We start from the raw sequence: 144,179 nt of genomic DNA on the forward strand, positions 1-144,179 counted from the left end.
GGGGACCTAGGTGCCCTCCAATTTTTTCGGTCACTTAAAAAGGGCACTAGAACTTTTAATTTCTGTTAGAATGAGCCCTTTCGCGACATTCTAGGACCACTGAGTCGATACGATCACCCCTGGGGAAAAAAAACAAACAAATAAACACGCATCCGTGATTTGTCTTCTGGCAAAAAATGCGAAATTCCACATTGAGCCGGGTCGCTCCTTACTACAGTTCGTTACCACGAACTGTTTGGAAAGCGAAGACAACGCTGACAAATGCTCATTTTAGCAATATATTTTAAATTTATGCCACACGGTTATAACCTGCTACTGCTGCTTTTGTAAGACAGCATAAATAAAGTCTTACATATGACCTTTTGTGTTTTCTTTTTATATACTGTAATGCACTAAAATGTCATACATAAGACATTATACTGCCTCAATCCATAGTGAGACAAGCACTAATTTGCAGAAAATAATGGGTTAAAACACAATGGAGGGAGTAGCCCCCCCATGAGATTATTATGTAAACTAGTAAAATAAAGATTAATATAAAAACTGTTACTGTAAACTAAACTTTAAAAGTGAGCCTTGAACACTAAATTCACTGACAGTAAAACCTTAAATCCAAAAAATTAAAACTGAAACTTAAGCTAAATCACTAAAAACAAAAAATCTTACGAGTGTGAAACTTAAAAAAATCAAAAAGAAAACTTTAAAGTAAGCAATTTCCAAAATATAAACCTTAGAAATCTCCTGAAATAGGTCTGTAGGGAGGGATATTGTCTCACTTCTTAGTGAGACAATATAATATCTTTTGTATGAAATTTTAGTGCATTATATGTATATAAAGAGAAGTCATTGTAAGACTATTTATACTGTCTTAATATAGAGTAATGTATTAAAAAGTCATCTGTATGACTTTTTGTTTCTATATATAAGTGAGGTAGTATAAAATGTCTCCTGTAGGAAATCTTAGTTCACCACATATGTTTAAGGAGAAAACAAAAAAAATGTGTAATTTCTATAATAGAAATGATCTGAAATATCACTTAAACTACAAAATTTGCTTGAATTGGCAAAGATGTAAAAATATTAGCAGTTTATGTTCCTATTACCTGAACAATTGCTTAGGGTCATGAAACTATTGTTAATAGATAGATACATTTAGACTTTTTGAACATCTTTTCTCTCTTGCAAAATTTCTGCAAACTCATCATTGTGGAGTTATTATATATTTGCACATTAGGGGGGGGGGTAAAGCATAGCATATATTATATACAGCAATGGTTAGTTTATGTATTTAATATATGCTATGCTTTACCCCCACCCCCTGATGTGCAAATATATTGCCTACATTTGTTTTTAAAACTATTACAGATTTGTGATTTCAAATATCTGATCAACAAAAATGGAAATGATTGCAATTCTATATGTGTAAATACAGGATATTTAGGCTGGAATAACTCCATAACAGTGAGTTTATGGTAGTTTTGCAAGAGAAAAAAGATGTTCCAAAAGTCAAAATGCATCTATTAACAGTAGTTTCATGACCCTAAACAATTGTTCAGGTAATAGGAAAATTGACCATATTATCAATAAGAGAAGCAGAACTAGGTGAAATTCTTGTAGGTATTAGGCAAGTAGTAAGCAAATATGCAGAAAAGCAAGAAGAGAATAACTCAGCAGAAGATTCATTTGAAGCTTCTAGAAGGTCAATATTGAAATCTCTGGATTGGATAGCATGTTTACTTTGAAAATGAGGTTGATGCAAAAAATCATGGATTTTGAGAGGAAAGACTTGACTAGAGGAGAAGGTGGTCAGTGTACTATACAAAATTTTTTTTTTTTCCAAGACTAATTTCAGTCACCATTACTTCAAAAGTACTTCCTCATGAGAACCTTCCAGATTTGAAAGGCATTGAAAAGAGAAACCTTCTTTAACTAATACTGGTTTCTACCAGGTGCCTACATTGGTGCTACCTTGGTAACTACCTTGGTGCCTAGTCAATCAGTTGTTAAAGATAGATTCATATCCAGGAAAACAACCTGAGGAGTCAGGTCTGTAAGAAAAGTCTCAAAGAACCAGTGAGAACTTGAAAATAATGAAAGAAAAAGAAACTGCTTGAAAATAAATAGAAACAAGAGAAAAACAGAACATATTCACTATAAGATGAAATGTGGATACTGAAAAATTATTACACTCAATTACTTCATATAAATAGAAACACACACACAAGAAAAGAAAAAAGACATAAAATAAACTCATAATAAGCTACAGAGGGACAAAAAATTACACACAAAAACAGGATCAAATGAATAGAGAAACATTACATAGTGTAAAGTAGCAAAAATAATCTGATCAAACAAAATAGCATTATTAATCACCATAACTAGTCAATCTTAACCCACTGTGAAGACAGACAATTTTTAAATTTGAACCATAATTTGCTCCCTTTTTGTTTAATATGCATAAGATGAACCAAACCCAAATCACGCATGTCCTTTCCCTTAGACAAAAGCTTATTCTGTAGAATGTTTAGCTTTGGTTGGAGATCTCTGCAAATGCAAATTCCATTATCCTTCAACTTATTTGCCTCACTGAGAATCGACTGAATGCTATGATCTGTGTCTAGAAATATAAAAACAGGGGCCAGTTGAACACTAGTTTTCCTACTAGTGATGTTTAAACTGCTATTTCCCTTAAGGTGATAGCACTTGGTAAGAGAAATGTCCTTGGTAACTTGCAATTTGTCAGAAAGAAGAGACATTACGTTGCCAGTCACTGATTGATTATGTTTTTTAACAGGCAAGCCTTGCTCTAGATCATTTCAAAGCTTTTTTGCTTCATCTTGTAAATTAGCATTTTCTGCTGATATTTGCCTAACTTTGTTTTAAGGGGCAAGTATTGAGACAGAAAAACTTTCCTGCTCTGCTAATATTTTATCCAGTGATGCCTGAAGGCGTTTCATTCCTTCATCAAACTTTGCTTGAGTGACCACCATAATAAATACTATAGTCCACACATAGAAGTCTATACTTGCATCAAATTACGCAATAGAAAAGTCCAAAACAATATCAAATTTAATCCTTTTAACTTGAAAAGGTCATCTGATTATAGGAGTTCACTCTTCAATAGCTAGTGAATGACTGATAATGAATAACTATAATACCTTAATTAGCTTAATAGAACTTGAACTAGCTTATAGCTTCAAGGAATTAAATCCCCAGGGTACTCTGTTTACTTTATTTTTCAAAACCTTTTTTTCATTTTCATTAGGGTCTAGAGATTCCTTATTTGGTTTTTCTAAGAACATTCTGTTTGTTTGTTCTTAAAGTATACTGAATTTCTGATAAGCTTTCCACTTTTCCAAATAATACATCTTTATAAATCTGTAATGTTATTTTATCTTTAACAATATTCGTTTTGATGCATTTCAATTTTTTCTTCTCTTTAGTTTCATTGTCACCTTCTTTTAAAATAAGCATATACTTTTGATCTTAAACTACAAAATTTGACATTATTGCTCCAGATAATTAGTCCTTCATCATCCCTTTCACTTTTTTTTATTGACTGCATATAATATAGTAATATATTATAATTATGTATATATTATATAGTTATGTAAATAGCAGTTATGTATATATTATAGTTATGCTATATATTATAGTTATATAATATAGTTATGCATATAATATAATATAATATAATATAGTTATAAGTTTTATCTTTTGTATAATCTGAAGTATTGAATCTATCTTGGAGGTCAGCTTTAATGTCTTCATTAAAACCCTCAGTTCCAATATTATAATTGAAGCTATCCATATTCATATAACATAAGTCAGTGTTTTCACTATTTTTTTTTGCATATATTCATAATGAAATTCATACGTCAGTAACTTAGACAACTCTAATGCAGCAAATCCAATATAAATAGGTTTATCTAATTTTTTTTTTTACTTGGCCATTCTGGTTACCAAGGAATTCTTGTTAAAGATTATTTATACTTGCTCTTTTTCTAACACTTTCCATGGTTTTCCCAAAAAAAGCATTATACATGAGTTAAAATTTTTTTTTCTTGGAATCATTTGTTCCCTTTTGTTGTAGTTTAATATTATGATTGATATATTCTTTTAAATAGGGTGACTCAGTAAATGGTAGCATTCTATGTACTTTTCTCAGTACTAAGCCATGTTTTAAATACAATTATAAATTCTTATAGTTTATGTTTAGCAATTTTAGTTCTCAATAATCTACTTAAATATTAATTAAAAGATAATAATTATCTAAATAGAGTAAATAAATCACATGTGTAGTAGTTTTTCAATTGATATTAGTTTCATGAATACAAGGTCTAACCAATTTATTTTCACTTATTTCAAATAAACAAATTTTATTATTATATTTGTTTTCAAATTTATAGATATCTTGAATATCCATTGGAAAATAAATAATCCCTTTAAAGCCAAAATCATTTTCATTGGGCTTATATTTTGATAGTCTATCAACATTTCTGTCATTTGCTGTTTGAAGATAAGTGAGTATTGACCTAAGCAATTACTATCATTATTTTTTATATTAATGCAAGCTTTTTTATTTTTTACAAATTCAGGCAATTCTCTGTAAGTACTTCCAACATAATTGAACAATCTTGTCATTTGATAATCAATTCCTTCAACTATTTCCAATTGTAAACCTGATCTGGGTATATATATATATATATATATATATATATATATATATATATATATATATATATATATATATATGGTATATATATATATATATATATATATATATATATATATATGGTATATATATATATATATATATATTTTATATATATATATATATATATATATATATATATATATATATATATATATATATATATATATATATATATATATATATATATATATATATATATATATATATATGGTATTGCATTAGCAAACCAAGTATTTAAATATATGTGTACATAAGGGGAAGTACCCAATGATTTTAGGAAAACCTTAATTAAACCACTGTATAAGAAAGGTCACAAGAGTGACTGATGTAATTATCGAGGCATTAGTCTGGTCTCTGTAGATAGCAAATTACTGAGTAATATGATACTTTTTAGACTGAGACATGCTGTAGACAAAGTTTTAAGGGAAGAACAATGCGGTTTTAGAAAAGGTAGAGGATGTGTCGACCATGTTTTCACTCTTAGGTTAATAATTGAGAAGTCCCTTTGTTGTCAAACACCTTTGGTCCTCAGTTTTATCAATTATGAGCAAGCTTTCGATTCTGTTGATAAAAGAGCGTTAACAATAGTCTTATCATTGTATGGTATACCAGAAAAATACATTAAAGTGATTTGCGCTATGTACGAGAATAATACTGCTGCGGTTAAGGTAGGAAATAAGGGTAGCAACTGGTTTTGTATTAAATCAGGAGTTAAGCAGGGTTGTGTTCTATCCCCCTTTATATGGATCATTTTGATGGACTTTGTCTTATGGAGCACAGGAAAGGCAATTGGAGACCATGGAATCAAATGGGGAGGAAGAATGCTCCTGGACTTAGATTATGCTGATGATTTAAGCATATTAGATGAAAGTGTGAGCAAAATGAATGAATTTTTAGAGGTTTTACGAGTTCAGGGTGTTAAAATAGGCTTGAAAATTAATGTTAAGAAGACTAAGTCACTAAGGCTAGGAATAAGTGAAGATGAACAGGTGACATTAGGTAACGAAAAGATTTATCAGGTTTGGAGCTTCAGTTACCTTGGTAGTATTATTAGTAAAGATGGTGGGAGCAGTGAAGATGTTAAAAGTAGAATAGCTAAGGCTCAGGGTGTTTTTTCACAGTTAAAAAAAGTTTGGAAGAATAGAAAGATAAGTCTACAAACCAATATTAGAATATTCAAAGCTACAGTGATGACAATGATATGGCTCTGAAGCATGGGCACTCCAAAAAGCAGATGAAAATTTACTAGATGTTTTCCAGAGAAATTGCCTACAGATTGTTCTGGGTACCCGGCTGACTGACCGTTTTTACATGTCTACAAGCGGCAGCCAAGTCGCAGTCAACCGACTGAAGACTCTTGCACAAAGGCAGCTTCAGGCAGAAAACTTCTTTTAGGACATGGAGACACATAACAAACTGTGACCGGTTTATCACGTCCAGCATTTGCGACGATTTTGTAGACGATTCTGCGTTGCTATTCTCCTCAAGAGCTTTGAGAGAACGCGTAATTGGCTGGTAGGGCTCAAGAAAACGCATAACTAAATCATGGTGCTCAACACATCTTGTTTTGCAGAGTCTGGTCAGGTTCTGTTTTCGCGGATCCGACAAGAGTTTGTTGATCTTTTCTTTCAGATTTTGAGCTCTGAGTGGCGAAGCACTATAGAAATTGTCAATTTGCAATAAGCTTCCAAAGAAATGCTTAAAAGCTGGAATAGAGCAGACAGATGAAATTACTTGGTTGTGATTGGGTGCGCTACAGTGGACATAAAGTGCACTGAAAACGAATCATATTCGTTTTCAAATATTACAGATATTTTCTTTTCCAGTCAATACAGCTTTGAAGATGAAAATGAAAATTACAGTGTAATAAAATCTTGAACTGATGATCTTTCAACAACTAATAGCAATGTATATCAAACATTCAATTTGATTTTATTTGTACTTTCCAAGACTGTTCAAGAAACACATAGTTTTTAGTAAAGCGCCGACTTTTACAGTGAGAGAAGGAGGCAAAACTCAAACTTGTCTGTAGAGATTTTTGTTTGTTTCAAGCTTGATTTACTCATTCAATTCAAGTTTCACTCGTTTGAAGATTTATTGATTTTTTTATATTAGTACCTGTTGTTTTTTTTTTTTGCTCTGATCGTTTATTTAATTTCTGTTCATTTTGTGTTTCATATATTCTTTAAAAGTAATTTCTGGTCATTTTGAATTTGAATTTTAATATTTATTTGTATCTGTTGATCTTAAGTTTAATGTGGCCTTTACTTCTCTTTGGAAACTTCTTTTTCGGAAAGTTTTTTTTTTAATTAATCTTCAAGAAACAAGAAAGACAATGCAAAGATAGTTAACCATCCTTGGTAGTGAGTGTTGGTTTTGAGTGTTGTATTTTTAAGGCAATGACTATGCTGCAATTATTAACACCACATTACCTGAATGATGGACACACTAAATTTATATCTTTTTGCCTATTGTAAGCTACATGAGTATGTAAGACATTATATTACTAAATTTAGGAAATATCTCAGTTTTTTTCAATTTGCCATGAAACTCTATTTTATAATTGTGCAATTAACCCACTGAATTATAATTCTAACCAAGTACACGTACTGCGGTATGATTGCAAATTATTGTATCTCCAACATAGACAGAAGCCATGAAGCAAGAAGTAAATGAAACAGCTGAACAACTGTTAATCAGTATGAAAAATTCAAAGTATTTTCCAGATTGTCAGCTTTCTACTATACATGATTTTGTCCTGCTTGCTTTGCATATAGGACTAATTGAAACTAGAAATTTAATTGAGTTGTGCTCTTGGCAATGTCACTGAAAGCAATATCCTAGTCATATTAAATTGAGGACATCAAGGGAACAGCCTTGGCTGGCTTTAAGTGGTAATTACTAAGCTTTTGGAGCTTTTTAAGACTTTAAGATTCAAGTGTGTATATAAATAATCTTCTTTAATATAGAGAATGTACTAGATTTTAGTTTGTAAATCAGCCAACAAGTTTAACATTAATTATTTGCTTATACTTCTTCTTTGTTTTTTTAGCAAGTTGAAGGGAGGAGAAAAAATAAAAAACAGCAATTATTTCCCTCAAATGCATTATAGTTTATACTTAAAAAGACAATTCAATAACTTATTTTTAATATTATTTTTAAGGTCTGTATAACCGATATTGTTCATTAGAGGAGAAGGTCATTCACAATAATGTCGTTCATAATAATTGGTGGAGGTGGCTACATTGGTTTTCACATTGGAAAAGCTTTATTGCTTGCTGGTTTTAAAGTCACATTATTAGACATTCGTTTGCCTTCTCATGAGTGGCTATTTAAGACGTGCTTGCCTTCCTCCTATCTTATGGAAGGAATTACAGAGGAGCCTTTTTTTGAGGATCATAATTTTTCTACATCTTCAGGAGACATTGATAACCATAAAATACTTTCTATGAATGATGGTAAAAACGAATACTTGATGGATTTCTATAAGGTTGATATAAGAGATATTCATCTTCTAGAGTTCTACATGAATGAAGTCAAAGATCCTGAGTGTGTCATTCATACAGGTTAGTTTAAGTGCAGCTTTTAAGTAATTCTTGTAATTTTATGGGGAAAAGTTAAGTCCCTACTTTTATCCATCCTTTTTATTGCCTTAATTTATTCGAAGTGGGACGGACTTTTGCTTACTACCCCAAAACTAAAAAGTAGAGGGTGGGGAATCCTTGCAGAAAAATTTCAAAGGAATTATCACCTTTTTTTGTCATTTTCAACCTGCTTCCCTATCAGTAATAATGATCTAATATCCCTCTAACAATCGAGCCTGTTGGCACATGTATCACTCACCGGTTTTTAACAAGTATAGAGAATTATAATATCTTAGATTAATATAATCTTAGATTAAGTAATCAATTAAAAAAAATATTGCAGAAAAGCTAAAGAGCAATTCGAATACTTAAACGAAGGACAACAAAGAAGGACAAAAAATGCACTGAAATCAAAACCAATCCCAGCTTTACATATTGAAACATCAACAACTTCACTACCCACAAGGAGAAAAATACTTATGGCAAAATATTTGTTAAAGAAAAGGGGAACCGGACAAGTAGACGTTATCAAAAATGAGATCCTAATGGACCCATGCCTCATGGATTACAGATTTGAAATTCACAACAGCCCATCTCCAGTCAAACTTCTGAAGGACTTTCCAACAAACATGTCACCTCTCACAATTCCAACAGACAAGACAAAAAGAATCGAGGGACTAGGAAGAAATATTTCATGGAAAGTCCACGAAGAAACAGGACAAAAATCAGGAATGTCTGAGCAGTCCCTGCTGCAAATTGCAATGAGTGAACTGGAAAACTACAGAGACTGCAGGAAATTTTTTACAGATGGGTCCAAAATAGGAAGTCCCCAGCATAAACTATATATGGGTCCATATACCCATTATAATATAGGTTATATTATACCCAGCATAAACTATCAGGTCTATGTTGGTATTACCGGAACAATTGTTTTGAATCATGAAACTATTGTTAATAGATGCATTTTGACTTTTTGAACATCTTTTTTCTCTTGCAAGACTACCGCAAACTCACCGTTATGGAGTTATTATATATTTGCACACTGGGGGGGGGGGAACATAGCATATATTAAATGCAGCAATGGTTAGTTTACGTATTTAATATATGCTATGCTTTACCCCCACCCCTCTCATGTGCAAATATATAGCCCAAATTTGTTTCTAAATTATTACTGATTCGCGATTTCAAATTTCTGATCAACGAAAACGGAAATGATTGCAATTCTATATGTATAAATACAAGAATATTTGGGTCGGAATAGCTCCATAACAGTGAGTTTGCGGTAGTTTTGCAAGAGAGAAAAGATGTTGAAAAAGTCAAAATGCATCTATTAACAATAGTTTCATGACCCCAAGCAATTGTTCCGGTAATACCAACATTGACCGACTATCATACCACCCAATTGTTAACATGGCTGAGATATTTGCAATTGATACAACAATAAAAGAAATAGTCAGAGAGGGAAAAGAAGGAAAACATCTAGTATGTACAGACTCCTTATCTTGCCTAAAGTACCTCAAAGTTGCAAACGAGCAAGCCCTAAAATGGCAATGGATATTGTCCAAAGTATAAGAATGATTGAGGAGACAGGGAGCTGTGTCTCATTGATATGGATCCCAGCCCATGCAGGTGTATTAGGAAATGAAAGAGCAGACCAAATAGCTAAGGATGCTACTAAGAAAGACACAATGGAAAATCCAGCTTTACCTCATATCCAAACTACAATAAAGATAGTTGAGAAGCTAAAAGAAGTTGAACTGGAAGAATTCAGGAAAAGATCACTGAACATGTACCGAGAAATCACTGAATACAGATGCATAAATCATGAAATGATGCATCCAGAAACAAAAGTAGCAGACATAATATTCAGAGTGAGGACTAGGCATGCAAAGACGAAAAAGATGCTGAAAAGATGGAATAAAACAGACTCATCTGACTGCAATGTCTGTGGAGTGGAGGAAAATCTACAACATTTGACTATAGAATTTAAAAAGTATGAGACAGCTAGGTCACGACTGAAGGAACAAGTTGAAAAGAGAGGTATTCAGCTTAGAATAAAAGAACTATTAGGAAAGGTTGTGAAAAATAAACAAAAAGAGACAGTTAAATATTAGGACAATGTGTAAAGGATACTGGCCTAATTGATGCTTTGTAAAATAATGAATAATGTAGTATATGTGGGTGTATGGCAATGCATGAAATGTAATTCAAACAATGTCTGGTTCTTCCTCCCTTGTTCAATAATTTTAGATTAAAATTGTAACTGTGAATTTGTGTAAATAAGGAAGGAACTAAAGGATATTGTAATAATTAATGTTTTTTCTGGAAAGAATAGTCAAAACATATATAATATAGTTCAGTTATTAATTGTCGGGGGTATAGAATTAAGTTCTAATCTTATTTTTAACTGGTTTAGGATTTACCACTTGTTTCTATTTGTGTTTGTTAATGAAAGCAAGTTGTGAGTCTGTTGAAAATGAACATAATTCAAAATTGGTAAATTACTATGTTGTAGTTATATATATATGATGAAAGTGTATTGAAGTTTTGTTTTTTGAGATTATTTTTTGGTAAATTATTGATGCTACTACAATGAAGGATTTCCTAAGGACGGTAGGACATCCCTCCTTATGTAGGAACTACAATGAACTTTTTAGTTGTAATACTTTAGGTTTTGTACACTTTCTGAATTTTTGACTATTATAAATATTGTATTTATAATTCGTAAAGTTGAAATTTTAAGAAATTTGACAAGGTATTAGAATAATTTTTAGTTTGAGTGTAGTAGATTAGTCAGTATGACGAAGCATGATTGTGAAGATGGCGGGTCAATATAAAACTAACTAGAATTAGTTTTTTTTTTTTTTTGGTTGTTCAAGGTTGAAAAAAAAACACAAAAAGGATCCTGGAGCATAGAGAAAAAAATTTGAAAGGTCCGTTCAATTACACCACCAACAACAACAACTTAAACGAAGCAAGAATATAGTTATGCAATAACTCGAACTTAAAATAAACCGTCTGGTCAAACTTAAAATGAAGGTAAAATACTATAAATGAACAAATAAAAACTAAAACTTAGATAATTCACCACAAATAAGAGAGGGGCTGCCACCACCCAAGAGCTAGGGGTCCTCTGGGCTTTATTGGGAAAAATTGTTTTGAGAACCTATTCTTTTTTTTCTACAGTTCTTTGTAAAAATTAAAGACTTCGCAAACTTCCAGGAACTCTTTTTTGTATACCAATCAGTTGATTAAAATTGAATTCGATTAACTGAATTGTATTTGAAACAATCAACTGAGTTTCACTAGTATAATGTGCAGTAAATGTGCATGCCAATTCATATATTGCTTTAGCAACTAGACTAACTAGAGGGATGACTTCAAAGTTTACAAAATATTGTTTTGAATTTATTAGGAGTTAATTCCTACACTTTCAAATAAAAAGGGAAACAGTGACAAACACAAGATCCTTTTAAATATTCAAGTAAATTGAGATTCCCAATCATATTTATTCCAGGAAGCAGGTGGTCTATTCTAAACAGCAGTCCTCATCATTTCTGTTGCTATTTTAGCTCGTTTTCAGTTTGACTTGATTATTCATATCAACATTTGTCCAATTTAAGCTTCATGTAGTTGGAGGCCGGTGTTCCGCCTAGAAAATCCCCCCATGGAGAACTCCCCTACACAAATCTTTGCAGCTACAGAGAATATACAAGATAGATATCAACAATATTGATCAGACGTCCTAAGGGATCTTCCTCCTCCCCCTCCCTAGCTGCAAAACAATCAGAGAACCTCACTGTATAGGTTATAAGCTCTTGTCTACAAATACTGGGAATTCTGTATTCCCAGTAAGCACTTGGATGGAGTAAGCACTTGGACTCCATCGTTTGGGTTACTTCTGGCTTCAAATTTAGTTGATTCCCCTCCATGGTATTGAATTTAAATTCTTCCAAGGGGGAAAGATAACTAATTAGGTTTTTTCATAAAGGCCAAACGAGTGAAAATTAGGGTCCTGCTACCTTTTCCCTGCAATTTAAGAGTAAAGCTCTTACAACAGAATCCCCCCTTCTTCTGCTTTTCAACTTCTTCTTACCATTTTCAGGACATATTTTTTTAAACATCAAGAATCCGGAACAAATCAATGATCCTCTTGAAGATCCATATCTCTTTCTGGCCTGGGAGGTCTGCTTTTAGCAACAGCTTAATATCTTCCTGATATCCCAATTTCTTGGTGGTTCTTCTAAGCTCAGTGGAAATTGTTGCTGACTTTGGGCATTCATACAAAGGATGCTGAATAGTCTTGACTGTTGATGTGTATTAACGACAGAGAGGGCTTAAGTGTTTTTTTTTTTTACAAGTGTTCTTCCATTCTGTGAATCATTGCTTGGCTCTTAATCCTCAAAAATGCCAAGTTATCTCTACGATATTTATATATGAGTTTCAACGGTCTATAGTGAAGTAATTTGCAGTTTCTACGTCTCAGTGCATCCCCAAGGGTGATCGATACTGAGTTTTTGCCGATTCCTGAAGACCTCTGGATAGCTTGGTTTGCCAGTTTGTCAACCTCCTCGTTGAAACGTATGCCCTTGTAGCTGGAGATGTGTTGGAAAGCTAGTTCTACCCCGTCCTTGGCAAGGGCTATTATCAATCCACGCAACCGATGGACATCTCTGTCAGTAACTCCAAAATAGACCCTCTTAATAATCTATAGAGATGATGCAACAGCCTTTTTTTTGGGAGGAGGGTTTGCATGGACCACCTTCAGAGCCTCTTATATTGCAGCTATTTCAGCCGTGAGGATGGAGGAACCACCGGGGAGCAGTTCCAAAATGCGGAGGTTTAGCTGGAGGATGACTGCAGCAGCTGCTGCTTTACCTGCTTGTATGGAGCCATTTGTATAAATTTCCAAGAACTCATGGAACTTTGTCACTCTGATGTTTCGGAATTCTGCCTGAGTTATTGCTGGAGGGATATTTTGCTTCTTTCCCGTAATATTCTAAAACTCTGTACGGTAATTCGACAGTATCTGCCAAACGGAGAAGCATGGTTTCAGAATCAAAAGAGGTGTGAGGCAAGGCTGCGTTCTTAATACTGTCATTTCAAACATACAATCTCTAAGAGCTTGAATCGCATTTCATCATTTCTTTTACTTCACGGAACTGATTTATCTTGCATGCTCTATCCTGACTCTGTTCTTCTTTTCATCAGATAGAAAGCAAATTTTCGAGATTACCTGAAGCGACTACAAAGTCACTTTCGGTCTATCGGACTTACCATTAATATCGACAATTATGAGTTTTTTACATTTAACGCGGCAAGATGTGACAGTGTTACCCTTAGAAAATATGCAGTTCCTGCAGTGCCAGACTAAAATTATCCTGGCATAATGATTTCAGAAACTATCAGCAAAACCAGGCAAACCATTGTGAAGCACAAAACTGCCACCATTAAGTGGCTTACGGAACTGTTGAGCCGAATCGGGCGTCATACTTCTGGAAACCACTCTCCTTGTTTTATCGTTCAGTGTGTCAGCCTCATATTATTTACCTCACTGATGCGTCTTGTATACTTTCAGAGAGGGGCACCAATAAAATCAAGAAGTGCTATTTTAGATACGTAAAGTTTATATTGCTTATTCCTAACCGGCACCGAAGTTCCCGTCCCATAAAGTTTAGGATTATAAATCCAATTAATTCGTGAGAGGTCTGTGATAAAAGTGACACTGAATAGATGACACTTTTCTCTGATAGTAATTTGAAGTGTTATTGCCATAACAAATTGAAATTTGAATGTAAATTTAAGTGTTGAAACCTGATAGTGCCTGGTCAGTAGTCTAGGTTTGTTTTCGCTTGGTTTTGTTGTTGTTTTTGAGATGAGTTTAGGGTCTAAATGACTAAAGGAGAGAGCTTCAGATTAACAACATTTGGCACTGATGTTACTATTGCAACCTTTGGAAAGACCAGTTGCCAGGAGTTAATGGGTAATTCTTAACTTCAATGAGTTTAGTTGTTGAACTGACCAATTCAAGCGGACCTCTATTTTTTACTCCTGGATACCATAAAAACTACAAAACTCAAAAAGCGACTATTTTTGTCACCTTTTATGATTATCAAGAATTATTAATATGTGAAAGATGAAAGGTAGATCGAAAAAATATCTATGTTCTTGAGTGAATCTAGTTTATTCCAATTGTTTCAAATCACAGCTTTCAGTCGTGTTCTTCTCAAATACTGTTTGTTCAAATCAATGGTAAAAACGTGCCTCATTGGCGTCTATTCTGACTGGATCCAGACTCCCTAAATTTATTCTTTCAAACCATACAATGCATCTAAAATAGTTTAATGATAACCTTATAAAAATGCGGCTGGATCATTTTCGGAATCAGAATAAATTATGACCTAAAACAACAATCATAGTCGGGATCGAGGTCAAACTAAATGACCTTTTTTTTTATAAATAAAATCAGGAACAATTAATGATAAAAAACACTTACAGTAATTTACAGGCGTCAGTTTGTATGGAACAGGGGGGAGGGGACACTTGCTTCCTCCGCTTACACTTTGCCTTTTCTAACCATTTAAAGGAAAAGTAATTATTATAGTTTTATTTAAGAAGATGATTACACCTTTTTTTGCTCGTTGCATACCTTGCTACACATACAGTACACGTTGGACTTCACTCATTTTGGTTTAATTATCCCTAATGATAGAATTTTGTTATTTCCTCGCATTACAGGCTTTTCATTGTAAAATGAGTTCGCTCCCATTCCCAAGATTTTTTATGGCACTTGGTATTAACCAAGTGACATATAGCAGTCGCCAATTCTGTCGGTCTGTCTGTCTGTCGGTCTGTCGGTCTGTCTGTCCCGGTTTTGCTACTTTAGGCACTTCCAGGTAAGCTAGGACGATGAAATTTGGCAAGCGTATCAGGGACCGCACCAGATTAAATTAGAAATAGTCGTTTTCCCGATTTGACCATCTGGGGGGGAGTGGGGGCCCGGTTAATTCGCAAAAAATAGAAAAAATGAAGTATTTTTAACTTATCAGCGGGTATTTGGATCTTAATGAAATTTCATGTTTGGAATGATATTGTGTCTTAGAGCTCTTATTTTAAATCCCGACCGGATCTGATGACATTGGGGGGAGTCGGAGGGGGAAAACCTAAAGTCCCGGTTTTGCTACTTTAGGCACTTCCAGGTAAGCAAGGACGATGAAATTTGGCAAGCGTATCAGGGACCGGACCAGATTAAATTAGAAATAGTCGTTTTCCCGATTTGACCATCTGGGGGGGGGGAGTAGGGGCCGGTTAATTCGGAAAAATAGAAAAAATGAAGTATTTTTAACTTATGAGCGGGTGATTGGATCTTAATGAAATTTGATGTTTGGAATGATATTGTTTCTCAGAGCTCTTATTTTAAATCCCGACTGGGTCTGATGACATTGGGGGGAGTTTGAGGGGGGAAACCTAAAATCTTGGAAAACACTTAGAGTAGAGGGATCGGGATGAAACTTGATGGGAAAAATAAGCGCAAGTCCTAGATACATGATTGACATAATCGGAACTTATTTGTTCTCTTTGGGGTAGTTGGGGGGGGAGTAAGTCTTAAAAATTAGAAAAATGAGGTATTTTCAACTTGCGAACGGGTGATCGGATCTCAATGAAATTTGATGTTTAGAAGGATATCGTGTCTTAGAGCTCTTATTTTAAATCCCGACCAGATCTTGTGATGGGGGCGGGGAGTTGGGAGGGGGAACCTAAAACTTGGAAAACACTTAGAGTGGAGGGATCGGGATGAAACATGGTGGGAAAAATAAACACAAGTCCTAGATAGATGATTGACATAAACGGAACGGATCCGCTCTCTTTTGGGTAGTTGGGGGGGGGGGGTTAATTCTGAAAAATTAGAAAAAATGAGGTATTTTTAACTTACGAACGGGTGATTGGATCTCCATGAAATTTGATTTTTAGAAGGATATCGTGGCTCAAAGCTCTTATTTTAAATCCTGACCGGATCTGGTGACATTGGGGGAAGTTTGGGGTGGGGAGACCTAAAATGATGGGAAACGCTTAGATTGGAGGGATTGGGATGAAACTTGGTTGGAAAAATAAGCAAAAGTCTTGCATACGTAATTTACATAATTGGAACGGATCCGCTCAATTGCGGGGGGGGGGGGTAATTCTGAAAAATAAGAAAAATAACGTATTTTTAACTTACGAAGGAGTGATCGGATCTTCATGAAACTTCATATTTAGAAGGACCTCGTAACTCTGATATCTTATTTTAAATCTCAACCGGATCAAACGTAATTGGGGGGGGGCAGTTGGGGGGACCGGAAATCGTAGAAAATACTTAAAGCGGTGAGATCAGGATGAAACTGGATGGGAAGAATAGAAACCTGTCTAAGATACGTGACTGACATAACTGGACCGGATCTGCTCTCTTTGGTGGAATTGGGAGGGGGGAGGTAATTTTGAAAATTGAGGTATTTGTAACTTACGAAAGGGTGACCAGATCTTAATGAAATTTGATATTTAGAAGGATCTTGTGCTATAAAGTTTAACTTTCTGACCTTCTCACAAGTGCCAAATGAGCTCTTGGCTCTTGGCTCTTCCGACCTCGTACCATATGAGCTCTCGGCTCTTCCGACCTCGTCCAAATGAGCTCTTGGCTCTTCCGACCTCGTACCATATGAGCTCTCGGCTCTTCCGACCTCGTCACAAGTGCCATATGAGCTCTTAGCTCTTGTTTCAATTTAATTTTGGTTGCTCTCATAGTCTTATCCAAATATTATAGCAAATGAATAATCCAAACCATTAAATTACTTATTTTGTGCACTTCTCACATTTGCTTTAGATTAAGCCATCATAAACAAGCTAAATCAAACTTGCTTCAGTTTTTTTTTATTTATCGTTTTTGAGTTTTATTGTTAATAAATTTTATTTATTGCTTTCTAAAAAAAAACTCTGATAATCTTTTCTCCTCTTTTATTTTGGTATACTTTCTTCAGCAGTGAAAATCCAATTAAAATGTTTCCAACCCGTACTAGCCTCTTGTATGCATCCAGTCAGGGGTGGAAAGTGGGGTTGTATAAATCAAAAGAAACTAAGTGAAAATTATTTTTGTATAACTAGATATAAAATTAACACTTTGGATTAAAAAGTTGAAAAGTCTGGAATACACTAAGCTAGAAAAGAGCTGTAATTTGAAGTTAATTTCGACTCTGTCACTTGTATCTGAGCTCTAAAAGAGTCCACAATGTAAAAACGCAAAAACTGTCGTGCGGTAATAAATTGAAAAAAATCTAGAATTTTCAGACTGACCAATGTATTTTATGAGTCTGTGTTGAGCTTAGAGTTTTTTTTTTTTGGTTTCTTTGAATTCGCCGTTTTTAGGTTCCATACCTTATTTCTAGACAAAGCTACTTGATTTCACTTGTAATTTTTTTTTCTTTCTCCTGGAAAAAGAAATCAGAAAAAATGAAGTGGTGAAATTTAGATAATTTTTTAAAGATCACTTATGCGAAAATTCATCTTGTTGACATGCCGGATTAAAGACTAATATTCGTTTTCGTAGCAAAAGAAAATTAATGTATTAGTAGAATTAGGGACACTCACCTTAATTGTTCATTTCCTGAATTTTGAATGGTTTTACAAATTACTCAACTATTTTCAGCTTCTTTTGGTATGTCTGGCATTTCACAACTACCAAGGCATGCTGAAATAATGGAAGAAGTTAACATACAAGGCCTAAAAAATGTCATTGAAATTGCTGCAAATATTGGTGTTAAGGCAATAGTTTATACAAGTACATATAATGTTGTTTTTGGAGGAGAGCCCATTAAAGGTGGGGACGAAGATTTGGAATATTTTCCACTATATAGACATGTTGATAATTATTCCAAGACTAAAAGCATTGCAGAACAAATTTTATTAACCGCCGATAAGAAAAATGGAATGAGGACATGTTCATTGCGATTAGCTGGAGTTATGGGGCCCATGGAAGAAAGGCATCTTCCCAGAATTGTCAGTAATATTGATAAAAGACGACTAGTGATTAACTATATGGATGAAGGTGGCGCTGTTGTTGATTTTGTTGGAATCCAGAACGTGGTGCAAGCTCATGTTAGAGCTGCTTTGAAGTTACTTAACGATCCTTCAAAAGTTGGAGGTGCCTACTTTATTTCAGATGGTGCACCCATAAACAACATGGAGTATTTTCGTCCTCTTATTAAAGCTAGGGGAAGGAGTTATCCGAGACTTTATATTCCAATGATAGTTATGTTTATAATTGTGTGCATAATAGAATTTATGGCAAATATTCTCAATATTTCACCATTACTGACTCGAGCAGAGCTTTTTAAGACAGGAGTAAGCCATTACTTTTCGATTAAAAAGGCTCAGAAAGACTTTTCGTATAGACCAACGAAACCAAATGACATGTCTCTAATAACCAAATACTATTCTAGGTAATTATAGTGCTGTTTTTCCTTATTTGAGACTGAACTTTCCAGTGTTCAAATCTATTTTTGTGATCCATGCTGCTTATTACTACCAGGAGAACGAACTATAAATATGATGCAAGGGACATTTTTATTTTCATTTCTATGGTAGTGTCAAAGACGTTCATGTGAGTCGGTATGGCGGATGTGATGTGTATAGCTTGTTTAAATAATTTCGAAGGAGAATCGAAGGGTTCTGTAAATATTATATAGTAAAGAAATTAATTAATGTCTTTATTTTGACACTCCTCTTGTTTGTTTTTTAGAAAGAATATGTGTCACGTATAGATAGGCTTATATTTATTGCAGAATGAGAGGGAAAGGGGGATTGGCAAATTTGAGAAAAGGAAAATCAGCGTAATACATAAAAAGAGTATAGGAATTCGTGAAAATTTTGACAATTCAGAGATGTCTGACACCGCCCTCTAAAAAAACTGTTTTCACTTTCATTCCTAGTAAAAGTGCCAATAGAGTAGGGTGGTGAGGTTGCGCACAGTTGTTATCCCAAGACAATTTTATGCTCTCACAAGATGTTAGTAGTACTAAAGTTAGTTTAAGTAAGGAGATTAATTGTGAGGGTTGGGGTTAAACCATAAAGTACCCTCCCTGTTTTGGACACATCTTGGATGTTTTTTTTTTGTATGAAGTATAATTAAAGTAATATTTAATTTCACTTGCTTTTAATATTTTCTTGAGAATCGAATTTATTTGCATATTTTATTCATTAATTCTATTTTATATTTCCAGAATTATTGCAATAAAATGTATTGTCATAGGTTTGTTCCTTTCTGCAAGACTTTAAAAGTAAACATTTTGTAGCCAAACCGAACACAGATCACTTTTCAAAAATATGGTAGAGGGTGAGGAAAAGTTCCTCGAGTTAGTTGTCCACTTGTCAGGTCACATTTGCAGAGATGTATTTGCTTCATAGGAGATAGAAAAAAGCTGATTGAGAAAAAACAAAACTTAGGCCAAACACAACAGGAAAAGACTGTCTAGCATGATCTTACAAACTATCTGCTAAACTGAGGCAACATAAGTCAGTGGGATATTGTAATTTTCCAGATATTTTTCTCTTTAATTGCTGAATAAATACTGTTCGAGCGAAAAAGTTGAAAATCAACGTTTTATTCCGCTGGAGACCCATCTTTTGCTTTTGGGCACCACGATGTTATGCAATAAAAATTCCGTTTTTGACAGTTTGGATCAAAGTTGACGAGGGTTGCTGTTTAATTTCTAGCGTAACCGTAAACATCATTCCCTTTAATAATGAATACATAATCATAGCTCGTCAAATATTTGCGACTTCAGGTTAATTGTCTCTATACTATGTACGAATGTGCATTCAAGTTTATGGTTCTTTTGTCTTGAAGCAAATGTCTTTGAAGAATGAGTAAAGTTTTGAAGGCTAAATAAAGTTCCGAAAAAAGGATTACAGAAGGGCGTACAAAGCAACCCTTTTTCCTGAATAAGCCTTTGAGTGCTACTTTTTCAATAAGAAAAAAAAATTCGTAATATGGCTCTCAGTTACAACCAATTGGAGGGCACCTAGGCACCCTCCCTCGCTCATTTTTTTCCAAAGTCAACTGATAAAAATTTTGAGATAGACATTTTGTACAGCACAGTCGAAAAACAATAACTATATCTTTGGGGCTGACTTAATCCCACACAGTCTCCGGGGGAGGGGCTGCAAGTTACAAACTTTGACCAGCGTTTACATACAGTAATGGTTATTTGGAAGTGTACAGACCTTTTAAGGGGGATTTTTTGGTTGGAAGGGGGGTTGAGGGGACTACATGGGAGGGTCTTCCCTTGGTGGAATTTGTCATGGGAGAAAAGAAATTCCATGAAGGAGGTGCAGGATTTTCTAGTACTATTTAAAAAAACAATGCAAAAAATGGATATGAAAAAGTTTTTTCCACTGAATGTAAGGACAAGCATTAAAACTTAAAACGAACAGAGATTATTACGAATATGGGGGGTTCATCTCTTCCTAAATACCTCGCTCTTTACGCTAAAGTATTTTTAGTAATTTCAACTATTTATTCTACAGCCTTTGTGATTCAGGGGTCAATCTTAAAGAACTGGGAAAAAATTAAGGCTTTAGTGTAAAGAGCGAGATATTAACGAGGGGCAAACCCCCTCATATACATAATAAAAATATACGAATATAGAAGTTCGTTACGTAAGTTAATTTGTAAGTTACCTATTTTTTTACTAATAAAAACGTTCGTTAAAAATTAAAAATTCTAGTTGCCGTTCTTTAACCGAAAAATTGGAGGGTAGCTAGGCCTCCTCTCCCACCTTTTTTCTCAAAATCGTCTGATCAAAACTGAAACAAAGCCATTTATCAAAAAAAAAATTAATACGCAACTTTCGTTTTAATTATTCATTTGCGGAGAGCCAATATCAAACATGCATTAATTCAAAAACGTTCAGAAATAAAAAAAAAACAAGTTTTTTTTTTAACTGGAAGTAAGGAGCGACATTAAAACTTAAACGATCGTAAATTATTCCGTGTATGAAAGGGGCTGTTCCTTCCTCGACGCCCCGCTCTTTACGCTCTAGAGTTTGACTCTTTCTCTAAATTCTACTTTATAAAACAGTAAATAACTTTAGCGTAAAGAGCGGGACGTTGAGGAAGGAACAGCCCCTTTCATACACGGAGTAATTGTGTTGCGAGAGCAACACTTTGGTTTTGTCGTGGTTTTTTTTTTTTTTTTTTTTTTGTTCCTAGCACCCCGATTTCAGCTTATTCCTAGAAAGTGGTAAGGGTCTAACCTCTGCGGTTTTTACGGAAAGTGTGGACCTTAGGCCGGATTGATGAATATGACTTTACATTTTGGAAAGCCTCGTAGAACTCTTGCCTGGGGCCAAAAAGGATGGTTTTTGCTTGTCCTTGAGCCAGAGCCTATAGTGTGTGAAGTGAAGAGGAGTTGTATAGCCTATGTCAGAGAGGACTATCTGAAGTTATGCAGCCAAGCTTTCGTTTCATCAAACCATGTTTCTGCTTTTGAGTGGAAAGCTCCGTTCTAGCAGGCAAGCAGGCAGGCACCAGTTTCAAATTGAAGATGGACTAAAATCTATAAGTGTTAAATATATGCGACAGTTACCCTGCCCCACAGCCAATATATCTTCTTTGAGTGATAAATAGAAAAATTTAGAGAAGCAAAAAAGCGGCATTTTCCCACGGGTCCGAAAGTGCTGCCATCTATTGTTTCTACCCATTTCTGTTCGTGATTTCAGCTGAGTTTATCATTCGGTTTTTCGCACTTGGGATTGCGGTAGAGAAATGGTATCAGATGTGCCTCTTAAACTTTAAAAGTTCTCTAATTGCTAAAGAAATTAGAGTTTATCCTTTGCTCCTTTCTAAGTGATGACGTTAGAAAGTTGGCCTACGGCAAAAAAGTCAACTTTTGAACTAAGACAGATATTTTTTTTTTCGACGGCAGTCGATAGCTTTTGATGAGCTGATCAAAGTATATGTCATCCATTTTTTTGTACAAAAATTCCTTCATGAGATATACCAGTTTGAAAGTTTAAAGGGGTTGACAACTTCAGTAGTAAGGTACACACTGAAACCAAAAATAGGCCGATACCAATTGTGAGACATATAGGGGAGTTATAAGCAACAGTCGGCTGTTAGCTCATAATCATCCTCGGCAATGAGGGGTTCGCAACTCTTACTAGTTGGTGTACCTATTTTTTGTTTCTGTTGTATTTGATTGTAAGACCAATTTGGTTCCAGTGGTAAGACATGTAGGGGACTTGTAAGTAATAATCGGCTGTAAGGCTACAATCATCTTTAGCAATGAGGAGTTTGCAACTTTTGCGAGTTGGTGTACCTAGTATGTATTTTAGCATCCTTACAGATTTTTCTCTGATAGTTACTACAGAAAAATAACCTTATCTTTTTCTTCTTTCTTAATGGTGATACTACAAAGTTGGTCCAAGGTAAGAAATAATCTTTTGAACCAATAAAACCAGGTATTTCATCCCCGCAACGCCAGATTTTTCTTTAAAAAAAATTGTTCGGTGATGTGCAGCATTTGAAATTACCTAAGGACAGTAGACAATTCTTTTTTGGCAAAGTCTGTGTTCAATAAGCTTATTGTAGTTTTTGGCGTTCAATAGGCGATTGTAATTATTAAATTGCGTTCAAAGGCGCTAGTTGAAACCTATTTAATAAATTATTCATTTATTATGCTTTGGAGCTCAATAAGCTGCCAAATCCTCCTTTTGTAGATAGAAAAATACTTCTATATTTATATAACAGTGTAAGCTAACAGTATTCTGGGTTAGTTCCAAAAGTTCTATGGCGTTGCAACATTACTTGCTTTTTCTTTGCAAAAAATTCATTTTGGTGCTCATACATACATAATTACGCTTATTCAACAATTTATTGCAATTAGTTCCGTTGAGCGCAGGACGATAGTTCTTACCCAAAATTCCACGAAAATCTTGCCAGCTTGAGACTGTTGGTTCTGGTGTCCTTTCTTTTAGACATTTATGTTACGCGAATAAAACCGATGAACCATATTTTCCACCTTGAAAATATAGCCTATATCTTATTCAATAAGCAAGCTAGCCTTGGCAAGATTTCGGGGGGGGGGGGCAACATCTTGCTTTTAGTTGTTATATTTTAGGTGTAGTTCAAATTGAATTATTATCAAATTATGTCAAACAGCTGATAAAGACTGAAGCTAGCCTTCCTCGTAAGCCTAACTACGCTAATAAGCAAAACGCTTAAATGGAACAAGCCATTTTGAGCAGCAAGGCTTTAAATATACGATACATAAATGTTAGATCGCTATCTAGAAAGCAAACTTGCTAAAGTTTTTTGTGAATAGGGTGTCTTAATATTGTCTAAAAACTTTTTTAGACTAGCTGTATTTTAAGCGAGCTCTTATGGATCGTTCCCTATGCTAAGATTACCTGATTTTCACATAAGTATATCCTGGAAACCATACGTGTCTGAGTAAATAAAAAGACTCTATGTGCACTTTGTTTTTCAGATAATTTGCAATGTCTCGAGAACAACCGAAGGGATCGAGTTGAAACTTCAGGAAGTACACGAGGGTCAAGTGGGTTTGTAGTTCTGACTTTGGGAGGGGACGGAGGTAAACCAAAAACTATATGTGCATTTTGGTCTTCAAGATCGCATTTTTTTTTTCTTTTTAATATCTTCTGAGTGGCCTGGGGGATGGAATTGCTTGGACTGTTCGAGAAAGGAGGCAAGTCTGGTAAAAGGAAACTCAAATTTCGTCCTTGGGGAGAGGGAAGGACTAACCAATTTTGTCAAAATTAAATCATTCGACAGTTCTCCATAGTCCTGGTCAAGTCCTTAAAACGGCTATAAAAGATTTATAACTGGTCAAGTTATAAAGGAGACACTATTGTTCCTACTAATGTATGACAACCTTCAATATTGGTTTATTTTTCGTTCCAGTTGCTGCCGAATATGGTAAATAATATTTTTTTACAGACTAAGTTCTTATTATCAAATATGTCAAGATTGATTTGCTTTTGACATTTTGACTTTTCCGAATCAAATCGTAAGCCTTACTCAATCAAAACTAATACTCCTCTTGGGTTGTCTGACAGAGTAGCATTCCGAATTCTTAAGTCAATCCAAAAGTGATGGAGACCATCCACATATTTTCGTCTAGGTAGCATCATATGAAGAATCCTTCAGTTTCTAAACTAGCCCAAAACCATTTTCTGCACTATTAATGAAGCAAAAGGATGTTAACAGTAAGCGTTTCCTTCAATATTACTTTTCGCCAGCATAAGAAGGGATGTTAGAATCTAATGCAGTGGTTCTCAAACTGTGGTCGCGTACCTCTTGTGGGTACGCAATTTTTTTTTAGGGAGTACGTGACCGGCCAACAAAAAATAAAACAGCCCTTTAACTCTAGGACTGGCAATTTTATTTATATTTTAGCAATAGTTAATTTAATACCGGTAACTAAAAAGGGGTACACAAAATGTTTTGAGGGAAAAAACGGGCACTGTTTCTGAATAAGTTTGAGAACCACTGATCTAACGAATCAACCTATTTTAATCTCTTCTTTCTTGCTAATTCAACTGCTTTATTCTATCAATGCAAGGATACAACATGTTGTAGATATCAAACATTGTATTTCTGACGCAAATATATAAAATACTTCTTAACAGTCGATCCAAGATGGCAGAAGAGCAGTAGAAACTCGGGTGAACCTAGAAAATGCAAAGATAACCAGTCAGAAAATGTGAAAAAAATGTCTATAACTTCGTTTTCATTTTTTTAATTCCTTTTTTAGACGACAGAGAGAGAAGATTAACTAAAAAAAACTACGCTTTTGTAGGCTATCAGTGGAAAAGAACTCTCCCTACTGCCATAACTAAACAAAAGGGGGCCCTCTAAGACAAGAAAGCATAAGGAAAATACGAAGATGTTTAGATTCATCTTAACTTGTTTTTCTCTGGAATGGATCGTAGTAGAGCGTGAAGGTCATAAACCCACTCAAACTTATTTGCAGAATGAACATAAAATTGGTTTGTACAAACAAAAAGATCTGACACTTTTTTTTAAGTTTAGGCGGTAACACCCAGATTCTACATTAATTGCAATACTCGCTAATAATGAAAGCAAAACTTGCACAACCAGTTTATCATATAAAAAAAGAACTAGAAAAAGACCTCTAGACAGAAAAGTAACTTCCTGTTGAACGTGAAGTTGTCTTTGGAGTCAAAAGGTTGCCAACATTTGAAACATTAAGCATGAAAAGTATTGTCAAATTAAACTAAATAGTTTTGCCTATTTATTTACTCTGTCCAACATGGCAACAATGACAAAAATAAGGTAATACCTGGACAGGAATCTTGGGCCAAACAGGTAGATTTTTAGAGGCATACGCACCTTCCAAACCCCACGAACGTTTTAAACTAAATTTGTAGAATCCACAAGAATTTTCGCTGATGCATGTCTAAGGTCAATTAGACTTCCCCCAAGATATTCAAGGCAGTCGTATCTAGAAGCCTTAAAAAATTGTGAATTCTTTGAGATCCTGAAGCCTGATAGCACCTAGACAGTGAGAATCAGTGATCAGACCTTCCTTGAACGGAGTCTTTGGTTGTAGACACATTCACCAAACTTCAAGCAAATCTCATCATACTTGATTTTAAGTTGCTTTACTATAGTAATTAAAAATAGTAGTTATAATCCTAGGCAAATGAATCAAAAACTTTTCTAATTCCCAACTTCTGGCTACCAAGTTATATCTACCATTCATTAGCTTCACTATGTACACCTGCGTTACGCCTTTGTCCTAAGCTGTCCTAAGGTAGCTGGTAAGGATCATTGTTTTCGGGTCTCCTTATGATGGTACTGCATGATTGAAGGCATAGAGGGTTCACAAACCCTCCAACTTCCAATGCTTTAACAATAACGTTTCTTGATTGGCGTCCCTGCAATAACTGAATGATTCGTCTTAATACGGAAGCGTGTAGGATGAAGATAGGAACAATAACTCTATTCAGACCTTATTAATAGCAAATTAAGCCTGTATTCACAGGTACCCACACAAAGGCTTGACACTCATAGATTATTAAATAAGAAGTACATAGAGTTACAGCCTGTCAAACATATTGACAAAGTAGTTTCAAATGTAGTTTAGGATTAAAACTGCAATCCAGCATTTTAGTTCTTAAGTATGTCTTAGTTTCATATGGTAGAGGTTCTGACAATTTGAATATGACAATTCATTTCTGTTTCCAATCGTGTTAAATTTTTTTTGCCATCCCTCTAAAGAGACTACCAATCAAAATTACATCGATTTCAGTTGTACCCCCCCTCCCCATAGTAATACCTTTCCTTAGAGGAATAAACCAGCTTTCTTATTCAGTCTATTTTAAAACGAAACGCAGCTGCCATTTTTAGTGCCGATGTGCAAAATAATATATAGCAATTAACATCAGCTATCTTTATGAGCTTCTATTCCCCTGACTGCGTCCATTTGTTTTAAAGATTCTCAAGATGGGAGACTGCAAACATCTGGTTAAGCTTTTTAAACCACGGTCATTTCGACGAAATATATTTTTTTTTTTTAATTTCACTTAATGTTTGATAAGTTTCAGGATCTTTTCCGGAATTCCCATAATTCATTTTCGAAGTTTTAAATTTTCTTCCGTTGAATCCGGATTAAACTTCACCAATTTCAAAGCAGCGTCCATCGCGAAATTTGCTTAAGCTTTTAAAATTTCAATTACTATGGACCATAGTTTGCTCTTTACTCTGCTGCAGTTGTGGCTGCAACCATGATATTTCGTGACAATAAGCAGTCATTTCCACATCATAAAAGACAGGATCAGAAAATCCAATTTCTTACCCTTTGTTTGTCAATAATAAAACGAAAATTTTAATTTAAGCAATATGTTTACCTCAAGCAGTTGTAGGCTTAGACGGCTTCGATTTCTTTTTTCCCCCAACCTTTTGTCTGTAACGATTTATTCCAGCAGCCACCTTTTTCTGAACGGCAGCGTAAGGGTTAAGTTTAAGCATCTCTCGTCGGTTCGTCAAAGGATTCTTCTTGATTGCTGCTCGGCGAACGGTCTTCCTATAAGATGTCCACGTGTGTTATAATCCATAGAAAAAATTGAGCAAACTACAAGATTTTAAGGCTAATCAGAATGGATTTTAAAATCACTGGTTTCATAACCCAATGCTCTAATGAGTATCATCATATCTACATAAAACAGCTATAATTAATTTTAACATCACTTAGTTGGTTAAAACTGCTAATTGTCATTCAGGGGCTACTTATCGCGGCTGTTGCGTGCATACGTATAATCGAGAAATCAAACTGTTCAGGAGACAATAAAAACTGATTGGATGATGCAATTTTTTAAATAAAAATACCAAATGATTCCACATGACTGGGAAAATGTTTTTATACGTATATCAGAGATACACGAGATATATTTTTCTTATTTTACCATGTAATATTGGAAACGGAATTTTTCTGTTGTCACCAGAAGAGGCAGCATGAAAAACTGCATCCCATATAGTCATTTTCAGTAAGAATCGATTCTACGAGGTGTGCACCCAGCAGCTGCATTATCCACTTTCTAGGTGCCAACAGCGATTTAATTCAATTTTTCTTATATGTAATGTCTCTATGCTGTTACGTCTGATACATTATGGACAGGTTCAATGCCCTCTCCCCAGCACATATACTTGAACGGCAGATATAGGTTATTCCAGTCATGTTCCTTTTACATTCTCATCCAGGGTTCCATGGACATCAAAACTATCTTATAAGTAATTACGTAGTATAATTCCAAAATTAAACGAAAAATTACATCATTTCTATTTCTTTTTTACCTTTTGATTATATCTGCCTCTTCTGCGACGTTTGCTTTCCACCAATTTTATGAAACTTTGCAGACTTGACACACATTATTTACCACACCACCAACATACCCCATGTTACTTGAAGTATCAGTGCTAATAAAGGGGATTCCACGCAGCTAGACAAGTAGCCAAACATAAAAACCAGAGTTATCAACTTACAGTTAGTTAAGAGTTGGGATCACAGCTCCCCAATTTTTTGACATGTAAATTTTCTTTCAGTTAAGCACAAATTCTTATTGGTTAACTTTCGAGCTAGTGTAAACCAATATTTGGTTTATTGGTTAATAAATCTGATTTAATTTGTGTTAATAATTTACAAACTAGTTTTTGCATTCAGATAAGTTTTTTTTATTATTTACTAAATTTTTGAGCTTTATATTTTAGTACTACTTCCCCGTTTATTTAGGCTTAATAATAGACCAACCTTCAATAAATCAAGATACATGGATACTATCGCCATAACGAATTGCTTGATAATAAACTAGTCATATTATATGCTTAAAATTCGACATAAAAAAAAAACTAAGATAAAACTGTTCAGCCATGGGGCAGCTCAAATTAACAGAATTGAAACTCTGTCACCATAAAAGTATAAAATTCAACCGTTTTTATACTCAGCCGAAATGAGCCTATTTAAAATTCCAGGTGCTTTTCTTAAGACGAAGAAGACGTATTTTCAAAACATTCTATTTTCGCATAAAAAGCCAGATCACTATTGAACCGGGATCAGGTCTTAAAATACCTTATTGTCTATTGCAAGAAACTCTGTCTAGACTAAACCATAATTCTTTCAAAAACCCCAATATGACCAGGAAATCAAATAGAGAATGAAAGTCTTACTTGGGCTTCTTGATCACCCTTTGAATTTCTTCTGACCTCAATAGTCTGACAAGATCTGTAGTGATCATCTTAGGAATGGGGAGATTGTAGCCGGTTTTCTCCTTTGAAAACTGGGCGTAGGTACCATAGATGTCATTTAACCTTTTGAAAGCAGACTCGGTCCAGATACAGAACCTACCAACATGTCCACCAGGGGCCAATTTAAGGAGGTTAAGGCTATCAACTTTGAGGGTTTCAACACCAGGGATATTTCTGAACGCACGAGTGAGACCCTAAAAAGACAACAATATTTATTTAGCTAAAATATGAGATTAAGAAGAAAGGCACACCAATAAATATTTAGAGTGTGTTATCATCAGTGGTATTAATTGTGCGTTCATTAGATTCACAACCCAATGCTCTGTACCAATATCATCATAAATAACATTCACTAACAACCTTTTCAAGTACGACTAGACAAAAATAAGACATAGTAACTATAAAAGCAAAAAAGGAGTGTTGTTTAGAAATTCTTACATATATTAATTTTGTATCGCATATCAACGTTGCCATGACACGTTTTGATCCTTGCACCATGAAAGAAAGCGTCGCAAAAAACATCAAAATCCATTTAAGAACATTTCTGTTTGAGAATTCCCAGCTATCTGCATAGTTAAATTTGAAGAGAAGACTGGAGAGCCATTGTCTGTTGCTTTTTACACCATCTTTTGTGATTATTAATATTAACATTGAAACTACCACTTTTTGGTAAAAACATCATACATTTAATTGAATTGAACACATACAAGAAAACGAGGACAAGGAAGTATCTCCTATTAATAGCATTGATGTGGGGGACTCAATGAGTTAGTACAGGAGTCAATGCTAAAATCTGTCTTGTCTTTACAAGTTGTAGACTGTTAACCAGAAAATTTGTATATATAGTAAATTAACCTCTTTTCCCCTGCTATACGCCGTAGAATCGAAGTAGTTTTTTTTTTACGGCTCTGGGTATTTTAAATAAAACCCGCCAGCTAAAATCAATATGCATCAACTCCTTTATTGTGTTCTAAGTAGAATTTTTCAATATTTAAGAGTTCCAAAATAATGTCCTAATCAAACAGGGGGAGTCTATGACAAGGTACACGCATTTGACAAATTTCTTGTTCTTATATTCTCTCTTATGGTTGTTCTTATATTTGACTTATATTCTCAGAAAGAAAATTAACTAAAAATAAAATAGACACTCACCTGGTCTTCATTATAGATGATAAGGGGTCCTTTCTTCATGAGCCAACGGCGATTCCTAGCTTTACCTTTGCCAGGGCGCATGCGACGAGAATTATACACCTTGTCGACATCATTCCATGCTCTTGTTTTTCTTAGGAAATCTACAGCTTCTTTTGTCTTTTGCAACTCTTGAACTTTATCAGAAACAACGAAAGGGATTTCGGCAACTTTCTCTATGGCGTGTCCTAAAATTAGAAAGTTGTAGATTAGTATATTTGTTAAGACTCATCAAGTGCCCCTCCCCACGGTAATCTTTAGTAAAAGGCGAAAGATTAACTCGATATGAGGAGAGGCCAAAGTTCTAGTTGCCTTTTTGTGTAACCGAAAAATTGGAGGGCAACAGGGCTCCTTTCCCACCCCTTATTTCTCAAAATTCGTCTGATCAAAACTAAGAGAAAGCCATTTAGCCAAAAAAAGAATTAATATACAAATTTCATTTTAATAATTTATGTGCGGAGAAGCAAAATCAAACATGCATTAATTCAAAAACGTTCAGAAATTAAATTTAAAAAAAACTAGTTTTTTTAACTGAAAGTAAGGAGCGACATTAAAACTTAAAACGAACAGAAATTACTCCGTATATGAAATGGGTTGTCCCCTCCGCAATCCCTCGCTCTTTACGCTAAAGTTTGACTCTTTGCCACAGTTCTACTTTTTAAAACAACTAAAAACTTAAGCGTAAAAAGCGAGGGATTGCGGAGGGGACATCCCATTTCATATACGGAGTAATTTCTGTTCGTTTTAAGTTTTAATGTCGCTCCTTACTTTCAGTTAAGAAAACTAGTTTTTTTATTTAATTCTTATTTAAAGCCGAAATGGCAAGTAAAAACTACAACAGAAACAGAAACATTTCAACTCTTCCACCACAAAACTAAACGGCCAGTTCTTACTTCAAAATGACGGTTTTAACTGATATTTCTTCATTATTCCTTAGTTTGAAGTTAATGAGATAAGAGAAAGGTGGAAATATTTATGCTGTAATCAAGAGGAATGTACAACAAGACCACGCACGAAAGAAGATAAATAAAAAAATCCATTAATTTTGATCGGTCAGAAAAGTTTGAGGAATTCGTAGTCCTTCACAACCACTACTTCAGCGTTAACTACCAGACGATGCTCAATTCTGTGTCACTGGTTGCAGTTCTTAAGCTGAGCGACATGTAAGTGTAAAACTAGTCACTCCAAGAATCAATACGATATTGAGATATCTTGTGATGAAATAGGCTATGCTTGAGTTATTGAAAGGGGGAATCTGTCGATGTAGTTCAACCTCTCTCTTGCATGTATAGACACCTCCGAGTACGTTTAAAGACTGGACCTTCGCTTCTTCCTTCAGAACTACGTGTGAATCTTCGAATTAAACAAGGGACAATTACCTCTCCTACTATTTATAATAACGTAGCCCAAAAAGATTTATCCGCGAACTGCATATTAAAGTGTTGGTGTCTGTTTCACGTTATGCGGATGACGTTCATAACCTAAGCAGGGCTGTGTTTAGTTTGGAAAAAGTTTTAGGGAGATTGCTAAGAATTATAATGAGACTGGTCTTTCTTTTAATGCGGCTAAGCCTCAAGTGCTATTATTTAATTTAATCGTTCTGAAATCCCTGATATAGTAAATTTGAGGGATTCTGACGTTGTGCCACTCCAAAAACTTGTGTACCTTAGTTTACCCATTGGTAGATCCCTAAAGTCAACTCGGAAACTACTTATTCCCAAACTCAACGTAAGATTCGTAATGCGTATGCTGGTGCAGTCAGCTCACAGCTGAATCTCGGTAAACGCCACCTTGCGAAAGTAGATAATGTTGTTTCTCTCCCTCATGTGCCATGTCTGGTTCCTTTCTGGGACATCTTTAATTAACAGGTAAAATAGAAATCAAGAGGGCTTGTTTCAAGTATTTCAAGTCTTTTTTTATTTGGGTTCCTTCTTGGGCTAGGAATGGTGGACTGCAGGAGAGATACAGCTTGCTGGATCCTTTGATGCTGGAGATAAGCTTTTTTTCAAGCTTACAGATTAACCTTGGAAGGATTTTTTGTTTAAATGCCAGTTGGCCCTTTTTTTTTTTTTTTTTACTGGGTTACCATCATTTTTATATTGCATTTACTTGCATGATTCATTTAAAGAGGTTTACCACCTTTGGAGTGGCTTACTTTTCCGAAATGTTTGGTTTAGTCGAGTTTTAGTTAGTGTGCATTTGCTCCTGTTTTTGTTTGTGCTTTTTTCATTCTCTTTCGTTTTGTTATACTCAATCACAATACCTTTTATTTTTCATGGGTTATAAAATAAATAAATCAATCAATTAATATATTTCTCACCCAGCCAGAAACTTAAATCTCCTTATATGCAAATGACGTATGCTGCTAAGCCAGCATCATTCACAGCTTTTAAATTTTGCCTTGTTTTGCGACGTTAAAATCTTGATTTGTACCAAAAAGCTCTAAAAATATACTCCCCAGGAAAAAATACACCAGGCATCTTACTTGCTGCACTTAGTACAACGTGGGCGTATCCCTCCGGACAGTACTCTCAACAAGATATACTATGGACTAGGATTAATTTTTCAATTGATTGCATCCAACGCTCCGACCATAACATAATGGTCGTACCCTTGTTGTACTAGTTCGAACCCTTCCTTTCTTTCCTTTTTTTAATATTATTATTATTATTAGTTTTTCCTTCGTTTTTACCTTTACACCTTTATTAGTTTTTTTCCTTTATTATTAGTTGTTTACTATTATTACTAGCATATCAATGCAACCAAGCCATGACCTTTAAATTTCACAGCACTTTTTCTTCCTTTCTTCATCCTGGCATTTGCACTCATTATTCTGGAGCTAACAGTTGGAGTGAACTGAGATATTTAAACAAACAAAGAAAATAATTTTTAATCCTTGACAAGAATATTAGATTCTATTTAGCTATTATAATTTCTTGTTTACTATTGCTCAAACAAGGAGTAAACCATTGAATTATTTGCCTATTGTTTTGAACAGCAAAAACCTATCGCATATTTGACAAACCCGAAATATAGGTACACAGTCTTAAATTACATGCAAAATCAACTAATGCCATCAACTTCAATTCTCGCAATTGTAACAAATATCATTATGACGGCCTAATTTTTTTTTTAGCTACAACAATCGCAAGCAGTGATTTTTTCGACCTAAAAGATTATATAGATATTAATGACACTAAATCTAATCGTATTTTAGTTAACGCAAGTACAATGGAAAGGCAAATTACCTTTGGCCATAACAAGAGCCGGCAAGCCAGATGCAGCAACAGCTGAGACCATTGCATGACGCTTCTGAGTATCATTAATTTTTCTGTGCCACCTTCTCCATGTCTTGGTTGGGGCAAACATACGACCACCACGGCACATGTTACCAAAGGCACCCTGGCCGGATCTATGAGTTCCACCACCTCTTACACGTGGAATACGGGCAACAGCACGACCAGTACCCCAGGATTCAGCACTGGTTTGATGACCTGTAAAAAAAAACAACATTAGATATAAGAGAATAGCTTCATTACAAGGTGTCTACATAACTCCCTATCAAAGTAAACTACTCTTTCTTCAAGATCAAAGATTTGCTTTTTATTCTATAATAAAGAATGTTATTTGCCCTTGATGGAAATTAGGATGGAATGGGCGTTTTGTTTTTGAAGTAACTCTTCTTCTAGGAATGTTTCTGAGGGTCTGTGCCTTCAAATTGGGGTTGATTGGATTATGCAAGGACCTACTAGCTAGCTGGTCAACTACCTCATTGTATTTGATGCTTTGGTGGCTGGGGATATGCTGGAGCCTGACTTCAATAAATCTATTTTAGAGACTGATTAATTGATCTCTGATTGTCCTCAGGTCTGTATCCATGGCACTCCAATGGGTATTGTCAATGAGCTGAAGGGCGCCTTTGGAGTCTGACTGTAACACTACTCTTTTGGAAGCCGATGGATTAATATTGATGACCCTTAAAGCCTCTTTTATTGCAAACTGCTCTGCCGTAAGTATGGAAGCATTATCTGGAAGTCTGGTTTTTATATTCAGTGAATAACTTGGGAAAACATCAATTATAATAAATATATTAAACATGAGGTTCATTTGGCCAACTCTCGCTAACAAATAATGAAAAGACGGGATCTTGTGGACAATAGATGGAAGAATAAATTTTTTCGCGCAAAAGGTGGAAATTAATAATAATTCTAAATTTACCTGGATAAAACAGCAATATCAGCAAAAAAAAAATGTAGCCAACTTGCTTCAAGGTCCGATTCTGGTTTAAACAACCTTATGTCTTTGGTCCTCAATTTGAATGCTTAGAAGGCTAATATAGGAATATAGAAGTCAAAAATATAAAAAAAGTAAGCGCATACTTTACGCATGGCATTTGATATTAACAGAATTACACAATATATATTATTGATAATATACAATATTATTAGCATGAGTGATATACATAGATATAGTTGAGAGCTGTCTGATGTAATATGCCACCCTTCCTTAGAAAAAAAAAAATTAACTAGGCCTTTCTGTTTATTGGTATTGTTTCCAAGCAATTTGTGCCACTATTTGGAAATGCATGAAACTGCATGAAGGCTGGTTTTAATAAAGGTTCTAGATTACTCACTAACACATCTTCCTTCCCAATACATCGATTGTCGGTAAGACAGGATACTGTAGGTGATATTCTGAAAAATTTGGCACAAGGCTCTTCTAAAAAGAATTTATTTTTTATCCCATGCAATCAAAAAGCTAATAAACCCTTCGATAAACCGGGTTGGAAGTTCGCAAGCATTGTGTGAAACGTGTAACGAATAACGTATTTTGTTTTATGACGCTTGTTTTCTAGCAAGCTCTAAGAATCAATAGATTAATTTAAAAGGAAAATCAGAGGCTTAATGTCGGTCGGGATTTAAAATAAGAGCTGAGACACGAGGTCCTTCTAAATATCAAAATTCATTAAGATCCGATCAACCATTCATGTAAGTTAAAAATACATCATTTTTTCTAATTTTTCCTCTCCCTTCAGCTCCTCCAGATGGTCGAATCGGGGAAAACGACTTTATCAAGTCAATTTGTGCAAGTCCCTGACACACTTACCAATTTTCATCGTCCTAGCACGTCCAGAAGCACCGAACTCGCCAAAGTACCGGACCCCTCCCACTAACTCCCCCAAAGAGAGTGGATCCAGTTCGGTTACGTCAATCACGTTTCTAGGACATTTGCTTATTTATTCTACCCACCAAGTTTCATCCCGATCTCTCCACTCTAAAGCGTTTTCCAAGATTTCTGGTTTCCCCCTCCAACTCCCCCCGAATGTCACCAGATCTGGTCGGGATTTAAAATAGGAGCTCTGAAACACGAGTTCCTTCTAAATATCAAATTTAAAAACACCTTACGAACGGTCACCCGTTCTTAAGTTAAAAATACCCCAATTTTTCTGATAAATTCCAAAGGGAGTGGATTCAGTCCGGTTATATCAATCACGTATCTAGGGCTTGTGCTTATTCTTCTCACCAAGTTTCATCCTTATCTTCCCACTCTAGGAAATTTTCCAGGATTTCCGGCCCCCTTCCCAACTTTCCCAAATGACACTGGATCCGGTCGGGATTTGAAAAAAGAGATCTGAGTGACGAGATCCTTCTAAACATGAAATTTTATTAAGATCCGATCACTCCTTCGTAAGTTAAAATACCTTGTTTTTTCTAATTTTTCGGAATCAACCCTCTCCCAACCCCCCCCCCCCCCCAAGAGAGCGAATCCGCTCCATTTATGTCAATCATGTATCTAGAACATGTGCTTATTTTTCCCACCTTTCATCCCGATTCCTCCCCTCTAAGCGTTTGCCAAGATTTTAGGTGCCCCCTCCAACTCCCCCTTGTCACCGGATCTGGTCGGGATTTAAAATGCGAGCTCTGAGACACGATATCCTTCTAGATATCAAATCTCAGTAAGATCCGATCACCCATTCGTAAGTTAAAAATACATAAATTTTTCTAATTTTTCCGAATCAACAACCCCAAAGAGAGCGGATTCAGTCCGGTTATGTCAATCACGTATCTAGGGCTTGTGCTTATTCTTCCCACCAAATTTCATCCTGACCTCTCCACTCTAAGCGTTTACCAGGATTTCCGGTCTCCCCCAACTCCCCCCAATGACACTGGATCCAGTTGGGATTAAAATAAGAGATATGAGTTACGAGGTCCTTCTAAATAGGAAATTTCATCAATATCCGATCACTCCTTCGTAAGTTAAAAAATACCTCATTTTTCTAATTTTTCAGAATCAACCCTCCCCCCAACTCCCCCAAAGAGAGCAAATCCGTTCCGGTTACGTCAATTACGTATCTAGGACTTGTGCTTATTTTCCCCACCAAGTTTCATCCCCAGCCCTCCACTCTAAGCGCTTTCCAAGATTTTAGGTTCCCCCCTCCAACTCCCCCCATTGACACCGGATCTTGTCGGGATTTAAAATAAGAGCTCTGAGATACGATATCCTTCTAAATATCGAATTTCATTGAGATCCAATCACCCGTTCGTAAGTTAATCATACCTCAATTTTTCCGAATCAACACCCCCTCCAACTCCCTCAAAAAGAGCGGATCCAGTCCGGTTATGTCAATCACGTATCTAGGGCTTGTGCTTATTCTTCCCACCAGGTTTCATCCTGATCCCTCCACTCTAAGCGTTTTCCAAGATTTAAGGTTCCCCCACCAACTCCCCGCATTGTCAACGGATCCGGTCGGAATTTAAAATAAGAGCTCTGAAACACGATATCGATCTAAATATCAAATTTCATTAAGATCCGATCACCCGTTTGTAAGTTAGAAATACTTCATTTTTTCTTATTTTTCCGAAACAACCGTCGTCCGAATCCCCCCTCCCAGATGGTCGAATCGGTGAAACGACTATTCCTAATTTAATCTGGTCTGGTCCCTGATACACCTGCCAAATTTCATTGCCCCAGCTTACCTGGAAGTGCCTAAACTAGTAATACTGGGACCCGACAGACCAACAGAATTTGCGATCGCTATATGGCACTTGGTATATAACAAGTGCCATAAAAAGGGGACTGAATTTGCCAGCACTCACAGGCGAACAAGTGACCTCAGCCTAATAAGCTCGCCAACTTAAGAGTCTCAGGCGGGCTACGGTGTCTTTTTCTGGATTGACAGATCACCTAAGTCCCCTGGACTTGCAGGCAAACAGGGAGACCTATAGTTTTCAAAGTGTTTGGTAAAACAGCAGGTATGAAGTTTTACGGTGCATGTCTCACACTCCTCTATGATTGATTATGCTATTTACTCATCCAGCTTCGACTACGTATGTTCAAGTTTCCTAACATCAACTTAAAATATGTTGAGAATTTTTCAAACAGCTTGTGGTAATAAACTGTAGTAAGGAGCGACCCGGCTCAATAGTAACCAAAACTATAAAAAAAAAAAACTGAATTTTGATACCAATAGTTACATCAAAAGAATCGTGTTTTACTGCTGATTTTAAATATACAAGTTTCATCAAGTTTAGTTTTACCCAACGAAAGTTACGAGCCTGAGCAAAATGTGCCTTATTTTAGAAAATAGGGGAAACATCCCCTAAACGTCATAGAATCTTAACGAAAATTACACCATCAGATTCAGCGTATCAGAGAACCCTGCTATAGAAATTTCAAGCTTCTATCTACAAAAACGCGGAATTTTGTATTTTTTTTGCCAGAAGACAGATCACGGAAACGTGTTTATTTGTTCTGTTGGTATTTTTACCCAGGGGTGATCGTATCGACCCATTGGTCCTAGAATGTCGCGAGAGGGCTCATTCTAACGGAAATTAAAAGTTCTAATGCTCTTTTTGAGTGACCAAACATTGGAGGGCACCTAGGCCCCCTCTCATGCTCATTTTCTCCCATAGCCACTGGATCAAAATTTTGAGATAGCCATTTTGTTCAGCATAGTCGAAAAAACCTAATAACTATTTCTTTGGAGACGGCTTAATCACCTACAGTCCCCGGTGGAGGGGCTGCAACTTTCAAACTTTGACCATTGTTTATATATATAGTAATGGTTAAATAAAAAAATTTCAACTAGAAGTAAGGAGCAGCATTAAAACTTCAAACAAACAGAAAATATTACGTATATAATGGGGTTCATCTCCTCCACAGTACCTTGCTCTTTATGCGAAAGTATTTTTAGTAATTAAACTATGTATTCTACAGCCTTTCTGATTCAGGGTTCATTCTTAAAGAACTGGAACAAAATTCAAGCTTTAGTGTAAAGAGCGAGGTACTGACGAGGGGGCGAACCCCGTCATATACGTAATAAAAATATACAAATATAGAAGTTCGTTGCATAAGTTACGTACATTAATGACTAATAAAAACTTTCGAACAAAAAATAAGTTCTAGTTGCATTTTTAAGTAACCAAAAATTGGAGGGCAACTAGGCCTCCTCCCCCACCCCTTTTTTAATCAAAATCGTCCGATTAAAACTATCAGAAAGCCATTTAGCCATTAATACACAAATTTTGTTTTAATTATTCATTTACGGTGAGCCAAAATCAAAACATGTGTTAATTCAAAAACATTCAAAAATTAAATAAAAAAATAAGTTATTTTAACTGCAAGTATGGAGCAACATTAAAACTTAAAAGGAACAGAAATTATTCCTTATATGAAAGGAGCTCTCTCCTCCTCAACGCCCCGCTCTTTACACTAAAGTTTTATTCTTTCTCTCAACTCTACTTTTCAAAACAATAAGAAACTTAGTGTAAAGAGCGAGGTGTTGACAAGGGAACAACCCCTTTCATATATGAAATAATTTCTGTTTGTTTTAAGTTTTAATGTCAGTCCTTACTTGCAGTTTAAAAAACTTGTCTTTTTTATTTAATTTCAGAGCAAGATCTGTCATATTATCAAATCATGGGTGATTTGCTTCTCTTCATCCAAATTTCAATTAAGAATCAAAATAAAAAACAGCAAGACACATGTTTCCCGTTATTACAGATTCTTTTTTGGCATAACAAGAGCCAACATAGCTTTTAAAACAAAACCAGGTCAAATTAATTTACACCTTCACAATTAGAGTAATTAAGAACTTTGCCACAAAGCAGACTAACTCCATGCTAATGATGGCATAAAAAAACTTATGAACAACTTTGCTTCACTTGTCTGGATATTTCAAACTTAAATAGACAAGTCAGGAGCTTCCTAGTCAGATTTTCAGTTTCTCCTTGCCTAATGCTTTCTTGAATACTTGAACAGATTAAACAATTACTGATAGCATTTGCTTTTCTGGTATATCTGCCAGAACTGTATTCTTTAAGGAACTTCAAGAAACACATTCTTTACAACTTATGTTTTAGCACTGTAGAACAGTTAAGTGAAATTACAGCATGGGGCATCCAGTATGTACCATTTCTGGATTCATTTACAGAAAAGGAGGGAAAACATTTTACATTGAGGTGCTCTTTTAGCAATTTAGATCGGGATGATTAGCCAGCTACAACTAGATTCATCCAAACTGCTTGCAAGAGTAATTTACAATACAATTGATATATTTGTGAATCTACTGACATAATGAATGATGAAGATGTAGCATTTCATCTACTTCAATTTTTTATTTATTTATATGGTTATTACTGTTCATTTAAGTTATTTTTTAAGGTGATTTTAAATGACAGCACGGTTTCTCAGCCTTTTTTTAAACTTTGCAGAAAGGCAAGTGCTGTTACCAAACAGCATAGTGTAGGCTGAATATTTGATGCACTAAAACCTAAAGGAATGCCTCAGTTTTTTGAATAAATAATACATATAGCTTAAGAAACAAAATAGGACAAATATTAATAGACAGCCAAAAAATTCACTTGGCTTAAACTAAAACTTTTACCACAAAGACAAAAAAAATACCAAGGAATATAAAAAATTCAACAAAAATAGCGACCCCAGAGTATTCATACAATTCAGACATGCATTTTTAAGATGCCTTGATCTGGGCTCCTTACATCTTTACATTAATACTTATGTAGAATATTCTAGGAGCAAATATTTGGGATTGAAGGAAGTCATATAGTTTCACTAGCCAAGAGGCCCAGGAAGTTCTTAATCCAGCCCTGATAATGGCACATACAAAAAGGAATTACCTGCTTTTCTGCTCACTGCATATGGCTGACGGTGGTTCTTTGACATCTGATCATGGACAAAGTTAACTATATCTGGACGAATTGGAGCCCTGAATATCATTGGCATTTTAATAGTTGTACCAGTGGCTTCATTTTTATCATTGTAGACTGATATAAGTGGTCGACTACAAGCAAGTGACTAGAAGAGAATAAACAAAATAAAGCAGGAATAAAAGCAAATGCAAGTCTTGTTCATATGAAAATTCAGTCACAAATTGAATGAATAACAGTTTTTGACATTGTATTTTTGGTATTTGACTTTTTGGTACTTGACATGTGAACACCTAACTTGGATAAAGTTTGAACCCTATTTGGGAATTATGAAAATCTTCATTCAGTCAAATACCTGTTCAGAGCTAGACAATCTGGATTATTTTTCTCACTATTATATCAAAACTTATGAAGTTCATATGCCCAGAACATAGAATTCATGCTGCTAACCTAACTGTTCAACAATCAGTGGCAACAGTGGCTTGGTTTCATTCAAAGTGTACAGGCAATTGGGTAAACAGAGCAATTGGATAAAGTTTGAACCCTATTTGGGAATTATGAAAATCTTCATTCAGTCAAATACCTGTTCAGAGCTAGACAATCTGGATTATTTTTCTCACTATTATATCAAAACTTATGAAGTTCATATGCCCAGAACATAGAATTCATGCTGCTAACCTAACTGTTCAACAATCAGTGGCAACAGTGGCTTGGTTTCATTCAAAGTGTACAGGCAATTGGGTAAACAGAGCAATTGGATAAAGTTTGAACCCTATTTGGGAATTATGAAAATCTTCATTCAGTCAAATACCTGTTCAGAGCTAGACAATCTGGATTATTTTTCTCACTATTATATCAAAACTTATGAAGTTCATATGCCCAGAACATAGAATTCATGCTGCTAACCTAACTGTTCAACAATCAGTGGCAACAGTGGCTTGGTTTCATTCAAAGTGTACAGGCATATATATTGAGGAGAGCTAACAAGATGATGAGTGGTTATATTTAAACTGTCAGTCCCCCTTCTCTGAAAGATTTTCCTGAACCAATTATAACACCACATTATCTACTTCTGGCTCTAAACCATACTATCCACCCAAGTCTGTCAAAAAATGTCTACCCCAAAATCAGTTTTGAAAAACCAAGCTTACTACACCCTCAATGCATTGACTGTCAGAAGAACAGCTTGCCAATTTTCAAGCAAAATACAATTAACAGCTAGAAAAGAATTCAACTCATGATGCAGTCACTGTTGATTTGAAAAAACAAAAAACAAAACCAAAAAGAACAACGAAAACAAGTTGAAATATTTCCAAACAATTCAAGAAAGGATAATGATATACCCCAACAACAACATTTGGGAATTAAAAACTGAGTGAAGATATTAACTCCCAAACTTCTTATTGCAGTTATGGAAGATGAATTTTTACCCTTACAAATTAATCAAGTGATCCTTTAGATAAAAAAATACCTAACTACAAGAGGACTTAAAAACAACAGAGCAATTGTTATTACACTAGGGGATCGAATCTCTAAGTTCAGCAACTCTAGCAATTCCTACACTACATACCAATTGAGCTTAAAAATACCTACTATTACTATGGCAATGGGCCAAGCTTCTAAGAATGTCAATGGTTTAATGTCTTCTGGTTTATACAGAAGAGTAAAGAGAATCCAGTCTGTAACCATTTTAATTATGGTTTCTGCAAGTTTTTAAATATTTGTTGTAACTTTATTTCAGGTATATGTCTGATAAGTGCAATTTTTATCATGTTGATCTTTGTTCTGTTTTTTGGTTCCATTGCAACTGAACCCCCTTCAACTAACCCTCTGTGTAACTGAACCTCAAGCAACTGAACCCTTGTGTAACTCAGCCATCATATTTACTGTTCAATTGAGTTAGAGTAGTATTTTTTAATGTTATACATTCCACAAGCACTGATTTTCCATAATTAATTTAAAATTATATATATATATATATATATATATATATATATATATATATATATATATATATATATATATATATATATATATATATATATATATATATATATATATATATATATATATATATACTGTTGTTTTCCAATGTGTATATTTTTAACATTTCTTAAATTTGTACTGTGGAGATTTTAATTATAAATACACTTCTCAATTTTCCAACTTTTCCTTGTTTCTTTTTTTCAACCACATCTTTTAGAACATATTAATTTTATCACTGCTGCAAATAAGCTGGAAAAAAAAAAGAAATATGCTATTTCAATACATCATTTTTTCAAATGTCTTCTATTCTCAGGGCTCATGGTGTGCAGCCAACTAAAGTAATTTTTCCCTGCTATCAGACCCCCTGTCTGCATGTTACTTCCTTACCAAATAATGTTTGGATGTACAACAACTCAGTTGCAATCCAAAAAAATAGGAAACAATCCAAAACAAAAGATTGGAAAGAATGCAACTTCTCTGCATTTGATAGGAAGGAAAGTTTCCTACATGACACCAGGCTTCCACTGAACAAAGCCACCATGTTCATTACATTCTATTTGACTGACATGTGGGAGCATCATTTAATACTGCTAGAACTGGGAATTAGTGCAAGAACAAGTGTGGATGGGAAGTCAAGGTGTAGTGAGGTGCTTCAGCATTGGGTAGGACACAAGGAGCCAACAGGAGGTGAGTGTGTTGTTGTTAAAATAGATAAGTGTTTTGGTACAACAGAAATATAATAAGGGAGGGGGGGGCTCTCAGCCAGGTTTAGGTATTTGGAGGAATCAAGAGAATGAGCAAGAGGAAGATTATAATTCCTCTCTTAGATGGTGGCAAGACTCTGAGAAGGGAAAAGAATCTCTTATCAATCTCATTCAAAGATACATAAGGCTTGGTTCAATAATTATTAGGGAATGCTTTGCAGCATAGTATAGTCTGTCAAAACTCTACTTGCCACCAAACAAATCACTCTAAACAGCTTTGTTGACCTCGAGGATGTGACCATCCACAACCAATGTATTGAGAGGCTATGGTGCTCTCTGAAAAATCACAAAAGGTTGGGGATGTGAAGTCTGTGCTTGAGGCAGTACAATGCTAAATTTATCTTCCTTGAAGCCTATGAGCCAGAGGAGCTCCTGTATTATTTTTTAATTGAATCTAAAAAGCTTTACCCCCTGGGTCAGCGCCCTCACCATCTAGAGTAGTGGAAGCTCAAGGAAACCAAGGAACATATTCTGATGAGGATTCAGATGAAAGGGATATCCAGCTGGTATCAGTTTTCAAGATTGTTTAAACTGCAATAATAAAGGTATTTATTTTTTCACTTCTAACATTATTGTTTCATAAAAAGATTTTCTAGTTTTTTTTTGTTTTCATGAAAAACATTCAAAGTTTATCATGTTTTTCTGCATCAACTATTGTAATGTTGAACAAATATTGAAGCTGAGAGAACATAGTATATTATTTTGTTGAAAACATATATTTTAATTTACCATTTGGAGTCAAGGAAGAAGACAACAGCATAACATTGTACACTTTATTTATTTATCTAACATAATCTTGGAAAATCAGTGCTTGTGGATTATATAACAATGAAAATAGATTTATAATAAAACAGTAAGTTTGAAACCAATTTTTAAGCCTTTTTACTGGATAACTGGGAATATTTGTCATTTTAGGAGTCAAAAAGGGCTTGAATTTGAATTTGTGATAGAAGCAATTATTAACTCAAGCAATTTTGATGGTGGGCTGCTTGAGCATGGAAAAATAACCACTACCTCTTACCGTTTCAGCCCCCCTGTAAATATTCTATGTGTGAGTGATAATAATTATGTAACAGTAAACTTGTTTGAAAGTAAAAACAGTAAATTAACAGTTACGTCCCCATGCCCCTCTGCATTGTCCCTCAATAGCAGCTCTGTGTACCTAAGCTTTAACTCACTCACTTCAACCATTAGTGAGAACAATAGTGTGCATAACCAAAAGTTGCCTAGACACACCCAACAACTTGCAAACATTATGATGGCTAACATTGATGTTATCACCAATAAGATGCCAGAACTGGCAACAGTGCTCAAATTAAGTCAGATAGATTTTGCAACTCTGACAGAAATTAGCCCTAAGAATTCCAGATTTCAACTGACAGAAGACTCCATCTGCCCCACTGGATACAACATCTTCAGCAATTTGTCCAATCCAAACTGCAGAAGAGGAGTTGCTGTTCTGGTTTCCAAGAAATTCCAGGTAAGAGAAATTTCTGTCCTGAATTCTTACTTACTTTGGGTTGAAGCCACTTGGGTGTCCCTACCTAACAAATGTTTGTCCTAAGCTCAATTTACAGGAGCCCAGTAGTCTATGCAAGAGCAATTGCTGAAATGATGCAATTCATACTATGCAACTTCCCAAAGGCAACTTTGCTCATGACAGGGGACTTCAACCTCCCAAGCATGTTCTGGTTGGATGGCCAGGGTATGACCAGGTCAAGCCTTGAGCAAAACCCACTAATTCAAGTCCTTGTTGATAATTTTCTTTACCAAACAGTAACTGTGCCCACAACAGTGTGTCCAGGACAAAATCCTTCAACACTCAACCTAGTCATAACCAATGACCCGGAAAAGGTGATCAGGACACAGACTCAGTCTGATTGGCTCAAGTGACCAGTGCCAGTCCTCTCATCTATACAACTCAACTCCAAACCATCAAAATATACTAAGCAATCCTTTACTAATTACAAGATGATGGTGGAAGAGCTGATAGATGCCTATCCTGAAATTCTGATCTCAGATGATGTGGAAGCTTCATGGCTGATCCTAAAAAATACCCTAACTAGAGAGCCTAGCCAAACATACCAGCATGACATGGAAAAAGAAACCAAAAACTCTACCTTTCCTCACCCCAAAAATCAAGAAACTATGCAATAGGAAGAAAAAACTTTGGGAGAAGTTTGTGAAACAAAAAACAACAACAGTATATGAGAAGTACAAAATTGTCAGGAATCTCCTCAGAAAAGAAGCACAGAAACTCACTGTAAACTACAAAGAACATCTGGCCAAAAATGTCAAGGAAAACCCTAAGTTATTCTAGAAACATATCTCCCTATGTAAACCAGGCAGACACTCAGTACCAGACCAGGAGAATAACACCTCAGTCTCTTCCTGTGCCTCCAAAAAAGCTAACCTTCTGAATAAGCAGTTTGCCTCAGTGTTTTCTAAGGATGACCTCCAATCAGCAGAACAGGCTCACACTCCCTTCCCAATATTACACTCACCGATCACAGTCAAAGAATTAACCAAACAGCTTAAGGAGCTTGATGTCAACAAATTGACTGGACATGATGGTCTGAGTCCACAACTGCTGAAAGGACTAAGCCCTGCTATTTCAGCACCCCTGGTAAAATTATTTAACTTGTCACTAACACAAAGGAAGCTTCCAATGGATTAGAAGAGGGCAATAGTCATCCCAATTCATAAGCAGGGTAGCAAAACTTCAGCAGCAAACTATAGACCTATCAGCCTTACCTGTGTGGCATGCAAGGTCATGGAGAGAATTGTGAACAAATGCATCATTAACCACCTTGAGGCTAATTCACTCATCAGAAGTAGCCAGCATGGTTTTTGTTCTAAGAGATCAGTGAATACAAACCTTCTTGAGTCTTACAGTCTTGTAACTGACATACTAGAAAAAGGAGAACCAGTGGATATAATCCTGCTGGATCTAGCCAAAGCTTTTGACAAAGTTTGTCACCACTACCTCATTCACAGGCTATGCAACCTGTCTCTTAGTCCAAAAGTGATCAGTTGGATCAAAGATTTTCTGAGGGACAGAATCCAGCAAGTGAAAGTGACCAATGGATCAAACAGTCATGCACTCTCTGATGAAGTCAAAGTCACCAGTGGGGTCCCACAGGGCAGTGTCCTGGTCCCTACCCTGTTCAATATATATGTAAATGAGCTCGCCCTAATCACCAGTAACAAAAACACTATGCAGATGATTCAAAACTCATAGGTCCTGCAAATACCCCTTTGGCCTGCCAATCCCTCCAAACTGATCTCAACCACATGTGCTCCTGGGTCAAAAGATGGTTGCTGGAATTCAATGCTGAAAAATGCAAGGTCATACACTTTGGACACAGCAACCCCCAGCCACAATACCTAATAACCCAAAACCCTGGAAGTCACCACATACTGGAGCATGTTCAGGAGGAGAAAGACCTTGGATTATTGTAGAATCCCAGTTGAAATTCAGCTCCCACTCACAAAGATCTCAGCCAATGCTAGCAGAGCCCTAGGTATCATTAAACACAGCATTACCAGCAGAAGTAGACATGTACTCACCAAGCTCTACAAAGGACTGGTAAGACTGTATTTGGAGGTGGGGACCATCCTGGCCACCCCTCAATTCAAAAAGGACAAGGTAGTGCTTAAGCAAGTCCAACAAAGGGCCACTAAACTGATTGCAGGTATGGAAAACAAGCCCTACAGTGAACAGCTGAAGGAACTCAACCTCCCCTCTTTAGTCTATAGGCAGAAACATGGGGATATAATCCAGGCACATAAACTCCTCTCTACCAATCAAGAAAATAAGCTCATGGAGATTGACCCCTCCCATATAACATGAGGACACCCAAAACAAATCTGCAAACTTCATGCAAGGACTGGACCAAGATGCAGCTTATTCTCTAACTAGATTGTGAACCTCTGGAACAACCTCAAGGAGAGCACTGTTTCTGCTGAATCAACAGATGTATTCTAACACTGTCTGGATGCTGAGTGGAGTAACAAACCATGGAGCTTTGAGTGGGATGCACCAGAATCTAATCAACCATGTATGCAACTGTCATCACAAGGAGTGATTCAACAGGATCAAAAGTCCTTATTTCACTCCAAGCTGTGATTTAAGGTATTTTAAGGTATATTTCTAAAGAACTTAGAAAAAGGCATTGAGTAGAATGTTCACTTTATTTTTAAGTCAATTATATGAACAATGAAAAATTTACCCTTTTTGCTGCCTTGGAAAACAGCTTAGGTAGGATGACTGAAAATTGGTAAATGTATCACAGTTGATATAATTGACTAACCAATAAAGTGAACATGCTGCTTGATGCCTTTTTTTTCTCTTTAGGAAGATAATTATTGCTTCTATAACAAATTCAAATTTAAGCACTTTGTGATTTTATGGTAGCCTAACCTAACCTAATTGGGCTATAAATAATTTTGGCACTGAGAAAATGTAGCATTATTTTGTCAAAAACTACCAACAACTCATACTTTAATTGAAAATTTGTCATTTTTAAGAGCTTAAATAAGTGCTTATATTGAATTTGCAATAGAAGCAACTTTTATTTTTGTATAGGACATAAAAAAGGCAATAAGTGGCATGTTCACATTAAATCAATTATATGAACTGTGACATATTTACCACGAAAATTAGCTCATCTAGAATTTTAACAAATTATAACACATAATAGGCTAGTCATTTAAGAAAAACTAATCAATTTACAGTAAAATGATAGAAAAAAAAGCTTTTCCATCAACCTTCTTTCACACAATATAACCAAAAAATATAAAACATTAATATTTTCAATTTAGTTAAAAAGAATTTTGGTTAAAATAAGACGAACATGCAAAACCTAGCATAATAAATTTTGTTACCATTTTTGCTGCTTTAGCCTATTCCCTAAACGAAATCTTAGGTACATAGTTGTCAAATACAAAATCCTGAACACACAGTAATAGAAAACTTTTTGCGCGGAAAAAAAATTATTCTTCCATCTATTGTTCACAAGATCACGTCTTTTTATTATTTGTTAGTGAGAGTTGGCCAAACGGACCTAACGTTCAATATACTTATTATAATTGATGTTTTCCCAAGTTATTCACTGAATATAAGAACCAGACTTCCAGATAATACTTCCATCCTTACGGCAGAGCAGTTTGCAATAAAAGAGGCTTTAAAGGTCATCAATATTAATCCACCGGCTTCTAAAAAGAGTAGTGTTACACTCAGACTCCACAGGCGCCCTTCACCTCATTGACAAAACCCATTGGAGTGCCACGAATGCAGACCTAAGGAAAATCAGAGATCAATTAATCAGTCTCTAAAATAGCTTTATTGAAGTCAAGCTCCAACATATCCCCGGTCACCAAAGCATCAAATATAATGAGATAGTAGACCAGCTAGCTAGTAGGTCCTTGTATAATCCAATCAACCCCAATTTGAAGGCACAGACCTTCAGAAACATTCCCAGAAGAAGAGTACCTTCAAAAGTAGTAAATGTACCACTGTGCAGTTACACTATACTATTGGATAGCTCAACATTCCTTCCAACATGCTTTGAAACTTACTAACTGGTACCCTCATCCGTTCCTTAAATTATACTGACATACCCTTTTGACATCTTACATGCACACAGTGGGATTTAACCACTTAATATTTCCTTAAAGTTTTATTGTAATTTCCTTAGCCTTTTTGACAACACCAGAATCAAACACGCCTCCTTTTCCAATAGCTAAATCTTGACGCAGGCAATGCGCAACTTCAGCAGCTTACATTCCTCGCCTCATGTGCTGAAGAGGGTCATTTCATCTCTAGAGACATAGTTATTGAACATTTTGGCTTTTTTGAATAGAATTACCATCTCAAAATTTAGTTGGGATATTTTTGCGTGACAGCCGCAAAACGAGGTGTAGGAGGGGGGCTTGTTGCTCTCCGATCACTGAGAATTTTCAATTTCCAATCGAATGAGCCTCCTCCCAAGGCTTACGACAACCCTTTCCGTACAAAGTTTCCAGTGAAAAAATACATTGAAGGAATATAACTCTTTACTTACGTTGCACAATTGTGACACCTGTAACAGTAAGAATCAAATTAAAAATAAGTGAGGACACTTACCCCTATTCCCGGAAATGTAGGGTAAATGGGTAAGTATTTTGTATTTTTTTTGTATGAAGATACAAAAAATATTTTTCTAAATCAAAATGGCCCCTCCTCCGATTGAAACCACTGGGTACAACTACTGGGTTACTTTTTAAAGCGAAATTTGTTTTTAACATTGTTAAGCACCATACAAGGTAATTAATTTTTTTATATTTTGGTGTCCGTTAATGTTACCGTAATTTATTTTTGGGTTGTTGGATGTATAAAAAAAATCTCGAGCCCTTCTCCGCTAGCAAAATTAGTTGAATATCCTCCAAAACAAATCATCTTTATTTCCCTGTTATTGCACCCAATAAACAGCAAATCGTCTTAATGGGATGAAAAGGATTTCAAGTCATACTCAAGGCTGTTGTCTTTATTAGTAAGGGAATTTCCCTCATTCTCTCACTTTCTCTCTTCCCCCTCTTTTTTCAGTAATACCTTACTCCCTTTTTATCTTTTTAAGTTCCTTTCAAATCAGCAAAATATAAATCTTATAAATATAGTTACAAATTATTTACGAAAAATACTAAAAAAATATTTCACCAAAACATGTTCGAGACAGCAAAATATAAAAATCTTAATAAACTATTTACGTGACGGATTCGAATTATTTTAATCAGCAAAGTATAAATCCCATAAATATAGTTATAAATTATATAAGAACAATATTAAAAATTATTTAACCAAAACATGTTCGAGACAGCAAAATAAAAAAAAATCAATAAACTATTTACGTGTCGGATTCAGTTTATTCAATATAAAAAGTAGAAATTGTTTCGCATAGATTTTGACAGGTGTGTGTTATTTTCAGATAAGATTATTTATGTTATTTAATTAGCCTAGTTTCAATTTTTGCTTTTTCCAGTGAACTATTTTAAAAGTTTTTTTTGGTACTTATGATTCTTGTAGTTAATGGTACTAATAGGACTTACTTAGGTAAACGATGCCATAGATAAGGTGTATTTTCAATGCTTACTCTAAAAGTAGACATTTGTATATCAACTGTTTTAACAGGGAACACTATGTTGGTTTCAGCCACCTCTTTGATTTTACAGGCTTTTCGTTACAATTGTTATTATCAAAGAGTTCGTGGTAACGAACTATAGTAAGGAGCGACCCGGCTCAATAGTAACCAAAACTCTAAAAAATGGAATTTTTATACCAATAGCTACATAAAAAAAATCGCATTTTAATGGTGATTTCAAATATATAACTTTCATCAAGATTAGTCTGACCTATCAAAAGTTACGAGCCTGAGAAAATTTGCCTCATTTTAGAAAATAGGGGAAAACACCCCCTTAAAAGTCATACAATCTTAACGAAAATCACACAATCAGATTTAGTGTATCAGATAACCTTATTGTAGAAGTTTCAAGCTCCTATCTACAAAAATGTGGAATTTCGCATTTTTTGCCAGAAGACAAATCACGGATGCGTGTTTATGCGACCCGATGCACGGGTCGCATCGACCCAGTTGTCCTAGAATGTCGCGGGAGGGCTCATTATAACGGAAATTAAAAGTTCTAGTGCCCTTTTTAAGTGAACAAAAAAATTGGAGGGCACCTAGGCCCCCTCCCACGCTCATTTTTTCCCAAAAGTCACCGAATCAAAATCTGAGATAGCCATTTTATTCACCATAGTAAAAAAACCTAATAACTATGTCTTTTGGGACGACTTACCACCCCGCCGTCTCCCTGGGAGGGGTTGCAAGTTACAAACTTTGACCTTTGTTTACATATAGTAATGGTCACTGGGAAGTGTACGGAGATTTTCAGGGGGATTTTATTTTGTTTTGGGAGGGAGAGTTGAGGTGGGGGGGGGGGGGGTTACGCGGGAGGATCTTTCCATGGACAAAGTTCTCATGGGGGAAGAGACTTTCAATGAAGGGGGCGCAGGATTTTTTTGCATTATTTAAAAAAACAAGGAAAAAAATAAATATGAGAAGTTTTTTCTGCTGTTAGTGAGGAGCAGCATTAAAACTTAAAACGAGGAGAAATTACTGCGCATATGAGGGGTTTACCTCCTCGTAATACCTCGCTCTTTACGCGAAGTATTTTTAGTAATTTCAACTATTTATTCTACGGCATATGTGATTCAAGAGTCATTCTTAAGGAATTGGGACAGAATTTAAGCTTTAGTGTAAAGAGCGAGGTATCGACGAGGGGTGAACTCCCTAATATACGCAATAAAAATATACGAATATAGAAGTTCGTTACGTGAGTTAATTCGTAAATTACGTATATTTTTTACTAATGAAAATGTTCGTAAAACAATTAAAAGTTCTAGTTGCCTTTTTAAGTTATCAAAAATTAGAGGGCAGCTAGGCTTCCTCCCTCTCGCCTTTTTTCTCAAAATCTTCCGATTAAAACTATGAGAAAGCCATTTAGCCAAATAGAAAATTAATATGCAAATTTTGTTTTAAATATTTATGTGCGGAGAGCCGAGATCAAAACATGCATAAATTAAAAAACGTCCAGAAATTAAATAAAAAACAAGTTTTTTAAACGAAAGTAAAGAGCGACATTAAAACTTAAAACGAACAGAAATTACTCCGTATATGAGAGGGGCTTTTCTTCCTCAACGCCCCGCTCTTTACGCTAAAGTTTTTTCCTTTTTAAAAAAGTAGAGCTAAGAGAAAGAGTCAAACTTTAGCGCCCAGAGGGAGGCGTTGAGGAAGAAAAGCCCATTTCATATACGGAGTAATTTCTGTTCGTTTTAAGTTTTAAGGTCGCTCCTTACTTTCATTTAAAAAAACTTGTTTTTAGAACTACAATGTCACAAACTATGAAGAATTGCAAATCTACAGGCTGTAGGTTGTTGTCATTGTGACACATTTACTATAGGCTACAGGAAATGTGTCACAACGAGTCCCAACCAACGGCCAACTGCTCTGTCGAAAATTCTTGATACCATTGCACCGAATTTGCACTAATCATATTAAGAAGTAGAAGAAATAAAAGCCCCGTAATTTGTGTCCTTAAAAACTGTAGCAACCTGCCTAGAATCCTTCTCTTTGTATTATGCCTGCAAAGCAGAGGAAAGTTGCCTTGCTTGGATTCCGGTCTGTAGGTATGTATGGTAGCCTACAATAGGCTAGATCCAGATTGTGGAATATAGGCAGGGCAGTTAAGACGTGTGGTGGGTAGAGACCTGTATAACCAGGGTAAATTTCTCGAGCAGCTATCTTGAGAAATATGTAGCCTAGCTAGTAGGATGCAAGTTTCAACAATGAGCTCAGAACCTAGGCTAGGTCAAATTAACCAGTCCTTCAAGGCAGTGTTTTCAAGCTTCTATCTTGATAAATTTTTGGATACCACCAGATGTGTATTAGAAAATAGTACAGTTTATATATCTAGAGAAAAAAGCTTAGCTAAACGTTATATATAGAAAAGATGTCTAGCCAACTAGGTGGCTACTATGAATGACAGTGTGTATATATGAAATCTGTAAATTTGCCAACTAGTGAGCTAATATTGGAATTCAATATGCTCTATTAAGTTAGCTTACTAGTTGGCTATTAGTATCCTGGGTATATGTCTATAAACTGTATTTTAAATTAGCCATCTAGTGAGCTATCAATAACATTTCTCATACACTTGTAGAATTAGCTAGCTAGTTGGCTATTAATATCCCAGTTATGTATAAGCTTTAGTTCAAAGAGCCAACTAGTGATCTATCAATAAAATTTCTAATGCACTGCAGGATTAGCTAACTAATCTGCCATTGAAGTCTCAGCTATATACACATGTTTAGATTAGCCATCCAGTTGGCCATCAGATCTTACCTATATATACCCTTCAGCCTAAATTAACCATCTAAAATAACTGCATAAGCTATACTTCATAGAACTAGTTAACTAGTTGGCTATTAACATCCCATGTATATATAAACATTAGTTTAATATGGCAAACTAGTCAGCTATCAAAGTGATTTGAGGTGCCAATTAATTTAGATTTTTTCTTTCCCATCATTTTGCAGAGATTGGCCAGCAGGAGTTAGAAGTAGGGATGTAAAATATATTGCTTTCTACTTATCATCTCTACTTAATATTTAGATTACTTGGCTAATATCAAACTGCTTTATGTATAAACATCTTAAATGTAACAAACCAGTCAGCTATTAGAAAACAGTTTAAGTAGGCTATATACAAAAATTTAAGATAGTGAACTGGTTGGCAACTGAATTGCATCTATTTATATACAGAGAAGGAAAATAGCAAAATAGGATTGTCTGTCAATAGGTGCTAACTATTCCTTTTTAAACAGAGGGGGTGGTAGGGACAAGGATGTTGACTAGACTTTGTTTAGCAAAAAGAGGAAAAAGAAAAAGAGGGTTAGAAAAGAGGCAGCCAGCATTAAGGAAACATGTGATTATTTTAGCAAAGTACAAACTATAATTGATTTAAAGTGCCCAATAATTTATAATTTTTCTTTCCCCTCATTTTGCTTTGATTAGCCAGCAGGTTTAGAAGTAGAGGTGTGGAATATCTTGCTTTCTGTCCATCATTGCCAGTATTAAATTGCTTTATGTATAAACATCCTAAAAATAGCCAAAGAGTTGGCAATTAAAAAATAGTTCAAGTACACACAAGGATATAAAATAGCAAACTGGTTGGCTACTGAATAGAGTCTATGTATATACAAGAAAGGAAATTAACAAACTATGATTGTCTGCCAACAAGAGCTAACAATTTTTTTTTAACAGAGAGGGGAAGGAGTAGGGACAAGGGTGTTGACTGGACTTTATTTAGGGAAAAGGGGTAAAAAGAGGGTTAGGGTAAAGGGGGTTATAAAAGCAGTGGCCAGGATTAAGAAAAAATGTGATTATTTTGGATAAGTATAAATTAATATTGATTTGAAGAGCCAATTAATTTAGGTTTTCTCTTTCCCATAATTTTACTATGATTGGGCAGGAAATGTAAGGGATATAAAATATCTTGCTTTCTTGTTGTCAACTCTAGATAATATTTAGACTATTTGGCTAATATCAAGATGGATACCCACCACAGAGCTATATAAAAAGTATAGTTTATGTGTAGAAACAAAACAAGATTTTTTTTTTTTTTGGGGGGGGTTCAACACATTAGCTGAATTTAGCTTTAAAAGGACATTAGCAAGCCATGAGTGTCTGCCATAAAGAGGAAGTATGCTTGCAAATAGTTTTCTTTTTGGAGGAAAGGGGGCATCTGTTGGTATTCCCATTAATAAGCCACTTCCAGTACTTAAATCAATAAATTAAACTAGAATCCATCTTCAAATCCGTCATGCTGAGATATTCATACTCTAGAAAATGTATTGGGGAAAATTGAATAAAAAAGGACAAAGCACTTTTTACTCAAACAAAACAAGAATGAACAATTCCTTGAAATTCTTGCAAACAAAGATTGGGTTTTGGAGTAATAATAATAATAATAATAATAATAATTTATTTATAACCCACAAAGTACATTAAACTGTGGAGTAAACACACAAAAAAAGAAAAAAACAAGACAAAAAACATAATAACATAAATAACATAGCAGCATAACGACATACAACATAAATAAATTACCTCCAATCAAAAAATGGCCAAAGAGGGTCAAAAACACCGACCATTTGCTGAGTTTTAAAACATATATCTTTAGATAAATGTTTCAGTCACGAGGGCGCATCAACAATGTCAAATTTAGAGACGACTGTATGATTCCAATACCACCAAGACAGACGCAGCAAATACTTGCAATACTTAAAATATCCTGAGCGTATTTTCTTTGTATCCTTCTTGCGAAGGAGGAAAGCAAAACCAGAAAGATAAAAAACAGCAGGGGCACAAAAACTAGAAATAAGACGGCATAGTCCATTTCGGTTATACTGACCACGATTTGGTGAAATTTTTGCATATCCAACCCGCATACTTTTCAGCACACTGGACGTAATAGCAGAGCAAGTAGACGAAAGTGACGTGGAAAAAGAGAGACCCAACCATTTAATACTTGCTGAACATGGTATAGTTGAAGAACCCAAGCAAAGAGGTGATGCTGGTGGAGGACTCCCAAACCACAAAAACTCACATTTGGAGGCATTAACTGAAAGGCCTACTGTGGATAGTGCAGCTGAAAGCCGGTAGAAGTTGGTAATTAGGCTACTTTTTGTCTGGCTAAGAAGCAGAACATCATCAGCATATGCAACGTGACTAATGCCTAAATTATCATTGTAAAAAATTGACGGTTGAAGACATTGGAGACACGAAGCTAAAACACATTTAAAAATGCTTGGGAATAACATGGCACCTTGCCTAACGCCTTTTTTAACAGGAATATACTCCCCTACCATACCATTCCACTTCACCCTAACTGAAGAATTAGCATACCAATACTTAAGCACAGAAACAATAGAAAGGTTAACACCCAAGGCTGCTAGAGAAAACAAAGCATTTGAATGAATTACATTATCAAAAGCACTAGATATGTCAACAGTCAAACAATACAGGGGACTTTTTTGAGCAACAGCTTGTTTCATTAGCCGACCCACAATATGGTGAGCTTGAAAACAGCCCATACCTTTTCTAAAACCAAGCTGGAAGGGTGTAAAATTGCACTTGGAGTTAATGGCCGGTAGCAATACGTATTCAAATAGCTTACTAACAAAACAAGACACAGTGACAGGATGATAATTAGAGCAAGCACTGGGGTCCTTACCCCTCTTGACTATGGGAGATATACAACCGGACAAAAAACTATCTGGCACAACAGACTGTGCCAAACACATCTGAAACAATAATTGCAAATGCTTCAGCAGTTCAGGACAATCATAAGCAAAAAACTTGAAGCAAAGACCATCACTATCAAGAGACTCAGACTTATTCACTTGCATAAGAGCTCGGAGTATAACACCAGATTCCACCGACAACACTTGAGATTGGTTGATACAAATTGGGAGGATTGAGTTTACAAGCTTTGTAAAATGATTTTGGAGATTAATATTAAACAAAAGCAAAATATTTTTATAATGAGAAACGAAGTCACATAGCCGAAGAGACGAATTAATTGGAGGTGAACACTTAACACTGTTTATAACACGATCCCAGGATTTCTTGTCACAAGGACCATCCCAGGCATATAGTCTCACTCTACGCAGGGAATATTTGTACTCTCGTTTGGTTTTCTGTTTTATTTGATGTACTGAACCAGAAGAAGGACGATTACAGGCTATCCACATACAGAGCCAGAACTTAGCTTTTTGTTTAGCTATCTTCACTTTAGGATCAACTTTCCAAAAGGGATTGCGAGTACCCGTTCGCACGCACTCGGAGGGTACAGCTGTTTTAGCAGCAGACTTTAGACAGAACACTATTTGCTGATAATACAAGTTGATATCTATCTGCGTTGAAGTTGTAGATACAGATGTTTGCAATAAGTGGAAAGGCACTTTAATAGATGATAATAACTGGGACAATGTCAATACATAAAGTGGAACATTGGTATTTTCCCAATTTAACTTTGAGAACCACTTGGGAGAGTTACGTTGCACAGAGGTTGCCATGGAGCAAGATAGTTGGCACGTGATTGGTAAATGATCGTCATCGATTTTAGAGTCTTCCACATGAACTATTGATGAAAGTAGAGTTGAATCTGACACAATTACATGATCAAGGTTGGAAGTAAGACCACCACGATTGTGAATATAAGTAAATAGAAGATCTTTATCAGCAAGATGGAATCCTCCAGGTAGTGAATCGAGAAAGATTTCAGATCAGTCGGAATTAGATAATAAGTCAGTGTTCATGTCACCGGCGAGAACCCATTTGGTATTTTGTTTTGAAAGGTCGCTAAGTAGTGTTCGTAGGCGATTACATGCTTGTGAAAAACTAGACATTGACTGCACAGTCTTTTTATTACAGGGGAAATAAATGTTTATAAATGCGGTATCACCACATTTTATCGCTAAGATGTTAGCGTTGCTTTGCAATAATATCGGCTGAGTCTTGTGTCTGAAATAGATGGCCAGACCTCCTGATGGTCTTCCACAGGTTTTTTGGGCGGCTCTCAAGAAGGTATAATGGGTCCGAGAACGCTTTAGGCTATCAACATTCACTTTAGAGAGAAGGTGCTCCTGTAGAAACACAATATCATTTTCAAGTAGCTCACTTATCAGTAGATCCTTGTCTTTTGTACCATTAATATTAAGGGAAACAAAGCTAAACGGAGTTTGAGCATTCATTTATTAGTATTGTTGAGAGCCGATCAGAGAACTTTGCATTTCAGGCTAAAACTTACGTGTTCCATAGTGCAATTTGCACATTTTGGTGAGGCTTGGCAAGGGTTTTCCTTGGAATTCACATGAGGGCCAGAACATCTGGAACACTTGGGATGTGCTGGTGAGCTGGGACAAGCTCCAATCAGGTGATCAGTACTTTGACAGCGAAAGCATCGACGCGGAATGGATTGAAAGGGCTTAGCGCGAAAAATTTCATATCCAATACGGATTCCCGACTCCAGAACCGCATTCAGAGCGGTTTTGTCGACAAACTCGAGGCGAAAAGTACAAGAGTCGCCGATTTGACTAGCACTAATAAGTCCTTCCACTGAGGCCTCCAAATCAGCTCTTGAATAATTATGGGGTATATCCCGGACCACAGCTAAAGGCTTTTTATCAATCACTCTGGCTCCAACGTTAGGGATGGAGCTAGTAACAGCTTCAGCAAGCGAGTCGGCTGAGCGCTTATCGCGTACCATCACAACCCAGCTTTTGCTATGTGGCTTAGATTTTAGACTTATGATTCCGTCGTGACCATCCAACGTTTCGAGCTTCTTCATGCGAAGGATAGGGTCGCTGAGCTCCGGGGGTGGGTTTCTTACAACGACAGCGTAGGATGGTTTTTTCTTATTTTGAGTAGGGGCTACAAGCTTAGACTGTCTCTCTGTAACCTTGGACGCAATATCACGCAGCTGTTCAAGGCAAGAATTCACCTTGGCACTGAGGGTACTGAAGGCATCGACAGGGATCATTGGCACTTCGCTGGGACATTTGATAACAAAGTCTGGAAGCTTTATGTTCTGGGAATCGCACTTTACAAGCAAAGAAATAATGTCCGAAGCACAGTTTAATGCAGCATTGGCTCCTACGCGCTTCGATGGGACTTCATTCGGAAAAAGATTTAAAAAAAGCAATTTACGGGTCTCACCAAGAGAAGAAGACTCGAAGAAATCGGCCAAGTACTCTTTTATCGTATCGGGTGAAACTCCTTTTGCAAGATTTTTCTGTACAAAGCACAGGATAGGATTGTAGAAAAGTTCATTTTCGCACCAATTGCCAATTCCCATTTTCTCTAGATTGAAGGTTCACTTGCGAGAGAAGTAAGGGAAGCGTTGGAGGCTGCCTACCTTGTCCCCGCAATTTAAGGGACAAGCCCGGCGGGTACCACGGCTCTTGCAAACAGCTCTCCCCCACCCTTCTGCTTACTTTTCTCCTCTCACCTTTATCGTAACGCAATCGTCTATAATATCGGAAATTATAATTATTTTTGCAACTGCTTAATCCTGACCTATATCATATATAGTTCACGAAAAAATCGATAAGAGAAATCACTGTTCCCAAGGGAATTTTCACTCAAGTCTGAAAATAATCCGCTTATTTATAATTCTTTGGACACTGAATTAATTATTATGAAAAAATTGGCTATATGTCAGGTAGAGACGATAATCCTGTACCAAATATTAGTGATAGGTTCAATCCAAATATAGGTCCTCACACCTTGAACTCTGAATCAATACTGATACAATACTGATTCTAATGGGGTAAATATTGTGCTGGTCTTCTTCCATTTTACAAAAAGAATATATTATTGGTAAAGTTTCTTTCTCTTATATTAGATCTTCAAATTGGCAAGGTTTTTTTCTCCTATGCAATTTAAAGTTAAGTAAGCCAGGTAATAGTTTTGTTAGTATAACAAAACATTGCTAAAAAACAATGTTAGCTAACAAATCAAGAAATTTAATAATTAAGCTGGATTTTAAAAACACAAAGAATAAATATTGAGATGGCCAACTAGTTGGCTAATTCTAGTGTATAAGCTATTAGATTAGAAAGTGTATTGATAGCTAACTATCTGGCTAGTTCAGGCTGAAATTAAGATCTTAATAGCCAACTAGTTAGCTAATTCTCTAAGTATATTTGAGATTTTATTGATAGCTGACTAGTTTGCTATTTTAAACTAAAGTTTATATATAAATACGATTTTAGTAGCCAACTAGCTAGCTGATTCTATAAAGCATATGCAGTTCTCTTATTAGCTGACTAGTTGGCTAATTCAGGCTGAAGTGTATATATAAGTGGGATCTATTAGTCAACTGGTTGGCTAATGTAAACATGTGTATATAGCTGAGATTTTAATAGCAAATTAGTTAGATAATTATGCTGTGGATTAGAAACTTTATTGATTGCTGACTAGTTGGCTATTTTAACTTAAAGTTTATTCAATTTAAATTTATTTCTGACCTATCACCAAAACAAAAGAGGGTTTGTAGCCATAGTGACAGAGTAAGACAAAAAAAAAAGAAGAAAAAAGAGAAAATAAACAATCAACAAAAAGAGATATTTCAATCAACAAACACAAACATAACTACATACTATACAAAGAGGGAAGACCACTGGTGGTTGAGTTTTCAAGTGAAGGATTTGAAATCTTCCACTCTTTATCAATAACGTTTGCAGGCAGAATCAGTTTAAATTTTGTACCAGAGAAGAATTACCTGTCCAAAGAGGCAGATACAGCAGATACTTGCTGAACAATTCTTCTATTTAAGGTTTAATTGGAAACCCAAGCACCTATAAAAAAAATAAAGCAATAAGCAAAAGCAAGCAATAAATAAGCACTATGCAATAACCACGGGCAGCAAGCAGGGCGGGTATTTAGCTGAGCCCCAACATTGCATCTCCCTTCTTCACAAGTTGAGCTCGTAGTCGCGGAACTTCTGAGGGACCTTGCAATCGCACGCAGATCTGCGAGGAGATTCAGCAGGGCGTTCTGTTCCAAGTGTCTGGGGCACATGGCAGACAATCAGCAGGAGTTTGGATTCAGTAGCTGGTGGGATGCTAGCTTTGGAGAGCTTTTTACCAACGCCAGGGTTTGCAGATCTCAAAGCTGGTGAGCTTTGTACCTTCCCCTGAGGCAGGAAAGTTGTAGGTGACATCAATCCCGCTTTCTCGCGACTATTGGGTAGATCCATCCTTTGGTGGTTTCCCAAAACAGGCTCAGAGCATGGGATAGTATCTTTCGCATTTCTATGGTATATGTCCCCAGCTTCTGTTTCGACGTGGTATAATCTGGGGGCATCAGCTGCTGACAGGACTCTTCCTGGTTCCCATTCTTTTCCTGGGACCACCTTGATCCAGACAGGTTGCCGAGGTTGTAGGCTGCACATATCTTCTGTTCCACGATCGAAATACTTTTTTTGCAGGTTTTGATGGTAGTATCTAGCTTCCTTAAACTGTACTGATGGGACAAGTTTTGGTTTGTACAGCTTGGGGTGAGCTGGCAGCATGGACCTCAACTGTCTGCTCATAAGTAGTTGAGCAGGGGATGCCAGGTTATCAACTGGTGCATTCTGATATTCAAGGAATGCAAGGTATGCCTCAGTTCCACTCTGGTAGGATTTTTCAGTAATCTGTTTTGCTGTTTGTACAGTTTTTTCTGCTAAACCATTAGATTGCGGATGGTGGGGGCTGGAAGTAATTTGTTTGATTCCCCACTCTTTTGCAAATGTACTGAACTCGGCTGAAGAAAACTGTGGGCCATTGTCGGTCATTAACATTCTGGGATTGCCGAAACGTGCGAAATGTGGCTTCATCTTTTGGATGACTGCTTTGGAGGTCATGCTGGTGAGATTGTCCACTTCAAAATAGCGGCTATAGTAATCGACTATGATCAGATGTTCCTCCCCCCTGAACGAGAAAATGTCAGCTCTGATACGTTCCCAGGGGTATTCAGGTAGCTCCGTGTTGATCAGAGGGTGCTTCCGAGGTTGCATTTGTAAGCGGCCACAAGTGATACATTGGCTGATCATTTCTTTGATGTTTCTGTTGATACCAGGCCAGTAGACGATTGATCTGGCCCGTTGTTTCGTTTTCTCCATTCCCATGTGTGAGTGGTGTAGTTGTTGCAGGATCTCTCTTCGCATTGTCACCGGAATGACGATTTTGTCTCCTTTTAGAACAATACTGTTGGCTATCGATAGCTCATGACGGGTGTTCCAGTATTTCTGGATTTTCTCAGAACAGCTGGATCTGGTTTCTAGGGTCCAGGCACAAACGGAGACTTCCGTCGGGCTTCTCAACAATGACTATTGAATTAACCCATTCCGTCGGTTTTGATATTTTCTCGATAACGCCAAGGGTTTTGAGACGGCTAAGCTCTGCTTTGAATCGATCCTGCATGGATATAGGGATCCTTTTTGGTGGCTGTACTGTAGGCTGACAATTCTCCTTCAAGTAAATGTGGCATTTACCTTCTAGTTTTCCAATCCCTTGGAAGACGTCCTCGTACTCAGAAAGGATTCTGTCGACAGTTTGATCTGGCTTCTTGGTAACTTCATTCAGGAATTTGATCAGGCCTAGTGATACGCTTGAGTTCTTGCACAAGAGAGGTTGTTTAGCGGTACTGACGATGTAGAATTTGTGGACCTCTGGATCTTGGTTGTCTTTTCTTTGGAGTTTCAGGTTGCAGGTTCCTAGTACTTTGAGTTTGCCATCACAATAGGAAGTAAGTATATCAGAGGTGTTAAGCATAGATGGCTGTGGGTTTAGCATGCTATAGATTTGTGATGGTAGCACGTTGACTTCAGCGCCAGTGTCGATTTTGAAGTTCACACGAGTGTTTTGTTCAACTAGTCTGATGGTAGTGATCGTGCTGCTCTCAGCAGAACTGTCTATGGAGTCTATGAAAAATTCTGAGGTTGCCACACAGTCTTTGACAACCATCAGGCGATCATGCTGGATATTATGGACTGGTTTGCTCCTACATGCATGGGCGAAGTGGTTTAATCTACCACATTTCGAACATTTTTTTCCTTTTGCAGGGCATCTGTGTTCATTACTGTATGGGCCACCACAGAAATAGCAATCTTTGTTTGCTCTGCTATCAGTTACTCTCCTACCAACTGCATCAACTTCCTGTTTGAGAGTCTGCTTTGCTTCATTATGCATGGTTTGTAGTTGTGCTTGGGTTTCCTGGAATGTTCTGCATATCAGGACAGCTCTGTCCAAAGTTAGGCTCCCACCTTCAGCAAGAAGTCTTTCTCTGAGCCTATCATTCTTCAGCCCAAAAATGAGTTGATCTCTCACCATCTCATCTTGCTGGCTGTAGCTGCAATTCTGTGCAACTAGCTTGAGATCAGTAATGTATTGTTCAATGGTTTCAAACTCTTTCTGGTTCCGCTTGTGGAACTTGAAGCGTTCAAAGATGGGATTGGAAGAGGGCTCAACATGGTTTTTGAACAGTCTTAGGTACTCAGTTGGATTGTTTTCACTGCCATCTGGAACAACAAAGGTACTAAAAATGTCTCTGCCCATCTCTCCTACCCATATGAGGAGGTAGGAGCACTTCACTGCATTAGATTTTCCATCTAAGGGGCCACTGAACATTAACTCCACATGCTTGGAGAATCTTGTCCAGGCATCTTTCAAGTTAGGCTGGTTCCAGTCGATGAATGGAGAGGGTGTAGATGGGTCCATTGTTCTGACACCATGAACAATTCTTCTATTTAAGGTTTAATTGGAAACCCAAGCACCTATAAAAAAAAAATAAAGCAATAAGCAAAAGCAAGCAATAAGCAAAAGCAAGCAATAAATAAGCACTATGCAATAACCACAGGCAGCAAGCAGGACGGGTATTTAGCTGAGCCCCAACATTGCACTTGCCAAATTTAAAATAGATTTGGGTAATGTTTATATTATTTGAAGCAGAAAAAATTTTTCCAAATGGGCTCTGTCTGTATTAACTTATTAACTTATTAACTTATATTAACTTATTATGTTATATTAACTTATTAACTGTATTAACTTAGCTCTGTCTGTATTCACTTCAGACAGTTTTGAAATTAAAGTAAATAAGCCAGACTTATCATTACCAAAAGTAGATGGATGAAACTGTAATAATTGCTTTGAGGAAATAATTCCATTGATAAGCAAAATTTTTTTTGATTCTTCAATGTTAGAAACCATGTGAAGTTCCTGGCTTGAGACCAAAGCCTCTCTTGCAGAGTATGCAATTTCATTTTTAAGACCAAAATGCTCGAACACTTTTGCAAGAACAAGCAAAGCTTGGCCCATTTTATCTGGAAGTTTTGAACTTGCATTTTTCCCTTGAAGCCTGTCAAAAAGTAAATGGGTTTCAAGGATTGCTTCAGAAAGGTAGCCTTTTTCTATCTTCTCATATATTGTCAGCAATTTGCTTTTAGTTTTTTTGGGTATTTTTAAACTAACAGATTTTGTATCAATATATTCATGAAATCGCTCCATAACTTTGACTTTCTCAGAAAATGTAGTTCTCTGGAATGCAAGAATCATACTCCTAATGAATAGCCCAACAACACTGCTTCTTGATAGCGGGTCTGATTTGACTCCAGCAAGCAAGTTATCACAAGTATCCATCAAGTCGGTGAGTCCTTCAACACCCAGGGAAGCCAAATTCGAGAGTATTCTTTTAACATGATCTAACAATGAATGACCTCGGATATCTATATCTCCTAGCCATTTATAAATATTTGGAAATGAAACCTCATCGTCAACATGGCAGAGACACTTCAAAAGAAAATGTAGATTCTTTTCTTTGACAATCTTCAAGGTATTTATATGTGCCTGCGAAGAAAAAATAAGATGACAAAGGACAAAACTAAAAGAGACTGAAATGTAAGAATTAATATCTAAACCGTTTTAATTCTTTAATTGTAGCGAGATTGTAGAAGAGCTGACGAAATTTGAACAAACAAATTTCTAATCTATAACTGAGAACACCTCAGAAAAGACATTTGCCTATATGGGCTAGAAATTCATTTATCGGTCAAACATATATTTATTACAAATTAAAAACTAGTAAAGTATTTTTTAGCATCGGCTAAAGATCCGCTAGAGTTTTTATCCATACATATAGAAGGAAAACAAAAATACCTATTACTATTAAAGGAATACAAAAGCCCTTCTTCAGTTACAAGTGAATCACCAATAAACTGAAAAAAAAAAAAAACATTTATGCGAATCACCGTAGCAAGAAGATGGGGCACAGTTAGACTGGTGTAAAGTTTGGAAAGGTGAAACCAACTAAGATTTGTGATATAAGATGCAAGCAAATTATATGCATTCCAAATCTTTTTAGCAAGGTTTTGAATTACAAGCTTAATGGTTTCTTTAATACTTCTTCCAATAGGCATACCAAGATAAATAAGGCTATCAGAAAGGAGAATAGATGTTTCAGAAAGTTCAAGTTGCATTTCAGAGTTACCCTTAATATTACCCTTGATTGGAGGGTAACCCAGAGTTACCCTTGATTGCTACAGTTTTATGAACATTAAAATTCAGACCAATTTGCTGATATTGATGCTGGAGTTTAGAAAAAGTTCTCTTACTTAGGTGCATCTTAGATTCAAAATATCATCAGGGCAGGTAAATAAAGAAGCATTGATTCCACAATAAGTAACCTACATGTGCCCTCAACAGAGCATTGAGCAGCAGAAACTGAACTATTAAAAAGAGTAGGGGAAGTTAAACTACCCTGTCTGACCCCCTTAAATATATTGAAAATATCTGAACCCCCTTTTATGTTAGCCTTAAGATGACTATACATAAAACAGAGACAATTAATAACAGAAGGATCAATCCTTCTTTTGATAGCTTATGACAAAATCTGGGCAAATATACATGAATTGAATGCTCTAGCTATGTCAAGTGTGCAAAGAACAAGGAAATCACCAGATCCTTCTGTATCAGCTGGAAAATTAAAGAGGGCGTAAAGAGCATGCTCGTGACTTAATTCTTTCTGGAAACCAAACTGAAGCAGTGGATCATAACACTTACAATAAATTTCTCTGAGAATAATAGACTCGAAAATTTTGAACAAGGTGCACAAAATGGTTATTGGGCAGTATGATTGGCAATCTTCAAGATGTCTTTTTCCCTTTTTGGGAATAGGAGTGATCTAATACAAACCTGTTGTGGCACCACACCTGAAGAACTTGACATTTAAAACAACAGTTAGAAGTGCTGCACGAGCAAATCACTAGCATTTTCAGAATGTTTCACAGAGACCAGATCAAGACCAGTGGTTTTTTTCTTGATCTTTCTTAAAGTGCACTTTGCATCAGAAGGAGTAATTGGGAAGGTAGACTGCAGGACTTTGGCCAAGATACTGCCAAGTTCTTTTTCAACTTTACTTTCAGTTGATGGATCAGGTGATGAAAATTCATTTTTATAATAATCAATCCACTTCATTTCAGAAATAATACAAGTAGAGGTCTTCTTGGAATGTTTAAGACTTCTACAAAAGAAAAGGATCACTCACTATATTGTCTACTGTTTTTTTGTATCAGGATGATTTTATGGTCCTTGAAAGCTCTTGAAAATTTTCTATTTGTTCTTTAATGCAAATTGTTTACTATGCAAGACTGCAGTCTATCACACTCATTCCAAATTCGGAGCCTTAGCTTAGCTGATTCACATGCTAAAACAAGATTGAGTTTTTTGACCCATCAGCCACTTCTGTTTTTTTTTTTTTTTTTTGCAAACACGTCTAGTTGGAACCAAAATAAGTTCTGCACATCAAAGTGTGTGATTCACTTCTGCAAGATAACTGGTAATCTGAATTTCAATCTGATGCTCACTAAGATAAGAACTACGGTCAGGGCTAAGGAGATGGAATGGAACCTTGATTTTTATTAAGCAGCAAGTCACACTCTAACATAAATAACTGGCAATTAATGTGGCTCCAATCTTGGATATTGAACCATTTTTTGAATTTAGAAGTTTTGGTAGCATTGATGCACTCAGTATATACACAGATTGGAAGGTGAGCAGAGCAAAAGCCTTCATGCAAGATTGTGGCGTGGTTCAAGGGAAAAGAAGAGACAATATGATCAAGGATCAACATTGAGGAACTAGTGCCTATATAAGTAAAATTTTCATCAACGTCAACTAGAAAGTAAAATGGTGGAATGGAGCTCCAGAGTAACTGATGCCTTCTCTACTTTCTCGACGAGTTGGCACACTTTTTTGCAAGCACTTAGATAAAGTATCAGAGTTTTTATTGCAGTAATTTGTTGAGAGGTAAGTGTTTATTATCAAAATATCCAGGCATGATACTGCAAGAATATGATCGCCAGACTTGATCTGATTGCATGTTAAAGTAGTCAGAATGGCAAGGCCACTTGAGGGGCATCCATGTGTTGCAGTATATATTGCTAGGGAGAAAAATACAAAGCAATTGGGCAAAAGTTTTAGAAGTTCTTTTTTATCTGTTGAAAGAAAATGTTCTTGAAGACAAATCACATCATATTTTTTGAGTAATTGGGTCAAAATTGGAATTTTATCAGTGACTTTGCCATTTATATTCCATGATAGAACTGATATAGGGCACGTCATTGTCTTGTGATGTGCTTTAATAGGGATTGAGCCATGGGGTACTTATAGGTGTAGCATGGGTGACTGGAGGACTTGAGCACATTTTGTTGATTTCTTACAGGGATTGTCTTTACAGCTGGAATGTTCTTGAAGACAAATATTCCATGAAAGAACTGATATAGGGCACGTCATTGTCTTGGGATGTGCTTTAATAGGGATTGAGCCATGGGGTACTTATAGGTGTAGCATGGGTGACTGGAGGACTTGAGCACATTTTGTTGATTTCTTACAGGGATTGTCTTTACAGCTGGAATGTCCCCCTCCATCACAGACTGAGCAAATGCAGGAGTTTTTATAAGAGGCGGATATATGACCAAACTGCTGGCAGTTGTAGCTTCAGGATGGGATGAATTTGTATTCTTTGATGGGTAGATGCTTGTAACCAATTACAATGGACGAGCACATTGCATAGAGTAAATGCTGTTTGTTTTCAAACTTAAGCTTATATGAGTGGGTTGTGCTGATCTTGACTGCCAGAAGGCAGTTTTCCATTTTTGCACAAACATCATCAGTGCAAAAGCCAACTGGAAGTCAACACACAATTCTGTAATAAACTGAGGATTTTACTTTTGCACTGAGGGAGGAATCAGAGGTCTTCTTCTTCCATTTCAGCCGCATGCTTTTCAGTCAAGACTATTCAGCCCTTTTCTTTTTGACTCACTCTGTGAGATGAACAAAGCTACTGAGTAGGTTTTTTCTTATTTATCTTGAATCTGCTCAGATTTCTTGCAGTAAATCTATTGATACTAGGAGTTGAACTATAAGAGGATATACATTGAGTTCTGTGCTCTGTGTGCAGGTATGGTCGGCTAGGCTCTTGGCTGATAGTGAGATTTTGTGGTGTTTGAAGCATTCTAACAGTTTACATTGCATGGTAAACTGTGCAGACATCAGCATATTACACTCAAATGGCAAGAGTCAATTGTTTCATTTTTAAAATTACAAGACCTGCAAAGGGGGAAAGAGGGAACTTCGCCACTTGAATTAGGGGACTGATATGAAAACGCCTGAAAATTTAGCCCGTTTGAGCCAGATCAAATTCTATGATAAATCTTAGAGAGGTGCTTGTCGGGGGTAGGTGATAGGATTGAATTATTCTTATTTAACAGTACCTCTGGTAGTCTCCAGTGGTAAATACCTCTAATGGGGTTTGGTCTCCCTCTTGGCTGGTCAATATTTAAAGTATTTTTTACAATTTCATCCGCCTTATGGTTACCAATTAGACCTGAGTGGACTAATATTGAGAAGCTGAAGAAAGCTCCTCTAGGCTTGATTAAGAGTCAGAATAAACTATAATATTTTGTAAATTAACAATAATAAATTCATTATTCGTGAGGTACTCTAATGCCATGATTATGGTGTTTAGCTCTGCAGACATTACAGATGATTTGTCATGCAATCTCTTGCCCATAGCAATATTATGGGTTGGGATAAATGCTCCACTTGCCACTTTTTCAATCATTTTGGACCCATCAACAAAAATTTGGAAATGGTTTTTATATGTAATTGTATTAAGCTTGGCAAGTTATTATGGGGATTGACCAACTTCATAGGGGGGGAGGAAGTGGGTGCAATAGATTTTACTGGCACTGGGAATTTCTTCTGGGTATTGGCATAATCATTTGCAATGCCTCTATGCATAGGTGGATTTCTTAACCAGTTATGCAGGGTATGAGAACTATTGGGTTCAGTTTTTGTCAGATAATTAATTAAAAGAAATCTTCTTCTTTCATTTATTGTTGATAGTCCACTTCTGCTAGCAGAAACTTAGAATTTGTTGGTTTCCTAAGACCAAATATGAGATAGATTACATTATTTTGTGTTGTTTCAATTTTTTGCATTGGGGTCTTTGCACAAGCACCACAAACGATGAGGCCATAATCAGTATGGGGTCTTATGTGATTTATAAAATCGGAATAATGTTTTCTCATTACAGCCCAAGGTATGGCTAGTAGACTTTTTATTATTCTTATTTTTCTATAGTATTTTTTTTAAATGTGTTTGTAATATGAAGGTGGATATTAAGTTTTTGGTCAAGTGTGAGGCCTAGGTAATTGATTTGATTTTCCTCTGGAATAATTATTCCTTTTAGAGTTCTTGGATTATTGGAATAAATTGGATTATTTTTGACTTTGTGGGTGCAATAGGTAAATCAGAATTTTGAGAAAACTTTTCAAATTGGAAAAATGAATTTTGCAACTTTGAATGTGCAATCTCAAAGGTGTTGCCAGTTGCCCATAATACCAGATCGTCAGCATATTGCAAATTGATCTGTTGGAGGTTCATGTCCCAGAGAAATAGGGAAAGAGGAGGCAGCTCCAGACTGCACCCTGTGAGGTTGAAATGGCTTGAGATACAGAATCAGCGGCATTCTTGCTATCTATGATTGCCATCCAGAGAGATTTATGAGGCTTCAGTTTGATGATGCTAGCAGCATCATTGCCACAAACCTTTTTCAAGTATTCTTTCTGAGCTGCCGCATCTGTCACATCTTCGGGACGGTTTTTCAAAACAACTGCATAGGAGGGGCTTTTGAGATATAGACAAGGAGTCATTTCTACTAAACTCACTGACACTAATGGAAATGGATTGCGCTGACTCGACAAAGTTGTCAAACTTAACGACCAGCTCGTTCACTTTTTATGGCACTTGGTATCTACCAAGTGACATATAGCGATCGCAAATTCTGTCAGTTGGTCTCTTGGTCTGTCTGTCTGTCTGTCCTGGTTTTGCTACTTTAGGCACTTCCAGGTAAGCTAGGACGATGAAATTTGGCAGTCGTATCAGGAACCAGACCAGATTAAGTTAAGAATTGTCGTTTCCCCGATTCGACCATCTGGGGGGAGGAGTGGGGGGACGGTTAAATTGCAAAAATTAGAAAAAATAGAAAAAATGAGGTATTTTTAACTTACGAACAGGCAATCGGATCTTCATGAAATTTGATGTTTGGAAGGATATTGTGTCTCAGAGCTCTTATTTTAAACCCCGACCGGATCCGGTGACATTGTGGGTAGTTGGGGGAACTGGGAACCTAAAATCTTGGAAAACGCTTAGAGTGGAGGGATCGGGATGAACCTTGGTGGGAAAAATAAGCACAAGTCCTAGATACGTGATCGACACAACCGGAACGGGTCCGCTCTCTTTGGGTGAGTTGGGGGGAAAGGTGAATTCTAAAAAATAAAAAAATGAGGTATTTTTAACTTACGAAGGAGTGACCAGATCTTAATGAAATCTAATATTTACAAGGAACTTGTAACTCAGATCTCTTATTTTAAATCCCAACCGGATCCAGTGTCATTGGGGGGGAGGACCGGAAATCTCGGAAAACGCTTAAAGCAGAGGGATCAGGATGAAACTTGTGGGAAGAATAAGCACAAGTCCAAGATACAAGACTGACATAACTGGACCGGATCCGCTCTCTTTGGTGGAGTTCGGGAGGGGGAGGAGTAATTCGGAAAAATTAGAAAAATGAGGTATTTGTAACTTACAAAGGGGTGATCAGATCTTAATGAAATTTGATATTTAGAAGGATTTTGTGCTTTAGAACTCTCATTTTAAATCCTGACCAGATCTGGTGACATTGGGAGTAGCTGGAGGGGGAAATCGGATTTCTTGGAAAACGTGAAAATCGAGGTATCTTACAAATGGGTGATCGGATGGTAATGAAACTTGATATATAGAAGAATCTTACGTCTCAGATGCTCCATTTTCAATTCTAATTGGATCCAGGGACATAGAGGGTTGAGGGGGAAACAGAAATCTTGGAGACCGGAAATCTTGGAAAACGCTTAGAGTTGAGATAGTGGGATGAAACTTGATGAGAAGAATAAGCACAAATAAATACGAGATTGACATAATTGGAACGGATCTGTTCTCTTTGGAGTTGTTAATTTGAAAAAATTAGAAAAATTGAGGTATTTTTAACTTAAGAACGGGTGACCAGAACTTCATGAAGTTTGATATTTGTAAGGAACTCATGTCTCAGAGCTCTTATTTCAAGTCCAGACAAGATCTGTTGACATTGGGGGGAGTTTGAGGGGGAAACTGGAAATCTTGGAAAACGCTGATAAATGTCGTAGATACGTGATTGACATAACCGGCCTGGATCCGCTCTCTTTGAGGGAGCTAGGGGGGTGGTTCAGTGCTTTGGTGAGTTTGGTGCTTCTGGACGTGCTAGGACGATTAAAATTGGTAGGCGTGTCAGGGAACTGCACAAATTGACTTGATAAAGTCGTTTTCCCCGATTCGACCATCTGGGGCGCTGAAGAGAGAGGAAAAATTAGAAAAATTAATGCATTTTTAACTTACGAGTGGGTGATCGGATCTTAATGAATTTTGATATTTAGAAGGACGTCTTGACTCAGAGCTGTTATTTTAAATCCCGACCGGCATTAAGCCTCTGATTTTTCTTTTAAAGCAATCTATTGATTATTAGAATTTTGCTAGAGCTCATACTATACGAGCTCTTGGCTCTTCAGACCTCGTCACAAGTGCCATATGAGCTCTTAGCTCTTGTTTATTTAAAGTAGTGCTAATCTCACCAGCAATTTTTGGAACCTTATCAGGTTCAAAAATAACATATCTTGGGAGACTGATTTTCTTTTCATCCCATTGTTGAATAGCTTTTACGATGTCTACCATGTTGTCAGCAGAGTTTTTTCTGGATGTCACACGAGTTGCTAAGTTAGCATGAGTCCACACTAGCTCCTTAGCTGCCATAATGGAATCCATTATAAGCTGCCATAATATCCTATTCATAGGATATTAATAGCCAACTTGTTAGCTAATTCTAGAAAATGTATATAGTTCTCCTATTATTATGTAATGTATATAATGCCACCATCCAGTCCCAAACCACAAAGGCGTGCAAGAAAAGAGTTGATCAGGACTGGGTCAATGCAGAGTGTAGACTAACCTGGGATGCCAGACCTTAGTCATGTCACACCACCAGCGAAATATTTCACAGGAGGCTCATCACCACCTTATGTTGCTGGACATGTAATTTAAGGTAATTAGCTGACTACTTCTCTAATTCAGGCGGAAGTGTATGTGCATGTACCTGAGACTCTAATAGCAAACTAGTTAGCTAATTCTACTGTGGATTAGAAACTTTATTGATAGCTGACTAGTTTGCTATTTTAAACTAAAGTTTATAAATAATTTACCTGGATATTAATAGCTAACTAGTTAGCTATTTTAATAGTATATAGCCTATATAGTTCTTTTATTAGCTGATTAGTTGGCTGATCCAGGCTGAAATTTATATAGAGATGGGATCAAATGGCCAACTGGTTGGCAAATTTAAAGATTTCTATAGCCTATATACACTTTCATCAATTTTAGCCACCTAGTTGGCAAAAAAAAATTATATATATAATGATTAATTATAAAGATATAATGAGCTATTCAAAGGGGAACAACTGAGACAGCTGCCCTGGGCACCATGACTGGGGGGGGGGGGGCTGCCCATTTTGATTAAAATTTTCACTTTGATTTGACTGTTTTCGCTTATATTTGAATTAGGAAGGGGCACTGTAATTAATTTCTCCCCGAGCACCACTAATCCTAGGAAGAGTCTAATCCTTTAGAAGATTAGAAGAATTAAAGAAGAACTAAGAACTATTAGAAGAATTTTAGGATTAGAAGAACTAATCCTCTGCCTACAATACGGGAAATGCCCCATATTAGATATAGTTTCATGTGACCCATATGACTTGGCACAGGGAAACATAGCGTAGGAATGGCATTATAATATACGAATTGGTTTCAAATTACCACCCCCTCCCTCTATGGAGTGACTTGACTCCATGTATTTTTTTTCACCACTTGTAGTAGAATTAAAAAAAGATATCTCAAGTTTTTGTGTCCAAGGTTATGACTTAACAAAATGTAGTAAAACAAATGAAGCACTAAAGGCATTTAACTAGATATGGTTGAAAAACACAAAAAGTGGTGCCAAGTCACCCTATTCCATAATCAGTAAGTATTAGGGTTTTTTTCGTTCAGAATTGTATGGTATTTGCTTGTGAGCAAGAGTAATTCTGCATTAGCACCTATTTCTCTTTGAATCTGAATTTGAATCTACTCATCTGTCATAGGTCCTTTGTTCAAATGGATTTCTGCAGTCTTGACTCGATGCGATTTAACTCTGCCTGAGTAATGTAGAGTAGAATGTGGATAAAAGACTATTTGAAATGATTTTGGAAGTTAGGTAACAATGAAGAGAAACATCCTACCTATTATAATATAAATTTTTTTTTAGTGTTTTGTATGTTTCTAGGGCTATATCTGGAACATTCAGGGCCGGGGAGGTGCATTGTCAGAAAAGCAACCATTGTATTTAGAAAGAGCATAAAATATGGAATATAATGGTTGCTTTTGTTTCTTAGATATATTTCCTTCAGAGGTGGCCAACCACTGTAGGCTATTTACCATTTTTAATTTTTATCTATTATTAACTGGGGTGATTCTGAGCGCACCAACAATGTGATTTTCGGTAAAAATCCAGCTTAGAGGCTTCTTGCTATTTTGGAAAGTGGCGGGGTGAATGAAACTCAGGAATCTACCCAGAGCTTTAATGATCTTTTGGGAAGATGTTTTGAAGCACTTACCTCCATTTCTTCTCCCTCTAGAGGATACTGGCCTTTAACAATCTTCTTGTTCTAGAATAGAAACCTTGCAAAATAGAACTTTTGCTCAAATGAGACACAAAACAAAGTCTTGAGTGTCATACCTTTGCTTAGTCCCAATTCCAAAGGTTTTGAAGATTGGTAAATCTATTCTATTAAAACTGGGAAACGACTGTTAACACAGCATAAAATTTTATTGAAATAACAAGTCTCTAAACTTAAAGTCCCCCCTCTCCCACACCCATCAATTCACAAAACACATCTAATCAAAATTCTGAGATTGTCATTTTGTTCAGCGTAGTTGAAAGGTCTGGAAATTATGTTTTTGACAACCCCCATGCCTTCTCATGACCAGAACATAATTTGCACTTCACTGAAAACAAATGGCTGTGAATTGTCAGTTTAGTATACATATACTGATATAGATTCCTTAAAGTTTTAATAATTTGTTATTTATTAAAGTTAAAAAAGTTACAACATTTTGAACGTATTTAGCCGTTTAATGTCGTAGGATAAAAACATTTGAATGGCTTTCTAGTCTTCAGCGGGAGAGTGAGCGCAAAACAGATATTTTTGTTTAAAAAACACAAGACAAGATAAGTTTGTTCTAAAATAAGTTTAATAACTGATAATTATATTGTAGCTATTATGGCTATTAAGCTATTATATTGCTAATTTTTCTTTTTGATGTGCTATATTACTGAAAAATTAATACGATCTTAAGACTGTAAAAAATTGGTAGTTGACCATTTAATTTCAGTCTGAATAATGTGCAAAGAACAATCCATCATAAGCAGCGAGTAAAGAACAATGTGAACACAATGTATCATTTTTTTTGTGTGGCGGGGGGGGGGGGGTAGGGGCTAGACCAGGGCATTCCGTATCGAAGAAGTTATCGTAGAAACTTTGAAAAGGGCTCGTTTGATTGGAAATTGAAAGGGCTAGTGCTCTCTTTAATATTCGAAAGTGGTTGGAGACCAGCTAACCCCCCTCCCACACCAACCATTTTTCCAAACACATTCAATCAAAATCTTAAGATAGCCGCTTTTTTCAACGTAGTTGAAAGGAAATTATGTATTTGAGGATGACAACCCCCCTACAGCCCTCAGGGCAAGGGTTGTAAATTATGCCCTGGAGGCATGTAAGGTTTGTATAGAAAGGGTGATCCAATAAACTTTGGAGGGGGCTTATTGGATTTGCTAATCGGAAGTGTTAGTGCCCTTTTTGAGATTCAGATTGATAGGATGATGGATACCCGTCAGAAAATTTGGAATGGCTGTTTGTTCTCGTAGAAACTTCGAAAAGAGCTCATTCAATTGGAAATTGAAAGGGCCAAATGCCCTTTTTAATAGTTGAAAATGACTGGAGGGCAGCTAACCCCTCCTCCCACGCTCAGCATTTCCCTAAAAACATCCAATCAAAATTTTGACATAACCATTTTGTTAAACATTATTGAAAGGCCCGGAAATTATGTCTTTGAAAATGACAACCCCCCACAGCCCTCAGGACAAGGGTTTTAAGCTATGCCCTGGGGTCATATAAGGTATATATGAAAAGGATGATCATATAAACTTCGGAGGGGGCTCATTGCATTGTTAATCAGAAATTCTAGTTCCCTTTTTAAGGTTCAGAGTGATCGGAGGGTGAATATCCTCAACACCTCGTATGTTCCCGAAATGCATTTGATAGAAATTTTGAGATGGCCTTTTGTTGTCATAGAAACTTCAAAAAGAGCTCATTCGATTGAAAACTGAAAGGGCTAGTGCCCTTTTTAATAGTCGAAATTGATTGGAGGGTAACTAACCCCCCTACTACGCCCACGATTTCCCCAAACGGATCCAATCAAAATTTTGAGATATTTATTTTGTTCAATGTAATTGAAAGGCTCAGAAATTATGTCTTTGAGGATGACAACCGTCCCCCCACACATACAGCCTTTAAGGTAAGGGTTGTTAGTTCTGCCCTGGGGGCATATAAGGTTTATATAGAAAGGATGATCGTATAAACTTCGGAGGTGGCTCATTGGATTGGTAATCAGAATTTTTTATGTCCTTTTTAAGATTGAGACTGGTCGAAGGATGGACCCCCCCAAACCTTATGTTTTTCCAAAATGTATTTTGTTTTTTGTGTTTTTTTTAGACCAGGGCACTTCCTATTGAAGGAGTTGTAACAATTTGTAAAAGAAATAAATTTGATTGGAAATTGAAAAGGCTAGTGCCATTTCTAATAGTCAAAAATGATTGGAGGGTATCTAGCCCCACTCCGACGACCACAATTTCCCGAAATACATCCAATCAAAATTTTCAGATAATCATTTGGTTCAACGTACTCGAAGGGTCTGTAAATTGTGTCTTAGGACGACAACCCCCCTCCTCACAGGCCTCAAGGCAAGGGCTGTAAGTTATGCCCTGGGGGGCACATAAGGTATATATAGAAAGTGTGATAAACTTCGGATGGGGATCATTGGATTGGTAATCCGGAGTTCTAGTGCCCTTTTTAGGATTCAGTGATTGGAAGGTGGATCTCCTACACCCGGTATTTTTCCGAAATGTATCTGATTGAAATTTCGACATACCCCTTTGTTGTCGTAGAAATTTCAAAAAAGGCTTATTCGATTGGAAATTGGAAGGACCTTATTAAATAGTCAAAAGTGATTGAAGGGGAACAAGCCCCCCCTCCAACGCCCATCAATTCCCAAAACATATCTAATAGAAATTTTGAGATAGCCTTTTTGTTCAGCGTAGTGGAAAGGCCTGGAAATTATGTCTTTAAGGATGACACCCCCTCCACAGCCCTGAGCACAACGGTTCTAAGTTATGTCCTGAGGGCATATAAGGCTTTTATGGAGAGGGTAGTCGTATAAACTCCGGAGGGGGCTCATTAGATTGGAAATCACATGTTCTAATTTCCTTTTAAGAGTTAAAGTGATCGGAGGCAGCCCTCCCCCCTCTTGCGTCATGTTTTCACAAATTCATCCAATAGAAATTTCAAGATAGCCGTTTGTTCAAAAGAGTCCAAAGATCATATAATAAGGCCTTTAGGGTAGACCGAATCCCCCAGAATCTGGGGGCAAAGGTTGTTACTTATGCCCCAGGGGTATATAAGGTTTTTATGGAAGGGATGGTCGTGTGAGGTTATTCCTAATATTGTAGTAAGTGGGGAGACCATGCTTAGAACTGTGAAATGGTTAGAGGTGAGGATAAATTATCCTCACCTAATAGACCAATTAATAGGTCTATGACCAATAACGTCACCACAACTGACAGTGTTTTTATCTCTTACTAGCTGTTGGGGTGGCGCTTCGCGCCCCCCCCCCCCCCTCCCAAGCCCCCCCGCGCGTTTAAGTCGTTACGCGCCATATTAGTTCGTGCCATTGTAGTAACATATAATTGTCCATGGGAAAAACAATCTGTATTCAAATCTATACCTCATTATTCTAATGATTGCCCTTGAGCTTTGTTGATGGTGATTGCTAATCGAACATTCCCTGTGCCCCCGTCGTCATTTATATATCCCCCTGTGCCCCCGGCGTCCCCGTTGTTGTTGTTTCCCTGTGTCCCGGTCGTCATTTGTGTCCCGGTCGTCATTTGTTTTCCGGTGTCCCGGTCTGTAATTTCTCTTTGAGTGTCCTGGTCGTCATTTATATTCCCTGTGTCCCGGTCGTCATTTGTGTCCTGGTGCTTTTTTGATGGTGATTGCTAATCGAACATTCCTTGTGTCCCGGTCGCTTTCTCTTTTAGTGTCCCGGTCGTCATTTATATTCCCTATGTCCCGGTGTACCGGTCGTCATTTGTGTCCCGATGTCCTGATCTGTAATTTCGTCAGTCGACACACAAACATGATGTCAGTCGACACACAAACATGACGTCACTCGACACACAGACACACAGACAACTCATTTTTATATATATAGAAGATGTCCCGGTGTCCCGGTCGTCATTTGTGTCCCGATGTCCCGGTCTGTAATTTCGTCAGTCGACAAACATGACGTCAGTCGACACACAAACATGACGTCACTCGACACACAGACAACTTATTTCTATATATATATAGATTTCTTCTTCAAGCAAGGTTTTAAGATCATTGCTGCCATTAGGATTGTAGAGGGACTTTTAAGAGATGTCTACCTGTGAGATTTAATTTTACGCTGATCATATTGATGTCATTCAGGTACTCCCTTGGGGCTATTGCTGAATGTGATATATTCTTTTTCATGAGGATTGCCACTGCCCCTCCTTCCCTTCCGGTTGACCTATCCTTTCTATAAAGATGGCATCTAGGTACATTTCTCTGCCTAATGATGACTTAGTAATAATGATGAGGAATGATGACATGCAAAGGTCTTGCATCTTTGTCCCGTCTGGACTTGTTGTACCACTTCTTTAGAACCAGGAGGAAAGACTATTTTATTCTTAAGTTTTTCAAATTCGGTGATTGCTTGTCTCCAAACTTCTTGGCCTAAAAGTTTGGTAATTGCTTTACTTGTTAGAATAGCTTCGCCTTGCTCTGATTGACCAAAGGTATGAGACGAGGTGATTAAGGGTAATTCTCGGAATTCAGAACTATTCATCTGATCAGTAACTTCAAGCGTTGGAACTGTGTTTTGATTTTGCGATGGTTTATTGAAGTGCCGGTTTTTACAACCAATAATTGAAGCGATGGCTTATTAAAGAGACGGTATATTAAAGTGAAGATTTAATGAAGTGACACTTTATTGAAGTGGCAATTTATGGAAGCGACGATTAATTGAAGCGACAATCAAGATTTTGGCAACCATCCGATCTAAAGAGGCTAGAAATTCTTTCATTTAGGTTATGTAAGTAGAAGGAGAAAAATCAAGTTTGTAGAAGCTCTCCCTAAACCCCAGCGTTGATACAAGAATTTATTGAGGCGACAGTTTTTGAATTGACAAATTGTTGAAGTGACGATTTATTGAAGTGACAACACATTGAAGCGACGGTATATTGAAACGACGGTATATTAAAGCAAGAGTTTATTAAAGCGACGGTTAATTGAAGTAATGGTTTATTGAAGTGACGATTTTTTGAACCGATAATATATTAATGCGACGGTCTGTTGAAGCAACGGTTTTTAAAGTGACAATTTATTGAAGGGACGGTTTATTGAAGCGACGGTGTATTGAAGCGATGATTTAATAAAGCGACAATTCATCGAAGTGACATTTTACTAAAGCGACTATTAACTGAAGCTACAATTAAGATTTTGGCAACTATCCAAATAAAAAAAGCTGGAAATTCTTTCATTGCGGTAATATAGTTATAGAAGGAGAAAAAATCAAATTTCGCAATTGTTCCGAAACAAGTAATAACCTTGCGAACGAAAGTCAAAGCATGGTCAATGCTCTAAGAAGTCAACGGACGGCAGCTAAAATAGCAAATGAAAAAATCCATTCAACTACAAAAAAAACTAAAAACTAATAAAAAAGCTAAAAAACTAAAAAAGGCAAAAACTACAAAAAAAACTAAAAACTAATAAAAAAAATAAAAAAGCTAAAAAACTAAAAAAACTAAAAAAACTAAAAAAAGGTAAAAAACTAAAAAAACTAAAAACTAAAAAAAACTAAAAAAAAGGAAAAAACTGAAAAATAAGCTAAAATAAAGGTAAAAACCAATAAAAAACTAAAAAAAAACTGAAAAAACTAAAAAAAGGCAAAAACTACAAAAAAACTAAAAACTAATAAAAAAAGTAAAAAAGCTAAAAAACTAAAAAAAATAAAAAAACTAAAAAAGGTAAAAAACTAAAAAAAATAAAAAATAAAAAAAAACTAAAAAAAAGGAAAAAACTGAAAAATAAGCTAACATAAAGGTAAAAACCAATAAAAAACTAAAAAGAAAAAAAGGAAAAAACTAAAAAAAATTTTCATCTAAAAAACTAAAAAAAACTAAAAAAGGTAAAAACTAAAAGAACTAAAAAAGAAAAAAATAAATGACGCCACTCAAAGAGAAAGCGACCAGGACAAAAGGAATGTTCGATTAGCAATCAACAAAGCACCGGGACACAGGGAGTATAAATGACGACCAGGACATAAGTAAAAAAAAAAATTAACAAAACTAAAAAGAAGTTAAAAACTACAAAAAAACTAAAAAGAAAAAAAAACTAAAAACTAATAAAAAAACTAAAAAATCTAAAAATCTAAATAAACTAAAAAAGAACAAAAAAGGAAAAAAATAAAGGAGAAAAACAAAACTAAAAAACGAATGTATATACAGACCGGTACACCGGGATACAAATGACGACCGGGACACAGGGAATATAAATGACGACCGGGACACAGGGACACAACTACAACGGGGACACCGGGGGAAACAGGGGGATATAAATGACGACCGGGACAAAAAAACTAAAAAGAAAAAAAAACTAAAAACTAATAAAAAAACTAAAAAATCTAAAAATCTAAAAAAGAAAAAAAAAGGAAAAAAATAAAGGAGAAAAACAAAACTAAAAAACGAATGTATATACAGACCGGGACACCGGGATACAAATGACGACCGGGACACAGGGAATATAAATGACGACCGGGACACAGGGACACAAATACAACGGGGACACCGGGGGAAACAGGGGGATGTAAATGACGACCGGGACACCGGGACAGGGAATGGTCGATTAGCAATCACCATCAACAAAGCTCAAGGGCAATCATTAGAATCATGAGGTATAGATCTGAATACAGATTGTTTTCCCATGGACCATTATATGTTGCATGTTCAAGAGTCGGTAAACCTGACAATCTATTTATATGCAAAGACAATGGGACAGCAAAGAATGTTGTATATTCGCAAGTTTTACGTAGTTAAAACCATATATATATATATATATATATATATATATATATATATATATATATATATATATATATCTATCTATATTCACAGGTGGGACATAGGGACACAACTACAATGGCGTGTAACTATTATGGCGCGTAACGACTTACGCGCGCGGGGGGGCTTGGGGGGGGGGGGCGCGAAGCGCCACCCCAACAGCTAGTATAAAAATAAGTTGTCTGTGTATCGAGTGACGTCATGTTTGTGTGTCGACTGACGTCATATTTGTTGATTGACGAAATTACACACCGGGACATCGGGACACAAATGACGGTCGGGACATAGGGAATATAAATGACGACCGGGACACTCAAAGAGAAAGCGACCGGGACACAAGGAATGTTCGATTAGCAATCACCATCAACAAAGCACCGGGACACAAATGACGACCGGGACACAGGGAATATAAATGACGACAGGACAAGAGAAATTACAGACCGGGACACCGGAACACAAATGACGACCGGGACACAGGGAATATAAATGACGACCGTGACACTCAAAGAGAAATTACAGACTGGGACACCGGGACACAAATGACGACCGGGACACAGGGAAACAACAACAACGGGGACGCCGGGGGGCACAGGGGGATATATAAATGACGACAGGGACACAGGGAATGTTCGATTAGCAATCACCATCAACAAAGCTCAAGGGCAATCATTAGAATAATGAGGTATAGATCTGAATACAGATTGTTTTATCTGTACACCAACTAGGTGCATTGGGTGCAACTAGGTGCAACTAGATGCACCAACACCAACTAGGTGTTGGGGTGGCGCGAAGCGCCACCCCAACAGCTAGTCGTTTATAATTTTTTGTGGTATTTTAGTTGTCGTGGCATTTTATTTATAATGTCTTTAAAAAAAAGTCTTAAATTGTTGGTGTGTAATTTTCTTCTTCTTTTTTTTCCGCTGAGAAAGGCTTCAGGACGTGGGGCCGAAATATTCGGAGTATTTTTATTTTTGTTAGCTAAAGTGTAGTTTATATATTTTGTTTTGTTCACTGCTTTATAAAAATTAAACCCATTTTTTCTCCAATTATTTTTTCGATCCTTTATGTGTATACATGTAAATACAGTTTTTTTTGCGAAAAATGGATTCTATTCTAGAAATAATTTTTGTAAATTTATTCCTAAAAAAAAATTTAGTGATAAAAATAGCCATTTATAACCGGTTCAGAATTGGTAATTATTATTTCAAGTAAAAAATCGATAAAACAGAATTGACGTCAGTCAAACTGACGTCATTACTGAGGGGATTCTGGTTCTTTAAAATTTCTGAAAGTTTGCTGCAATAATAACATTGCAATATTGACAATACTAGAAATAATAATCACAAATTCTGAATCAGCTATAAATGGCTATTTTTCTCGCTAAACACTTTTTTAAGGAAACATATTTTTCATTTTGGGTTACTAAGAACTGTTTTACCTTTTGGGGCCCGATTCGGGGCTCAAAATTTAATTTACTCTAGAAGCAATTATTAAATTACCAAAGAGGATAAAAAAGACATCATTTTATATATTCACGTTTATCCTAGTGAAATTATGTACATTAGACATTAAATTCTTACTGTAAGTAAATTAATAAAGTCACAGAAGAATTAAAGTAAATGATACCTTGCGATAACGTAGTGGATAAAGCTGCACCTTGTGATTAAAGGTTGCCAGGTTCAATCCCATGTGTTGCAAGGAATCTGTGTACGAATCTGGTATTAAATCTCTTTTTTTGCAATATTCTTTATCAGCAAGCCATGGCAGGGGCATGATCAACTACTAAAAATGATTTAAATCCATTTTATATGTTTGGGGCTGATATAAATAGATCTAAATACTCACAAACCAAGTTCGTGAGAATAATACAGGTCTGTTGCCAGATCGCTATTCAGGTTAATGGGGGAAACCAACCAATTTAATGCAAACCTCTCCATGCATGAACATCTTCATTTTTTATCCTAAGTGTGACAACGTTATTACAATGCTAATGTATATAAAAATAACTTCACTCATATTAATATTTTTCCGAAAATTCAGGCTCTTGACACATTTTCCTCAAACTTTTAACCTATATATCGTTTTTTTAGACCAGGATGCCAATTTTCCCCAAAAATATGGAGCCATTATTGAGAAAAATAAATACATACATAAATACATAAACAATTATTGCTCGCTTATAAAGATAACTTTTCAAAAGATGATTTTATTATCTTAGCTTTTAGTTACTATGTGCTGTAGTTTGTTCTTTACTTGAGCTATATTCGATGAAACTTAGTCCCTATTTATAATGAAGTATATAGATCCTTTATGTAACTTACAGAATCCCCATTTGTTAATTCTAATGGTCTACTTTATAGTTCAATTACTATAGGGACACAATCCCCTAGAGCCTATGGGCAAGGGTTGTAAGTTATGTTCGGGGCATATAAGATTTTTATGGAACGGGTAGTCGTATAAATTTTGGATCGGATGGAGCTCGTTTGATTGGAATTCGGAAGTTTTAGTACCTTTTTTAATTGTCAAAAGTGAATGAAGGGCAATCAGCCCCCCAAAAACTATCATTCCCCAAAACATATCTGTAATTATGTCTATGATAATGTCAACCTCCCTACAGTCCTCAGGACAAGGACTGTAAGTTAGGCTATTCGTTCATTGTTACTGAAACTGATGGAATTGTGGTTTGTATATTTGAACTGCTTAAGAAATTTGTTTTTCTATGTTGACAGGTGTTCTTTTTCAAGTTTCTTTGTGTTGAATTTTATATTCTGTTTTAGGGAAGTCATCTCTTGCCATCCAATTTGTTGAAGGACATTTTGTTGACAACTATGACCCCACAATTGAAAACAGTAAGTCAAAACTGAAATATTTCCAGTTTCTTTTAAGTGTAGGCTGTTCAAAAGTTTGATGGTAAGTTTAAACTGGATGACCCTATTCTTTTATAAACATTAATTTAAAAACTTTTCCTTAAATCAATTTTCCAAAGAAAAGTAAACAACAGTGTTAAAACCTAAAACGGTTGTAAAGTCATATAATCAAATTTAAAACAAACTGAAATCTCTATGAAGGTACTGTAGTTGCATTCCATTTCCGTGGTCAACTCAAGTTGTGTGAATTTCCACTTTTTATCAATACTTTATTAGTAAAAGTTTGAAAAAAAAAAAAAAAAAAAATCGATGCCATTCCACTGATTCAAACTGAGAATTCGGAGACCCATCTATATCAGCTAGATAAAAAAAGATAAGCACATAATTATTTCCCTTCTATTATGAACAACTTTTCTAAAATCTATTCTTCGTAAATGATTACTCCGAACTTTGAAGGAGTATTCCGACTCATATACTTAGTTTTAAGTATATACTTATGCGAACCTTCATTAAAGTTCTAAAGAGTTTGGCCTTTATTTTAATGTTTTAGGATAAACAGAGGAGGGAGGAGGTGATATGCCATAAAATGCAGAGCTTGAATTCGATGAAAATAGGCAGTAAAGTGGCCACCATTTGCTCAGCAAAATATAAACTTAGAATAATAATTTTTGTACTTCTCATTATTTACTTTCTATTATACAAATCCCTAAAAAATAACAATGTTGTAAAAATCACCCTGTTTTTCGGAAAAAGCCCACAAAAAAACAAAACAAACCAAAACAGACAGCCAAAAAAAAGTAATGATGTCAATTTGTTCGCCTTAGTGCCATAGCAAGACTCGAAAACAAATTTTTGACAGTAAAAAGAAGGGATATTTTGCTTTTCAATCCCGCAGTTACAGCACAATCCTGAAGTATCATTTCGACAGCCTAAAGAAGTTAGGATTTTAAATTTCCCCTCCTTGTTATTATGAAAGGATGATTTTTGCCTGCCAGTTGGCTTTTGTGGTAATACGGACAGATTCCCTTGATTAACTTAAATTTAACTAAATACTTTTTGGTGGTATGTGTCTTTAGTAAAATCTAACAGAGACCACACAAATTAAGTGAAACCTTGTCTCGAACTTGTTTGCGAAACTAAACAGTCTTAATAATTAAAAACTCAACTATTAAAACCAATTACAAAAAAAAAAAATAAATTTCGTCTCAACCCAAACCAGAGCAAGCGGTCCCAACCTCAGATCCACCACTATGTCCGGTGGGGCGCCCCCTGGATCCCCCCTGAGCATTAGTATTAAGCAGAAATTAGCTTTTGAAATTAAGCTTCCACTATTTTAATTTGTGGGCTTCTTTAGTACTTAAAGGGGAAACCCCTAATGTTGGGACAGAGGATCCCTTCTGGACTATTGTAAAATAAAGTAAAATTTTACTTGAAACTAAAATTTTGTAAAATTTTACTATATTGTAAAATTTTCTTTTTTTTCTCACTATTCCAAAAATTTATCTTGTAGTTCATGTTTACGCACTAGTTTTGTCCGTAGGTTTCTGCAACGTTTAATTTTTCATGTTTAAAAATATGAATCTTAAGTTTAACCTCTTTTTTGAGCCTCTCCGAAGCTAAATCCCGGCCGCCCTAAAAGCCTAATCGAATATCTAGTTTCCTGTGAATTTTTTTTTCTTTCCAGAAATTTATCTATGTGATTTTTTTTCCTTTCAAGAATATATATATATATATATATATATATATATATATATATATATATATATATATATATATATATATATATATATATATGTATATATATATGTATATATATATATGTATATATATATATGTATATATATATGTATATATATATATATATATATATATATATATATATATATATATATATATATATATATATATATATATATATATATATATATACATATAAATAAAATATCTCATTCTGAAAATAAGAATGGATTCTTGTCCAAACAAGTTGACAATTCAATTTTTATCAATATGGAAATGACGCTCTTACTTAAAAGAAAATGTCAGTCTACAAACTTATCATTTTCTTAATTATTTGTTTTTCAGCTTTTGTCAAAGTTTTCAAATTAAAGGGCCAAGATTACGAACTCAGAATTGTAGATACTGCAGGTCAAGATGAGTTTTCTCTTTTCCCAAGCCATTACACTATGGATATTCATGGTTACATTTTTGTTTACGCTATCACATCCAGAAGCAGTTTTGAGATAGTTCGAACCCTCTATGAAAAACTTCTTGATATGTCCGGGAAACAACAGTAAGTGATGTTGTTTTCTTATTTTGAATGGAGAGAATTATTTTATTAAATGATATTACTCTATTCACTTATAATAAAAAATGAAACAAAATTGTAAAACCGAAAGGTTTTACAAAAAGGTTTTTGAAAAGTACTGGCAATTTAAAAATTAAAAGAAACAAATAGGGAAATTGTGTATCTAGTTCTTACAAACTGAGTATTGAAAGTAATTGTAGATAAACCACAAACAATTTCAAAGCTAAGGTTTTTTTGTAGATCTAGGGAGCAGGGCAGGACTTTAGCTGGAGGCATGTCAAGACCCAGGGATTTATTTCGAAAAAGATAAGATTGGAAAAAAGGACAAAAGCAACCTGTCTCGCATAGAGTATTAGGTTTCAACAATATTTGATGGAAAGTGAAAGTTAGCATCCATGTTGTGCCTTTTCGGGATATGTGCCTTACTTGACCTCTACATGGAGAGAGGTCCCTAGATTTTTATTTATTATAAATTCTGAATAATTTTATCTTCGAGCAGTTTGAGTTTGATCTGTTACCTTATAGAGCATTTACGTGGGCTTGTCTGGTTTTCAGTTAAGGTACGTCTTCACATTTATAAATTAACTGTCTTACTGACAATTTATAGGTAAAAGAAAACGTCCAGAGCTTTGGCGTTTGTAATTGAGGCAGAAGCTTTGCTAAGATACTGAGATTGGTAAAAAAAAAGTACGCGTGAAGCGGAACCTACGAGTTTTTACCAGGGAGATATGTCTTCAAGTGTTACTCTGCATTATTTACAAGATTTATGCGTCGAGTGTCTGCTGTTTTTGTGTTTCTGTTTCAAGAATATCTCCTAGTTTTTACTTGTTTTAAGCTAAAATCTTGGTTATGGAGAGTTAGTTTTCTTAATAAAACAACGTAAAACTTTTTAGATCAAAATAAAGACTATGAACTATGAGAATGCACCCAGGCTAACGCTCTTCCAATCTGGCCTAATCCTTTCTAACTACCTCTTATATATTATTATATATTATCTTATATATTATTATATAACTACCTCTTATAAATTCCACCTCTTATATATATATTATTATTATACTATTATATATTATCATATATTATATTATTATATATTAATATATTACATATATTATATATTATTATATATTATCTTATATATTATTATATAACTACCTCTTATAAATTCCACCAGGAACTTTTTAAATATTGTTTTCTTTTGCAGGGTGCCTGCTATCCTTGTGGGTAACAAATGTGACCTTCTAAGGGATAGAGCAGTTAGTATCGAAGAAGGAAAACAGTTGGCTGACTATATGCATGCAGCCTTCTTTGAAACATCTGCAAGGTCCAGAGAAGTTAGTACCCTGAAAAAATTTGTTTGTATATTTTGTCTATATTTGCAACCACAGTTTTTGTAAGTAGCTTGTTGAATCTTTTTATCTATGCATTCAATTATTTTCCGAGCATTAAGAAATTACATCCTGTTTGCGTTTTAGGTTTCAATTTTTAACGTCTTAGGAATTACAATTGGAACGTTAAAATTATTTCAGTTGACAACCATACACAATCTTTATTCTATGGAATCATGACTAAAGTGTTACCAAACTGCTAGTCATTTAATATATATTCAGGAAGGACACTATAAAATAAACCTTGTTAAAAACACTGACCTCTTGTTACCCACAAAAATTTGAATTTATTGAGGATAAAAATGGAAGCATGCGGTCATGACATATTCTGAAACTATTTAAGGGCGAGTTTCTATGGTTTGACTACCCTACGCTTTCACTTTTAGTCTTAAAATATTACATTTTTTCTATTTAGGGCAACAGGAAACAGAAAGTAATTTTTACTATTTAGGGTATTTGAATATGAAAGCCATTTTCAGATATTTTGATTTACTCTTTTTAGTCTTTGTTAAGAATTTTAATCAATTGCTGCCTTTTATGCTGCTGAAATTGTTGCACCTCTTTTATGACTATTGCTACGGACGAATTGATTGAACTATTTCGGGTTATTTATCCTTATTATTTTGTTTTATTCATTATGAGTTCAATTGTTCGGCAGATTGGATGAGGCAGTACCTCAAAATACTTCTTTCCTCTTCTAACACTCTTGATTCACCCTTTATAAGGATATACAACTCCTGAGACTTTTTGCTCTTTTAATGTTTATCTTTGATATAATCTTTCCACTGAGAAATTTAATAAAAATTTTTACTAAGCTATGAGATTTTATTCGTTAATAGTAGTTAACATGCATACAATCTATGAACTTCTAGCTGCTTCTGCTAACTCATACTTGCTTAGATACTGATTTTAAGGTTTAATTGCAATATCTCCTGCACTTTTGTTAATTTTCTCTTCTTAGTTTTCCTTTTTTTGAATATAAGCCATTGAGTATATTGAGCATTTGTTTGATATTTAGAGAAGAATTGAAAATCTAGTATTCCTAAACTAGCCTGAATCGAAAGGTTAACAATCATTGTTTTATATCCAAAATGTAAAATGGGGAGGTAATAAGATCACTTATGATCTTGGATGATCACATCCAAATCATATATTGGTTGTCAACTTTGTATATAAGACTGCTCTCCAATATTAAGGGTTAATATAAAAGCAAAAGGAAACAACATTTTCGACTATCGAGTTCTAAATAGCCTAAGAAGTCATTTAACTTTTAGAAGCTCGTTAGAAAATATCCCTAGCCACGCTACACATTCTCAAATACGTAACCTAGAAAAAACCTTACGTTGACATTGAAATAACGTACCTTCTAATCTATTTAAATTTTTCTATTCATGGTTATATAGACTTGGCTTCTGGAAGACTGAGATAATTTTGCTGCCACATTAAAAATACTTTTTTTTTATTGTATTCGAGTTAATACTGTCATAAATTCAAGATGTTTAGCATGTGGTATTCAAGGTGTGTAAAACCAAAAACTACAGAATTGAAATTATGACCATTAATGCATTATCCTATCTGTCGAATTCTCTGATGATTGATATCTAGGATTTTCCTATAATTTTCGTAGGATTTGCTGCGAAATTTCCAAACAGAGGCGTTTTGCAAGCACAGGAGGTTACAATACCGTGACGTGAAGAAAACGTCCGGGATTGAATTTACAGCCCCACTTAGGGCTTGGGCAGGTGTTTTTCCAGAGATAGGAGAAAGCGCTGTTAAATTTTTTTGGTGAGCCCTATCTCTCTTGAAGAGAAATTCCTAATTACACACTGATCCTTTTGATACTTGGCAGTATTCTGGAACCTAAAAATTTGTTGTATTAATTCTGATTTTTCTTTTACTTGTATTTCAGAATGTGAATGATGTGTTCAACCGAATCGTGATGGAAATGGACAAGTCGGAAGGTGGCAGTCAAAACAAAGGTGGCTGTACGATTTCTTAAGGATCAACGCTCAATTGGTTTGATATTTTTCAGCTTGGAATTAGAATGCTTGTTATTTGAAAATTTTCTACGGTTATTCTTGCAACGTTTTATAATAAACTTCCGATTTCACGTACAAGCTCTAGGTTCTAAAGTCTATCTCATTTGTTTGCAACGTCATTTTTTTTTAATCAATTTCAGTTAAATCATTTTCTTGAAGAGTACAAAGCACTAGTACTGATGAAGCTATCACATATTTACATTTATTTTTTGAACTTCTGAATAATAATTTTAAGATTGTATTTGTTAAACTGATCATTAGTAACATTAGCTAGTTACAAATTATTAGTTAGTCATTAGTAACAAATTAGTACCCTCCAGGGTCCTTGGTTGCTATTGAGCCTGCAGTTTATTTGTTGCTTGACATCTTTCACTTTAATTTTGCTTCCTTTTTGATTTCTTCGAACATCAGTACCCGTAAACTATGAGCTAGAATCACTTTTAATTTTTTGCACCAGGTACCTAAGCCAGGTATATTGTCTGGTCTGTGATTTTCGTCAATAAATTCGCCATTTGCCGGATGCCTGAAAGCTGAGAATATAGAACGCCAAAATTATAACTTAAGATGTCTTGCTTCAGATTTCTTGCTGAAGAGTCGCGAATAGTACGGTTTCAAGTATAGTGCAAGCTCTAGAGATCAGAAAGGACCCAGTTGATAAATATCTTTCATCTTTTCGAACTACAGATTGTAGCTATTAACAGTAATTCAAATCAAATTTGTATTATAGCATAATACTTTTTGTTTCAGTTTTTGCTGTAAATTTAGAGAGAATTTTGTTTGGAGTATGGATTTTTTTTTTAGATGTAACTTGTAAAGCGGGCACAACGTATCTCAGTTGTGAGAGTCTTTATGTTTCTTGCATCCTTGAAATGCGAGTCTTTAGCATGTTAGGCCACATGTCCCTTTCATGAGCGGGACTGTTTACAAGTAGTTTTTCATTAATGTTTCCTTCCAGCTTGGAAATAGAGTTGTAAAGACCGATTCAAAATGAGATATTAATAAAATCGTGGTATAGTTAGTACTGATTTCAGGAATCAGTTAGAGCCAAATCCGTTCACAATCAAGATTTGGTAAGCACCTAAAACTGGACTGCGCCAAAAACTGAAGTTCAATCGATTTGAGCTTAGTTAAGGCCGAGTCAATCAATTTCTTAATATAATTTTCTGATTGGCTAATACCCAACTTTGTCCCGTGTGGGGCCCGTTAGTATTAAGAACCGCCTGTTTAATTCAGGAACTGGAGTCAGTCCAAAAACGGGCAACCAGGATCATCCTGAGTAATAGAGACTTTTCCTACCACGATGCCCTAGCAACCCCTGAACTCCAAAGTTTGGAACTCCATTTGGGTGACCTTATGCTGAGGTTTGGCAAAATGCAGGTGTCTAACCCTGCTCACCGTAACATTTTACTCCCAAAAGCCACGACAGTCAGCCTTACGAGACAGAAGCTAAAACTTGTGCCTGTGCGTGCTCGGACAACTCTTTCGTCCCTTTTTTAAAGTCATTATATAATATTGCATAATAACATGTTTTGTAGTTCAACATCAAATTAGCCATCAGAGCTACGATTGTTGTTTAAATAAACCTCTCTCTTTCTCTATCCAGAAAAAAAAATAGTTTAATCAAAAATAAATTGTGAACCTTCGAAAAAGTTGAATAAAAAGAAGGAAGAATTGGGAGGAGCTCGTCAGAGCTCAAGAACATTTGTACAAGAGAAACAAGGACTATAGGAAATCTGAGACAAATACGTGTGGCAATTACAGTATTAGTGGATTTCACTGTTTAAAATATCCATTGCTAATGGTAAAATCGATCACTATAGTAAAATCTCATTTTAAATGAGTCCTAACTATTATTTTTGGTGTGCTACACACAATTGCTTTGTATTTGCTCCAGCCGGGTAGTTTGCTTAAATATGAGCTTCTGAACTCTCGTATTTTTCCAGTTCCTCATTCATGATCTAACAGACGCCACCATTGGTGTCAATGGGGCAAGCAGGGAGTATCTGCTCCCCGTAGAATTTTTGTCATCCTCATCTGTTTTGGGGGGTATTTTCACCATAAAAAATTCTTTTTTATATTTTCATTGAAGAAAACGACAAGTTCCCCACTAGAATTTAAAAGTACGATTTGCCCTCCCCACCCTCTTAATTTTGGTAATTGACGCTTCTGGACGTTACATTTTTCATCTCCATGGTTACTTGTAATGGCAAATTGTCAACAGCAACAGAGAAACGTCTTTCCTAATATGATGTCCCAGCCAGTGTAATTTCTTGTGGGCTTTGGCAAAAAAATTGACGATTGGGGGAAGCTCAATCTGTTAGGGGGAGAACGGTTTGGTCAATTCCGGAAGGTGTACTTTCCCTCTCCCCCCTTTGCTCTTTTCATAGTAGTAATGTTAGAAAGTTGACTCGTAGCAAGAAAATGATCTTTTGAACCAAGATCAATGGATTCTTTCGTTTAATGTTGATCAATAATCCTTGATAAACAGCTCGATTTACATGACGTCAGTCCTTATGAACAACAATTCTCCAATGAGGTATAAGTTTGAGAATATTGTGGGGTTGGCAACTTATTGTTGGAGTACATATTGGTAAGCCAATTGGATAATTAATTTGTGCAAGAACGTGCGAAGCACTTATTTGGTGCAGAAACAACCTAATTCGTCACTTGGTGCAAAAACATGCCCTGACCTCGTGTAAAAATGAGCCAAGTTCGTGTGGCGCTTAGTCGATGTTCGCTGCTGAAATTGTAGCAGAAAAATAGACAGGCAGAACCTAGTTTAGGTGGGAAACGTTCAATCTTTATGGTTGTTAATAAAAATGGGCACCCAGCGCCTCTAGTGCTCAGATTTACCCCTCTCCTTGCCAACTTTTTAGCAGAAGGTAAGTTGTACCGTGTTTGAAGCTAAATTATGTGATGACATGAAATTGGCCTGTGATCCCTCCAACAAAGACGTTCTTCTTATTGCAAATTTTTTAGCAGAAAGAATGACATGCAACATCTTGCTTGAACCGAACCATATAAGGGTTTCAACCTGTATTATCAGAGGTCAAAAAGGGTTTTCGTCCCCTATAATACTGGTCCCCTCCACTACCACCAGCTTTCTAGTAAAAATCGCACTTAGTATCAACTGTGATCATACAAGGATTTTCTATCTGTCTGATTGGAGAGACAAAAGCCGGCTGGTGGCTTTTCCCCCCGATGCCACCTCTTAGATTTTATCGGGTATGGTAATGTCGCAATTGTTTTACCTTTTTCCCCTTATACAGCAAATTTAAATTTATGCAAGAAAATGGCAAGGGCCTAACCTCTGTTGTTTTAACAGAAAGTGTGGACTTCATTTCGGAACAGTGAATATGGAACTGTATTTGGACTTCATTTCGGAACGGTGAATATGGAACTATTTTGGAAAGCTACGTTTTTTTTATACTTGGGTTATGAAGAACGGCTTTTGCTTGTTCTTGAGCCAGGAGGATCGGCGTTTGAGCTGAAGTAACATCATATCGTCAATGTGAGAGATGATTCTCTGAAGCTATTTTGACGAACGCTTTTTCTCCTAGTCATATTTCAGCTTTCGATCCTTCGTCCGATCAGGCAGGGAAAGCAACCCTTTTTAAAATTGAAGTAAGACTTTAAAAAAGGAGTACTTAAGAGGAGTGTCGATCCCGTATCTGAATCGACAAAATGCATCTGTTTGTAATTTCGGTTAAGTTTGTTCTTTGGCATTTATTGCTTGTGAAAGTTTTTTTTTTTTTTTTTAAATAAAAGCTGTTCAGAGTCACCTTTCGAGGAAGGGATTGAACTCCTCAGACTAAGTGCACGTTATTGGTTTGTGATATACATTTCAGAATAATATTCGTCTCCAATCATAAATCGTCACATTCGAGGTAGAGGGGTTACAGACTTGCGTTTGGTCTATCTTGTATTTATTCTCGATACATTTGAAAGAAGTACAATTTGTCTTCATACTTATGACTATTACCCGACATTTATAAATAATTAGACTATTATAGATAAATATAAGTATTTATGTGACAATGTCGTTGATACAAAGGGAAACTAACTGTTCCGAAGATCAAATTGATCAGAAACGAAAAACCTATTCTTGAAAGAACTGTGGCCCGAAAACATTTTTTTTACATTTACCCTTACCTTTTGTCGGGCTTTTTCTGACCCTAATTTCGGGGGGTCGTGTCAACTTTCTCAGCTTTTTCTTGTGTATTAAGGTTCCCACGCTCTTCAGACTTAGGTATACAAGTTTCAAGCTCATTGGAAGTAAAAACGTTGGACCCTTCTTGAGGCCCTTTTTAGAGGGGGATTTATGTATAGTTTTAGTTGTTCAGAAAAATAAAATCTTCACTGTTTTTCATGCCCTATTATTTGAGGGACTATGCCCCCACATAATTTGTTTCGCACGTTAAGTTCCTCTTGACCCGGCGACTTATGGTTGTAAGCTTCAAAATTATCTGGTTCAAATGGCTCTTTTACTCCATTTTCCAGGCCCTCTAGTACCCTCCAAAAAATTATATGTCCCTCGTCGCCCAGGGAATAATCCCTGAAAATTTTGACCTAATCAGAATTTAGGGCCATTGTCCTGGGTGAGGGAATTCGAGCCATCACGGAACTATATTTATTGCACTTCTCGACAATTTCGAAAAATTCTTAGTTCAAGGTTTTGGTCTGATATCACGGAGTGGGATCGTAAGTAACAAAAAATGGTACGATAAGCTTTTTATTGCCCTCCTATCAGTTTTGACTTCTAAAAAGCGCACTAAAGATGCCAAATTCGACATTTTCAAAGCACAGCCATTTTCAATTAAAATGCCGGAAAGGATATTTTTCGAAATCTAGTGACGGGAAAAAACCTCGGGAGAAGAGTAGATGCCCCCCCCCCCAATTGACACACGCCTCTTTACTATAGGAGACTCTACTTAGAGGGAAAGTGAAACCATTTTGTTAGCTACTGTCTGGGTAAATGTTTCGTTGCGTTAAAAAAATAAGAGATCTTAATTAATTCTTGAAAATGGATTTTAAGTATACTATCTAGCAGTAATATAGGAAAAGCCACGAAATTGACTTTTATCAGGAGTTTAAATCTAGGCAAAATTTCACATTTCAATTGTATTTACAAAACATAGAATATAAATAAAATTATGAAGATTCTTGTAAGATGGCTTCTTCAGCAAAAAGTGCAAACGACTCCCTCTGTTTTATTAGAAAACTATAAAGTTCATTAACTGTCAGTTGTTCAAGAGGGACAATTGAACTTTCATCATTCAGGACAATCATTTTTCTCTTTTTGTACTTTTTCCGTGAATCAGGAACTACTTCTGGATCTAATTTCTTTACTGCGACGTCTTCATCGATTTCCCCTTCTTCAACTTCCATTACTTCTTGTTTAATATTTATTTTCTGTTCTGCTGTTTCAGACTTATCTTTTGGCTCAATGTTTTTCACTGTGTATGGTTTTTGTGGATGAAATTTTAAGGAGTTAGATATACTTAATTCAGATATTGTGATTTGGCCGATTTGAACATAAATATCAGCAATATCCTCCCGTAATGTAGGAAAGACGCTTCCGATCCGAACTAGAGACGGCAATGCTGGTTCGATCAATTGCCTTCGTTGATTTGCTTGTAAAACTGAAAAAAAAACTAATGGATAAGTTTAAAAAAAAAACAAAAAAACTTAACGATAATAAATTTCAATTTAGCCTCCTTTCTAGCGACTTTCTGGCTCTTTTTCAGAAGTCTCAGAATTTTCTTCTCGTAATTACAAATTACTGTATAGTTGAATGTGAATGACGAATCCTGTTTAAAAAATAGTGTTACACGGAACATAATCGGTACTTGGTATTTTATTATAATTTTTTTTTTTTTTGAAATTTCAGCTACTGGGGGCCAGGGTTCACTCTTTAGTAGGATTTAGCTACCGCTGCAGTCATGCTTCCATTCTTTGGCATATATATTTCGTTAGATTAATTTACGAGTCATAGAAAATTTTCGAGAGGTGAGAAGATTCAAACCACATAACACCACCCATCCCCAGAATACGCCCTGAGTACACAAACGTCCATTAGATGGTAATCATTACCAGTGTTTCCAATCTTTAGTCAAATTAGCATCGAAGATGAGAAGCCAAAGAAGATAAGAGTTCATGGTGAACACACCTTCACTAAATTGGATATTTCATTATCAAACCAATTAGTTTTTCACGTGAATTTAATCCCTGAGATTTCGCAGTCTTTGGAAAAGGATTATAGGTCTAGATCTAAATATAATTATTATTGCTACCGTGTGACGTGCCCATTACATTACAGATCGAACGACCGTCTCTGGACTTTGATTTATGGATTACGATTTGGATTGTGGCTGCTTACCAGTGAAATAAGATGGCTGAAAAACTGGTGTTCAGCCCCATTCTGGACTTTTTGAGTAGATCACTCACAGAAGGGGTAAAACTTGATCTGATCGTCAAGAGGGCTATAGATTATTTCGAAAACAATGCAGTTTTACAAGCTAAGAAGACCCTTCATAGTGAGCTGGATATCCAAACCCAGATGGTTTCGTATGCCAAGGATGGTGACAATATTACTTATATCTGCAAGTTGGTAGTCACGGCGGCAAAGCATAATGTTCTGATCCCGAAGTTTGTAATTTTCAGTTCGTGGGAAGTACCTGCCATCGGCGAGTCTGTTCATGCCATAGTAGTTTCGAAAGTAAATGAACTTTCGAGAAAACTAGATGGATTTATGTTGAATGCTAGCCACTTCCCGGCCAGCCTGCCTGACAAGTTCCGGCCTCCTCAATCCGCCCCTCCCTCACCACTTTATTCTGTGATACTTAAGAATCCCCCAAAAGACTTAATAGGCCCAAATGAACGAAAAACATTCATCGACAAGGTGTGCCCAAATCTGAACGATATAGCCAAGTTACGCCGCTCTAACTTGTGCTGGAAACTTTTGGTTCGGTCCGAGAAAACTGCGGGCCAGATAGTTGACAATGTTCAGCACGCCGAACCATCGCTCAACATTTCCCTCGAGGAGCTTGCTTTTGTCGCGGCGATTAAGCGAGTGCCAGAAGATTTAGACGAACTGTCGCTGAAACAGCTAATTCCCAAGTGCACTAAAACAGTACACTGAGACAAGTCCCGAACATTTAAAGTGTACTTTCCGTCTCGAACTGATCTTAGATAAAATGTCCGATTTGACGTATATTCACACAGTTAATGTTATATTTGATTATAATATGAAAAAAACTTCGTTTTCTTAAAGAGTTAAAGAGGCTGCGTCCCAAAGTCGAACCTTAAAACGTACAGGAATTAGAAGAGGCAGTTGGGGGGCTGCCGCCCCCCAAACTCCCAGCTTTTAAAGACTTTTGTACAGGTTTTTTGTTTTTTTGCTAACCCCCCGCTCTTGGCTTCGGAAAGGCCCTCTTTTAATTAACAAAAAATTGAAATGAATGAATAATGGAATAACTTCGAAAAATATTAAACACAAGAGGACAGGAGAACCATTGCGCCAAAACTAGTAATTAGTAACAATGAAGTCCCCCCACAAAAAAAAACCTGTACAAAAGAGTCTTTAAAAGCTGGGAGTTTCGGGGGCGGCAGCCCCCCAACTGCCTCTTCTAATTCCTGTACGTTTTAAGGTTCGACTTTGGGACGCAGCCTCTTTAACTCTTTAAGAAAACGAAGTTTTTTTCATATTGTTTCTGTACGTTTTTCTACAATCCATGGTGGATGTAATTTAATAATTCCTGTACTCCTCGTACAGGAATTAGGAGAGGAACTTGGGTGGCTGCCGCCCCCCCCGCTTTTAAATCATTGTATAAAATAGAAAAAAAAATAGATAGGATGACCGAAATGTTTCTTTTGCTCATAAGAAGCTAATATTCTGTTATCTCTCAAATGATAAGCTGTCCAGGTGTTATCAAAATTTTTTTGATGTTGTGAAAAAAAACCGCTTGTAAGAGACTTGAACCCTTGACCCGAGGATTAAAAGTCCCACAGTCTACCGACTGAGCTAATCACTAGCATGTGTGTAAATATAACTTCTCAATAACTTTTAAAAATTTCAAATTAACATGGGCTCTTATGGAGAGAAATGCGTTAATTAATTAGCTAATGCGTGGTTTCTGGAAAACAGGGAAGGAGTTATCGGATCGAGCTGAAATTTCGCGGATAAGCTCCTGGGCCGTAGGGGACCTTAACTTGTGAATTTCAGCCCGATCGGACAACGTTAAAAGGGGGGGGGGGGGGTTGGAGGGTCGAAACTTTCGGGGGGTTAAGATTTTCCTACGAAACTTTCCAGGAAAATTACTCGGAGAATTCCGCATCGAATGAGTCTTCGTACACCCAGATCCGATGTCGGATGTGACCTGTAGGCGTCTAGGAAAAAAAAGAACATGAATTTTAAGTGGCTATGCGTGGTTTCTGGAAAACAGGGAAGGAGTTATCGGATCGAACTGAAATTTCGCGGATAAGCTCCTGGGCCCTAGGGGACCTTAACTTGTGAATTTCAGCCCGGACAACGTTAAAGGGGGGCTGGGGTTGACGGGTCGAAACTTTCGGCCAGATTTTCCCCATGAAGGAAAAGTTGGAGGGGGATGAAATTTTGCAGGTTTCTTAGTTGGAGCTCGGGCTACGAAATGCATCCCTCCCCATCCCTCTGCGACCACTGGAACCGAAGATCGCTTAACATTGTCGTGTGTCGCCTCTTTATAGAGGCACGAGTGTGCCTCCTTGATCAGCTTTCTGACCACTTACCATAACTTTCTCTATCGGTGTGCCATCTTCGGCTTCTCAAAATAGTCCACTAGCATGTGATTCCTCGGCATGGCGACATCGACATGATTGGTCAGAGATCGACCAAATTCAATTCATCGAGTCGTTGGACTCGATTCCAAGTAAAAGTAATGTCCCATTTCACCTACTCCAAAAGTCGCTCTAATTGTCTAAGAATGAGGCCCTAATTTGTCTTGATATATATTGTGCTGAAATATGTCATGCCCTCCGCTTTGCCGAAAAACAAGCTGTCTCCATGCAACGTGTCTTCAAAGGAAATGTTTCTGGATGGCCTACAGATCCATATCTTCTTAATTCATGTGGACAAGCAAAGCTTTGGTTTTCTATATGGAATGAGTGTGGGCGTCCTACTACGGGGTATCTGAATGACACACGAATCTCTACGAAGGGGAAATTTTCCAAAATTCTTGTTCAGCACCATAGAGATCTTATCAATAGCTATTCTGCCCGTGCAAAATAAGATCGAAATACGGTATTCGGCACCGTCCTCAGCTGACATTCCAGAAGCTGAATGGTATGCATATTAAGAACCTGAATGTTCTGCCCCTGATCCCATCATAGAGCAATCTTATGAAGTAGCTTTGGATCAGTTTCTGGATGCCCAGCCAGATGAAGGTTTTATGGTCAGTACCCATTCTGTCGAGGATGCCATCCAAAAATTAAAATGGAAACGTCCATCTGGTATTGACCAAGCTAGTCCGATTTATTTGAAATATGGGGGATAGCTTCTTACAGGTCATCTGTCTCTGCTTATGCAGATGATTTTCAATCAGGCTATCGTTCCTTCTTCTTTTTGCATCGGAGATCTGACTCCTATCTCTAAAAAAGGAAAATCTGATGTCCACTGTACATCATTTCGCCCTATTACTGTAGCTACGTCCCTTTGCAAGCTCTTTGAGCTACTGTTTATTAAGGAACTTGAAAAACTTCGCTATACTTCTTCACACCAGTTCGGATTTAAGCGAGGTACCGGGTGTGCCGACGCTTCAACCGCCATTGCAAATGCCCTGATTGATGCAGAGCCTTCTGGAGAAAGCCTGTTTTGGGGGGATATGATATCAGACGTGCATTCGACTCTCTTATCCATGCAGCGATGCTTCTGAAAGCTGGTAAACGTGGATTTTTTCTGGCCATTATTCGTTATTTGCGGGATTTATATTCAAGACTACTTATCCGCCTGAAACTACCCCCAGTTATAGACATGCCCCCGATTCCACGCAGACAACTTATCCCAGTCAAGAAAGGGGCCCGTCAAGGCGCTGTCGCCTCTCCCGAGCTTTTTAATAACTATGTGCTGGAAGCACAAGATCTATGCTCACATTCACAGATTTTGTCCTCTGTAAACCTTTCCTTGATATACTGTGCTGATGACGTCCTAAACCTTAGTCGAACTCTTCAATATATCACCGAAATTTTTGGGATCCTTGAAGTGGAATATCAGAAAGTTGAGCTAGAATTCAACTCCTCCAAATCTGATATTGTCCTGTTTAACTGGGAAACAGATTCCTCTGCCCATAATAATAATAATAATAATCTTTATTCTTTCCCTTTATCACAATGCAATAACATGGGTATCGTCAAACAAAAAAAGAAAATAGAAAAACGCAAAAAGACGCAACATAAAGAACACACATGATGAGCTATCACTTCGATTTGAGGATATTGTCGTTGTGGTGCTTCACGAAGTATGGAATGAAGGAGTTTAAAAATCATGTCGTTGAGTGTGTAGGCGGGCATTCTAACAGTTCTTTTCCTTCTTTAAAAGTTGCCACCCTCGTCTTGTGTGCGTGAGTCACTGAAGTAAACTGAGGCAGGATATCTCGGTGCGTTGGGGACTTCAGGATGTCAGCTCCAAACTTCATCAGTGTTTCGTGCCTCCTTTCATCCAGGGTTGGGAGCCTGAGTTCGCTCAAGCTTTCTTCGTAGTTTTGTAATTTGATCCAAGAATTATTTTGCAGGCTCTTGTCTGAATTGTTTCAAGCTGACTTCTGTCTTTCTCTGTGAGCGATGGGTGCCAGACAGGACAGCCATACATGACTATGGGCATTACATAAGTTTTGTAGCACGAAAGAAGGAGTTGTTCTGTCATTCCAAACCTTTTGAGATTTGCAAAGGATTTTAGAAGACCAGCTGCTTTTTGCTGTGATCTGGTTGATGTGATCTCCGAACCTAAGATCGTCACTTAGTGTGATGCCGAGTATTTTAACTGATTTCTTTGTTTGGAGAGGTGCAGGTTCGTCAATGCTCTTCTTCTTTAGGAAGTTGACACGCAACACACAGCTTTTCTCAAGACTTAGCTGGAGCTTCACTTGATCAGCTTGATCCCGAAGCTCTGCAACCAGGGGCTCGAGTTGGTCGAGTGTTTGTGGAAGGAATCGTAGGAGACTTATTGAACAGTCGTCTGCGAACTTGTACCTTTGTTTATGTTGTCTCATCAGTCGGTTGATTACAATGACAAATAAGATGAGACCTAGCTTGCTTCCTTGGGCTGCTCCACATGTAATGTCTTGGAAGTTGGATGCTTCCCCGTTTGCAAGTTGTACGCACTGTTGACGACCAGAAAGGAAACTTGCGATGATGCACAGCAGAAACTGCGAGACCTCCAGGGCACGGGCTTCATTGATAACAGTCTCGTGGTCAAGGAGATCGAAAGCTTTCACGAAATCAGAAATTATTATATCAGCAAGGGCCTCCGAAATCTCTAGATGCTCTAGTAGATTATGAAGTAATCTGACCAGATAATGTGTTGTGCTGTGCCCTCGACGAAAATCGAACTGCATAGGGTCGATTTTATGTTCTACTTCTGCTAGTAGCCACTGTAGAATAAAGTCTTCAAAGACTTTCGAGATGATGGGCGTCTTCGAAATCGGCCTAAGGTCTGACGGTGAGGTCGGTGATGTTTTCTTCAGAATAGGTGTAATATATGCCTTTTTAAACTTATCTGGAAAAACGCCTTCCAGTAGACCCTGGTTATACATCATAGCCAATGGCGTGGCCAGGAAGGAGGAGCATGCGTGTATCAGCCTTATAGGAATTTCGCCGGGGTAAGAGGCTTTTCTAATATCTAGGTGTTCGAGTTTTTCTTGGACCTGGGAAACTGTGATGACAGGGATGGTTTCAATCGGACCATTCTGTGGAAAAGTATTGAGGGGAGGCTGTTGGCGGCAAATATTTGAGAAGTGGGCATTAATTATTTCTGCGGTTAAATTCTTTCGATCACGCTTGGATCTAGCTCTGTTCAACCCATAGATCACCTTATATATCAAGGCCCCCCAATTGCTTCTTCTATCCTACACACCCGAAAACTTCTTCTTGAACAAATCAGACGTAGAATCTCAGCAGCTTACGCTTCCATTGTATCTTGTAAACTTCGATTCAGCCGAACTCTTCTAGCTAGTCTATATAATGCTGTTGCCCTTCTCTATATTCTCTACACCGCACCCTTCTGGAAACTCCTAACTTAAACCGACAAGCGTAAAATGCGATTCATGTTTTTTTTGCTTTGCCGAGTATCTGCTTCATCTGCCTCCATCGTACAGAAATTCACTCATTATTGCGAAATTGAAGGTTGAACATAATAGAAAAATAGATGAGAATTTAAATGATTGGTCCCACATTCTTAAGCAGTGATGTGTTGTGTTTTTCTTTGTCCTATGCTCCGTTTTGTTGTATGTTTAATTGTCATGGGTTTTCTATATTTTTAATAACAATAATAACAACATGATTCTTGTAAGATTGTTTAAACGTTACTGTTCTGTAGCATATATAGTATGTCACCGTTTTTAAAGTTTTTTTTTTCGCACATATATTATGTAAATTATACTCGTTCGCTTAGGTCGTTTTTTTAGTATATTTGCGTTTTTTTTGTATATTTGCTTGTCCTGTTTCTAAGTGTTTCATTGTTTGATTATTTGTTTTCTTTTATTAATCCGTCTTCTTGCTTTTGTATGACGTTTCAAATAAATAAATAAGGGCCGACTGAATGACACTTGGAACCAAAATATCTCATTTTGGGAAAGAGTCGAAATGCCTTTTAGTTTTACACAACAATTCAAGGGATAAAAGAAACAGAGAAGAGAATATCCCTTTCATTTCCTTGTTCTAAATAAAATCATGCTACACAAGTGTGAAAATTAAATGAAAAAAAGAAGTATTCAGGGAAGGTTTGATGAATAGACGACCAAACAAGAAAGTAAAAAATTGAATTCATAGTCAACTTACTTGGAATTAACGTTGCAAGTACATTAATTGACAAGCGAGCCATACTATATGATTTTGGCAAGGCATACTGAATACATAAATGAGACATCAGATTTATTCCAAAAACTTGTTTTTCCAGATTAGGCTGAGCCAAAAGCTCGGGTATGAAGTCAAGACATATATGCATGCTGGGTATACCTTCTACAGCAACAGATATCAGATCCAAAGGATAGCCCTAAAATAAGAAACATATTCAGAAAATTATAATATTTAATTGTAAAATTTCAGCCTTAGATTATGGAAGCTCTGTAAAAGGTTAAATTTAGAAAATTTCCATTGAATGTACGCTCTTAGAAACGATAGTCTTAAAAATCAACTTTTCTTTTATTTTAATAAGAATATACCAAAGGCTGCAAGTGGAAGAGCAGAAAAATCAATATAAGGTAGAAACTTAGATTATCCTCGACGACTCAGAATTATAGCTAACAGAGAAAATAAGAAAAACACGATGAAATGAGACAGCAAGTGATGTCAGCTGGAAGTGGCCTGAGTCTGCTCAACATGTACCATGAGAGACCTCAGTGTATCAAAGGTTACCTTCGTCTAAACCAAACCAAGATTGTCCATTCACATATTTAAGTTTTCCTTTGTTTGTTTTTATCTTAATTAGATTTCATGGATTCCTTGGAAATTTCCACAAAACATGAATAAAACACATATGTTCTTTCTTTTAAACATCAAACCGCAACTGGGCCTGAAACATTAAAATCTTCAACCCTAACACTTTTGCTCTGTATGCATATTTTTCTACAATCAAGATCCAAAACTCTGTTTACTATATCATTTATATAGCAAATACATTCTATTTTTTTGGATTTTTATTTTTATTTAAGAATTAACGACGCTTCTTGACTACTAAGGTCCCTGCGTCGGCCCTGCAGTGCATTCCTGCAGCATGATTCGATCTCTGGGTCCCGTATTACCAAGCTAAGGTCAAATCCACTGCGCCACCACAGGACACTATTTTTTTTTCTTTTTTTGATTTCAAGCAAGTTACACATTTTCAAATTTCAGTGCCATTGCACGAATGGATTGGTTCATTGCTTCATTGATCAAGAAGATGGTTCCACATGCATAGGTAAAGACATTAGTAGGTAAGTAAATGGAATTAAGATATAAAATGTAAGCGCTTACTCTTTTCTCGTAGTTAAAAGAAGTTCAGATGAATATATATCCCCTATCTCGAGATTAATTTGAAGACACAACCCATGAATAAATAAAAATAGCCCCCCCCCACACTCGGGGAAAAATCTACGTGCATATACAATTTCAAAATTTGTCTTTTACGAATAAAAGCCAAAGCGAGGGAGATCAATCTTTACAATATCATCACGGGGTTTAGCAGTTATAATAAAAGACAAAAAAAAAACTTTACCTGAAAGTGAACAAGTTTACACAGTCCTGGATCAGCAATAAACATTTGATGAAGAAACGAGCATATAATACTTCGGACTTCTTGCAATTCGCTCAGGTTTGAATCTGTCTGAAAAATATTTCAACGTCAAAATGGCTCAGACATGAAACACCACTACACACGACATATCTGGAGTACCAGTATGCAGTCACTTGCAGAAATATTCACATTTCCTTAGTGTCTGTACTAGATAAAAAAAAAAGTTTCTTCAGCTGAAAGTAAGGAGTACCATTAAAACCTAAAACGAACAGAAATTATTATGTATATGAAGGAGATTGTCCCCTCCTCAACACCTTGCCATTCACGCTAAAGTTTTTTGGTACTTTGGAAATATTTAAAAATAGCGAAGTGTTGAGGAGGGGGCAACCCCCCTCATATACGTCATAATTTCTGTTAGTTTTACATTTTAATGTTGCTCCTTACTTTCAGTGTAGAAAACTCGTTTTCTTTATTTAATTTCGTATCGTTTTTTAAATAATGCCAGGATATCTGGGTCCATCTCCATGGTAAAATCTTCAACGAAAATACTCTCGAAAAGTGTCAATCCTGGTGAAAATTTACCCCGGATAATTACCCTTAACATCTCCATGCATAAAACTGAGTCGGTTAAGACAAAGTAAGAATCACAAGGAAATTTCGTACAGGAATCCTGGCAAATTTCTCAAGTATTAATATTCCCCCGGAAAGTTCGCCTCCTGGAAACATCCGTCTCCGTAGAAAATTCTCCCCGTGCAAAATACCCCCAGCCAAAATTCTTCCTCCCCTCCCCCCTCAAAAAATGCATGCATACTTCCCAATAACAAATACTGTATGTAAACACTGGGCAAACTTTGTAACTTAGACCTTTCCGCACGGGCTGTGGGGGTCATGATATCTTCAAAATATAATGATTAGGCCTTTCAACTATACTGAACAAAATAGGTATCTCAAAATTTTAATCAGATGGTTTTGAGAAAAATTGACATGGGAGGGGGCCTAATTGCTTTCCAATCTTTTTGGTCACTTAAAAGGGCACTAAAACTTTTCATTTCCTTTAGAATGAGCCCTATCCCGAAGTTCTAAGTCCAGTGGGTCGATACGATCACCTCTGGGGAAAAAACAAAAAATAAACACGCATTCGTGACCTTTCTTCTGGCAAAAGACACAGAATTCCATTTTTGTAGATATGAGCTTAAAACCTCTACAGTGGGGTTCCCTGGTACGCTGAATTTTCGTTAAGATTCCATGACTTTTAGGGGGTGTTTCGCCCTTTTTTCGAAAATCATGCAAACTTTTGCAGGCTTGCAACCTTTGATGGGTAATATTAAACTCACTGAAACTTATATATTTGAAATCAGCATAAAAATCTGATTGTTTTGATGTATCTGTTGGTATTAAAATTCCGTTTTCTAGAGTTTCATTTACTGTTGAGCCCGGTCACTCCTTACACGCTTCATCCCCCAATAGCCTATTCTTATTTGCACACCCTCTCCGTAGCGGGCACAAAACCAAATTTTTTGTATCTTCAAATGTATCGGAAGACAATAGTTCCTACCCCCACTAGCAAAAAGATTTCAACTCCTCATTGCCAAAAATGACCAAGGTATAAGAAAAGACTTAAAAAAAGAAAAAAAGTACATATTAACTTCGAAGCCTTTTGAAAGTTATCCTTTTTTATCGTCAGCCCTGTTACGAATCAACACTTGTAATATCATCTTATAGAAGTTAAAATTAGTACTATGTATCCATTCCTAGCCATAAATGTACCCATTTATATTTATTTATAATACTCCGTACTTTGTGTTTTTTATACTTTACGGGTAATAAAGTTCATTCATTCATTCATTCATTCCATTCCTAGCTTTTTCAGACACTGCTGCAGCTACTCTTTACTGCAATAATTGGAAGACTACGTTATTGTGATAGATTTTTATACCCTTAAATATATCAATAACAAAGGAAATATAGACCAAATATTTAATTTAGCCTAAAATACTTATCAGGGATCGATAATAGGTAATGAATAAGGAAAAGTCGAAAATCCCTTACGATAAAGATGACCACAGTGTAACAACCAAATTTGAATACCGAGCCTTCAAATTGCCTCAAATTTTAAACCTAAATTCTTTTTTTCAATGTGAACATTAACACTGTATTCGTTAACCCCCCGAAGCCTTTTAAATGGCATATCGCGCGAAGAAGCTCAAAACTTTAGCAAAACTAAAGATTTTAAACCTAATTTTTTTTTTCAATGTGAACATTAACACTGTATTCGTTAACCCCCCGAAGCCGTTTAAATGGCATATCGCGCGAAGAAGCTCAAAACGTTAGCAAAACTATTTGGTACTAAAAAGCTATTCGTAGATTTTTATGACCTGCTAAAAATAAAAGGAAGGTATACCAGTCAGTGAAAGTACTTAACTCCTCATACCTGGAGATGACCACGGTCCTAAAACAGACTTTTAATTAAAACTCTTTAAATTGTCTGTTAGTTCTGTTTTACCCACTCTTTGGGTAAATAAACTAATTTGCGTAATTTTCTAACCCGTTAACCAAGAAGATGACCGTACTCTAACAACCTATTTTCACTTACAAGTTCCTGTTCGTACTAGACATAAAACCGAACTTTCTGTATTCTAAAATAAATCGGAGACGAATAATAGATACACCAACTAACAAAAGTTGGCAACCTTTTATCACAAAGATGATCAAGGTATAACAAACAATTGTTACCTATAAGTCCCTCCCTTGTCTTAAAATTTGAAAAAGCTTTTTTTTACGTGAACCAGAATACCGAAGTTTTCAAAACCTCAGAATTTTTTAAATGATGTATCATATGAACAATTTTTTGTGCGAAAAGACTGATGTCATACGCTTTGATAAGCTTATAAAGGAATATTAATCAGCAAAAATTGAAACTGGTGCCTGCCTGCTTGTCTGCTAGGATGAAGGTTTTCAGTCAAAAGCATAAACATAGCTCGACAGAATGAAAGCTTGTTTGCATACAATTAGCTGAACATTTTACGTGAGCAGCAGATTACTATTTTTGTCATTGATCAATGCTTATGGCAAGTTTAGACACAAGAGCCAAACGGCTTCCAAGCCAGTAAAAAAAGTTACTTGGCCTGAAAAAATAAAACCCATTACAATTAGCCTTTTAAGTCCCGCTTTCCATTCATGTAGGCTCTTTGATCCTTGAAGGGAGCATAAAGAGTAAACAAGAGGAAGAGAAAGGGTGAGAGAAGAGAGATAGAGAGAAACAAAGGGGGGATAAGGAGAAAAAGAGAGAGGGATTACAAATAAAAACTCGTTTGCTTCATCGACGCCATTTAGATGACAAGACTTGATGAGAGATAGTGAATAGAAATTCCGAGTAAAGGGCGATTATACAAATAGACGAGCCTATAATGAATCATCTAACAACAAAATCTTAAATAATACCTCTTTATCAGATTCCAGAGGGAGACAAGCTTCAAGAAGAATTTGAACGACAACACTTTCGTGTGCTGCAATATATGCGTTCCGTAGGTCGTCTCTTTCGTTTTCACTTGTCAAATTACCTACTTTTTCAAGGAGGGGTCTTTCTAATTGATGACGCTGAAGAAAGCTGCGAGAGGACGCTAACCAAACTCGAAGCAGATGAAGAAGAATAGATAATAACGGCGGACACCTAAAGTAGAAATATTGTTGAATTACATTCCCAAGATACCTTTCCCAGTTTAAACAAGCGCTTAAAGGCATAAGCTTTCGCAAATATGGCATTGCACAAGCATATAAGTGGTATATGAAAATAGACTCCTCGAATAACACTACGTTTCTAGCGTATGAGGACTAGTATTTTAATTTTTTTTTCTTTAACTCTTAGTGCAGTTTAACTCTTAGTTATCCTTATTTTTTAAGACAAGATTCTTAAAGCCTAAAGCAAAATATATCAAGGTCAATCTTTCAATGTGGGCAAAGCGAAGTTTTGTATTGTCATAGAAACGCTCAGCCTTCATATACACGAGTAATACTTAACTAAAATAGTAAAATAGCCAAAAAAAGTAGCGCAAATTGTCCTGGATAATAGCTTTTCCAGATAAAACGATTCGTTGTTTTCCAATTTTTTATTACCAGCTGAAAGAAGAATTTCCCGGCTTTGCATGATCTGTATTTTCGGTAATTCTAGGTCCCAAAATAGGTATGCTAACCACACAATGTACATTCCGGCGTTTTAAGTCTGTCCTATAGCAACAAGTAAATATTATGGCAACTTATAAAACGAATAATTTTTTAAAATAGAAGCTACGCACATACACACTAGTATTTTATGAAAAAAAAATTCTAAGGCAAATATTTCGGTAACATATTTTGGTCAATACACTGAATAATAAACAATGCATAATAATTGCATTTGCTGTGCAAACATAATATTTTTTATAGTTCAGAAGAATTTCAACCCAACTTGCTTTTCACAACACAGTTTGTTCGTCGTAAATGTAATAGAACATTGATCTGCTAAAATTCTTATAGTTTATATTAGACGTCTTTAAACATAGGAAGGTTCATTTTATCAGGAAGAAGAACAGGATAGTGCCATCTTTAATCCTGCCATCTTTAGTCCTGTGCCCAAACTCAGTATACATATTTTTCAAGTTGTCCATAAAATCATAAAATAGTAACCTTTTATGAAACTAGAGAAACAGTCGAAGATACAGAATTTCGTCAACAGTTTTTTTTTTAGGTCTTTTTGTCTTTCACAACCTAAAAATTCATACAAACAATTCCAGCACGCATAAATATATACATAAAGTACATAATACATGATATCATAGAGCACATTAATGGGCAAAAACGGAGCCACCAGAAAATACTTCGTTTCCTCCTTGAAGTAGACACTAGGTATTGTAATTCTAGCATGTCCCTACAGGGTTATGCCTGTATGAAACCAACAAAATCAGTATTAACCCCAATGGATCCCAGAAACTAAAGTAAACGGATAAATCCCGAGTCCGCCACTTCAAGATTAGGACACGTCTATCTTTGACTATAAACTAATTCTGTATGCTAGCTTTAGAGATAATAACCAAATTAATACGTTGTATACACAAAACTAGGTAAAAACGTTTGGTAGCCATTTTCATTATCACTAAAACTTTGCCAAAGATGAATCCAGATGACATATTTACAGCTATTTAAATTTGAAGAACCCTCTTTGGAGATTCAGAGCGTACAAATCCCCTACTCTAACCAGGCTTACCTGTTTTACACATTGGCCTGACTATTGACCATGGTATGGTGGTAGAAACAGTTGACCGATTATATTTAACTGTATTCTCAAAGAAATAGCATATAAAGGTAAAGAGAATACCGAGAGCATTTATGAGGACGAATAATCATAATAACGATTCAGCTAATGTGATAATTACAATATTATAATTGCATTATTGCTATAATACATGTAATCTACATTATTATTATAGTCGATAAAATTATTATTTATACGAAATATAATATTATATTGTTTACTCAAAATAATTTACAATGCTGAAAAGAATATAAAATTGAACTCAGAGATGATTTCTCACCGAAAAACCCTTGAATCACAGCGAAGAACAATAAGTGGATCTGTTGTAATTTCATATTCCGTCAATCCTCGGCCTATCCAACCTGATTCTTGACGCAAGGCATTTGTTGTCATGACCCAAAAATCACAAGAATGAGTGAGAGCAATTCTGAACCAAACTTCCTTGTACATCACTAAAAATAAACTAATTAGGAAAACGGTAAAGAAGTTGTTTCTTTTTTGTTTTCAAAATAAGCTAAGGCCTTTCCGATTGACAGTTTAGATGTTCAATCTGAAAATCCGATCGTCAAATTTGATTTTATTCAGAGTGCGATTGTGGATTTCTATTTCGACTCACAATCTAGAAGTCAGTTCTTCGTTTGGATTGCAAGATTGACAACACTATTCGAGTCGAAAGTTAAGGAATTTGAATTGTCATAGTGCAGAAACAATTCGAAAGCTCACAATATGCACACATTTTATGTCACTATACAGGATGATTTTTTTTTAAAGAAATTGTATAGCTAGTTTCTTTATTCTTTTACTATTTTGGATTTAATATTTGAAGCTATCTTCCATAATAACCTTTAATAATACATGTGGTCTTGGTGTCTATTTTCTTAGATATTGTAAAGCAATCGACACTATTGACCATGTAATTTTATTATGGAAGCTAGAAAATTATGGAATAAGAGGAAAGGCATTGAGGCTACTTGAATCCTTTTTGAGTGATAGGACACAGTATATAGAAAACCTTGGTGCTAAGTCGAGTGAAAGAGTAGTTGAATTTGGTGTGCCCCAGGGTTCTGTTTTAGGCCCCCTTTTATTCCTAGTATATATTAATGGCTTGAGCTTTTCTGTAACGAGTTTAATTAATAATTCTCAAAGTTTATATACTAATTCTAAGATTATCCTTCCCAGTTTTGCTGATGTTACCCATTTTACTGTGGCAGCAAAGACTTCGGCTCATTTAATAGAAATAATGAAAAGGGGTATACTATGCGTAGATAAGTGGATGAAGGTAAATAAACTTTTGTTAACATCATAATAAATCAGGTTCTTATGTATGGCAGATCTTCTAATTATTACCCTTGAATCACTGATATACAAATAATAATCATATACCTTGGTGTTATTGTTGATGAGTGCTTTAGTTTAAAAAAATATATATCTTTTATTAGTAATAAAATTGCAAGAAATGTTGGAATGATGAGAAAGTTAAAGAATATATTCTCGAATTATGTGACGAGATTGATTTATTTCTCTTTAGTCCACCCGTATTTGGTTTACTGTGTCAGTATATTGTCTAGTACGTCTTCAGTCCACTTGAAGCAACTACGTGTTATGCAGAACATGGCACCCCGAATGATGATCGGAAAGAGCGAAGAGACTTCAGTTAGATCTCTATATGTACAGTTAAATAGTGTCTACTAATCAGGCCTAGGAAAAATTTTTCATGCATGATTCGAGTATAGGCATTATTCTAAATTAGTTCCTAAGTGTGTCATACATTTATTTACTTCCGGTGATGAAATACAAAGTTATCTTACACGATATGCAAATAAAGTGAGGAAATCTCAAGTCGTTAGAACTGGATCTATATTTTCAATACGTCAGTTTGGGCCAAATGTTTGGTATAGTTTGCCCAAATTTTTGAAAAAGTTGGCAAATGTGTGTGATTTCCGAAGAGATCTTAAAACAGTGTATCTCCAGTTGAATAATTTTTGAACAGACGTTAAATTGAATTTCTTTCGCTCTCATAAAAAAAAGACATTTAATGGAAATAAACTATCTAGTTTTTTAAGGATGGAAACAGGTTTTTTTTTAGTGTGTTTTTGCTTGGGAGGGTTTTTACTATCAGAAGTAGGGCAAACGCAAATTTACAAATTTTTTTTCTTTTTCGTTTTCCTTTTCTTTCTTCTTATTTTTTGATATTGTATTCTTATGTTTAAGGTGTTGCTCCAAACAAGCGAAAGCTTACAGAGGGCTGACTTTTTTGTTGTATCACTTTTTTCGTGTTTTCTTTATGTATTTTGTTGTGTATTTTCTTGAATAAACCCTGTTATCAAATCAAAAAATCTAATCAGAATATTGGCTAGGAAGAAGAGGAAGGGGATAAGATCAGGCACGTTTATAAAATGGACAATATTCCAAATAAATTTCCTGAAATTCCAGATAAAAATCGATAAAAATTGCCATATTTTCAAAAAATTAAAATGTTGTGCGAAAATTCAATTTCTGTAGCACTACCAAATTACAGGGATTTTTTCTACAATTTTGATTGTAAAATTTGCTTTACTTTTCATAGTCCTAAAAGCAAAGCGAGAATCCAGATTTTCAATCGAAGACCCCTCGAGTCAATTTGCAACACATCTAAAAAAGTTTGGGATTGCCTACGGATTGTTCTGGGCACCCGGCTGACTGACTGTATTTCAAACAGTAGGTTCTACGAAAAATGTGGTTCAATCCCGCTTTCTAGGGCAATAATGAAAGAAAGATTGAGATGGCTAGGCCACGTTCTGCGGATGAAAGATGACAGACTGCCGAAAATTGTCCTTTTCGGCCAACCGTCTGTGGCCACCCAGAAAGCAGGTCGTCTTCGTCTGGGTTGGGATGGGTTGGGAGGTCATAAATAAAGATTTAAAGGAAATGGGGAACTTCCTGGGAGGGTGTAAAGAGGGAGGCCTTGAATAGATTAGGTTGGAGGAGGAGCGTGCGTAGCTGTGTTGGCCTCAGACGGCTTGGTGCTGCAATGAATTATTATTATTAGTAGTAGTACTATACAGTGCATTCAAATATGCCTTTCCTGAGCAAAGCTGTTTCGACATTAGCCACAACTACCATTTCCTTATTGTTAAAAGGTTGCAATACCACTAATATTAATGCCAGTGACAGCATGAAAATAATTTTGCTCTGTTGCTCTTGACGACAAGTATTTAATGTCAAAATTTCAGCGAAATTTTTGTTGTCGAAGAGTCAAAATGCAAATGCTCTATTAATAAAATGTTATAAAAAAAATGTTATAGACAAAATTGGAAAGCAGCCAGCCTAGTAGAATAATTTCAACACAAATTTAATAAACATCAGGCAATTTTTATCTTTTGGGACTTTTAAAGCATTAACACAGTTTCATTAGAAGCTTACAAAGTAATTATTCGACAGACTTATTGTGATAATGAGGTAAATACTATTTTGCTTGCTGCAATCATAAAGTTTTCGATTTTGAAAGCTTACAGAAGACTTTCGATTTGGAGGCTTTCGATCAAAGGAGCTTACAAAGTGATTTTTCAACACACTTCTTCTGATAATGAGATAATTACTTGTTGCAATCTTAAGGCTTTCAACCTCGATTTGGAAGAAAGTTTACGAAGGATATATAGAAATAAAAACATATAGTTGCCAACAGACGCTGCTGAAAAAAATCTTTAAGTTTCCCTAGCAATTGAAAAAGTAAAAAAAAGCAACTTGGATTTTTCACCACAAACAGCTACCATGTCATGCAACTTATCAAAATGTCATCAAAGCTTATTAAATAGCATAAATGCCTTTCTTTAGTTAGTATGTCTCCTTGTTTTTTAGTCAGAAAACTCATCAGGTGATTGCTTAGAACAACAGCAAAGCAAACTGCAATTATAACCAAGCTTATACGTGACAAGAATTGAGTTCAGGAGTTTAAGAGAAGGATAGCAAATCCGAAAAGATCATCCAAAAAAATGCAAAATATAGGGAATTGTGAGAAATTACAGAACAAGATTTTTTATGGGAGGGTGGGGGTAAATGTGGGCCCTGAAGATCCACGCCCTATATACATATCCAATTATACAAAAAAAAACCTTTTAAACATTGAATTAAGAAGTGATTCCTAGGTACACAGGTATTGGACCTAGTGGAAATTACATTTTTAAACTTGCTTTATCGGTGCTAACTAGCCTGCTTCTTACGTCTTTACTGTAGTTGAGTGGATATTTTTTAAATACAATACTCCCAAGTTCTCTTTTTGCTTTAATTAATTCAAAGAGACTTGAACTCATCCCACCCAGCAACACCGGCAAGGCCCTATCCAGGAAGGGAGTGGATTACTCGGTTTGAACCTCCATCCCCTCATTTTGTCCGACTAGTAAAAAAAAGTAACAAAATACATTTGAACAAACTTATTTAAGCGTTTGGTAACAAACGATTTTGTTCCCCCCCTCCCCTCAACAAAAATCCTGGATAAACCGTTGAACACCGGTAGAAAAAATTGACCATACTCTCTCACAAAATAATAACCATTTCTCCTTTTAAAGCTGTGAACTTACTTTGTACGCTTGTAGGGACACCTGGGTCTAGCAGCTTTTTAATATTTTCGACAAGTACAGATGACTGAGTCCATAATTGATCAACAGAAGCTTGGGCTAGCCGCTTGAGAATCCGAGTTAATCTGTCAGATGAATTAGGCAATGTTCCAAAGGCTAAAAGGGATATAGGATTTGAAAACTATATCATAAATAAAATATATCTCGCAATATTTTTACAAAAAGTGGAAAAATTAACAATTGACAATTAACAATGAATATTGTAAAATAAAACTTAGTCCCGCTTCTAATAACAATAACAATAACAAGAAAAAAAGAACAGGTCTTTGTCGTATATCTACAAGTCAATCTTTTGAATCACATGTGGAGTCTTAAGAAATTAATTTCTTGAAATTTTCAGGGTCGTGAGAAGTTCACTAGAACTAATACATGTTATTGTTGTACGTCTTGTTATTAGTGTTATTAGTATGTTGAAAAAATCAAACATGTTCATGAATAAACTCACTTTTTTTAAAAGTAGAAATTCTTTATAAGGAAATCCCACAAGCTTTGGATTAGTCTATTGGAATTTTTATTCACTAAAAAACTCATATACAGAAAGATTGGCGTTTCACTCCGCCCCTATGACTTGGATATTCATTACACATTTCAGCTCTTTCGAAGAGAATGCGAGGAAAATGAATATTCTGGGAACAATGAAATAGTTGCGCTAACAAGCTACACATCAACTTCAAACAACAACAACTGCCAGGGGAACAAGCTTCGCTCGGTAAAAAGAAAGATAGTTTTTAAGAAATTTAGTTTCATTTTAAATTGTTCTGCTAACATTTTTGGATACTTATACCGACAAATCAACTATCAAATTAAATTGTATTTTTTTTAAATATTTAGAACAGACGATCATCTTCAGAAAAATTTATTATAAAACTAATGCAAGTGTTTGTGTCATCATCCATACAAAAAATGTTAGAAAATTCGACATTAGAAAAAAATACTCCACTGAAAAATTCGACTTTAGTAACAGTCGAACCCGCAACCTTTGAACTAAGTTCAACAAGCTAAGCACTGTACTGAGCAGGTATTTATACACTTCTAAAGGATTTCAGAATGGCAAGAAACGTGTATGGGATGTAATTTATGTGAAAAATGTATTTTTTTTCTAAAATTAAGGTTTAAGAATACTAATGACGTGGCAAGTATTCATGCGAAACCAACTGTGAATCTCGAGGTTGACAGTCATTTCTAGCGGTTGGATCTTTAATTTCAATAATTAGACGAATTATGAAAAAACATATTCAGGGCACTGGGAGGGGGAAACAAATTTTCTTGAAGTGATGACCTATCTAAATCGTTTTTCACACCAGACAGTGTTATTATACCAATTTTCCAAAAAAAAATACTGTGCCGTTTTCGAGAAAAACATATATATACCCATATATAATTTTTGTTGAATTAAGAATATAACGTTTAAATATACCAGACAATTTTAAGCTAAGAATCAGTTTAGCACAAATTCATATAATAATAATAATAATTTATTTTTGACCAGCTACAAAAAATCAAAGCGGAGCATCAATAAAAGAAACAAAACAAACACTACACAGAACTGAAAAAACAAGAAACTAAAGCAAACGAGTAAGGCCTCTGTGGGCGGGCAGATACTTATAAGTAGACTGGTATTTGCCAGCAAGCTCCGTGAGCTTCGACCCAATATCCGGGAAACTAAACAGATATGAGGCTCCTATTCCTATACCATGGAGGCAGATACAATAGAAAGCGGGAAAACCGGAAATAATAAGAACGAATTGAACCGATATCTTTTTTTATGAAAAATAGGGTAAATACTAGAAAGAAACAAAACCGAATATAATTTAGCAAGAGACTTTCTATTGTATCTACCTCTGTTAGCAACAATTTTAGAGTAACTTAATTGGATTTTCTTCTTGCAATCAGCAACAGCGAGAGTCCGTAAGGATTTTAGTGTTTTACTAACGTTAATTCCCAGCCACCGAAATGAAGAAACCGACTATATGATTTTTAAAGTTACTAACCTTTTCTAATGTTGGCTCCGTTGCATCCAGTAGATACGGTAGGAATTTCCAAAAAGAGATTTGAAGAGTTACTCAGCCAATCTTCAACAATACAAAGCTGTGGGAACTGGGACGTTAACAACCGCAGCAGAGTTGGAAATAAACCTAAGAAGACATAAACTGACTGACATTGGTTTGCAAGGCAATAAATTGCTCCTAATACACAAAAAATAGAGAAGAATTTGTTTTTTTTTTCAGTTGCAACTCCCGTTGAAATTTTTTAATACACCAACCAAAATACCAAAAATATTAATTAAAACTTCTAAATAATAGAAGTGAAGGACAAGGCGAAAGGGCATTAAATCTGTTCAAGCCTTATCCAGATAGATGTTTTTTCATAGAAAAGCAAATATTGTCTAGACATATTAAAACCCATAAAAATACTGCAAAAAAGTTCAGTTGTGATTCAAGCCACAGGTAAGACTTTAAAAAAAGAAAAAAAAGTTCTTCCTAATTATAAGTATTTTCTGAAATGGGCTTCTAAAACATATTTAAATCACGATAGCCAAAGGGCCGAGTATCATGCCAAGGGAAATAAAGGCTGCCAACAAGAGCCAGCTGAGTTGAAAAGTATATATATATATATATATATATATATATATATATATATATATATATATATATATATATATATATATATATATTCATATTTAGGGCCCTCTAGCCCTGAGAGGCCAAGGCCAAAATCCTCCCCCCTTCCCCCCTCCTTCAGGGCATCCTTAGATCGAACGAAAATCTTAGAACCATAGCATAACTCTTAGTTCAATGCATTTAAACAATTTATATTTGTTGGATTTTCAAAGTAACTTAGCTTCAGGTCAACAAATATCCCAGCCTCCCCCCTCCTGTTAGCTGGACATAGCCCTAGGGCACGTAAATTTTTTTGCTGATTTTGTCGTTACTTTTTTCAAATTGGCAATTATTTGCTAATATAAACCAAGTGTTGACAAAAATAATACCAAAAAATAGAATTTTATATATGACGGAAACATATCAGATATAATAGAAAAAACCACAAAACCACGACATTGTGGATGGGACAAGGGTTAGACCCAAAAGCCTTCCCTAGCTTACTCACCTGACCTGTAGAATTACCTTGGCGATTGTTCAAGTTATATTCATAATATAATTGTACTTTTTTAAAGCAGAAGTGGAAATGCAATTTTATAATTTTTCAGACTCAAGGATGTAATTACTAATCTGAATCTGTGTACGGTTTTCGCTAAACTCTTCACTAATCTATCATAAAAAAAATTGTCTTGAAAATCAACCTTACCCAGCAAATCTATCCAGATAAAATAAATTTTTACTATGTATCTACCCGGATCACCTAGGGACCTAGGATAATATGTCACCAGAAATCGTGGTTTTTGGTCATTCATCAGAAAGCAAATGAATATGGTTTCAGAAGACGTTTGGTTTCATTTGTTCCAGAATATGGTGGGAAGAGGCCATCAAAAAGTATTGAAAGAAAATAAAAACTTTATGGGAAGGAATAAAGAGTGAAGCTTCCAACAGATTAGGATGCAAAACATGCATGGGCAGCTGCGTTAACCTTTGGCGGCTTCATGCAACAAAAGGTCGCTAGTAGTAGCAGTGCACATTACTAAAAAATAAAAAAAAACGGCCTTGATTAATTAGACTCTTCAAATATTAAATTCTTTGAAATACCAAACAAACTTAACCATGGAACTTATAACCAGTGAAACAACCGTTTTAACACACACACACATATATATATATATATATATATATATATATATATATATATATATATATATATATATATATATATATAAATATATCTATATATATATAAATAAGTTGTCTGTGTGTGTGTGTCGAGTAACGTCATGTTTGTGTGTCGACTGACGTCATGTTTGTTGATTGACGAAATTACACACCGGGACATCGGGACACAAATGACGACCGGGACATCGGGACATCTATATATATACTAGCATCTATATATATATATATACTAGCACCCCAACACCTAGTTGGTGGGGGCGCTTCGCGCCCCCCCCAAGCCCCCCCGCGCGCGTAAGTCGTTACGCGCCATATTAGTTACGCGCCATTGTAGTTGTGTCCCTATGTCCCACCTGTGAATATATATATATATATATATATATATATATATATATATATATATATATATATATATATATATATATATATATATATATATATATATATATATATATATATATATATATATATATATATATATATATATATATGTTTTTAACTACGTAAAACTTGCGAATATACAACATTCTTTGCTGTCCCATTGTCTGTGCATATAAATAGATTGTTAGGTTTACCAACTCTTGAACATGCAACATAAAATTGTCCATGGGAAAACAATCCGTATTCAGATCTACACCTCATGATTCTAATGATTGCCCTTGAGCTTTGTTGATGGTGATTGCTAATCGACCATTCCCTGAGTCGCCATCGTCATTTATATATCCCCCTGTGCACCCCGGCGATTTCTCTTTGAGTGTCCCGGGCGTCATTTATATTCCTTGTGTCCCGGTGTCCCGGTCGTCATTTATATCCCCCTGTGCCCCCCGGCGTCCCCATTGTAGTTGTGTCCCTGTGTCCCGGTCGTCATTTATATTCCCTGTGTCCCGGTCGTCATTTGTATCCCGGTGTCCCGGTCTGTATATACATTTGTTTTTTAGTTTTGTTTTTCTCCTTTATTTTTTTCCTTTTTTCTTTTTTTCTTTTTTAGTTTATTTAGATTTTTAGATTTTTTAGTTTTTTTATTAGTTTTTAGTTTTTTTGTAGTTTTTACCATTTTTTTAGTTTTTTTAGTTTTTTTTTTTACTTATGTCCTGGTCGTCATTTATACTCCCTGTGTCCCGGTCATCATTTGTGTCTCGGTGCTTTGTTGATTGCTAATTTATATTATATTTATATTTTTTATATTTATTAATATTTTTTTAGTTTTCTTTTTCTCTTATTTTTCAGTTTTTTCCTTTTTTTTAGTTTTTTCTTTTTTAGTTTTTAGTTTTTTTTGTTTTTTACCTTTTTTTAGTTTTTTTAGTTTTTTAGCTTTTTTAGTTTTTTTATTAGTTTTTAGTTTTTTTTTAGTTTTTGCCTTTTTTTAGTTTTTTCAGTTTTTATTAGTTTTTAGTTTTTTACCTTTTTTTAGTTTTTTTTTAGTTTTTTAGCTTTTTTAGTTTTTTTTCTTTTTAGTTTTTTTTGTAGTTTTTACCTTTTTTAGTTTTTTTTCTTCTTTTGTATTAGTGTGAAATAATTCAGACGTCATATGCGGACAAACACGACGTCACTCGACAGACAGACAGACAGATATAACCCACAAACAACTTATTTTTATATATATTTATTCATATTTTTTTAGTTTTCTTTTTCTCTTTTATTTTTCAGTTTTTTCCTTTTTTTAGTTTTTTTTCTTTTTTAGTTTTTAGTTTTTTTTAGTTTTTTACCTTTTTTTAGTTTTTTTTAGTTTTTTTAGTTTTTTAGCTTTTTTAGTTTTTTTATTAGTTTTTATTTTTTTTGTAGTTTTTGCCTTTTTTTATTTTTTTCAGTTTTTTTTTAGTTATTAGATTTTTACCTTTTTTTAGTTTTTTTAGTTTTTTAGCTTTTTTAGTTTTTTTTTCTTTTTAGTTTTTTTTTGTAGTTTTTACCTTTTTTAGTTTTTTTCTTCTTTTGTATTAGTGTGAAATAATTCAGACGTCATATGCGAACAAACATGACGTCACCTGATCCACAGATCCACACACAGACAACTTATTTTTATATATATAGATAAATAAGTTGTCTGTGTGTCGAGTGACGTCATGTTTGTGTGTCGACTGACGTCATGTTTGTTGATTGACGAAATTACACACCGGGACATCGGGACACAAATGACGACCGGGACACCGGGACATAGGGAATATAAATGACGACCGGGATACTCAAAGAGAAAGCGACCGGGACACGAGGAATGTTCGATTAGCAATCACCATCAACAAAGCACCGGGACACAAATGACGACCGGGACACAGGGAATAAAAATGACGACCAGGACACTCAAAGAGAAATTACAGACCGGGACACCGGAACACAAATGACGACCGGGACACCGGGACACACGGAATATAAATGACGACCGCGACACTCATAGGGAATATAAATGACGACCGGGACACTCAAAGAGAAAGAGACCGGGACACAAGGAATGTTCGATTAGCAACCGGGACACCGGAACACGAATGACGACCGGGACAAAAATGACGACCGGGACACCGGGTCACAGGGAATATAAATGACGACCGCGACACTCAAAGAGAAATTACAGACTGGGACACCGAGACACAAATGACGACCGGGACACAGGGAAACAACAACAACGGTGACGCCGGGGGGCACAGGGGGATATATAAATGACGAAGGGGACACAGGGAATGTTCGATTAGCAATCACCATCAACAAAGCTCAAGGGCAATCATTAGAATAATGAGGTATAGACCTGAATACAGGTTGTTTTACCCATGGAAAATTACAGGTTGCATGTTCAAGAGTCGGTAAACCTGAAAATCTATTTATATGCACAGACAATGGGACAGCCAAGAATGTTGTATATTCGCAAGTTTTACGTAGTTAAAAATATATATATATATATATATATATATATATATATATATATATATATATATATATATATATATATATATATATATATATATATATATATATATATATCTATATTTACAGGTGGGACACAGGGACAAAATAGGGAATATAAATGACGACCGGGACACTCAAAGAGAAAGCGACCGGGAATGTTGTATATTCGCAAGTTTTACGTAGTTAAATATATATATATATATATATATATATATATATATATATATATATATATATATATATATATATATATATATATATATATATATATATATATATATATATATATATATATATATATATATATATATATATATATATATATATATATATATATATATATATATATATCTATATTTACAGGTGGGACACAGGGACACAATAGGGAATATAAATGACGACCGGGACACTCAAAGAGAAAGCGACCGGGACACAAGGAATGTTCGATTAGCAATCAGGGACACAGGGAAACAACAACAACGGGGACGCCGGGGGGCACAGGGGGATATATAAATGACGACGGGGACACAGGGAATGTTCGATTAGCAATCACCATCAACAAAGCTCAAGGGCAATCATTAGAATAATAAGGTATAGATCTGAATACAGATTGTTTTACCCATGGAAAATTATATGTTGCATGTTCAAGAGTCGGTAAACCTGACAATCTATTTATATGCACAGACAATGGGACAGCCAAGAATGTTGTATATTCGCAAGTTTTACGTAGTTAAAAAAATATTTATATCTATCTATGTTCACAGGTGGGACACGACTTATGCCCCAACGACTTACGCGCGTGGGGGGGGGGGGGGCGCGAAGCGCCCCCACCAACTAGGTGTTGGGGTGGCGCGAAGCGCCACCTCAACAGCTAGTATGAAAATAAGTTGTCTGTGTGTGTGTCGAGTGACGTCATGTTTGTGTGTCGACTGACGTCATTATAAGGATTGAGCGGTATGCGTCATGAAGTTGTTTGTCGACTGACGTCATGTTTGTCAACTGATGAAATTACATACCGGGACACCGGGACACAAATGACGACCGGGACACAGGGAATATAAATGACGACCGGGAACCTCAAAGAGAAATTACAGAGTGGGACACCGGGACACAAATCACGACCGGGACACAGGGAATATAAATGACGACCGGGACACAGGGACACAACTACAACGGGGACACCGGGGGCACAGGCGGGATATATAAATGACGACCGGGACACAGGGATTGTTCGAATACAAATTACAGACCGGGACACCGGGACACAAATGACGACCGGGACACCGGGACACAGGGAATATAAATGACGACCGGGACACTCAAAGAGAAATTACAAACTGGGACACCGGGACACAAATGACAACCGGGACACAGGGAATATAAATGACGACCGGGACACAGGGACGCATCATTAGGATAATGAGGTATAGATCTGAATACGGATTGTTTTTCCCATGGACAATTATATGTTGCATGTTCAAGAGTCAGTAAACCTGACAATCTATATATATGCACAGACAATGGGACAGCGAAGAATGTTGTATATTCGCATGTTTTACGTATTTAAAAACATATATATATATATATATATATATATATATATATATATATATATATATATATATATATATATATATATATATATATATATATATATATATATATATATATATATATATATATATATATATATATATATATATATATATATATATATATATATATATATATATATATATATATATATATATATATATATATATATATATATATATATATATATATATATATATATATATATATATATATATATATATATATATATATATATATATATATATATATATATATATATATATATATATATATATATATATATATATATATATATATATATATATATATATATATATATATATATCTCTATTCACAGGTGGGACACAGGGACACAACTACAATGGTGCGTAACTAATATGGCGCGTAACGACTTACGCACGCGGGGGGGGGGGGCGCGAAGCGCCCCACCAACTAGGTGTTGGGGTGGGGCGAAGCGCCACCCCAACAGCTAGTATATATATATATATATATATATATATATATATATATATATATATATATATATATATATATATATATATATATATATATATATACTGTATATGTTCAGTTACCTGAGTAAAGATGTTGATTCTTCTCCGCTACCAAAACTAAATATTTAATAGGTAAATCCAAAACAAAAGCTCGACTATAGGCCTTTACTTTAAGACCCAATTGTAAATGGGCCTTCACATTCTGAAGACGCAAATCCTCATAATACAGCAAATAATAAAGCAAAAGCAGCTGTGGAGTAATATCATCCTTTCGGGCAATTGAACTTCTATCTGAAGTTAAAACAGCTGATATTTCTTTCTCATCCAATGGCTCGTTTACAACTTCTAGCGGAGGCACTCCAGGCTTGTTCACCAATGTTAACATTGAAGATATGTACTGTTCAATTAAAGCCGGTACAGTTGGATGCAATGGCATATGACAACTCAAAATTTGCCTACAACAAAGGATTAATAATAAAATAAAAATCGAGCAATTTTGCTTGCATGTGAATGTTCATTACATGTTCATAGCTCATTACATAAACGAAAATGTTTCAAAGATAATATTTTTATCACTGAAACAAGAATACTATATTAACACCGAGTTGTACAGTAAATAGCGGTAGGACAGAGTTGAAAATACAAGACAATTAGGAACCGTCCTTAACCAAGAAAAATTTCAAACAATAATTACCTCAAATAGTCGGATCTAAGACCTTTAAAAGAATTGAGATATATTAGCTTTTTGCTAAAATATGCATTCAAAATTCTCAAACAAACTAATGTTTTTAACATACAGCTGATCCTTCCTCTGACTTGGCGTACCCCATCAGTCGCTTCCACAATTCTTCTTTTACCTCTATCCATTGTGTCAATAGAAGATATACAACTTTTTCCCACCAGTCCCAATATCAAAAACAATTAAATACAATCCCCTGAATTCCTCATTCATTTATTGGCTCTTCAATTTTTAACGATGGGTTTTATTGTTTAATTTCTTGTTGTATCTAACTAAATGATTAATTCAGCTCTTTCGCTACTCACAATATTTAGTAATCGGAACTTACCGTATTATGTATGTAACAAAACAACAACAAAGAAAAATTTGAAAATAAAAATTTGCAAAACTCTCTAAAATTCCATGATATTTGCGTCATAGGTTTTGTAGAGACCCAACTGTATAAGAAGATTAAAGATTCATTGTGTTGCGAGAGCAACACTTTGGTTTTGTCGTGTTTTATTTTTTTTTTTCCTAGCACCCCGATTTCAGCTTATTCCTAGAGAGTCATAAGGGTCTAACCTTTGCGGTTTTTACAGAAAGTATGGACCTTAGGCCGGATTGATGAATATGACTTTGTATTTTAGAAAGCTTTGCGAACCTCTTGCCTGGGGCCAAAAAGAATGGTTTTTGCTTGTGTTTCTACCCATTTCTGTTCGTAATTTCAGCTAAGTTTCAGCATTCGGTTTTTTGCACTTGGGATTGCGGTAAAAAATATTGTCAGATGTACATCTTAAACTTTAAAAGTTCTCTGTCTGCTAAAGAAATTAGAATTTTTCGTTTGCTCCTTTCTAAGTTACGACGTTAGAAACTTGGCCTATGGCAAAATGTCAACTTTTAAACTGAGACAGATTTATATTTTTTTTCGACGGCAGTCGATAGCTCTTGATAAGCTCATCAAAGTATATGCCATCCATTTTTTGGTAGAAAATTCCTTCATGAGATATACCAGTTTGAATGTTTAAAGGGATTGACAACTTCAGTAGTAAGATACACACTGAAACCAAAAATAGAACGATACAGAAATGATATCAGATATGCCTCTTAAACTTTAAAATCCTCTTATTGTTAAAGAAATAAGAGTTTATCCTTCGCTATTTTCTAAATGATGACGTTAGAAACTTGGCCTACGGCAAAAAATTCAACTTTTCAACTAAGACAGATAGATTTTTTTTTTCGACGGCAGTCGATAGCTCTTGATGTGCTGATTAAAATATAGGTCATCCATTTTGGTCGAAAAATTTCTTCATGAGATATACCAGTTTGAAAGTTTAAAGGGGTTGACAACTACAGTAGTAAGGTACACACTGAAACCAAAAATAGAACGATACCAATTGTGAGACATATAGGGGAGTTTTAAGCAACAATCGGCTGTTTAGCTCATAATCATCTATGGCAATGAGGGGTTCGCAACTTTTGCTAGTTGGTGTATCTATTATTTGTTTCCGGTGTATTTGATGGTAAGACCAATTTGGTTCCAGTGATAAGGCATGCATTGGACTTGTAAGTAATAAGCGGCTGTTAGCCTACAATCATCTTCAGCGATGAGGGGTTTGCAGATTTTGCTAGTTGCAATGATGAGTTTGCTACTTTTGCGAGTTGGTGCACATATTGTTTATTTTAAGATCCTTATAGATTAACAACTTCACCGTTTAATCGAAGTGAGGAAACAAAACCAAAGCGTTGCTCTCGCAAAACTTTACTCGGCGAATCCGAGCAAAGGTTGCCGCAACACCTCACGTTGCCCATGCAACGTAGATCTAGTTCAGTTTATGTTTATTACAGAATGATATTGCGCGTGTGCTCATCAAAGGTCTTGTGGAGGACCTCCTTTTGCAAGAAGGTGTAAGAGTAAACTTTTCACAATAATTTGGTGCTTATTATGAGTCAATTCTCAGTTTACCCAAAATTTCTTAAAACGGAGTTCGTTTTTGCTTTTGATTGTATTTCAGATGAGCACACTAAATTATATATATGTAAGGTAAATACCACAGACATCCTACCCCTTAACAATAAACGACTTCTATACTCTCAAAACTATAAAAGTACGAACGTAACTAATTTTTAGCACCCACGTCACACGCCCAACTTTCCTTCAAGGATTTATTTCTTACTTTGTAATGCCATTATTCATCAAGTCAATGAGGCATATTTTCCAAGGAAATTCCTTCGTTCTTTCTATAAAAAATCAACTACGTTCTACATTTTTAGGGCAGCCTGCATAGAGTTAAAGACGTCATATTTTCTAACACTACAACCAAACTTTCCTACACTTTGTTATCTTTGATCTTGTCGTTAGGGTAAAAAATGTATTTTGTTTTCCTTAGGATGAAAGTAATAAACTTCTGCTTCTTCCTCTCTAACATGTTCGAAATTGTATCAGGCAATCACATTTTGGCCTTCCTGGTCTCTATCCTACGGTTGATATTTACAAGATAAGCCTACCCGACTGATTACCTTACAGAACAAAAAGACTGCTTGTATTTCTTAAAAGCCTTCGTCAACTTAAGGAATATTATACTCAATAATCACTTTGACATTATGATATTCAGTCTCTAAGGAAGTATGTTGGTGATACGAATATAATTGTCACTACTCTTGGCTAAGGCATTTCTCCACCTTCTTTTGGAGCATATACAGTCCTTTCAGTGAATCATCAAACAGGGAGATAAAACAAACAAACACAGCAAATGAACTTAATTAAATAGTAGATTTAAAAATCTATAAAGCGAAACTCTTCTAAATAAATTAAAAAAAAACTCAAAAGAATATTGTTTTTAGTCTTCGATGACAGGATAACTTTATTTTATTATTTTTGTTTCACGGCATTGGGGTTTGCCGTAACGGAGCAAACTCCTTGTTCTTCTCCTACACTAATTTCTTTCATTTTTCACTTTTTTCCGTTTCCTTCCTGGTTGTGCAACTTTTGGCTTTTGATATAAAATTCAATTTAATTTGTACTAGCCTACCCCTCGTCCTTTGCTGATAGTTTGAAAGAATAGAAATTCAAGGTAAATTCTCCCTTGTGGAAGACTTGCCCTCAGAGGAGAATTCCTTCGCAGTAGGTTCTCCGTGGCCAGTCCCCCCTTATGCTTAAAACCTTCGCAGTAGTGTCTTTCTTGGCAATCAGATGAATAGTATAGTAACGCATAAAGGGTGCACAGAAAGACAAGCGCTTTGAGAACACTTCACTCACCATTATTCAGTTTCACTATACTGTTTCTTATCGTAATGAAAAGTAGCAACTAAGACATTCATCATGCCCTTTTTAAGTGCCTCCAAGGTACATCCTCCATGGCTCTAAATTTTGCCATGGGGTATGTTTTATTTTCCTTTAGAACCTCATCCCAGGCAATATCAAGATACATTTTTCTTTCGATGTTTATTTTACATATTTATTGAGACTATCATCACGATCTTCTAGTTTTCTTCCCTTTTATTTTTTTGTGTTTTTAAGTATTTTCTCCTGTTCTCCTGTTTATCAATTTCCAACTCTTTTCTTGCATTCTCCAATATATTTTAATCTTTTTCCTCTCTCCCTTGGTGTTTTTGTTGTATCTAAATTCATCTCTTACAAGCTAGCTTCTGTGGTGTTTATTCTTTGTATCGTAATTATTTTGTAAGTATTTTAGTACAGTAAATTAATTTACGAATTAACTGCATTCGATTCATCAATGAACTTGTATTAAAAGTTTTTTGAACTTAAACAATAATAGCACCTAGAATAAGAGCACCGGGTTTATAGAAGGAAAACATATGGAAGGCGATTTGATCCTACGCAGGATAGAAGTAGCTTAAATAATTTTTTTTAGTAGTCATGAAAAGAGAACAAGAAATAATAGTAAAGTACAGTCAATGAAAGAAAAAAAGAAGAAAATAAAGAAGAAGAGAAAAAAATTCTTGCTTGTAAATCCAGGGTTTAATCGACACACGGTGTTTGGTAAAAGACCGACTTTTCAGCAGTTGGTAAATGCAATTCACAGGCAAATGGCTTGTCAAAGTGGCGTTCAAACCAGCTGTAACTGGGATCTTAGTAGCATGGGATGTGATCACCTACAAGAAAGGAAGCAAAATAATTCTTAGTCAATTTCGATCAACTTATTATGTGTTTATCAATTGTTAGCATAAAAGCCAAGTAATTAAGGCGTCAAATGAGGAGTTATAAAAAATATTACACAACATTTTGGACCAGCAAATCTTTATTTAAGATACGAAAAAAACAAACGTCGTCATTGCCTCTTGTTTGGCGAGAACAAATAAATTGGAAATCTTCGAGCTACAGGATACTTATACCGAAAAGATAATGACTATACTACTACTACTACTACTACTGATAATAATAATAATAACTCACTGCAGCACCAAGCCGCCTGAGGACAACACAGCTCCGCACGCTCTTCCTCCAACCTAATCTATTTAAAGCCCCCCTCTTTACACCCTCCCAGGAAGTTCCCATTTCCTTTAAGTCTTTGATTATGACACCCTTCTAGCCCAGACGAGGGCGACCTGCTTTCCGTGTAGCCCCAGAAGGTTGGCCAAAAAGGACAATCTTTGGCAATCTGTCATCCTTCATCCACAGAACGTGGCCTAGCCATCTCAACTTTCCTTTCATTATAGCCCTAGAAAGCAGGATTGATCCACTTTTTTTTGTGCAACATACTGTTTGAAATACGGTCAGTCGGCCGGGTACCCAGAACGATCCGTAGACAATTTCTCTGGAAAACATATAGTAAATTATCATCTACTTTTCGGAGCACCCATGCTTCAGAGCCATATTTGACCACTGCCATCACTGTAGCTTCCAATATTCTAACTTTGGTTTGCATGCTTATCTTTCTATTCTTCTAAACTTTTTTTTAACTGTGAAAAAACACCCTGATCCTTAGCTATTTCACTTTTAACATCTTCACTGCTCCCACTGTCTTTACTAATAATACTACCAAGGTAAGTGAAGCTCCCAACCTAATCAATCTTTTGGTTACCCAACGTCACCTTTTCATCTTCACTTATTCCTAGCCTTGGTGACATAGTCTTCTTAACATTAAATTTTCAAGCCTATTCTAGCACCCTGAACTCGCAAAACCTCTAAAAATTCATTTATTTTGTTCACACTTTCATTTAATATGCTTAAATCATCAGCATAGTGTAAGTCCAGGAGCGTTTTTCCTCCCCATTTGAATCCAGAGTCTCCAATTGCCTTTCCTGAGCTCCTTAAGACGAAGTCCATCAAAATGATCCATTTAAAGGGGGATAGAACACAACCCTGCTTAACTCCTGATTTAATACAAAACCAGTTGCTAACCTCATTTTCTACCTTAACCGCAGCAGTATTATTCTCGTACATAGCACAAATCACTTTAATGTATTTTTCTGGTATACCATATAAGGATAAGACCTTTGCTAACGTTCTTCTATCAACTGAATCGAAAGCTTGGTCATAATCGATAAAACTAAGGACCAAAGGTGTTTGACAACGAAGAGACTTCTCAATTATTAACCTCAGAGTGAAAACCTGGTCGACACACCCTCTACCTTTTCTAAAACCGCACTGTTCTTCCCTTAAAACTTTGTCTACAGCATCTCTAGGTCTGAAAAATAACATATTACTAAGTAATTTGCTACCTACAGATAACAGACTAATGCCTCGATAATTACGACACTCACTTTTGTCATCTTTCTCATTCAGTGGTTTATTTAAGGTTTTCCTAACATCAATAGGTACTTCCCCCTTTTCAAAAATCCCATTCACAATCTTCAGTAGCTTATTCCTAACCTCAGAGCCACCCTATTTAAGAAACTCACTTATCGCACTATCAGCACTTGGAGCCTTATTATTTTTTAATCCCTTTAGTACTGTTGCTAATTCTTCCTCACAAAACAAATCTTCCTTCACATCCAAGGTATCACAAACTTTTTCATTTTTGTCTATATCTTTTCCTGCAACTGTATCTCGGTTTAGCACATTCTCAAAATGTTCCGCCCATATTTCTTTAACTTTTTCCTTACCACTGATTGCGGCCCCATTCCTATCTTTACCGGGAATTAGTCCGGATTGACTACTCCTTTTCAATTTATTAACATGCCAGTATAATGACTATTGGTGCTACCTATTATTAATTATTGGTGAAATGGTGTGAACCGTAAAAGTGGAGCATTAGAGTAAAATGGCCTCATTTGGAAGAAGAAGGATAAAATAAATATTTACAATTATGCCAAAGCACAATTATAAACACAAAACTCATACACTTTTCGTATGTTAACATATTTTAAACCAATTTTTGGAGTAGTCTAGTTCTTTAACAATCTATCTCAAAACTTATTGGTATAAACAAATAAGTATATTGAAACAACCATAAACAGTGCAATATTGTTTAAAATAGGCTAGTTCTTTAACAATCTTTTTGAAAATTTTGTTGCTACGAATATATTGGATACAAATATAAAAAGTGCAATAACTGACTTCACCTAGCAGCAAGACAATAAAAAAAAGAAGACTTAAACAAAATTAGTTCTATTCAATCTAGCCCGGGAAAGGTTAAATCGTTGACCCTATCTGGAATCACGGTAATTTTTAATGAACTACAATTCTATTACCTTAATATCTATTATTACCCCAACATTTATATTTTAATATAGCCTAGATTTGAACCGGATAATTTCAAAATTAAGAACAAGAGCTAAGAGCTCATATGGCACTTGTGACGAGCTCGGAAGAGCCAAGAGCTCATATGGCATGAGCTTTAGATGAATTTCAAGACTCCTTCAGCCCCCCCAGATGGTCGAATCAGGAAAAACGACTTTATCAAGTCAATTTGTACAGCTCCCTGACACACCTACCAATTTTCATCGTCCTAGCACGTCCAGGAGCACCAAACTCGTCAAAGCACTGAATCCCATACCCGTAACTCCCCCAAAGAGAGTGGATCCAGTCCGGTTACGTCAATCACGAATCTACGACATTTAAAAGCGTTTTCCAAGATTTCTGGTTTCCCCTCCAATTTCCCCCAATCTCAACAGATCTGGTCGGTATTTGAAATAAGAGCTCTAAGACAGGAGTTCCTTCTAAATATCAAATTTCATTAAGATCCGGTCACCCGTTCTTAAGTTAAAAATACGTCAATTTTTCTAATTTTTCAAATTAACAACCCGCAGCTCCCCCATAGAGAAAGTATCCGTTCCAATTATTTCAATAACGTGTCTATAGCTTGTGCTTATTCTTCCCATCAAGTTTCATCCCGATCTTTCCATTCTAAGCATTTTCCAAGATTTTTGGTTTCCAAGATTTCCAGTTTCCCCCTCCAAATCCCTCCAATGTCACTGGATCTGGTCGGGATTTAAAATGAGAGTCCTAAAGCACAAGATCCTTCTAAATATCACATTTCATTAACATCTGATCACCCATTGGTAAGTCAAAAATACCTCATTTTTCTAATTTTTCTGATTTACTCCCCCCCCCCAACTCCACCAAAGAAAGGGGACATGGTTCGGTTATGTGTCAGTCACTTATCTTGACTTGTGCTTATTCTTCCCACCAAGTTTCATCCTGATCTCTCCACTCTCAGCGTTTTCCAAGATTTCCGGTCCCCCCCCCAATGACACTGGATACGGTCGAGATTTAAAATAAGAGATCTGAGTTATGAGGTCCGTCTAAATATAAAATTTCATAAAGACCCGATCATTTCTTCGTAAGTTAAAAATACCTCATTTTTTATGTTTTAGAATTAACCCTTCCCCCAACTCCCCCAAAGAGAACGGATCCGTTCGGTTATGTCAATCACTTATCTAGGACTTGGGCTTATTTTTCCCACAAAGTTTCATCCCGATCTCTCCACTCTAAGCGGCTTCCAAAATTTTAGGTTCCCCCTTCCCAAATCCCCCCAATTTCATCGGATCCAGTCGGGATTTAAAATAAGAGCTCTGAGACAAGATTTCCTTCTAAACATAAAATTTCATTAATATCTGGTTACTCCTTCGTAAGTTAAAAATACCTCATTTTTCTAATTTTTCAGAATTAACCCTCCCCCAAACTCCCCCAAAGAGAGCACATCCATTCCGGTTATGTAAATCACGTATCTAGGACTTGTTATTATTTTTCCCACCAATTTTCATCCCGATCCTTCGCCTCTAAGCGTCTTCTATGATTTTGCCCCCCCCCCTAACTCCCCCCAAAGTCACCGGATACGGTCGGGATTTAAAATAAGAGCTATGAGACACGATATCCTTCCCAACATCAAATTTTATTCAGATTCGATCACCCGTTCGTAAGTTAAAAATACCTTCTTTTTTCTAATTTTTTCGATTTAACCGTCCCCCCAATCCTCCCCCCCAGATGGTCGAATCAGTTAAATGACAGTTTCTAATTTAATCTGGTCTAGTTCCTGATACGCCTGCCAAATTTCATCGTCCTAGCTTACCTGGAAGTGCCTAAAGTAGCAAAACCGGGACAGAGAGACCTACAGAATTTGCGGTCGCGCTATGTCACTTGGTTAATACCAAGTGCCACAAAAATTTATTCTAATCTTAACATAAGCCTGGACATATGCTAAATAAAACAATCAATGAGTTCAAGCTGGTCGATATTGACTATATCTGTACTTATATACACATTAAATCACAAGGCTATTGACTAAACTTCTCGTACCACAGCTATGCATCCAACATTGTTCATTCGAAATTACATATAAAATTATTTTATGACACTAGTCATAGCCATGACATAGCTCAAAAGGACGATTCTGATAATTTCTTCATTCTTCGACGGATCAAAAACTATTTTGCAAGAGATTTACAGCGAATCCGCCGGAAGATCTTTTTTTATCTCATTCGGCCATTTATTTGCCCTTCTTTTGACAGAACTTTAAAAGGTGGATACGATCTTTGATCTTCATCAAGACAATATAATACAGCAACACAGATTTAATCTAAATAATTTTGTGTCAAATTAGTCGCTAACAGGAGTACCAACCCTGCAGACAAAATATCCTCCTAATAAAAATCAGACAAAGCTTAAAATGGACCATAACAGTGTCACTATCACGCCCTTTGAGAAAAACACAACAAGTGGTACTTGGCTATCATTTCCTAAATAAGGAAATGGCATATACGATTTTTAAGCGTGAGGATGCTCAGACTTCAGACACCAACGATACTCAGTTCAACCCCTAATCTGCTCAGCAGCAATAAAATCTACCCAGCTTATTATATTATTCTTTTATGTATCTCATAAGTACAAAAATGAAGAGTAATTAATACATATAAAAATCAATCCCAATCATATCAAAATAAAGTAACAAGCTCAAAATAGCAATTCAACAGAATTAATTCAGAGACAAATAAGTGAAAACTAATTCATTTGAATTTCAATTTTATTAAAAAAAAAAAAAAAAAAAAAAAAAAAAAAAAAAAAAAAAAAAAAAAAAAAAAAAAAAAAAAAAAAACAGATTTCTGTCACCTGAAAATTTTTAGCTTTTTTCTACATGGATATGGTACTTATTCTTTGCTAACTCGAGCGGATCTTTAATTTAATTAAATTAAAAAAACTAATTTTGTTAGCTGAAAGTAAGGAGTGACATTAAAACTTAAAACGAACAGAAATTACTCCGTATATGAAATAAGTTGTCCCCTCCGCAATCCCTCGCTCTTTACGCTAAAGCTTTTAATTGTTTTGAAAAGTAGAATTGTGGCAGAGTCAAACTTTAGCGTAAAGAGCGAGGGATTGCGGAGGGGACAATCCATTTCATATACGGAGTAATTTCTGTTCGTTTTAAGTTTTAATGTAGCTCCTAACTTTCAGCTAAAAAAATTAGTTTTTTTTTATTTAACTTCTGAACGTTTTTGAACTAATGCATGTTTGGTTTTGGTTCTCCGCACATAAATTATTAAAATTAAATTTGTATATTAATTCTTTTTTGGGCTAAATGGCTTTCTCTTAGTTTTGATCAGACGATTTTGAGAAATAAGGGGTGGAGAAGGAGGCCTAGTTGCCCTCCAATTTTTCGGTTACTTAAAAAGGCAACTAGAACTTTTAATTTTTAACGAACGTTTTTATTAGTAAAAAATATGCGTAACTTAAGAATTAACTTACGTAAAAAACTTTAATAATCTTATATTTTTATTATGTATATGAGGGGGTTTCTACCCTCGTTAATACCTCGTTCTTTATACTAAATCGTAAGTTTTGTCCCAATTCTTTAAGAATGACCCCTGAATCAGAAAGGCCGTAGAATAAATAGTTGAAATTACTAAAAATTCTTTAGCATAAAGAGCGAGGTATTTATCTCCTCCTAAATACCTCGCTCTTTATGCTGAAGTATTTTTAGAACCCCTCATATGCGTAATAATCTCTGTTCGTTTTAAGTTTCAATGCTACTCCTTCCTTTCATTTGAAAAAACGTTTTCATGTTTATTTTTCATTGTTTTCTTATAGTAATGCTAGAAAATCCTGCGCCCTTTCCATTGAACATTTCTTCCCCCCCTGACAGATTCCTCCAAGGAAAGATCCTCCAACATAGCCCCCTCCCCTCAGCCCCACCCCCAAACAAAATAAAATCCCCCTGAAAACGTCTGTATACTTCCCAATAACCATTACTATATGTAAACACTGGTCAAAGTTTGTAACTTGCAGCCCCTCCCCCAGGGATTGTGGGGGAGTAAGTCATCCCCAAAGACACAGTTATTATGGTTTTTGACTATGCTGAACAAAATGGCTATCTCAAAATTTTGATCCGTTGACTTTGGGAAAAAAATGAGCGTGGGAGGGGGCCTAGATGCCCTCCAATTTTTTTGGTCACTTAAAAAGGGCACTAGAACTTTTCATTTCCGTTAGAATGAGCCCTCTTGCGACATTCTAGGACCACTTGGTCGATACGATGAACCCTGGGAAAAAGAAAAAAAAAAAAAAAAAAAAAAAAAAAAAAAAAAAAAACAAACAAATAAACACGCACCCGTGATTTGTCTTCTGGCAAAAAATACAAAATTCCACATTTTTGTATATAGGAGCTTGAAACTTCTACAGTAGGGTTCTCTGATACGCTGAATCTGATGTTGTCATTTTCGTTAAGATTCTACGACTTTTAGGGGGTGTTTCCTCCTATTTTCTTAAATAAGGCAAATTTTCTCAGGCTCGTAGCTTTTGATGGGTGAGACTAAACTTGATGAAAGTTATATATTTAAAATCAGCATTAAAATGCGATTCTTTGGATGTAGCTATTGGTATCAAAATTCCATTTTTTAGAGTTTTGGTTACTATTGAGCCGGGTCGCTCCTTACTACAGTTCGTTACCACGAACTGTTTGATACATGCTTTTCAAGGATGTATTACAAGTTCATAGAGGAAAACCAAGCAAAAAATTTAAGACACTCAAAATATATCACTTTAATTTAAGAAGAAATAGAAGACCGAACATTCGTTAAGATTACTGCCGCAAAGCTAACCATAGGGATAACCATCGGTTGTGACTTGTGTAGAATTCAGTATTCATTAAAGGTATTATGACAATTATTAGACGATTTGCCCTTGTTAGTCTTTAGACGATTGTTAGTTATTTTAGCATAAGCTTACCTGTTCTGGGAGAATATCTTGAGTAAATAGCGTCCTTATTCTAGCCAAAGTACTAGTTCTAGTTGTGATTTTCATTCCTAGAGCGTTACTCACAAAGTCGGTAATTGCAGAAAGCTGAAAAAAAACAAAAAAATGACAAGATTTATACATAGAACTTATAAAAGAACCAAAAAAGGACAAGAAAACTTTGATTAAATTAGGTTCAGCCAGTAACACAGTTAAACTGGAGTACAAATAACAAGAAAACTATGAATAAAACAACGTTTTTACTAAATTTTGGGAGAAAGATGGCAGATATTAAACAGCTGTACTTTCAAAAGCAGTAAGTTGTCGGGTTACATTTAAGTTAGAAGTTATCAAAAGAAGCAAAAAGAAATACAAAAAGAGACTCGAGAGATTAGATAAATTTCAGCGTTAAAGGAGTACGCTTTCTTGTTTACTTACCCAACACACTCTTTCGGAAAAAAAATTTCTTTTAACGCATCAAAAAAAAACAAGCTTCTCATTTTGAAGCCGCAAAATGAGTATACTCGTCTTAATTTTATCTTCAAAGAAGAGGTGTATTTAAATGCAAAGCCGCGTCTAATCAGTAAAAAGATTAGAAGCACTACGCCTTCATGGAGTCCGATTTTGTTCAGATTTAGCATGAGTTGAACATCTCAGCATAGTGATATCCTCCTTCTCCAGGAGGCTAGGAATTATCCTACGATCCAAAAGTCTCATTCCTGATGTGTTCATATGGCCTCTTTTCATGTCGTGCATACGACCCGGTCATGAAATACACGTTTCTTCTCTTTGCCAGTGCTCCGAAATCCCATATCGCTTCTCTCTAAGGTGCTCAAAAACGAGCAGCTCGCATAGCAACTTCTAGGAAACCTAATGCCAAATCTCTGCAACAAATACAAGATGATTTTGAACTCGCGGCTATGTCGGTCTTTTACAAATAAATACATTCCCCTGAATAAGAGGAGATATTAAAGCTCGTTCCTGAAAGAGCAAAGCCTTTAAGGGTAACTCGTCGAAACACAACTCGGAAAAGTACCTGGAGCAGGGTATATCCCGTCAGGAATCCCTAAAAATTAGCTCCGCCCAGCGATCCGTCGTAACCTGGAATAGCCTTCCAGTAGAAGTAGTCCCACAAAACCCCTTGCTTGAGATATTCAAGCGAAGTTACAAATATGTCAAAGCTAAAAATAAGATAAAATGAGGAAGTTCTTAAGAGGAAGTTCGCATCAACAATGATGAGACAAAGCATCATTGTTGATGAAACCAATAATAATATTTCAAATTTTCAAATGAAAATATAATAAAAGTCTAGAGCTTAAAGTGTGGTAGAACGAAAGGCACATTATGGATTATTTTCTGGCTTCACATTTGACCTCAAACATTATCAAAGAGCAGAAGATGTAAAAAGAAAAAGAGAGAAAAAAAAAACGCAAGTCGCACAAAGCATTAAAAGGAAAACAGATATATATTTGAATAAAATACACCTAGCCCTTTTGGTTAAGATAATTCAACATGTTGGTTCTTGTCTTTTTTATCTTTATAACATACAAGTACGTGAATATACTTTTGAAAAGTGTTTTGGTTTTTTCAGCAGTTGAGTTAATCTGTACGTTGTTTTCCAGGGTTTTAAAAAAAACTTTAATTATTTTTACATATTCATTTTTTATTACTATACCTCTGTAGTGGCATTGAAGATTGATGCTCTGCTTGGCAATATGGGTCCCAGGGATCAATCCCTCCTGCAGCAAAGTTGGGTGACCGGCTTGCTACTTGTCCCTCAAAACACACCCAGCAACTAAAACGTCGATTTAAAAAACTGTGCACCAGCAATGGTTCTCTAGGATCTTCATCATATCCTGTATTATTATATATTTATCATGTTTATTTAAGTATTATTATATTTATGTTTTTACACTTATAATAATACCCACTTATTTTCTATATTGAATGATTTTATTTGTTATATATATTTCTACAAAAATTTATATCGTTCCTTAAATTTTCTTCTCCTGAGTGACAGGCTTCGTAGCCTTAGAAGGAGCTACTAGATATTGTGGTTTTTTATTAGATGACGTAATAAATAAATTATATTCTATATTCTATTCTATAAGTTATAATAAATGTTAGATAAGATATCAATTAAGCATGTTTTTGCAATTATTTCCTCCGGCTGTATTTCGACTTATTCTGTCATATCTTTTATTCATGTTTCAATAATGGCTCCGAAGTGACTTGCGTTCATTATGCATTACTTTCAATATGAGTGGATTGCCTTTACTTGGATAAAACCGTACAAAACTTGCTGCTTTCTTGGTACTGTTTTGTTATCCTTGCTTTTCATTATTAACATTAAGAAAAAAAACTTACTTGATTTGCATGGAAATATATGGCAAGAAGAATTAGAACTTCGATAACTGATTTTTCACCAAAATATTTGACTTCTCTTAAAAGCCATCTCGCGTGTTGAATTATCTGTACTTCCCAATCTGATGTCACCAATGAGGGGCAGGCTAATAGTGTTGAAAGACCAACTGTTGAAAATGTCACGCCGGCAGGAGTTGGAGGAGGTCTGCTGACTATCAAAGATGGTATAACAGCACATTCTTTTTCAGAAAATCTAAGAGAATACAGGCAAATTTTAATGAACTGATGACATTATACTGATGCACCATACTTTTTTTTTTGGAAGGGGGGAATTACTAAGTACGTTTTCTCAGGTATTTTACAATGAAATTATATGAATCTATTTAATAAATAAGAAGGCAAAACAAACTACATCCTGAAAAAAAAAGACAAAAACAAACTTGGAATTCAAAGACGAGAGCAAAACCAAAGTGAAAGATTCTATGTAAGCTTTATGCTCTTTTTAACTGAACAAACGTTGTTTTTTTAGCTGTTTTCATGGTGTCTAAACAATTTTCGGAAATTATGCTAGTTCTTGTCAGACACATTCACAGGAAGTAATTTTATGGGAGGTGACTACCCCCCCCCCTTATGCAACTTACTATGTTAATAGGAAAGGTGGGACAGGATGAAGACCTAATTATACCACTTTGTCTTTCAGGACAGAAAAAATGGGTCCAATTCAATGCATACAAATAAATTTCCGCTATTTTTACCCCTTTTGTTAGACTAAAAGGGTAAAATGAGCCTTAGTTACTGCATCAACAGGCCTTTGTTACTGCATGTTACTGCATTTGTTACTGCTAGTTACTGCATAAACACAATGGCCTTTGTATATTGTATGTAGAGAAATGCAGAACCATCCATTCGGAGTCGCTATGAATGGTTCTGACGCCATTAAAAATCAAAAAAGTAAAATAGTAAAAATAGACTGAGTAAACTGAAACAAATTAACAAACATCTATTGGAATAACCTTACATTTCTGCTTAAGATATTAAAATCTATATATATAAAAATAAGTTGTCTGTGTGTGTGTGTGTCGAGTGACGTCATGTTTGTGTGTCGACTGACGTCATGTTTGTGTAACCACTTAAATATACCCATTTACCAGAAACGACCATTGATGAAGTAGGATAACCCTACCCAGGGTTATCCTAGATACGAGGCGGACCAACGCTCCTTTATCCCATCCTCCCCATTCTACACGCTTAATCCTATTTACATCTATATACATTATTTTAAGTAAAGGGAGATCATGAGTTATTTTCGCAATCACCTGAATATTCATTCTATTTATCTAAAGCGCCTCTCATAAAAAGTTTGGAAATGGGGATCAAGAACACTTTTTTATGGTCACCTGAATTTCCCACAAAATAACCCGCTAGCCTTCACCCTAATTGTTGGCGTGAGACTAGCCGATACTCTATAGCCGTTAGCATTATAATAAAACGGCTGGTAATGAACCGTAATTTCATGGAGTGCACGTATGTTATGAATAAATGGTATACCACCCACCAGTATTCTAAAACAGGAAGGCAATACATGTATTCTAAAAAATTATCGGAATTATTGTTTGATAATATCTGTTTTACAGTTCTTACAGCTGTTTCATGGAACAAAATCCTAGAAATCTCAACTTCGCTCTGGGATGATCTCTTTTATCAGTTCAAAAAGAGCATCACGTAAAAGCTTCTCCCTCATGTGAGGCAATACTGACAAAGATATTTCTAGATTTTGCATAAGTGTTGGAGGGCGAAATTACTACAGTTTACAATAATAACCATGTAGACCAAATTACAATAAAATATATGATCTAAGAAATTAGAAAAAAAATTCAAGTTAAATGTCAGCTCTGAAAAATACTTTAAGAAAATGCATCATCTATTTTATGGGTTGGAATTTGGTAATGGGACTATTTTGCCTAAATTCGGAGAGTGGGGACAGAGTAAGTCTATTAGCATGAAAGTCTTCAGTAAGTAAAATATAACTAATCCAAACATAAAAACAATTTTTTTACATTTAAATTGGATTAGAGGTAAATCAACTTACTGTTTCATGCCTGCAATGCATTTGAAGGCACAATATAGCCGTAGAAGTGAAACTCCTTTTAGTGCATTAATGCTGTCAATTTTACCACCAGCGGATAGCTGCTTGCACTTCTCCAAAAGTTCTTCCCGAAGATGATGAAATACTCGCAAATTTTCTACCTTCTAAAATACAAAAATTAAAACGAAATTAAAAACAAAGCATAAACAAAGCAAAGAAGCTTATAAGATTCATTTCCAAAATATAAGTGAATGTGTGCAGTTTTATATCAGGAATTCTGAAATTCATAAAAGAGAAAAAATGATGTTTTTTAGGTATTGCTTGCCCTTAATTGTTAGCATAACAAGGAGTGTGGCGCATTGGTTATAAGTGTTTTCAAAAAAATCTTTACTATTAGCTAAGAATGCCTTACAAATAAAGTTAAAATAGCTTCATTTTCTCGGAAGACAATTTCATTTAATTTTAAATATTGATTTCAAGCTTTATTTTTAAAGTACCAAAGACATTAAAATAAACCATTTTTCGTCCCTTGGACCCATCTTAGTCAATTAAAATTAATGCCAAAATTAAGGTCTTCCAAGATTTTTTTTTTCTTTGGTCATTTCAAAATTATGAAGTTTTCAGGGAAATACTACACTTTTATCGATGTTGCCACGTTGACTTGTGAAAACGAATATGCAAAACTAGTAAATTAAACTTAACAAAGTTTTTCGTACGCAACTTCAAACAATAGCGGTCTCTTTCTCAACCCCCAAGAGACACTTACGCCTTTTTAAGCTGTTTGGGAATATATGGTCTTGGCTTATTTTTTATTGATTTTTCGTTCTTTTCTTTTCTTTTTTTTTTTTACTTGGAACCTGCTACTACGAACAGGAGCTCATATGACACTTGTGACGAGGTTGGAACCTAAAATTATACTCGGTACTATAGTTATCCATTTTGCTGTTCTTTGTTTATTGGCAATTATTACGAAGATAAACTTGCAAATACAGTGCTCTTGTAGTCTCTACTTGTTCGGTATTCTACCTGTAAAAAAGATAAATTAGTTACGTAGTGCGTTTCTTTTATTCTTTATGAATTCTAGTGTATCTTTTTTATTGTTTCATTGTTGTATTCTTGTCGAATTTTTCTTTTTGATGTTTTATCTTTTTTAGCACATTCTGGAAAAGTCATGAAAAAATTTAAGAAATTAAATAAAAAAACAGGCGTTTTTAACTGAGAGTAAGGAGCGAAATTAAAACTTAAAACCGCAGAGATTATCCAATATATGAAAGGGGTTTTTCCCTCCTCAACATCTCCCCTTTACGTTAAAGTTTTTATTGTCTTAAAAAGTAGAGTTGTGACAAAGTCAAACTTTAGCGTAAAGAGTGAGGCATTGAGGAGGGGACAGCCCCTTTCATATACAGAACAATTTCTGTTCGTTTTAAGTTTTAATGTCACCCCTTACTTTCAGTTATAAAAAAACTTGTTTTTAATATTTAATTTCAAAATGTCCAATGAACATCCCTCACCGCTTCCAGGACATTATTCCAATAACTGCATAATACGAAATTCTTCATTTATAATGTAACTTAAAAAATCCTCCCCGGCGGGGAATCGAACCCCGGTCTCCCGCGTGACAGGCGGGGATACTGACCACTATACTACCGAGGACATATCTATCACGCTCGTATAAAAATTGATAGTAATCTTATCTACAGTGGAATTATAAATAAACTTGTAATTTTTAAGTAAACTCAAGTGATAAGACCGAAGAAAATTTCTTATATGTATATAACATTCAGAGGCAGCATTCATGGAAATGCAAAAAAGAAAAAACATATGAAAAGGGAGGAGCAACCATTTTTCCATTCTTTCTTTAATATATTCTATTTTATATATTTTCTCAAGGCCTAGAGTGGAGACTTTTTCAATAAAAATGACAAAAAAAAAGCTATTTCCAAAACATGGGGCAAGCGTAAATTACTTGCTCTCAAGATTTCCCAGTTTCCAAGATTTTCGTTTCCCCCTCTACCCCCCCCCTCCATTGTCCCCGGATCCGATTGAAAATGGAGCATCTGAGACATAATATCTTTCTATATAACAAGTTTCACTATGTTCTGATCACCCATTCGTAAGATAAACATACCCCAATTTTAACGATTTCCCTTCCCTCCGGCTCCCACCCAGATGGTCGAATCAGGAAAACGACTCTTTTCAAGTCAATTTGTGCAGGTCCCTGACATGCCCACCGAATTCCATCGTCCTAGCACCTCCAGAAGCACCGAACTCGCTAAAGCACTTGAAATCCCTCCCCCCCCAAAATCCCTCAAAGAGAGCAGATCCGGTCTAGTTATGTCAATCAAGTATCTAGGATCTATTCCTTTGCTTATTCTTCCCACCATGTTTCATCCCGATCTCTCCACTCTAAGCGTTTTCCAAGATTTCGGGTTCCCCCCTCCAACTCCACACAGTGTCACCGTATCCGGTCGGGATTTGAAATAAGAGCTCTGAGACACGAGATAGATACTTTATTTCGTGATTAAACCAAAAACAGGCATTTCACAGAAAAAAAAGAAAAAAACAAACACGTACACACTACAAAAAAAAGAAAGAGAATACACACTAGCTAAATCAAAACATAGACACTAACTAAAATTCAAGTCTCTTCATGCGGGATAAAAATCTGTTTACAATAGTCCGAACTCTATTATTTCTAATTATCAGCGATAAAAGAAACGGCACACTTATTTCATATTCACTTAATTCGAACTCCATTACTATATCTGCTCAACAATAAACAGGACAATCAAAAAGAAGATGACTACATGTTTCCATTAGACATTACAGGCACAATGGAGAGACAGCTTTCCCAATCCTATTCAAAAAATGAAGCAATCTGCTATGCCCTGTAATAAGCTGTGTTAATCTGCTATTTGGGGGGATTTTTGAAGCAGAGATAAGGTCATCTTTATTTTCAAAAAAGTTAGCCGGCCATGTGCTAACAGAATCTTTAAACTCATCAAATCATTTTGCATACAAAAACTCATTTAAAGATTTACGGTCTATATGAAAGGGCTGAGATGCACTAAAGGCATTAAAGGAATGGCCCAAAAAAGTTGCAATAACATGGTCAGTATAACGGCTATGATGTGCCGAATAATCAATTCCATTCAAAATAGGACTCAAAACCCTCGGCCAATTTTGAGGTCGACCATTTTTCCGTATCTAAATATACTTAATTCCAACGCTCTTAAATCTATTGGAAGCATCCCTACGAGAGCGGTTACTACTTGCGTTCGAGCTGTGTTAAAAAGATTTAGAAATTATGATCATAGAAGATCTTGCCACCGAGCGAGGCATTCGCTGAATATTTTTTTCTCAGTGCAAAGATCCAAATAGGACACGCGTATAAAATGTGGCTTTCGATTACTGATTTATTTAGCATCCTTAATGCATGTGGATTCAGGTTCCAAGTACTCTTGGCAACCGTTAAAAGACGAGCAGAATATTGTTTTGCAGAGTTAATTTTATGTCTAACATGGTCATTCCATAATAATTTTCTATCAAGAATAACACCCAAATATTTAACCTTACTTTTAACAGGTATCTCAATTCCATCATACATTAGCTTTACAGTCGGAAGCGATGATTCCTTGAGAATAAAATTGCTTCTGTCTTGGATTTGTCAAACACAAGCTTATTAGTTTCTAACCAAATTTGGAAATACGAACATACCCTTGATGACAAGGATTCTAAAGTTGCTATTTTAATTGATGTGATATTCGCACAAACATCATTAGCATATGCCTGAATTTTTACATTAGGAATATTTAGTTCTAGAAGATCATTTATATTAACCGACCATAACAAGGGGATAATATTCCACCTTGAGGACACGATCGCTCTAAAATGCACGAGACACGAGATCCATCCAAATATAAAATTTCATTAAGATCCGATCACTAGTTCGTAAGTTAAAAATATCTCATTTTTTTGTAATTTTTCTGAATTAACCGTCCCTCCACTCCTCCCCACATGGTCGAATAAGGAAAGCGACTATTTCTGATTTAATCTGGTCCGATCCCTGATACACCTGCCAACTTTCATCGTCCTAGCTTATCTGGAAGTGCCCGAACAGGCAAAACCGGAACCAACAGACCAACAGACCGAGAGACGGAAATAACGCTCGCTATGTCACTCAGTAAATACCAAGTGCCATAAATACTGTAAGACTGAGAATGGGCTCTCTTTCATTAAAAGCTAGATGAGCAAGTACACTGAAAGTTTTTCATTGAGGGGAGATTTTGAAAGAAAATAAAAACACTTGCAGAATGGAGTTAAAACAGCTTTATTTTCTCCAAAAATCATTTCCTTTGCTTAAATATTAATATTAGGCTTTATATTTAGCGTATTAGTTTATAACACTTTAGTTTAGATTTTATAACATATAATTGAATTATTCAACTAGAGAAAAAGCTTAATTTTTCACCGGAGTGACGAGGGCGCTGAAATTTTTCCAGGGAGGGAAAGAGTTTGAAAAAAAAGAAAACAATTTTCTTGTAGAAAATAACACTATTGTTTTCAAGTATTACTTTTTTGTGTCCTAGCGTGGCAAGGAACAGTTGGCGTTAGTTCTTAGCATGAAACGAGCACAGGGCATTAGTTATTAGAATTTCCGAAACAGCCTCAAAGCATGGCCAAACAGCTGTATTTTCTCAGACAATGAAATTATTATTTTTAACATTGATCGAATGCTTCGTGTTTAAGGTTTTGACATAAGTATAAGACTTAAGATTAAATTTTGTAGCAAGATTTTAAAGTCTTGAATCGCGAAAAAAGGTGTACATTTTTCCAGGAAGAGTTAAAAAAAACTTATTGCTGAAATTAGTAATACTGTTCTTAAAAGTTAATTTAACGTTTCTTAGTATGAGTGTGGAGAGTTAGTCATTATTACGGTAAGGACCTAGTTATTAGCAAGTATGGTATGACGATGCCTTTTTTTGTGTCTGCCTATATTTAAGCAAAGGAAGATGAGTAAATAAATTATGCTTTACAAATTTTGGTTGTCTTTTCTATTGATAGCAAAATAAATAGTAATTGCTATCATCATTCTCATTTCCAGAACACAGCTAACCATGATAATTGTGGAGAAAGGAATGTCAATCACTATGAAAAATACAATCAGGGTCAGGA

General features: G+C 35.7%; 4 protein-coding genes and 2 non-coding genes across 11 annotated transcripts in view; 2 read left to right on the forward strand and 4 right to left on the reverse strand.

Moving 5' to 3' along the window:
- Positions 1–19,579, forward strand: part of LOC136031259 (short-chain dehydrogenase/reductase family 42E member 1-like) — a 443,764-nt gene extending 424,185 nt beyond the window's left edge. Inside the window, exons 1-3 of one of the 5 annotated variants that reach the window (XM_065710680.1) lie at positions 228–326; positions 7,881–8,283; positions 17,978–19,579. In XM_065710680.1, coding sequence (XP_065566752.1) covers positions 7,929–8,283; positions 17,978–18,774 — 1,152 coding nt within the window. In that variant the 5' untranslated portion in view covers positions 228–326; positions 7,881–7,928 and the 3' untranslated portion in view covers positions 18,775–19,579. Of the gene's footprint in view, positions 1–227; positions 901–7,880; positions 8,284–17,977 lie in introns of those variants that run through there. The other 4 variants (XM_065710679.1, XM_065710681.1, XM_065710682.1 and 1 more) reach the window with 4 other exon arrangements.
- A 5,292-nt stretch (positions 19,580–24,871) lies between these two features.
- On the reverse strand, positions 24,872–48,177 carry LOC136031260 (large ribosomal subunit protein uL4A-like). Its single transcript, XM_065710684.1, has 7 exons — positions 48,110–48,177; positions 40,443–40,620; positions 33,552–33,797; positions 30,268–30,491; positions 29,038–29,309; positions 27,225–27,400; positions 24,872–25,022 (listed from the first exon to the last, which is right to left on the reverse strand). Exons 1-6 carry the CDS (start codon positions 48,110–48,112, stop codon positions 27,226–27,228), a joined length of 1,098 nt encoding a protein of 365 aa, XP_065566756.1. The 5' UTR covers positions 48,113–48,177; the 3' UTR covers positions 24,872–25,022; position 27,225.
- Positions 30,491–30,608, reverse strand: LOC136031593 (U5 spliceosomal RNA). The gene has a single exon (XR_010618538.1). It is a non-coding gene; the product is annotated as a U5 spliceosomal RNA (small nuclear RNA).
- Positions 48,178–52,278: 4,101 nt separating the features above from the next.
- On the forward strand, positions 52,279–89,169 carry LOC136031262 (GTP-binding protein Rheb homolog). Its single transcript, XM_065710688.1, has 5 exons — positions 52,279–52,445; positions 83,270–83,341; positions 85,442–85,649; positions 86,869–86,998; positions 88,962–89,169. The coding sequence occupies exons 1-5, from the start codon at positions 52,397–52,399 to the stop codon at positions 89,049–89,051; spliced, it is 549 nt and encodes a 182-aa protein (XP_065566760.1). The 5' UTR covers positions 52,279–52,396; the 3' UTR covers positions 89,052–89,169.
- Positions 89,170–94,197: 5,028 nt separating this feature from the next.
- The window catches only part of LOC136031261 (integrator complex subunit 2-like), a 96,922-nt gene continuing 46,940 nt past the window's right edge, over positions 94,198–144,179 (reverse strand). For both annotated transcript variants that reach the window (XM_065710687.1, XM_065710685.1), the window contains exons 7-18: positions 139,008–139,168; positions 136,922–137,171; positions 134,549–134,662; positions 126,893–127,041; positions 122,292–122,665; positions 115,441–115,584; positions 113,393–113,545; positions 109,117–109,288; positions 106,991–107,219; positions 103,532–103,639; positions 102,118–102,331; positions 94,198–94,733 (exon numbers count right to left, since the gene is read on the reverse strand). In XM_065710687.1, the coding sequence (XP_065566759.1) occupies positions 94,243–94,733; positions 102,118–102,331; positions 103,532–103,639; positions 106,991–107,219; positions 109,117–109,288; positions 113,393–113,545; positions 115,441–115,584; positions 122,292–122,665; positions 126,893–127,041; positions 134,549–134,662; positions 136,922–137,171; positions 139,008–139,168 (2,559 nt within the window). In that variant the 3' untranslated portion in view covers positions 94,198–94,242. The remainder of the gene's footprint in view (positions 94,734–102,117; positions 102,332–103,531; positions 103,640–106,990; positions 107,220–109,116; positions 109,289–113,392; positions 113,546–115,440; positions 115,585–122,291; positions 122,666–126,892; positions 127,042–134,548; positions 134,663–136,921; positions 137,172–139,007; positions 139,169–144,179) is intronic.
- Trnad-guc (transfer RNA aspartic acid (anticodon GUC)) lies at positions 140,586–140,657 on the reverse strand. Its single transcript has one exon. It is a non-coding gene; the product is annotated as a tRNA-Asp (tRNA).

This window comes from Artemia franciscana, chromosome 9 (genome assembly GCF_032884065.1).
Source record: "Artemia franciscana chromosome 9, ASM3288406v1, whole genome shotgun sequence".
NCBI classification, from domain to species: Eukaryota; Metazoa; Arthropoda; class Branchiopoda; order Anostraca; family Artemiidae; genus Artemia; species Artemia franciscana.

Coding starts and splice junctions, on each gene's coding strand:
- LOC136031260 (XM_065710684.1), bottom strand. Junction 30,492..33,551: donor GGCTCTTGTTATGGCCAAAG/GTAATTTGCCTT, acceptor TTCTAATTTTAG/GACACGCCATAGAGAAAGTT. Junction 29,310..30,267: donor TCATCTATAATGAAGACCAG/GTGAGTGTCTAT, acceptor TTGTCTTTTTAG/GGTCTCACTCGTGCGTTCAG.
- LOC136031262 (XM_065710688.1), top strand. CDS start 52,397: ATGCCTGCAAAGCAGAGGAAAGTTGCCTTGCTTGGATTCCGGTCTGTA. Junction 83,342..85,441: donor TGACCCCACAATTGAAAACA/GTAAGTCAAAAC, acceptor TTTGTTTTTCAG/CTTTTGTCAAAGTTTTCAAA. Junction 85,650..86,868: donor GATATGTCCGGGAAACAACA/GTAAGTGATGTT, acceptor TTTCTTTTGCAG/GGTGCCTGCTATCCTTGTGG.